At 46.7% G+C, this 105074-nt stretch overlaps 6 protein-coding genes across 9 annotated transcripts; 2 read left to right on the forward strand and 4 right to left on the reverse strand.

Annotated features, from left to right (window-relative positions):
* Positions 1-230: 230 nt before the first annotated feature.
* LOC117050678 (nidogen-like) lies at positions 231-15965 on the reverse strand. The gene is made up of 13 exons (XM_033156435.1): positions 15615-15965; positions 14653-14790; positions 12959-13145; positions 11617-11864; positions 10030-10204; positions 7936-8036; positions 6887-6973; positions 6105-6233; positions 4856-4978; positions 3371-3535; positions 1849-2016; positions 911-1071; positions 231-344 (listed from the first exon to the last, which is right to left on the reverse strand). The coding sequence occupies exons 1-13, from the start codon at positions 15679-15681 to the stop codon at positions 279-281; spliced, it is 1815 nt and encodes a 604-aa protein (XP_033012326.1). The 5' UTR covers positions 15682-15965; the 3' UTR covers positions 231-278.
* A 1955-nt stretch (positions 15966-17920) lies between these two features.
* On the reverse strand, positions 17921-30824 carry CCDC27 (coiled-coil domain containing 27). Its single transcript, XM_033156436.1, has 13 exons — positions 30615-30824; positions 29624-29848; positions 29323-29452; positions 27946-28077; positions 27359-27504; positions 25910-26095; positions 24579-24809; positions 23237-23432; positions 22479-22609; positions 20962-21039; positions 19749-19961; positions 18291-18395; positions 17921-18169 (listed from the first exon to the last, which is right to left on the reverse strand). The coding sequence occupies exons 2-13, from the start codon at positions 29798-29800 to the stop codon at positions 18041-18043; spliced, it is 1854 nt and encodes a 617-aa protein (XP_033012327.1). The 5' UTR covers positions 29801-29848; positions 30615-30824; the 3' UTR covers positions 17921-18040.
* Positions 30825-31558: 734 nt separating this feature from the next.
* MRPS16 (mitochondrial ribosomal protein S16) lies at positions 31559-35554 on the forward strand. 2 transcript variants are annotated; one of them, XM_033156439.1, is made up of 4 exons: positions 31559-31626; positions 32544-32568; positions 34120-34380; positions 35420-35554. In XM_033156439.1, exons 2-4 carry the CDS (start codon positions 32556-32558, stop codon positions 35542-35544), a joined length of 399 nt encoding a protein of 132 aa, XP_033012330.1. In that variant the 5' UTR covers positions 31559-31626; positions 32544-32555; the 3' UTR covers positions 35545-35554. The 2 variants fall into 2 exon arrangements, with proteins under 2 accessions (XP_033012330.1, XP_033012328.1); XM_033156437.1 differs by lacking the exon at positions 31559-31626 and adding an exon at positions 31656-31736.
* Positions 35555-38700: 3146 nt separating this feature from the next.
* On the reverse strand, positions 38701-62010 carry LOC117050681 (1-carboxy-3-chloro-3,4-dihydroxycyclo hexa-1,5-diene dehydrogenase-like). 3 transcript variants are annotated; one of them, XM_033156440.1, is made up of 14 exons: positions 57975-58137; positions 56895-57005; positions 56085-56169; positions 53100-53173; positions 51288-51347; positions 49637-49744; positions 48143-48199; positions 45735-45865; positions 43348-43402; positions 42521-42613; positions 41569-41703; positions 40039-40140; positions 39563-39727; positions 38704-39072 (listed from the first exon to the last, which is right to left on the reverse strand). In XM_033156440.1, exons 1-14 carry the CDS (start codon positions 58068-58070, stop codon positions 38956-38958), a joined length of 1389 nt encoding a protein of 462 aa, XP_033012331.1. In that variant the 5' UTR covers positions 58071-58137; the 3' UTR covers positions 38704-38955. The 3 variants fall into 3 exon arrangements, with proteins under 3 accessions (XP_033012333.1, XP_033012331.1, XP_033012332.1); XM_033156441.1 differs by lacking the exon at positions 57975-58137 and adding an exon at positions 61948-62010 and having other exon boundaries at positions 38705-39072; XM_033156442.1 differs by lacking the exon at positions 49637-49744 and having other exon boundaries at positions 38701-39072.
* A 3771-nt stretch (positions 62011-65781) lies between these two features.
* On the reverse strand, positions 65782-78345 carry SLC45A1 (solute carrier family 45 member 1). The gene is made up of 9 exons (XM_033156443.1): positions 78027-78345; positions 75267-75675; positions 74203-74295; positions 72489-72713; positions 70326-71065; positions 69499-69652; positions 68013-68189; positions 66309-66514; positions 65782-66065 (listed from the first exon to the last, which is right to left on the reverse strand). Exons 1-9 carry the CDS (start codon positions 78342-78344, stop codon positions 65799-65801), a joined length of 2589 nt encoding a protein of 862 aa, XP_033012334.1. The 5' UTR covers position 78345; the 3' UTR covers positions 65782-65798.
* A 3500-nt stretch (positions 78346-81845) lies between these two features.
* Positions 81846-90032, forward strand: LOC117052168 (claudin-16-like). The gene is made up of 5 exons (XM_033158944.1): positions 81846-81996; positions 84732-84867; positions 87346-87510; positions 89132-89196; positions 89838-90032. The coding sequence occupies exons 1-5, from the start codon at positions 81892-81894 to the stop codon at positions 90030-90032; spliced, it is 666 nt and encodes a 221-aa protein (XP_033014835.1). The 5' UTR covers positions 81846-81891.
* Positions 90033-105074: the final 15042 nt, after the last annotated feature.

Genomic DNA, 105074 nt, shown 5'->3' on the forward strand with positions numbered 1-105074 from the left:
TTCCAAAGTTTTCTTCCCAAACCATTCTTTGCTAAAGTCGTCCATTGGTGCTATTCCTTTTTTTTTTTTTTCCTCCCCGCCCCCATTAGCTTCTGGGCACCTGAGAATGGTTCTGTCTGCACTGGCCCCAATTCTCACTAAGCAGTGGGTGGATTGTCCTTTACAACACCATGAAGTCTGACCCACAAAGTGAGAAAAGCTGGTTGCTGGTATTCTTCCCTTGGCTTGGCGGGTTGCTGGTATTCTTCCCATCGCCGCATTGGCCAATGTTTGGGTACTCATTGAATCAGTTTCCCTGTTATTATAGATTCAGATGGTTTGGGCAGGTATTTGCAGAAAGCCTCCTGTATGCAATAAATAAATAAAAATGAGAGAGAGAGAGAGAGAGAGAGAGAGAGAGAGAGAGAGAGAGAGAGAGAGATGAGACAGAAGAGTGTGTCAATATCCAGACACAATATCCAGACTGACAACATATTGAAAGAATGTGGTGGGGCAGGCACAATCCGCAGGTTGGAGATGCTGGATTTCCTGTGCATTGCTAAAACCTCACCACTGCAATTTTCAGAACAGAAAGCACAGAACATGCTTGCCTTTTAAAAACAGCAACAACAACCCTGTGGGACAGAATGCTTTTGGAAAGTAGTTTGCTAGTGGCCAAATCTCTTAGCCCTTTCCCTTTGGGCTGCTATCTAAATTAAAACCCTTCCTCCAAAACTGCTATTTGTCCTGGGAGGGGACATGCTAAAATGATTAAATCCCCCTCCACTGGTGCAATGATCCTGATCTGGGTACTCCCCTCCCGGAATTTGGGCCAAGGATGATGGGAGTTGTAGTCACAGGTTCCCCATCCCTGTCTGATAACGTTCTCCTGTCCTTTGTAGCCACAATTTCAAAAACCTGCTTCTCTCACCGGAAATCCACAAGAGCCTTCCTCGTACCCATGCCCACTACAGTTATTCCCTCCATGCTGTGGGGCCGGGTTGTTGCACTGTCGAGATCGGCTCACGACTCCTAGTCCACAGGTGACAGGGCAGGGAGCCCAGGATGCCCAGGGAGACCACATTCCGTCAACTGAGGCAGAGAGAAAGTGAAGGGTTCAATTTGGGCTTCCCACTGGCTGGGTCAGCTCATGATATTCCACTGTCTCCAGACGGTCAGTATTTTGTATAAAATATTCACGTGCATACATTAGGTTTGTACAATTAAAGAGAGGCAGGTGAAAGCATCATGCTGAATAAACAAGACTTTTGCAGTTAGGAAAGTGATGGGGAAGTGCATTGAAAAGTGTGGAAGGAACAAGTGATTCGTGGGTTGGCCACTGTGGGAACAGCATGTTGGACTGGTGGGGCCTCATCCAGCAGGGCTCTCCTTATGTTCTTGTCTTCGGGAAAGGGAATGTGAGAATGTAAGATGAGCCCTGCTGAATCAGACCAAAGACCCGTCCAGCAGCCTGTTCTCGGATGCTTTCAGGCAGGCCCGGCCCTAGCATTAAGCAGAAAGAGGCAGCGGCAGCCTCAGGCGGCAGACACTGGGACGGAGGAGGGAGTGGCGGTGAGGTGCTAGAGGGACAGCATCTCCATGCCACGCAGCCTGCTCTGTGCCCTCTACATTTGTCTGCTGCCTTCAGATGTAGGAGAGGACCCTGTCCTGTTGCTGGTGTGTTGACGTAAGAGTCACCTGCCAGTCCAACCCATTGCCCTCGCCTTTGGGGCAGGAAGTGCTTCGCAGCTGGGGAACTCCCTCAAGGTTTCTAAGGATTCAGCATTCAAGTCCAAAGGGTGCCTTATGCTTCTGCCAGCAAGGTCCCCTTCATGCTCGCCCCATCCCTCTGCAAGATGGTGGCTGTACCTGGACACTGGCTGTCATTGCACATCACAAGCTCCTCCTTCTCCCCTTCACAAGGCAGGCCCCCTCCGGAAGGAGCAGGGTTGTCGCAGATTCGAATCCTTTTCTTGATCCCAGAACACGTCTCCGAACACACGGACCAGGGTGACCACTCTGACCAATGGCCATTGCCTAAAGGAAGGAAAGGAGAAAATTGTTCACCGATTCTCTACATCAATTTTGGACAAGCAAGTTCCTTCTTCTTCTGAGGACATGACTGGTGTTGCACAATAGCCAGCGGCTAAGTGCATGCGTTTTGAGTGCTAGGTTCTTCCCAGTTCTGCTCTTTGCTATTTTCTCTGGGTTTTCTCCACCCCGGCTTTATTTATTCACAGGATTTATTCCATACCTTTTAGCGAAAAGGGTAAAAGAGAGTGTGTGTCTAAGAGCAGCTTAGCAGCTCTAAGATTCGCAATCTAAAAATACTTTGACACACAAGGAAATAGGAATTGGGGGGGGGGGAGAGAATGGTTCCACTTCCTCTGGACTTGAGTTAAACAATAGGGAAGAGGGGAATAAAAAGTAGTCAAGTGACAAAGGACATAAGAGGTGCTGTGAGGTCAGAGAGAGATGTGTCATCCTCTGACAAAGGGAGAGAAGGGGAGGGAGAGGGGAGACATCTCAGAATAGGTACAGGGCAGAATTTTGGTTTTGTTTGCATTTAAATGAGAAACTGCCTAACTCACACTTTCTAAATCAATACGCAGAATAACGGCATATATGCAATATGAAGAACAACCGCCCTTCAGAATTTGCACTCCTCTGAATTTTGTGATGCAGTTCTCCAACAAAACAATATACACTCAAATGCATGCATCGCAATGCAAAAGGAAATGTGTGTATATATTTGCACTGAAACAATGACACATTTTCATGGGGATTTTAAAAAAGAGAGAGAGAGAAGAAAGAAAGAAATGCAAAGTGCTTGGGAAAGTGGAGAACTGAACTTCAAGACTGGAGAAACTAGAAACTGAGAGAAACCAGAACTAACAGATTCACCCAACCATAGCTGCAAGAACAAACCAGGAACCTTTGGGAGAAACCATGGGCCTCTCCAGGCTGGTGGTTTATTGCAAGCATACTCTGGAACCTGTTTCTGACACAAGAAGAGTGGTGCCACATTAGAGGTGGATTTATTCTGCTTTATTAATTGTTCTGGGATGCTTCCCCAAGGCTTCCACACGATTGCTGTCCAGAAGGGCTGCAGCAGAGCAATAGTGGAACAAATATAAACCAGAACATTTCCGGTATAAAAATTTGTGAGATTTTGCAGGAGGAGGTTATGTGATGTGCACTAACTGGAAATGAAGCAGTGTCACTGAAATCTGGACTGCGTATGGCCACCCTGTTAGCTGTGTGAACACAACTGGAGGTTGTCTGGCGGGCCCCCATGAAGATATAAAAGGGACGTGCTTTTGCAGCGGAGATGTGCCTTTTCCAAGGGAGGTTTGCCTACCCCCAGCTTAAGAAGTGAAGGCCAGCTTACATGGGCAGGGTTGCAGCTTAGGACAGAGCTTGAGATCAGCGGAAGGGCCCACACATCGCATGCCACTCTCCGGGTGAGTGCACTGCCGGATGCGCATCTGGTTCTGGAGGCCGCAGGTGGCGGAACAGACGGACCATGGAGACCATGGGGACCAGCTGCTTTTTGCTGTAATGGGAGGAGAGAGAGGTGAAAAGGCATCCACGCATACATGTGGGAGGATGTGGAGCCCAAATCTCAAATGCACGATTGGCAGGCAGTCACAAACAGGGCCAATGGCATTGTGGAGTTTCAGAACCAGTACAGGGGGGACTCTATGATGTCATAACCCCAAACCTGGCCACAGGAAAAAGACAATGGGTTAATCCCTACCTCTTCCGTCGGGTCACACACTCATTTCCCCCCCTGCCTGCGATGGGGGAGGACATTTCTTTGCTCTCCTCCAGATAGCAAGCTAAATTTTGAACTGCACTATGGATATCTGTAACGTTTAAGGATTATTGCCTGCCTTATTTTAATCCCTGTAACTGTTGAATCTTGGCAATACTTTTGATGTGAGTAAACCTTGTATTTTTCTTGTTTACTAAACAGTCTGAGAGTGATTTCTTTGTTCAGAGGGAAACCAAAATAAAAAATAAAAAATGGGAAAAGATAATCCAAGTCTGCCTAAAGCATCCTTGGGTATCATAATTGTTCTAGAAGGTTATGCAACCTTGTCCTAATAGTTTATAGAGGTAACATGTGCATGGATGGTGATTTTTAACTCTGCTGAAATACATATTTGCATTCTCAAACAAGTGACTAAGAGGAAGTATAATTACTAAGTAAACTATCCTCTCCTGCTCATTTATAACCATCCATCACACACTTCTACCATAGATAATCAACTTGCTTCCAGAACGATATCATACGACTAGGAAAAGGTAACAAAGATGGTCAAGGGACAGAACATTTCCCTGCCCAGGAAGGCTTTTTCTGTTTAGGGATAAAGCCCATAATTATAGGAGGACATGAAAGTCATTATAATATGAATGGTGTAGAGAAAGCGGGACAGCGGGAGGTTGTTTCATTCTCTCTCATATTAGTTTGGAGCCATTCTGATTGGTTATAGAGTGTAGGGATGGAGGGGGGGGGGAATTCAATTCAGTCTGCATTTAAAGCCAAAGTCAAATTCAGACTCCCCCCCCTAAAAATATGTGAACCCAATCAGAGCTATCCTTTGAAATTGGCACTAATAGGAAAATTTTGCAATACGGCTGCTTTAGTTCAACAAAACCGCCATGTTCAGGGGCAGTATATCTCTGAATAATGGTCATTACAGGGGCAAACGATAAAGGGTGGGCTGTTTCATTCGCGTTTTGCTTGCAGGCTTCCTGAAATCACCTGGCTTGTCCCTCTCTGGAAACAGGATGGTGGGTGAAATGCCTATTTATTCCATCTGATTCAGCAGGACTTTTCTCTCTCTTTTTTGCATTCTGTGCCATTTACCTTCGCAGTGAACACCGTCGCCGATAAATCCGCTTTGGCAAACGCAGAAGTAGGATCCCAGGGTGTTCAAGCACGTTGCATCCTGGTCGCAGGCATGGGAATCCCTGGTGCATTCGTCTATGTCTAAAAGGGGGGGGGGGGTGAGAGAGAAGCTGCACAATGGGAGGTCAAGTCCTGGACCCGTTTTTCTCCTTGTCTGCTGGGGTTGCCAGGGATTGAGCCTGGAACCTCTACCACTTCTGCACGCAAAGTCAGGTCTACTACACCTGAGCTACAGGCCACCCATTACGGACCAGAAATGGGGGACCTGTAAGTGGTGAGCTGGTAACACCCAAGATATTTGTTGGACCCCCCCCCCAACGCCCATGAGCTCCAGCCGGCACAGCCAAGGTTCAGGGATGCTTTGTTAGCCGGACTGGATTACTGCAATCCACACTGCATGGGACTGCCCTTGAAGACGATGCTTAAACTTCAATGGCTCCAAAATGCAGTGGCCAGGTTACTCCATTTGGGATTCACATAGCCCCCATTTTGAAAAAGCCACAATGCTTCTCCGTTCCAGGCCCAATTTCAGCCGCTCACTCTCGCGCTTAAAGCCCTAAGGCCCCAAATATCTCAAAGGCTGCCTTCTTTCCTACAAGTACCCTTGGGTGCTAAGATTGGCAGAAGGGGTCCTCTTGGTAATTCTCAGAAGTGCAGGCGGTGGCAGCCCAGGAGAGGGCCTGTGTTTATTGCTGGCTAAGCTCTGGGCGCAGGCACACCGATCCGCTGCACGGAGGAATTCTGCTATACTCTGTTGAAGCACGGGAGCCACAGGAGAACGCAACGGAAGGCTGCCGGGCTCCATGTCAATGTGCTACACATGGTTTTGGTGTTTTACCGATTAAAAACATCACAGGGCCTTCTCTACAGCAGCCCCCAGGTAGTCGAACTCCCTCTCCACAGGTAAAGCTGCACCTCTTTACCTTAGCCTTGGGCACTAAAGTTGTATATCCCTGGGAACCACCTTGTTATTATTGTGATTATTTTTAAAACAAACAAACAAAGCTGTTTTTAATGTTGTATTTTAAATTGAGCTAGGACCTTGGGGTGAATGACATTGGTGGTGATGGACTCTGCAGCAATACCCAGAGGGGTCACAGTTTCCCCAGCCCAGCCCAGCCCAGCCCAGCCCAGCCCAGCCCAGCCCAGCCCAGCCCAGCCCAGCCCAGCTATTCTTCATAACCAGAGATGCTGACGTTTCCTCTACCTATGCAGCTGAGCACGCCGTCTCCTTCCAAGCCTTTCGGACAGCGACAAAAATACGATCCGTATGTGTTGATGCAGGTTGCTTCAGCCAGGCAATGCATGGGCATCTCCTCCTTGCACTCGTCTATGTCTTTGCAGTAAAGAAGAAAACAAGACTATATAGGAGCATGCTCTACATACATGTGTGCACACAGAGAGATTTGCCCATCAGGCCCAGCATTGTCTACGCTAACTGGCAGTAGCTCTCCAGCCCTTCTCCCATCTGCATCCTTTTAAATGGAGCTGTATGATGGCCCTTCCCTTAAAAATAAAGCAAGGTCCCAGTCCTCATGGTTCTGAATACAGGGGTGATTTAAACAGGGATTTAAGAAGCTGCCTTCCAATCAATATTGTCTACACTGACTGGCAGCAGCACTGCAGGGTTTCCAGCAAGGTTCCGTCCCAGCCTTGCCTGGAGATGCCAGGGATGGAACCTGTGACCTTCTGCATGCAGGGCATGTGCGCTACCACTGAGCTGTGAGTATTCTAACACAGGTTTTGCCAACCTTTAGCAGCCTACAGACACAATAGGAATTTTAAGGTAGTGTTGTGGGGCCACACACACAAAATGGATGCTGTGGGGTGTGTGGCATCACACAAAATGGCTCTGTTTGTGTGCATGTCACAATAATTCATGCATCAACGCTATATGTGGAAAATAAATGGTTGTTTATAGCAGCATTCTGATCATTATGCACTATGCTAAAATAAAGACTACAAGAAGCAAAGCTCACAATTATTTACCAACACAGTGTATACCATTTCCCTCAAATCCTGGATTGCATTTGCAGTTTCCTTCATCCCGGCTTCCAATGCAGGTTTTGCTGATATCTGACAGGAAACACGCAAATAGCAGAAACTTGAACACAGACACAAAATACCACAACAGGGCTTCAAATTAAAAAGAGCCTTACTGACACAGTATTTAAGAATATAGAGGCTGTATATTCCAAAATGTTTCAATGATCACATTTCCACTGTGTCATTGCTTCATCTTGTTTTTCTTATGCTTCTGTTTTATATTTTATTAGCAGGGAGTGTTGCCCAGATATTTTTAGAAATAAAAAAGACAGGTGTTTTTCTTTTTAAAAAAAACGGCTACAATTTGTGAGTTTGGACTCATCACACAAAAAATTGGGTGAAGCCAGTCCAATGTCATATTTTGGCCCGCCATCTTGATTCAAAATGGTGCCTGGAATTCAAACAGTAACGAAGTCTGCTAGCCCACCTCAAGAACCCTCGTGCAAAGTCTGGTGACAATACCTCGAGAGCTGTCCAAACGTATAGAGAACAAACAAACAAATAGACAGGCAGGCAGGCAGGCAGGCAGGCAGGCAGACAAACCACTTTCCAAAATATCTAGCAGATGAAGTGAATGGATTGAGAAAGGACATTGGGCTGTATTTTAAACTGGCTGAAATTGTTGTTGCAGGTACTGTTTGGCCACACTATTGTAAGCTGCTCTGAACATACTTTGGCGCAGAATAGTTAATATCTATAATATTAGAATCATAGAATTGTAGAGTTGGAAGGGACCCTGAGGATCATCTAGTCCAACCCCCTGCAATGCAGGAATATGCAGCTGTCCCATTCGGGGATCAAACCTGCCACCTTGGCATTACCAGCACCACGCATTGGTTATCCATTTGTGTAGCCGAAGCTACTGCAGAGCAAAACCTGGAATAGTTGGGTATAAAGTGACCATTGAGAAAAGGATTGTTGAGTATCGCTTTAACAACCATTAACCACAACAGGATTTTTAAAAAAGTGGGAGGGAGGTTGAGATTCCATACCCCTATTTATTAAGAAGAGTCTCTGAACGTTTAACACCCTTCCAGGGACATCAGGGCTAAAATCGTAGACAAGTGCTCGGAAATAGCCAAAGTCAGCGTCCCTAAGAGATGAGGAAAGGGATAACAATGGTGAGATATGTTTCATGAAATCTTGAAACCCAAAGAGCAAAAAAACTAGAAACGCTCAGTTCTAGACACCCTCATGCACACACACACTTTCCTGTACACACATTCTCTCTCTGACATGTGCACACTCTAATTTAGTTAAAATTTTATAAAAATTATGTATGGCACGGAGACAGTAGGTGGAGAATTGCTTCCTCCCTCCTCTCGTAAGACTAGAACTCGTGGACATCCAGTGAAGTTGAATGCTGGAAGATTTGGGACAGATTTTTAAAAAGTGCTTCTCCATGCAGTGCATGAACTGTGAATCTTGATCCCACAGGTGAGACAGTGATGGCCACCAACTTTAAAGGATTAGAGAAATTCTTTTAATTTCTTTTAATTAGTCTTTTAATTTCGTGACTGCTGTCACCATGATCACTGCAGATGGTGACAGCAGTCACGAAATTAAAAGGTGCCTGTTTCTTGGGAGAAAAGCAATGACAAACCTAGACAGCATCTTAAAAAGCAAAGACATCACCTTGCCGACAAAGGTCCATATAGTTAAAGCTATGGTTTTCCCAGTAGTGATGTATGGGAGTGAGAGCTGGACCATAAAGAAGGCTGATTGCCGAAGAATTGATACTTTTGAATTATGGTGCTGGAGGAGACTCTGGAGAGTCCCATGGACTGCAAGAAGATCAAACCTATCCATTCTTAAGGAAATCAGCCCTGAGTGCTCATGGGAAGGACAGATCCTGAACTGAGGCTCCAATACTTTGGCCACCTCATGAGAAGAGAAGAGTCCCTGGAAAAGACCCTGATGTTGGGAAAGATTGAGGGCACAAGGAGAAGGGGACGATAGAGGACAAGATGGTTGGACAGTGTTCTCGAAGCTACCAACATGAGTCTGACCAAACTGTGGGGGGCAGTGGAAGACAGGAATGCCTGGCATGCTCTGGTCCATGGGGTCACGAAGAGTCGGACACGACTAAACAGCAACAACAAAAGAGAAATTCATGGAGGGTATCGGAGACTGCTAGCCATGATGGCTATTCACCACCTCCCCTGACAAAGGCAGGTTGTTTCTGAACACCAGTTGCAAGAAGGAATAGGAGGGGAGAGTGCTGCTGTGCAGCACGGGTCTTGCGTTTGGGCTTCCCATTGGGTAGTCTGGGTGTCCACAGGGATACTGGACTAGGTGAGCCATTGGACCTAATCCAGGAGGCTCTTATTATGTTCTCACGATACACAACACCCTTCCTTCCCAGAATGTAGGGGCGACTGCGTTAGTAGATCAGGTCCTTACAGGTGCAGAACAAAGACCGCCTCCATGATCAAAGGCTTGTGAATGCTTGTGAATCCCACTTGCTGGAAACCACAGGAGGGGAAGAGCGCTCTCACAGTCAGACCCTGCTTGTGAGTTTCCCACAGGCATCTGGTTGGCCGCTGTGAGAACAGGATGCTGGGCCAGATGGGCTGTTTGTCTGATCCAGCAGGCTATTCTTATGTTCTTGTGTCAGGAGCAGCTGGAACCTGTTCTCCCCAGTGAAGAACCTTTGAATTGCAAGGTCTCAGCCTTCTCAGTGAAGATATCGCTGGACTACAACTCCCATCCTCCCTGTTGGCTATCCTGGATGGTGCTGATAGGAACTGGAATTTGACAACATCTGAAGAGCCACACGTTTCCCCACCCCTGATGTATACAATTTATTATGAAGATTATCATAAATTTATATACTTCTTGATAACCAAAGAGGCCTCCTTAAAAGCCTAGGATGCAAAAATTAAAACATTCAGCATTACAATACACCATGAAGCGATCCCGCCCCCCCTTCACATTAAACTGTGTTGTTTTTTTCATAGTTCCCGCAAGATTCTCACGGCAGACACCGTTGAAATAAATAAGCCCTCCCCCTAAAGTGGGAAGTTGGAGGACACCTTTCTGTTTATAGGCTGAGCCTGAAAGCACCCGGATGATGGCAAGCGTACATTAATCCTCTGATCTCAATCTCATCCAGGCCATTGGCCAACACCACTGCATGGCTGTCCAGCAGCGTCATGGGGCGGGGCTCCTTGATCCACCGGACAAAGCTGGACGGAGGAAGCTGGAGGTATTTCGGCAACTGGATGGCAACGTTGTCCCCTTCCAAGAACTCTCCGACCTCTAAAAATAAAAGCAGAAGAAGGAAACAGAGAGACCTCTTGATACACTGGGTCGTGAGCTGCCATGTCAAGAGAGTTGACTCGTGGCTACGGGGCAGAGGAGGGAAACCTGCAAAGCTCTAGATCAGGGTTCCCCAAACTTGGGTCTCTGGCTGTTTTGGGGCTACAATTTCCATCATCCCTAGCTAGCAGGACCAGTGGTCAGGGGTGATGGGGATTGTAGTCCAAAAACAGCCAGACACCCAGATTTGGGGAACCCTGCTCTAGACGATGTTGGGCTACAGTTCCCATCACCATCCCTGGCTGTCGGCTATGCTAGCTGGGGCTGATGGGAGCTGGAGTCTTGCGACATCTGGAGGGGCACCACATTGGCTACTCCCGGCTTACGGAGCAGGTACACCTCCTCAGTGAATAGGCTAGTGCAACACTGTATTTAGTGCCTTTGTTGAAATTAACCCCCATACAACTACAACTCCCATCATTATCCCAGACCATTTGGTCATGCCGGGCGGCACTGATGGGAGTTGGAAGTCCGACAACATCCGGCTCCCCACCTCTGCTGCAGGAGCTGGTAGGGCAGAAGGCAGAGAGATGGATCCAGGAGGTGGCTCCACAGCCTATGACAGATGCTAATGGCAGACCAATGGCGAAGCCAAACAACTCCAGTTTTGTCCCTCTCATCCTCCCTGCTTCGTTTTGCAAGGACTAAGGAAGAGGAAACTGCCACACTCTAGACCAGCTTTAAATAGGAAGGCATGTTGTTGGTTGGTGAGAGAGTGCCCCACTTGCACCAAGAGCATCTCCTTCCACCCACTGTCCTGTTACATTCTGAGCTCCTACAGCTACTTGTCTCGTGTTTACACTGCTCTCAAACACCATTTTAAAAATAATAACATCCAACACAAAAAAGGGCTGAACTGCTCAGTCTGCTTTAATTTCCATAACGTGTGCAGCAGTTACATGAATTTGATGTTTTCATCGCTCACCCAACTGTCCAACTTTTGGCAAAATTCAGTCAAAATGACAATCGTTCCCTCTAACAGCGAATCTGGGTGCTAATTTGGAAGTGAAATGAAGCTGGTCAGAAACAAGGTTGTGGTTTCTGGACACTCAGTGTGTGTATGGGAAGGGGACCTCCTTTGGTATGTTGAAATATGAAAGTGTATGTGTGTGTGTATTCATTCTCATCTCATTGTATGGAGAGGAAATGACCAGGTTTGAAACTTATGTCTGCTGCTATTTTTAGGCAGAACTGACATGAGGAGTGGGGGGATGTTAATATTATACTATTCTTATATAGGATGAGCATGGACCTTCCTTCCTTCCTTCCTTCCTTCCTTCCTTCCTTGAGCATATCTGCTGTCTTGAGTCAAGTTGCAACAGATCTAGGGGAGAATTAAAAAGTTGCCTTACCTATAGGCATGCTATCCAGAGCAAAATAGTATCTCAGATTGGAAGGATTTAACAGCTGGAAGCCTGTCAGGTCATATGCCTCAACCACGGCCGCCTTGGTGGGTGGTGTGCTCAGTTTCACTTCTGCCCAGAAAAGATTTGGGTAAAAATCATCCTCTTTGATTGAAAGTAGCGTCAGCGCCTGCCCACGGTCATGCACAGCCATCCTCAGAGGCCTGTTCTTCCCAAGTGCTAATCTCCTTCGATAGCTGCAAAGCAACGTCTTAAGGGTAAGTGACGGCTGAGAAGGTACCATTTCTGCACATCTGGAATCCTAGCTGCTGTTGTTACATACATAAACAACTTTAGCATTTTGGCGGGGTGGGGTGGGGATTTCTGCCCCTATAATCCGTAACAGAAATGTTTCAGGCTTCTCGGACATATTCATTTTAAACATCTTTTTTTATCTCATCATGTATCATTTCCCAAAATACCCTCACTTTCTTGCAAGTCCACCACATATGGAATCTCTCTCTCTCTATATATATCCATCTACCTGTTTACACTTCCAGCAATTATTAGGAACCTTCTTATACATTTTAGATAATTTATTAGGTGTAAAGTACCATCTATGCATCATTTTCGTATTATACAGCTCTTCTCAACTCCTTATATGCTCCTTCCTCAGGCTTGAAATGCATCTGGGAACAGGATTTGGGGAAGGAAATTTACAGAGTTTAGCTGGAATAGGATCTGGTCTACAAAACCTTCCTCCTCTGTCTCAGCCACTGTTATGGGCAAACTGCATGAAAACAACCCACAAGTAGTTTTTACACTCCGGTCAGATTGGCACATATTCATGGAACAGGCAATAAGCTTTGGGGGCGGAATTACACCTTGGGTGGTCCTGCCCAACAGCCTTTGGGGCTGCAGTAATTTCTGAAATCGGTGTCATTGTCGGTGACATTGTACATGTGGTGCCTCCCTTGTGTTCAATGTCTCATTTTGAAGGGAGCGACTCATTGGTTGTTTTAAAGCCTCTTGTTATTGTTGGAAGCTTCTCTAATGGCTCACAACTAGAAAGACATCTCAAATGCCATAGTGGTGGACTTTGGGCTTTCAAATTTTAGCGGCAACTGGAGTGATGCCACAATCCAGCCCCTCCCTGCCTCTTGCCTTCTGTTCTAAGTCACTGCTGTGCTGCCCCTGAGTCACCCTCTCAGCTCGGTGCCCACTGCGGTCAAACCAGTCGTGTTCCCCGAAATCCACCTCTGGTGAACAGCTGCCTTGAAAAGGACTACAGATGGGGCTGCATCTTAAGAGGCGCACACCAGATGGTATTTTGCACTCCACGCAATCATACCTGTGGAATTGTGGGCTTTGGCCGGAGTAGAATTTGTACCACCTCACTTCGTGCCGGCGGCGTCTGCCGAAGATGGAGACCGTGATGTTGAAGGTGACTTTCCTCTCTCTTGCCTTGAGGAGACAGACCTGCTCTCCGAACCCATCACAAACAGATGCGTTGGAAATGGTGATGCGGAAACCAGGGTCTGCAAGCAGACAAAGAGTGAGGTCAGTTCAGGTAGGTAGGTATGTTTTTCAATCAGGCTATATTAAAGCCAAGGAGAACACTTTTGAGCTCTTGCTAAGTTAACGATTAACAGATCGTTGTTTCTCTGGTAGCTAACATGTGAGTGTTGTGACCTTAGATTATGTGAGAGGTATTGGGTTGCAAATCTCCATTTTGAATCGAGTTGCCTTTGAGTCTTTTCTCTCAAACTCAATGGAGTGAGGATGTAAACGAAGCTCTCCTGAAGGGAGAGTAAACAGCCTGGAGGCTGGAATGCAGGGTTTGGAGAGGAGAGGAGAGGAGAGGAGAGGAGAGGAGAGGAGAGGAGAGGAGAGAGAGAGACGTTTTCTTTTAGGTCTGTTTGGATTATTTCATATTTTGTAAAATGCTACGCTTGTGCTGGGCAGCACAATACATTGTATGGATATTTTGGAGATGTGATTTGATGTATCTTTTTTATTTTAAAAGAGTTCTGTCAGTAAAAATTTGAATAATATTGAGTCTGAACAATGATTTATTCCAGTTCTTATGCTTCCAGTTGCTTCAGACTGGGCAATATTAGTATCTGCAATGCTTGCTATTAATAATATAGGCAGCAAATTCTCAGTCTACAAAATTATCTTTCAGTCTCTGTCTTTATCTCTTTCTTCCACAGAAGAGCTTTGTGAAGGAAGTGTTTAATCATATCCCTATTTTACAGATCGGGTAAATGGAGGCTGGGAGGGGGAGGGGGAGTGATCAACCAAGACCACACAATGTTACAAAGGTGAGTTTATTATTCACTTATTTCATTTATGAATCACATCCCAGGAAATATCATGAAGCAATTCAACATTAATCTCCCTCCCTCCCTCTCACACCTGCCCCCCCACATTGAATCCAGGTCTTTCCATTTCCAAAATGTTTACACACTAGGGATACAAGAGAAATTTGTATTTAAATCTCATTTAATTCACATGTAATTCCCACAATATGTGGACCATAGCACAACCTTTCTTTGAAATTTGCATTTTTCTGAAACTTGCAGTGCAGTTCCGCAGCCAAGTGCAAAAATACATATGCTGGGGCAAAGTGTGCATAAAATGAATGCATTAGTATGACTTACAGAAATCCGTATGATGAAAAGTTGCTCTGTAAAAAAATGTGCGTATTAGGCAAAAGTGCACAGAAGCTTGTGTATATTAGGAGAAATCCGCACTAAAATGCTGATTAATTTTCATGAGGACTTAAAAAAGAATGCAATGAGATGTGGAAATGTGGAGAACCAAATTTAGGACTGGGAAAATGAGAAACTCGGAGAAACAAAAATTGACAAGATTCACCCATCCCCATCACACAGACACTGCACTAAAAGCATTTTTAGGGTTCCTTGGGCTACCTGTGTGCACGAGGGAATGTTTTTAACGTGGTATAGAAGACTGAATTCTAGCCACTGCGGGTCTCTGCCACCCCCCAAAAGAGGCAGATGCGCACAGGTATTAACTTACCTTGGCAACTGTTTATTCCATCCCCCTTGTAGCCTGGCAGACACCGGCAATAGTAATCAGATGTCAGCTTGTCAAGTTGGCAAATGGCCTTCGGGTGACAGAGAATCCTCCTGGTGACACATTCCAGTTTATATGGATCTGGAGAGAGGCCGGGAAGAGATGCAAATATGTTGATCACTGCCACCACCCTTAAAATGGAGATGCATGGCTTCAGTAGTCAGAAAGGGCACAAATAAATGTTAAATCACCACTTCCTGAGGTGGGACATACTGGGACTTCCCCAGTTCAGAGTAAAGTTCATTGAAAGCTGCGGACCCAGAAGGGAATGTGGCCCTCGGGGTGAAAGGCCTCAGTACCCGTGAGTTTGTGTGTGAGAGACAGAATGAATGGATGGGTGCAGAGGAGAGAGAGGGGGATGAATATCCAAAAGGGAATATAGCCCTCAGCCCTGAAAATGTTCATCTCCCTGTTCTAACGGGCACAAATTATTCCTAAATGAAGAGAGGCAACTAATACAAAAGCTGAGCATTCCTGCGCTAGCTGATTTGAAGTCTGATTTGAAACTGAACACCTGAAATACACACTTTTGGGACCCACCCTTGATCATGCATTGCGTTTAACAGATTTTAATATTTTACTTTGACATTCTTAGAATGTAAAATGCTGTTTTATTTATTGATTTGTTTTACCTTGTGGGCTTATAGCCGAATAAAGTATTATCTATCTATCTTACTTTGACATTGCAATAATGCAATCCTGTGACCTTATGGGCAGGTGAGAAATGTTAGTTGTGCTTCCGGCATTGCAGGGGATTGGGTTAAGTGATCCTTCCAACTCTGCAATTCTTTGATTCTATGAAATTTAAGAACTTTTTTTTAAAAAATAAATAAATGTTTACAAAGGTGGTCACAGTAGGGGTTCCGGGTTTCATTCGTCCCCCACCCTTCACCTAAGGGTCTTACCATGGATCTTGCTTAGGACCTGTGTGGTGATGAGGCAGAGGAGGGAAGCCAGGAGGCTCACTGGCATTTTCAGTTAAACCCCTCCTTTGTGGTTAGCTCGCATCTTGCTGGCTGCGGGCAGGATTAGGAAGACGGTGTTGGCGGCATGTCTGTGGGTCTGCAGGCAGGTATTGTTTTCTCTCTGGGATCTGCAGGCGGCAGGCACCAGGCCCAGCGTCCAGGAACAGAGAAGGTCCGTTTCAGTTCAAATTATCTCGAAGGTTCTGCTTCCGCGATTCCAGGGGGCTTCCGATTGTGGGCCAGAGTTCCTCGTTCCGTCCTGCAGAGTGGCAGTTTTCAAGCGATGTTCTAAGAGATCCTGCAGGACAGGCTCCCAGTTCGGGTCTGCCTTAATGGAGGCAGCTCTCATGACAGCAGGCGATAGTTAGCGATCCTACTGACGCAGATCAATCAGATCCTGTCTTGTGTTGCAATAAATCCATGCTTTATTTATTTTAAAATTTCATTTCACGGTTTAGTATTGTTGATATCTTGAATTCCATTTGGGGGGGGGGTGCACCATAATGTTTTCAGGCCTTGGTGCCTCTTCATTTGGCCCTGCTCTATCGTCTATTCATATAAATTAGCCTGTATATGCAAATCTGTGCCCTCCCTTTCCTGGCAAATCCCTTTCCTCCTTTTGGGTGATGTGCAAGTTATCCACACAGCAGGGCCACCCTGTTCACGCAGGGCAAAGGGGAGGCCCCAGGCAGGCTTGAGCTGATCGTGGACCCTAAAACAGATGCAAGGAGACTTCTGGCTTACTGGATCTATTCCAGGGATGGGCAATCTCAGACCCAAGACACAGCCCCCCACTTCTCCAGGCCTCTCTGTATGGGCCTTGGGACTCTCTCTAGGCCATACCCAGGTCACACCAAATTCGCATCTGCCCCCAAATCCCAGGATAAATTAAAACATCACTCATTACCTAGGTCCCAGCTGTGCGAAACATTTAAAGCAGTATTATATCATTTAAAACAACACAGATTCTCTCCACAAGAATCCAGGGAAATGTAGGTTTAAATTTTTTTTATTAACATTTATTTAAAAAATTATTATTTAATATAATCTATTTTCAAAACAACAAAGGAAATGTAGTTTGCTCAGAAGTGGGGACAGCCGTCTACATTAATGCTTGGATGCTGTGCACCATTTCGAATCAAGGTGGCAGATCGAAACATCACTTTGGCATGACTTTTCCTGTTTTCTGGGATATGTTTGGCCACCTCTCGAGATACCATTGCCAACCTTGGGACGAAGGTTTCTAAGATGAGGTGTGCATTGATGTTTGAACTCCAGGTGCCATTTTGAATCAAGACAGCAGACTGAAACACTTTGGGTGTGACTTCACCCATTTTTTGGCATGGGTTCATACCACCTCCTGAGATATTGTCACCAAACTTTGCATGAGGGTTCCCAAGGGGGGTGGCAGTGGTTTTTGTTGATGTTTGGATGCTAGGAACCAATGAAGAATCAGGAAGGCAGACTGAAATGTGTGTTTCTTGTCACGTAATAGAGCAAATGTGCATTTATTCATGCCTTACTGAACACAGATAATGAATGACCTGGCCTCCTATCGATATTTATCCTATCAATATCAAGGGTGGTACCCAACGTTAGTCCTACTCAGAGTAGACTCACTGAAATTAATTGATATGACTAACTTAGATCCATTCGTTTCAGTGGGTCTGCTCTGATTAGGATTTAACTGGATACAACCCTATAAATATATCTCATCTGAACGGTTATTCCTGAGCAATTTTTACACTTGCGTCAGACTGATGCACAGTTAAAACTTACAGAATTTATTGCCATGAATGCAGACTGCTATATATTTTGGAAAGTTGCTTGTCTGTTCATTTAGCCACCTCTTAAGATATTGTCACAAATTTGGCACAATGGTTCCTGAGATCAAGGAGCAAGTTTTCGTCCACGTCTGGATACAGCCAGACACCATTTGGAATCACAATGGCAGACTGAACCCTGCACTGATTTCAACCACTGATTTAAAAACTGCACTGATTTGTGTGTGAGTGTCTTAGAATTCCTGCGCAACACGAGGTACGAGGCCCCTAGCAATAAAATTAAAATAAGTATCATGTTTTTGGAAGTAGTTGCTCCTGTTGAGTCTTCAAGCTATACATGTATTGCGACGATATGACATGACTGCTTTGGTGGTAATGCAAATTATTAGCATCTTACACCACTAGTAGGAGCAGGTTTCTTGCAGAATAAGAGGAAGCGGCAAGTGGGTCAGAGAGAAAAACTAAACATTAAGTGCAATCATTTAATTGGAGTCAGGAAAAGGAATTATAAAAGATGACCAAGAATGGATGAAGCCCCATTTAGGAAAGAATGTGAAGAGAGAGACTTTAGCTTTCAAATCTCTATCTGCTGGAACTCTTTTTCTTAGAGGTAGGGACTGGAGGGGGCGGTTCGGAGGCACCCAGAGCTGGGACTTTCACCCCTTTCTGTTTCAGCAACTGGTAAAAGTCTAGACGGTCTGTTATTATTTTCTGGAAGACAGATCCACAGAGGAGCTTTCTGTTAGAAATGGAGGCAGCTATTCCATTCCCCCATCCCGCTTCTGCATCACAGCCACAGTGGACAATCTGACTTCCACATGGTTGCCTTTACCTGCAAGGACTCTAAAACTTCGTCGTCTGTGATTTCAGCCTGGGGAGACTTGGTGCCAGGGGTGCTGTAAGTTGCCTGGATGATTCTGCTCCGAAACCTTTCAAACTTTCAGTGATAAGAAGGGGGGGGGGAATGAAGTGGACAGTGCCTTAGTTCAAAAATTAGAGAATGTCATTCCTTAGAATCAAAGCTAATGCAGTGAGGCAGAGGTCGCTCCAAGGCAACCTGTTTACATTCGTCCTGATACATGTGCACAAAGATTCTGAGCAGGAAGAAGGTTGAACAACACTGCACCAAACAGTTCTTAACCCCTACTCTCCAGTGGATATCCCTGTCACTTTCCTTACAGCAAAAGGTCTGGTTTTCTTGGAAGTGGGTTTATTGCACAAATCCACCTGAGTTGCACAATCTGGATTTCCCAGCATGCAACTGAATCGCACCCCTGAAACAGGGACATTCCGGAAGCGGCCAGGATTCTCGGTCACTGATTTGCGAGAGCAATGTTTCATGCCATTTTCATTTTTTTTATTTGTTTCCATCTCTCAAAGAGCTCTAGAAACTTAAATTCAGATTTTTATCCATTTAAAATAGCATGGCTTACCCCAAGGAACTCTGCGAAGTGGAAGCAGGGCAAACGGGGTACAGCCCCACAATACGCAGCCGCCACCTTCCCCCCCCCCCCCGCCTGACTTCTTTCTTGCTTACAACCAGCCCTGTGGATGACCCTGGCTGTCAAATTCCTTCTCCTTAGCCCTAACATTGCCCTTGTGGAACTTAGCAGGAAGGAGGATGCAGCCAAAACTAGAACTGGCTCTGCTTGTCATTGGCAGTGGCTGAACCTGTCACTGGCTCTGATGCCACCTACTCTTGGGCCTCCCTGCCAGCCCCAATGGGCACCAACCACCAGACTCTGGGAGCTGCCATTTTTCAGGCCAACAGAATTCAGTTCTGTTGCCGAGGTACTAGTTAAAAGAGTTTGGGCCTGCGTGTAGACATAAACGTACTTTCATAACATTACATGCGCATATATGCATGTAAGCATGCAAGTATGCATTAAACACGGAAGGTCTTGGGTTCAATCCCTGGCAGGTTGCACTGGGCACAAAACTCCTGGAGAGCCTCTGCCAGTCAACGTAGACCAGGGTTTCCCAAGCTGTTTTTGGACTACAGCTCCCATCATCCCTTGCTAGCAAGACCAGTGGTCAGAGATGATGGGGACTGTAGTTCAAAAAAAGCTGGAGACCCAAGTTTGGGAAGCCCTGGTGTACACAATACTTGGCTACAGTAGATGGACCAACGGCCCTGCCTGTTTTAACTGATTTTAGCGGCGTATTTTTGCACTGCTGTGGTGAAGGGACGGTAAGAAATCCAAATGTTTATAATGGTAACCACAATGACATAATAGCAATAATTAATAGCAGTGGTTGAAGAAGCCGTGCGATCTGTGCAGAAGATTACCCTGGCACTGATACTTTCCAGAGTGACTCTGGTTTGCTGCTCTGCCCGCTGCAATATCTCCAGCTGACTCTGCAGATCATTCTGCCGGCTCAGCTGGTTCCCAACGTGGTGCTGATTCAGGTACAGCTCGGCCTGGAGACGGTTGACGTTGCTCTGCAAGTCGTCGATCATCTGGCTCTTGTCAGTTAGTTTGGATTCCAGATCAGTGAGGTCCTGCGTGGCAGGAGAGGAGAAGGAAAGAACTAAGAGTAAGGATGGAGGTTTTGATTCCGTTTGCTTTCTAATGGGAAACTACCTAATTTGCAGTTCCCGGACTAATAAAACAAATCGAAATGCAGCTATCCTTTGAAAATGCACACTGCGCCGAATTTTTCTCCGGCCAAACACTGCACGCAGCAGTAATTGAAATGTGAGGGAAGAGGGCAAAGGGAGACATTGAGTTCTGGTCACAAAACGGCTGCTTTGGGGGCAAGGCATATCACAAGACGGCTGCTGTTGGGGAACAGCTTGGGCCAATCATTATCTCTCATGCCTAACCTACCTCAAAGGGCTGTTGTGAGGATAAAGTGGAGAGAGGGAGACACGTATACAGCACCTTGGGCCCCTTGGAGGACAGGTGAGATAGAAATGTAGTAATAAATAAAGCAGAATACAAAACAGAATAATGGCTTGAATGTAAGAGAGGCTGAGACAGTAGAAACAGGAATGGAGCAGAAAAAGCTTGGTTTCTTTTTGCAGGTGTCTTAGGAGGTACTGGCAAACACACTGATGCCCACGGGAGACCCACAATTAGAACTTAGGAACCTGCTTTGTGGATTCAGTTTGCATTTAGAGGCAAAGTCACCTGATTTGCACTTTCTGAAACGAGAAGCACCACTGAAATTCACACTTCCCCAAATTTTCCAGTACAGTTCCCCAGCCAAGTAATGTGTAGGGAAAATGCATACGCTAAGTGCGTATACAAATGCATATATTAGGGGGAATTTAATTTTAAAATGCGTTAAATTAGGGAGAAATGCATGCGATAACATGCACATTAGGAGAAATTCAAACAGAAATGCTGAGGAATTTTATGAGGACTCCCCTGCCCCTGCGACACAAAAAATTGCAAACTGATGTGGAAATGTAGAGAATCGAAGTTTAAGACCAGAAAAACGGGAGAAACCAAAACTGAGATATTCGCCCTCCCTACTGGCAGGGAGCAGCAACTCACCTGCCTGAGTTTGTAATTCTCTCTCTCGATGGAGCCCATCATTTCTTCGTGCTTCCTCTCCTCTCTCAAGTTGCTAAACTAAAATAAAAAGGCAAGCATGATAAAGGGCTCCCCCAGTACAACGCCATTTAGTATGTTCGTGGCCCGGCGGAAATCCCAGCTGGAAGGTACAGCCCGTAAGAATATAGGAAGCTTCCTTAGACTGAGCCGGAGCATGGCTGCATCTAACTCAGTATTGCTTGGGTTACTTAAACTGCAGAACTTGCTCCCACAGGAGGTAGTGATGGTCACCAATCAATCCTTTAGGATTGGACAAATTCATGGAGTCTAGCCACAATGGCTGTGCTCTGCCTCTGTAAGTTGGGAGGCAGTAATGCTAGTGAACACCAATTGCTGGAAGCCACAGAAGGGAAGGGGGCTCTTGTGCTCTTGGCCACGGTGAGAACTGGATGGGCCACTGGTCTGATCCAAGAGCAGGGCTCTTGGTATGTCCTTATGTCTACTCCCGACCGCCAGCAGCTCTGCAGGATCTTGGGCTGGGGACGTTTCCAGCACTGCCTAGAGATGCTGGGGATTGAACCCAAGTGACCTTCTGCATGCAAAGCAGATGGTCTACCACTGAGCCATGGCAACTTCCTCCAAGTGCCACGTGGACCTCCAGCCAGCCACATCCCTGCATTCTCACCATAAGGCAATGAGGATCTGAGCAGCAAACCTGCTAGAAACATGTGGAGGGGGCAATCCATTCTCTTAGCCCTCTCAGGGACCTAGGAAGCTATCTTATGGTGAGTCAACTAGCTCAGTATTGGTTCCAATGAATGCCAGTGGCTGTCTAGGGAACCAGAGAGGGTTTTTTCCCAAATCCTTATCTGGAGATGGCGGGAATTAAATTGGATACCCTTTTTTTGCCAATTAATTTTTATCGGTTTTCCAAATTTTTCACGAACTCATAACAAATTAAGCAACTTTAATACAACTTTTTCCAAAAAAAAACCACACTTTCCAGATGTGTCTATAATTATCCCTTATTGCTGCTAATATTTCATAATTATCTCTTATATTTCATAATCATTTCCCTTTTTGTCCTTGTCCATCCATTTGTCAATTCCTGCTTGTACATTAGTTAACATTTCCAATGTTATCAAGTGAGGATTGCTCATCCGTTTATCAATCCACATTAACCCGTTAATTTTTATTTCTGAAACAAAACCTTCATTTCCCTCCATCTGTGTATATAAAAACCTAATCATTCCCACTCTATAGTTGCTCTCCATTCGATTCTTAATTTGTAACGAATACACATCAAATTAATTTGAATTCTCTACATCTTTAAAAGTGTCCTGAAGTGGAGACCTTCCTTACAGAAATAAGGTGCTCAACCACTGAGAAACGGCCCCCTCCTCACCATCTCATGCATTCAGCTGTTTCAGAGCACGCCTTTAAAAATTATAAGAATTCTCAGCCTTCCCCGCAATCCAAACCCAGCAGAACTGTGTGACCACCCTCCATCAACATACTTTATTAGACATGGCTTCCAGCTGAGCTCCCCGCTCCCTCAGCTCCTTCTGCAATAATTCTCGTTCTGCGTGAGCTTTCCGGAGCTGGGATGCCTCAAAGGACAGCTGCCTTTGCAAGGAAGATATAGCGCCTAGGGAATCAAGAGAAAAGCCCATGAATGTGATCGAGGCCATCCACTATGGATCACCAGAAAGTCTCTCCATTTCTCACCCACCCCTTCCCAAAACTTTCTCCACTAGCATGAACCCTCTGAATTAACAAGAGAGGCACCTGCAAACCAATGTTGCTGTTTCGTTTTCGCCTTCTTGCAGGCATGCTCTTGTCCAATGGACAACCAATCCCACTCCCAGAAAACTCCATTCCATTCCCCGTGCCCTGGTTTTCTTTTCTTTTTCCAATGGGCTACCATGCCCAATCCCAGGAAACGCCATTCCATTCCCCATGCCCTGGTTTTCTTTTCTTTTTCCAACTGACACTCAGCAATCCATGGTTGCTGGGCACGCTCAGCTCTCATTGGGCTCTTGAGGAGGTCACCCGCTTAGGATTCCAAAATGACTGTTTTGCATTTCAACTAACCTCAGGGTTCCACTGAGCATGCTCACAACTCCCTCTTGTTTCTCACTGGCCTCACCTTAGTTCCATTTCAATCAGCACCTACAATGTGAGGTTGCCTCCAGAAGGAGTGACTCTTGGTTCCCCAAGGAAAATATTAGCCGACCCGTTTCCATATATAACCATCTCAGCTTTCCAAAGGTACCTGTGGCCATGTCATAATCGTTTTTCACTTTCTCCAGCTCATCATACAGCTCGTCGTTCATCCCCTGGAACTCGAGAAGCTTGAGAAAAAGGAGCTCCTCGTCCGATTCTTCCATATGCACTTCTTCGTAAGACCCACTTTCCACACGTATCTCTTCCTCGCCCTCCGAGCGTACCTTTTCCTGTATTTCAGAGTACTGCACAGAGAGAGCGCAAAGAAAGATTGTGATGCCGAAGTAAGGGCATGGGAGAAAGCCAATTTTCTTCATGTTTTAACAAGAAACTACCCAATTCATACTTCTCAAAGCAACACGTGAGCTGGAACGCAGTTAGCCTTTGAAATTTGCACTTCTCCAAATTTTGTGCTGTGGCTCTCCAAGCAAGAAAGGCATGCAAAATATGCACACCCCAAGGAGAAGATTTGCATAGAAATGCATACCTTACTGAAAACAGCATTCAAAAATGCATTATATTGGGGAACCCCCCCCCCAAGAAAAAGGTATGTTAAGAGAAATCCACACTAAAACACTGATGAATTCTCATGAGAATTTAGGGGTTGTTGGGGGGTTTTTTTCCTTCAAAAGTGCAAATTGCTGTGGAAATGTGCAGAACCAAATTTACAACTGGAAAATGGGGTAACTGGCCTCTGCTAGGTTCCTCCACTCAAACGTTCCCCCTTCTTCCTCCATTTTCCCTGCCTGGATTAGACCTTTTACTCACCAGCGAGGCACAACTTTAGGGAGCAGGTCCTAGGACCCCACAGAGTGAGCAGGTGGGTCCCCGTTAAATGCAGCAGGACTGGCCACATTTGGAAGTAAGCAAAGCGATGAGGATGACTTAGGCACATAAAAGCTTTCTTAAACCAAGCCAGAAGCTTGCTCCACACACTGACTGGCAGCAGCTCAACAGGGTGACCTGGAGACACTGGGAATTGAACCTTCTAAAGGAGTAGGGTCCTTAAGACCAGAGTCTGAAACCACCTAACTTCACCACTGCCAACTTTGACCCTGATAAGGAGGGTGCCAGCCAGGTCAGTTTAGACACTGGAGTCTGAGGTATTGCTGTTGCCTGGGGGAAAGGCAGGGTGGCAAGGGAAAGGGACTCCCAAGGGCCAGGTAGGCAATCCTGGGGGCCACATGTCTAGCTTGGGGAGGGGGCAGGGTTCTGCCCCAGCCCCATACATGTTTTGTACTTCTGCAAATCTATGTGTGTTCCCCATGCCTGCAGAAACTTCCCTTCTTTTGTGTGGATGGTGCTAATTCAGCTCTACGGACACCAGAGCTTGGGAAACGAATTTGCTACGAGTGTAGAAAAATTTCTCCCCAACTGGCCTTTAGGCTCACCTCTTTCTCCAGCTGCTCCAGTTCATTCTGATCCTTCAGCAGCGTCTTGCTAAGGAACGCCATCTTAGAGTCCACCTTTTTATCTGACTGGGCCAGCTCCAATTTCAACCGCTCCAATTCCTGCCGGAATTCTTCTGGGATGCTCTTCTTCTGCATAAGGACCGGCAGAGAGACACCTCGCCTGCGCAGGTTTGGGTCGCTCACTTGCGGCGTAAGTTTTTCTTCCGGTACCTTTTAAGGAGAGGGATAAAAGATTCAGAAGGCACTGAAGCTGGAAACTGAGGGTGCAGCCCTCCAGTAACTTGGAGAAATGCTGCTAGAACTTGGAAGGTTATCTCTGAACTGTTGTAGGAAATACTGGGCACAGAGGATGCAAAGCATAGAAAGCATAGGGACTCTGCCTGCCATTGGCTCTGGCTGTGCCTGCCACTGGCTTTGGCGCCACCTACTGTTGCCCTCCAGGCCTTCCACCCTACCAATCCCTCCCTATAGGCACCAGCCACCACTGAGGGCGAATCCACTAAGCATATCCCCAAGCATTTGCCATTAGCACAGAGGCTGTGCATTCACTTTCCCTGCTCTCCCTTTAGTTAGATTGCAAAGTAAGAGCCCCTGGCACATATAGAGGCTTACAGAATTACACACAGACAGCCAATGTGGTGTCATGTGATTCAGAATCCTTCTTTTCATAGAACTACAGAGTTGCAAGGGACCTTGTGAGTCATCTAGCCAAACCCTCCGCAATGCTGGAATCAGAGAATCATAGAATTGTAGAGTTGGAGGGGGCCATGAGGATTATCTAGTCCAACACCATACAATGAGGAAGCTGCCAATGGTCCCCCGTGGCTCGTAGCCACTAGGAGCCTCTCTGTGTTCAGTGCCTTGGATCCAATTTTTGTGGCACTCCCTTCCAGTTGAGGTCAGGCAGCCCTGTTGAATGTCCAGTCCTTACTGAATTCCCCCCCCCCCCAAAGATTATCTTAGCAGGTTGTCCAAGCGAATGTTGATTTCATAGTTTTAACTCTCATTTAGTCTTACTGTATTATAGTGGTTAAGCGGCATGCAAACTGTTGAAATGAAAATTTAAAAAACAGTGGTTCATGTGTCGAACTAGGACCTGGGAGACCTGGGTTCGGATCCCCACTTGGGTGTGAAGCCTGCTGGTTAACCTTGGGCTAGCCTCAGCCTCTCAGCTTAACCTACCACACAGGGTTGTTGTGAGAGTAAAATGGGGAGCAAGGGAGAACCACGTATATGCCAATCTCAGCTCCTTGGGGGAAAGGCAGGACGGAAAGGCAGTAAATGAATAAACAAATAAGGAATGGGCCAACCTTCTGGGCGGGATCCTCCACTGGGGGGAGCTCAACCTCCTGCTGGGTCTGGGCTTGGTCCAGCTGCATCTGCATCACTTCCAGCTCTTCCCGGAGGACGGAGATGACGTCATCCTTCCGAACGCTCTCCGCTTCGCAGTTGGCAAGGCGGACGAGTTCCGCTTCCATCTTTTGCAAAGTTGTATCCTGGGGGGACGGGGGAGAGATATGAGAACAGCTAGGTTGAGACCTCAAAGACACTTCCTACAGTTGCATGACATGGGTGCCCCACCAGGCAAGGCTGGTTCTACAATAAACACTTTGTCCACTTACATGGCAAGGGCAGGGAACTTCAGGCCAAATGCAGCCACCCAGGCCACTCTGCCTGGCCCTTGCAGCACTCCTCGGCCATTCCCCCTTACTGGCCCTACTCTATGCCCTCCTTGAGAGTTTCTGCCTGGCTGGAAGGTGTCCCAGAGTTTGGATCATGCCTCTTACTTGCCTTGGCAGAGTATGGAGAAATGGGTGCTTCTGTATAGAAGCCCTGCTGGAATGTAGGCTGCTGTGCAAAGGGAAAGAGCTTCACCCACTGCCCTGCCTACTTTTCGCCTCTGGCCATGCCCCCTGCTGGCATGCAGGCCCCGCAGAAAGCTCGCCGCAAGGGAATGTGGCCCTCAAGTTGAAAACAGATGCCCTTGACTGTTGTATGGGGTAGGGAGGGAAGTCAGCCACGCTTAGATACAAGGAAGACTACTGATGTAGCCCAGTATTTTCTACTCTGACAGGCAGAAGATCTCCAGGAGCCAGAGATCTTTCCATGCCCCAAGTCATCATGCTGACTTGGGTCTATAAAGGCCCGTGTAGTTCAGGAACCCTATATCATTCAGAGCGCCTCTCCTGGTGTTGAACCTACTCCGATCCATTGACCTGCACGGGAGGCCCACTTCCGTGTTGCCTCCCTGGAAGGGCACGTAGTGGAAATTACAGAACTGTATATGCTTTGATAAATAGCCTACGCATGATATAAAAACCTGTAACTGCGGAAGGATAGATCTATTACTCCGGCTGCATTAATGTTTGTGCAGGAGAAAATCAGTCTGATGGAGAGCAGGCTCCAATATGGCAGGCATGCTTTCCCCGAGAACGGGACTTAGTTTCCATGCACCTGTAAAACTAAGGTGAGGGCATGGCTCTATATAAGCCTGCGTAATTCATAGGCTTGCAGGCTCCACTTTTGCATTCTCCCCAGAGGCTGCTGCTGTGACCAAGTAAAGTTGCCTTAAACATCACAACAGTGTGGCTACTGAAGAACTCCACTACAGACATGAGTCCCGTCCCCCCCCCCCCATGCTCAGCATCCAGGGTACCAGCAAGGGCTTGGCCAGCGCCAGTGCTTTTCTGTAAGCCTTGCACAGCCCAGTTCCCTCCTCCCTTTCCTCTGCCAAGCTGCTTTGACAGACACATCCTTACCTTTTCTTGCAGCAGACTGACGTACCATGGGACTCTGCTTCCTTTGAGGGTTTGGCTTTTTGAGTAGGCGCCGCCTGTGAAGCCCTCGGTGAAACTTTTCCACTTAGGCAACCCAGACATGCTCTGAGTAGATGAGGCCGGACAATCTGTGCGCGCAGTGGCAATGGAGTGGAGGAGAGAAAGGCACCGTCAAGCTAGTGCTATGGATCATCTCCGACGCTAGTCCTGAATCTGCTGGGATGCGATTGAAACCCACACGGGTCTAGCAATAGTCTGGAAGCACCCAGGGTGCCATGGGCAATGGTGGAGCCCTTTAACGATACATTTAATACATTGCCATTATAAAAAGAAGGCTGTCCTGGGATGCACCACATCAGAAGGCTAGAAATCGTCCAGCTCAATTGCCTGAAAAGAGGCGAGTTATAGCAGCTGAAACGAAAGCACTGCAGTTTTGTTTAAACATAACAAAAGCTGCCTGCCCCATGCCCCTTTGTGCACATAGTCCGGAGATGTAAACTCCAGTTTGCAGCAGGAAGGGGAGGAGAGGGATCTGTGTGGGAGCCAGCGAGTCAGACAAAGGCACTCACATCGGAGGTAGCTCTTTGACTCAAAGATATCTGGCCTCTGAAATATCATGTTCCACTCTTCCAAGGAGAGCTGGGAGGACAGACTTATGGTGCTGATGTTGCAAGGCAGGTGGCCTTTGGTTAGCTCATTCCCTGCAAGAAAGAAAAGAAGGAGGAGGAAGGTGATGGTTACATGGGTCTTTCACACACACGGTCCATGGAAATCGCCAACAATGAAGGCACCACTTTTTCAGTTTAGACAGCGTACAGCAAAGCGCAAAACAAAACCTTCAGCTCTCAGGCTGCTGGATGATCACAACTCCCCTCTTCCCTGACCACTGGACATGATGGTTGAGGCTACTGGGAACTGAAGTCCAGCAACATCCTGGAGGACCACTGGTTCTCATGCCTACCCGAAGAGACATTTTGGATGCGAGAAGTTTCTAGAAGAGGGGCAGGTTAGGGTTACAACAGCATTTAGCAAGCTCAGAAGTCAGTTATCTGGAATGCATGTCCGCATCCTGACAGTTTAAGTAAGATGTATTGAGTTCAGTTAGGATGCCTTCTTGATTGATAACGATGGACCGAAAGATGCTCATTAAAGTACTATGATGATTGCTTGCTCCTAGCTACTGCACACACCTCACCTGCTTGGGTGCAGCCCCCTGAGCAGGGTGGGGAACCTTTTTCATCCCAAGGGCCACATTTGCTTCTCAGCAACCTTCTGGGGGGCCACATGCTAGTGGCAGGTGGGGCCAGAGGCAAAACTGAGTGGAGCAATGAATTTAAATTTTACTTTCGCAGTAGGCTAGTTTCTATAGGCACCACCACACCTCTCTCTATCCTTCCTGTGTGTTGACGAGGGTAGAGTGTAGGACTAGGACAGAGTTTCCCAAACTTGGGCCTCTAACTGTTTTTGGTCTACAATTCCCATCGTCCCTGACCACTGGTCCTGCTAGCTAGGGAAAGGAAAGGAAAGGAGATGTTAGCAGAGTACAATGATGCATCTCAGCCAGGCAAAAGCACACATGCAGGTACACAGCAGGGGTGTAGGGTTCTGAACAGGATGTAGCCTGGAGAGAGTCCCAAGGGCCAAAAAGAGGGGCTTGAAGGGCGACCTTTGATGCTGGGCTGAGTTTCCCCATCTCTGCACTACAGAAAAACACTTCAGCCCATTGCTCCACCTAGCTCAGGGATGGGGGAACCTGTTGCCTTCTGTATGTTGTTGGACTCCCAACTCCCACCACTACTTACCATTTGCCATGCTGGCTGGGGGCTGATGGGAGTTGCAGCCCAGCAATGCCTGGATGGAAGACCATAGGTTGGGGGAAACTGTCCTCCAGCCCACTACACCACACTGGCCTCCCACAGAGACTGCCTCTTCCTCTTGAGCCTTACCAAGGTGAGATGTTGAAGTAGCTCTGTGGCTGTACCTGGGGCACCCAGGGCGCATGAGGAAGGATTTCCGCAGTTCCTCCACCTCGGGCGTGTAGGGAGACCTTGTAGGGCTCGCCAGCTGTTCCTTAGCCTGGTGAAGGAGAGGAATTGAGGGTGCAAAGGAGATGAGAAAGGAAGCACCGCGTCGGCAACCTCTGCTGTTAACGGCATCATGCACTGAGCAGGCAGGGCTGGACTGAATGACGTCCAGGGCCCTTTCAAATTTGTGCTAGGATTCTGCTCGTATCAAGGCTTTGCCTACCTGCTTCTCATAGTACTCCCTGACTGCTTGGCCTGCTTTGCTGGAGATGGTTTTGCCGCTAGATGGAGGAGTCCACACCGGATTGTTCTGCTGCTGCTGCTGCTGCCGCTGCTTCCGGTTGCTCATTTCCTGCAGCACAGTGAAGCTCTTCCTCATCAAGGTGTCGCGTTTCTCCATGACGGCAGCGGCTCAGTTGCTCCCGTTGCAACAAAGGGGTAAAGAGCCCTGCAAAGTTTAAAAGCCTGTTATGAGAAAAAAGAGACCTTCTTATTGTCAGATGTGGTATATAGGACTGAGCAAAGACTGTAAGCCTATGCAACACTGTGTCTGTGAATAGACACCCCCCCACACACACACTCACTGCTACCGAACATGAGTGGGACATTACTTCCGACTGAGAAGAGCCTGGCTGCTGGATCAGGCCAAAGGCTGATCCAACCCGGACCATGCATATGTCATCTGAGGCCCTTCTCTACGTCCCCCATCCTAGAAAAGTTCGGAGGGTGACAACAAGAGCCAGGCCTTTTCTGTGGTGGCTCCCCGATTGTGGAACACTCTCCCCAGAGCCATCATTACATGTCTTTAAGCACCAGACAAAAACATTCTTCTTTACCCAGGCCTTTAGCCATTAATTAACCTATAGCCTGTGGAAAGTGTGTGGGAGGGGACTGTGATGATGACTTATTAGGCTGTCTGTACGTATGCTTTTTATGTTTTTATCATGGATGTTCTGTAACGTGTTTTTAATGTTGGACATAGCCCTGGGATCTTTTGATAGCTGGCGATATAAAAATTGAATTCATAATAATAAAAGTCCAAACTCCTGTCTTCGGAGTGGCCAACCAGAAGCCCCTGGGAAGATACACTCTCTCCCAGCAACAGGTATTCAAGAGGTCTACTGCCTTTGACAGCAGAGCGCAGCCACCGTGGCTAGTAGCCACAGGTAACCTTATCCTCCACGAATAACATCACTTCCACTATTAAGACTTACCTTTGAGTAAATACAGTTAGGAATGTGGCATAAAGCGATTTATTTCAGGGCCGCAAGGTTTAATGGCTAGATGAACCAATCAAATGTTTTTGTTGATCCGTCTGGAAAGACAAATTATAAAATGGTGGGGCTGAGTGAACAAGGAGAGAGCCACATTTATTTCCTTTTTCCAGCTGTTTTCGATGTGCTGGTATGTTCTAACAACAGGAAAAGAAAGCAAAAAAAGAAGAAGAGAAGACAAGATTACAGACAGCCTGTCCTAACATGCGACAGAACACAATTTTAACTGTGGGTGGTTAAAATTTTAAGTTCAGCGTATATACCAAACTATCTCTAAACATACATATATATATATACATATACATATATAATTTAAAGCACCTATATCAAGGTTTGATGAGATGCAGAGTTATTTAAATTCATCAATTAATCCATTAAAAAGAAGCCAATTTAAGATGTGTGGGGTGCTTTAACCACCGCAGGGGTTTGGACTACAGTAAATGACCCTGGAAATACCTTCCAACTATGAATTCTATGTAGGCTACCAGCGCACGCATGCGCATCGGAAGCCGGCAAGCGCAACAAAGGCGTGGCCAAAAGGCAGAGGCGGGGCCTGTTCTCTTATTCTCTCTATGGCCAATGTGCTGAAGTTCCTCTCGGCCTTTCGCTCCGCTCTCCTCCTCCTCCTTCCCACTCACCTGCCAACGGGCCACGGGGCCGCGCTCTCCTCCGGCTCTCCGGCCGCGCGAGCCGGAGCCCGGCCAAGGAGCGCGCTGGCTTGTTCCCCGCCTGCGCGGCCTAATGCGGTTGCTTAGCAACGCGGTGGGGGAACTACAGCTCCCGTCGCCCTCTGGCGCATGCGCTTCGGCGGCGTTTTTTTTTTTTTTTAAATACACCGAGTTCTGGTTGGTCGCCGCTCTCACGCACGTCCCGCCGCTCGCGCCTCCCATCCGCGAACGCATGCGCGCTACCGACTCGAGCTCCTCACGTGGTTTCTGACCTCCAGGACATTGTAAGTAGCTTCTCTGCGGTTGTCGCTTGGAAGGGGAATTGTGGTCGTGTGAACGAACCGAGTTACCTTGCGCGGGTTTGGTGAATGGCAGCTAAGGGCTCAGGCAGCAGGTACAGCTGCCATTCCGCCCGCCACGCCCCTTTTCTGGGAACCATGAGGACTAGCGCCTTACTTTATTTTGAGGGGAAGGAGCATAGCTCAGTGGTTGAGCATCTGCTTTGCATGTGGAAGGCCGGGAGTGTCCTCTATGTGAGACCTTGTAGAGCCGCTGCGGACGGATGATAACTGTGCTAAATTCGGGGTCCCCGCCTGTCCTGTATAATACAGGATTGCCCCGTATTTCAGTGTAAAATGCTCTCTATCTCTCGCTCTGCCAAGTTAGGTATCGTCTCCAAATGCATGTGTTGGAAAGGGTGTGTGAAAGGTCATGTATTTAAGCTCTGGGTAGCCAAGCACAGACAGATTTACAAATTCATGGATGTGGGTGCGTGACAAATTTCAGAGGGGCCAATAGAATGCAATACATTGCTTTGAATTCACTTCAGCACCAGCTTGGGGGGGGGGGAATTCTCCTCCCCCCCCCCAATTGCTCTGCCCCATCCTGTCCTATATTTTGCCAGAACAAAGGTGGCAGTCGTAAATGGACTGGTGGTCTGACTGTATAAAAGGAGCTTTCTACGTTTCCGGGTTAGGAATAATTGAGGAATGGACCACAAGGATTCTGTGTTCTTATTCCCTGGACCTAGCTTCTATTCCACATACCCCTCTCTCATTTATTTTAGAATTGCAGAAATTTAGGTAACCTGGTTCCTCATTTCATAACTGTAAGCTGATGGCGCTTTTTTGTTTGTTTTAAAATGAGACTGTTACTAAGTGTTGGGATCTGATTTGTTACCTCTGTTTCCCCTTCTCCGCAGGAACCAGACATCATGGTTCAGCTGGGTAAGTGGGATTAATAATATTTTGTCCTTGTGTGGTGATGGAACAACACTGGAACCAGTAAGAAAGCCCTGCTGGATCAGGCCAAAGACCTATCAATTCTGGCATCCTGTTTTCACAGCAGCCAACCAGGTGCCCTTTATGGGAAGATCACAGGAAGACCCAAAAGCAACAGTCCTTACTTGTGATTCCTAAAGGCCTACCACCTGCAGCAGTGGAGTTGCGTGACTTCCTCCACCATTATTAACTTTTGGGAGGAGTTTGAAAACCTTCCCATTAACCCAGGCATTTGGTGGCTAACAGTACTACTATTCTGGGCAGCCTCTAAATCACTGGGGGAAAGAATACTTTTAACCTTGACTGGTATTAGGTGTTGTCAATTGCAATGGCTTTTAGAATGTGTTAACCATACTAGATTTGTTTTTTTAAACTCTGCCTCTGTTTACCACCCTAGGCTCCTTGGGGAGGGAGGGTCAGGTATAAATTCAGTAAATAGCAATAACAATAAATAATTATATGAAGAAGTGTGCATGCACACGAAAGCTCATACCAAGAACAAACTTAGTTGGTCTCTGAGGTGCTACTGGAAGGATTTTTTTATTTTATTTTGTTTTGAATAAATAATAAGATAGACATTGTGACCAGTAGCCTTCTCATCCAGGAATTTGCCAAATCCTCTTTTAAAGTCATCCAAATGGACTGTTGTATGGTTTTTAAGGCATTGGAAGACTCTAAAAGCAGACATGTTTGATAGGTGGATGCCACTACTCTTCAATCAACAGGGCATAGTTTTATTACGTGTGCAGCATTGATAGAACCCGTTTATAGACCTCTCCAGAATACATGGCGATTTGTGGAATGGTACCATTGCTTAAGGGACGCAGGTAGTGCTGTGGTCTAAACCACTGAGCCTCTTGGGCTTGCCAATCAGAAGGTTGGCAGTTCGAATCCCCACGACAGGGTGAGCTCCTGTCACACTGTCCCAGCTCCTGCCAACCTAGCAGTTCAAAAGCACACCAAAAAGTGCAAGTAGATAAATAGGTACTGCTCCGACGGGAAGGTAAACGGCGTTTCCATGCCCTGCTCTGGTTTCGGTGTTCCGTTGCGCCAGAAGCGGCTTAGTCATCCTGGCCACATGACCCAGAAAAACTGTCTGCGACAAACGCCGGCTCCCTCAGCCTGTAAAGCGAGATGAGCGCCGCAACCCCAGAGTCGTTTGCGACTGGACTTAACTGTCAGGGGTCCTTTACCTTTACCATTGTTTAAAGACTGAAACAACTTAAAAATTAACTGTAACTAAACAGATATTTGGTACTTCTAGGCGGGGGCGGGGGTTGTAAAAACAGATCAGCATTTATGAGTGATATTTACTGCAGATGAAGAAAAGCACTATGGAGTTGGTGGTCATCACTGCCTCCATTGGGAGCAAGTTCCACAGCTTAACTATGCTCTGTGTAAAGAAGTATTTCCTTCAGCTTGTTTAACCGCTGGAGGGAAATCTTCAATAAATGCAGGGTTTCTGTTGACGTTGCCTTTCCACGGTCTCCCTTCCAGGGCACTGCCTCCTGAAAAGGTACCACAACGTGCATACCGTCATCCGCTTTGCTATGGGTGGCTGCGCCAACAGGCCTTACTTTCGGATCGTGGCCGCACAGAACAAGCGAGCCCGGGACGGGAAGTACTTGGAGCAGATTGGGTGCTACGACCCGCTTCCCAACGACCACAACGAGAGGATCGTTGGTGTGAACTTCGAGCGGCTGAAATACTGGATTGCCAATGGCGCCCACCTCACCAAGCCCATTGAGAAACTTCTGGGTAATGCCACCTGGTTTCCTTCTTTTTGGGGGGAAAAATGTTGCTCTTATTTTGTTGCCGCTTTCTGTGTTCCCTTACTTAGATTGACATTTTGCTTGTTGAACAAAGCATCTATACAAAAATTAAATGTGGTTTATACTTTTAATGGTTTCCCCACCATGCCAAACTCCTGCATTATTATAACCTATCCTTGTGGTTTTTGTTGTTTGCTGAATAAAATTCTGATTATTGTACAGTTATCCATGGAACTTAGGCAGTTCCTGATGATGATTCATAAAATCATAGGGGTGTAAGGGGCCCCAGGGCTCCTCCAATTCAACTACCTGCAATGCTGGAATTTTTTCTTAATCCTCCCATTTATTTTTAAGCTGAAAATTGGTCTGGTGGAACAAGTGGAACAGAAAGCACAGTGTGCTTCCTGATGTCACGGGCAACCAGGCAATCAGTTCTTTCACAGCTTTGCGCTAGGGTTGGGGAAGCTGTATCTTTTTGGACTCCCAAATCCCAGTGTCCCTAACCATTGGCCATGTGGCTTGGATCAGATGAGAGTTGTGGTCTAGCAGCAGCACGCACCCCTGACATATGACTGCGAAATAGTCAGTACATATTCTGAAGGCGATGAACTCCAGATTTTGTGTGTCCTGACTCTCCCCACCGTGCTTTGCTTTAGACAGTTGACCTCGAGACATAATGCAGGGAAGGAGAGCTTTAGAACCAGGGACCAGATGTGGCTCTCCAGCCCTCTATATCTGGCCCTCAGAATTCTCCTTAAGCCACATCCCCTCACTGCCCCTGCTTCACACTCAGGTGTCTGGCTTGAACTCTGATAATGCCTCTTTGCTTTGCTTCCTGGATGGAGGATAGGGAAAGAAGCCTATCGTGCAAAGGTAATAACTACACAAATTGCTGCAGCCGCTTTTGCCTCTGGCCTCATGCACCATTCACACATGCCCCCTGGAAAGTTGACCAGAAGCACCGCACCCCTGCCGTGAAGAGTGTAGACAGTAACAACAAAGTGCCTTTTCTTTCCCCAACCCAGGGCTTTCTGGATTCTTCCCCCTGCATCCGATGACCATCACAAACGCCGAAAGAGTGAGGAAAGCACAAGCCCAGCAGGCTGAGAGGGCTGCTCAGGAAGAAGCAAGCTCAGTTCGGAATGAATAAAAGAGCAAAGTGTGGGGTTCTTGCTACCAGCTCAGAAGGCAGTGCCAGGACAAAGGACCGCCTGTTGTGGAGGAGAAGCAAGCAAACACAGGGCTCCGTCTCTGCTTGCAACATGATAGAGCTACAGCCTTCTTCAGATTTGGTGACGTGTGGCCCGCCAGATGCTCTTGGACCCTCCTCAACCCCTGCCAGAATGACCAGTGGGCAGGGATGATGGGAGCTTGGAGCCCAGTTCCACCTGGAGGGCTGCAGCTTCCCCACCCCATGGCCTAGCTCACAGCCTGACTCGACATAAGCATTGTAACACCCGCTAGGAGAGGTACTTCCAGCAACACGGGATGGGAGCCTTTGCAGGACTGCAACTCCCATTATCCCTGTCCACTGCCTTTGCTGGCAGTTGGGCATTTATCATCATCCAACCATCCGCAGGTTTCCTGATCCCGTCTTTAAAAATTCAGTTCTTTCTCCATCCCTTGGCCAGATTTAACGCTTCTCTGGTGTCTGCACAGTCACTGCCTTGTGAGATACTTTATTGGGGGAAAGGCTTTCCTCCTGGACCACTTTGGCAGAGGAATGTTAATGGACTGATGGGAGGGAAGGGAAGTTTTCCGTCTACACACCTGCCTGTTGATCTACCTCCTCCCACTAAAAAGGTGCAAAATTCAGCTTTCTGGTAAATAAAAAAAAATAAAGTTTCTAGGTCTTGGTATGTTGTATATATGAATGTCCGAGGATGCCTAAGAAGAGATGTGTCTGGCAAAAAAACAAAATCATTTGCAGGGGTTAGTGGATGAGATTTGAGGGCCCTGGCCACCTCTTGGCCGTGACGAGCGGACTAAACAGTACTAAAGAATCATAGAATTATAGACTTGGAAGGGACCCTGAGGATCATCTAGTCCAGCAGTGTAAGAATAACCTGGTGTCCCATATGGGGCTCAAACCAGCAACCTTGGCACTATCAGCACCATGATCTAAATAGTCTTGCTTTGTGGGTTTCCTCCTCAGTGGTAGAGCACATGCTTTTGTCTTTTGCATTTGGCAGAACCCAAAGGCAGATCAGTCTGCAAAACTGCTTTTATTATTTATTTCGTGAAATTTATACATAGCTTGAATGATTTTTTTTAAGACCTCAAAGCGGTTTGCAAAAAGATAGAACAAAATCAATAAAAATTTACAGCTTCACTTTAAAACATACAAAGGTTAAAATAGTAAAACAGTTTAAAGTCACCTCAACTTTCTAAGCATCTGGGTAGGCTGGTCTAAACAAGAATGTTTTTTTTTATCAGAAGTTGAATAAAGTGAAGGCTCAACCTCAAAAGGCAGGGAGTCCCAAAGTGTAGGTGCTGCCATAAAGAGCAACCGAATTCTTACAAATGCAGAGTCAGACCATTGGGCCCATTCTCTACACAAGTATTTCTCAAACTTGGGTCTCCAGCTGTTGTTGGGCTGCAAATCCCATCATCCCTAGCTAGCAGGACCAGTGGGCAGGGATGATGGGAGTTGTAGTCCAACTACATCTGGGGGACCCAAGGTTAAGAAACAGCTCTATACTGACTGGCAGCACCTCTGCAATGTTCTCTCCTAGCCCTACTGGGAGATGCCAGGAATTCATAGCATCACAGAATTGTATAATTATACCTTCTCCGTGCAAAGCAGACGTTCTGCTAGCAGCTGGCAAAGGAGGGGTAGAACACTCGGTTAGAATTTAAGAACTTTGCTGATGCAAATCGAAAGGGCCCATCTAGTCCAGTTCCGTCTCCCCCTTCCCTCCCCCAAGAGGCCAGCTAGTTGCTGACAAGGAGGGGATGAATGAAACAGTTATCACACAATATTGCTTCCAGGCAACTAGGTATTCAGACACATACTGCCTGCATTACTGGACCTCCGGGTATAGGGCAATATATAAATTAAATTAATAATAATAATAATAATAATAATAGTAGTAGTAGTAGTATATAGCCAACGTGACTACCAGCCACTGATTGCTTTATCCTTTGTAAATTTGTCTGAAGGGGAGGGTCATAAGTTCGGTGGAAGAGAATCTGCTTTACATACAGAATATTACCGTCAGTGATTTGTTCATCACCTTCTAAAGTGTCTCAAGGTGATGTACATGAATGGCCATTCAGAAACAGAAAATGCATTTAAAACAAAACTCAAACCATACTGAAGACTGATACCTGTGGCAAAGACCCATTCATCCTGCTGGGAAAACCAGCCAGAACAAAAATGCAGATGTTAGGCACCTGTTGTGTCTCAATGTAAGCGCTACTCCAGATAATGGGTGGCTGTTGTGATGGAATAACAGTTCCATTGGGGCATTTAATTCAGGTAGGTAGCCGTGTTGGTTTGACGTTTGTGTGCATGCACACTTCTTCAGATACACTGAAGTCACCAGACCTTTATATATAGTGAGAGGGTGGGGAGGGGTATTACTCAGAAGGGTGGTGGGAATGGGTGATTGGCTGTTGTAACCCTACCCCTCCCCACCCTCTCACTATATATATAAAGGTTTGGTGACTTCTGTTTCAGTGTATCTGAAGAAGTGTGCATGCACACAAAAGCTCATACCAAGAACAAACTTAGTTGGTCTCCAAGGTGCTACTGGAAGGAATTTTTTTATTTAGTTTCGACTACAGCAGACCAACACAGCTACCTACCTGTGACTAAGAACAAACTTGGTCTCTAAGGTTCTACTGGACAATTTTTTAATACATTTCAGTTGGGGCATTAAAACACCCTTAATTAAAGTATCTCATTCTCTGGCATCTTCAGGTAGGAAGGGGAAACGGGCAGCTGTCTGAAACTCTAGAGGGGAGCTCCTCAAATACAACACTGATCCATGGGTAAATTGTTTTATGAAGCGCCTTTCCTGTGAGGCGATTTGCAAACATACAGTAAAATCAACGAAAACAAGTTTTAAGAACAGTGCAAGCACCGGCTTAAAAACAACATGAAACACCTAAAGCAGACCTCTTCACGCAGCTGGGAAGAATAATAAACACTAAAACGTCCTCAGGTGTTTCCAAAAAGTGCAAAGAATTCGCACTGCCATACCTCAGCAGGGATGCTGTTCCTCAAAATATAGGAAGCCCTCCTCTCCCCAGTTACTGTTGGGGGCTTCTTAGGAACTTACAAGGAGAGAAACTCCTGCAGAATCAAGAGTGGGGAGGGTGTATCTTCCTTGAATGCAAAACTATAAAACTGAAATATGTTCCTGTAGTTCTTGTGCTATAAAGGAATGATAAGGATGCCCTTAAGATCTTTGGAATGCAAACTTAAGTGCTTCATTTTAAGTATGCAAGCAAGCTGCTCCCTACATCTTAAGTGATTCAGCTGCATATAGTAGCGTTAATCATAAACCAGCATAGCAGTTTACCATTAGATACAACATCGCCTCCCCTATCTTTTTCACAGTTCTAGAAGCACAACCCGGTTCTCTTTTCTGGATCTCTCGGCTTCAAATACAAGGAGATGAGAGTTTAAGGTGTCATCCGGACCGGTTCGAATCAGGGATGGGTTATTCTCCTGTTTTTTTCAGAGAAAAACAAAAGACGTTTCAGCGAGGCCTGGAGATGAATAATAAACGCCTAGCATTTGTAGAGTCCTTCAGAGTGTATGAATTCACATTTCTTCTTGGGAATCCTTAAGACAAGCCTATAAGGTAGGTCCTGTTACTAGGTGTACCCATTGTACAGAAGATGGAACTGAGGCTGATGGAAGCCTTACCCAAGGCCAATTCAGAATGTTCCATGTGTATAAATCTGAATTTGCAGGGGGGGGGGGGAATACGTTCTCAGCAATGTTCCAACACACATGAAGTCTTGAAAGCACTGCAGGATATGCCTTGTGGCTATCAGAAACCAGTGTACACACAGTACAGTCCTTATGACTCTGAAGATGGGTTTGAAAGCATAGTGGGCAATCTCAGAAGCAGGTGTGTGTGTGGGGTGTGTGATAATACAATTCCATACTTATTGGGGAATTAAAGCAGGGTGCATGTGCATAATTAACTCACCGCTACAGCTGAAATGAAACTCTCCATGAGGTAATAGTCAGCACCACTATGAGCACTTAAACACATTGGGACACAGGCTGCTTTATCTGGAGAAAAGCTGCTTGTCTTCCTTTCCAGGAAATCATAAATCTCCACAGGTCCTGAACCCTCGCAGGAAAGTTCTCCCTAAAAATAAAATAAAAAATGCAGGAAGGCAAAACTCTTTTATGAAGACCACCAGTGTTTAATATGACCAGAGGTGAAACTCAATGAAGGATTTTAATTTTATTCATTGTTGCATGTACACCCCCACCTTTTCTCAAGGTAATGGATGCACTCGCTCCCCCCCCCCACTCTCCATTCTGTCCTTACAACAACCCTGTGAGGTAGGTAAGGCCGAGAGACAGTGACCGGCCCAGGTACCTTGGAGATCAGATTGCAGAATTGGGAATTTCCTGGGTGCAATTTCATGCACAGAGCCCTGCAGTTAAGCTTACCTTTGTCCCATAGATGGTGGTTTTCCTCACGCCTAGTTTGTGTGTGAAGCCAACCATTGTCAAGGCAGCAGTGGCTCCACCTTCAAACTCCATATTGACAACCTGAGGAGGGGCATGAAATAACAAGTGAAGACCGGTGTACAGAACATGGCAGGGAGCTGGAAGCAGGTTTCAATTTCTGTTATTTAAAAGCATGCTTCTAGTCCTCATGACTGGTTTCAAAGCATGCCTTCTGTAAGCACCAACTTGGGCTGATGGAAGTTATATTCCAAACTATCTAAGAACTGTGGGCTGGCAAACATGGAATAGAAAGTAAGTGTGTGTGTGTGTGTGTGTGTGTGTGTGTGTGTGTGTGTGTGTGTGTTAGATTATACACATACACAAATATCTGAAACCTTGAAATCTTCAATCAGGGTTTCCCAAAGTTGGGTCTCCAGCTGTTTTTGGACTACAATCCCCATCATTCTTGACCACTGGTCCTGCTAGGTAAGGATGATGGCAGTTGTAGTCCAACAATGGCTGGAGAAACCCCGTCTTAAATTAGCAAACTAGAACCGTAACAAAACTTCCCACCCCCCCAAAACTGACAATGAAAAATGTCACCATTCAGAAGTTTCGCGATGAGCATTAATTAACATTTGGGTTTCAAATTCAAAAGCAAGGCCAACTTTCATTGGCTTAAGGTTGTTACTGTTTTGACCGATCTGAAGGGAAGTTTCTGATTGGTTAAATGAAAATGACGCAAGGAAATGTCCCCTGGCTATTTCGTGTCAGCTGTCAGGAGGCAATCAGAGGTGCATATCAGATACTGCCAAATAGCTGGCTGCCCTTGCAGACTCACTGGGAGCCAGCTGCTCTTAAACTATCAACTCCCTGAGAGTTTATGCCAGACTGGACTTTGTCCTTGAACTCTGATCATGCCTCTTGCTTTCCCAAACAGAAGACAGAGATGTATGTGTGTAGAAAACTGCACAAAGGTCAAATTTGTGTTGTTCTGCCTCCTTTTTGCCACTCCGAACATTACCCAGGAGAGAATGCAGCCCTCAGCTTGAAAAAAGGTTCCCCAGTCCTCCACTATATTAAAGTCAAGCAATTCATACTTGTAGAGAATATTCACTGCAAAGGGGCAGAGGATAATTTGAGGGTGGTGAGCATAAGCTATGAGATTAACTGCACCCAATGGACTAGAATGTGGTCGAAACCTCCCTTTAAATTCATATCATCAAAAAGGAAAAAAACTCACTCTGAAACTCACAGATGGTACCTATCACCACAGAAACTAGCGCTAATACGCCCAGGAACCTCACCAAAATGCTGGTGAACCTTACCAAAATCCACAGGCACATACCTCCACATGTGGTGGGAATAACTAAACAAGTATTAGAAGTCACCCCAGAACTTGCCCTACTAAACATCTTCCAAGATAATAATGCTGCCATTTCTGTGACTTTTTGTCAATTTGGTTAAGAAATAACCAGAGGAGGGTGGCTGGGGGGAAGAGGAAGGAAGGTTTAGTGCAAGGCTGCATACCTGGTGATTAACAACATCATTGTCACACTCGTAAACGCACCTTCCGTAGGGGCCGTGGCGTAAGGCATCGGTCAGCGATTCTATATCGTACTCACCGCTGTGGCAGACCACAGACACTGGCCACCCAAAGTATCCCTGGGATGAAGCAAAAGGAAGACTGTGTCAACAGCAGCTGCCCAGCAGGATACAGCCCATCCTCCACAAGTTCGGATCTTAGGAACGCAAGAAGAACTCCGCTGGATCCAAAGTCTGAAGACTGGATCTCCCCAGCCAGCACACTAACCACTACACCACACTGCTGCAGCCCAACTAGCCCCACAGCGTTTTGTGGCCATTTACCATATAGGCCCAATATTGTGGGATTCTCTCCCAAGGGAAGTTAGACTGGCTCCCTCTTTCATGCCCTTCCACCAGAAGGCTGAGACCTTCCTGTTAAGAGAGGCCTTTGGAAACTAAGGTGCGGACAATGCTGACCTCTGGGCTGCTGACCGCGGAGGAAACTGTATTTTAGCTGCCAGTTCCAAATATGTCCTGATGTACTTTAATTATTGCATTTAACTGGTTTCTTTTTATTACTTTGTCTTTCAGAATGGTGTTTTTAAATGTCGAAAGCTACCTTGAATCCCAAGTTGGGAGAATGGTGAGATATATAAATACATTAAATTATATAGATATATAGATATAGATATATAGATATAGAAACACACGTGTGTGTGTATAATTTTCTTGTTGCAAACTTAAATCTTTTTCATAACTCTTTTTCTAAACTGCCAGGCACTTGCAAATTGATCAATGCACAGCTCTACAGCCAGAAAAAAACAAGAAAATAAATAAATAAAAATCAAGTGGTTTGTTTTGTTTTGTTTTTCCTTACTGAGTAATTTGTTAACCTGTGGTGGAAGAATAAATAAATCAACCTATCTCCAAGGTTAGAACCTCTCTCAGTACCTACCATCTCGGCCTGTGCCAGATAAATCTTCTTTGCTGAATACGGGCAGGTTTGTTCAACCGAACAGTCTAAACAGCGATCTGTGGCACCTTCCGGCTAAGGGAAAGTTGGAGAGAAGTCATTGCTGAGAAACAATGGTGCACTATAACTAATCCAGAATGCGGCAGCTGGACTGGTGATTGGGAGCGGCCGTCGGGACCATATTAACACCGGTCCTGAGGGATCTACACTGGCTCCCAGTACGTTTCCAGACACAATCCAAAGTTTTGGTGTTGAACTTTAAATCCTCGGCCCCGTATACCAGAAGGGGTGCCTCCACCCCCATTGTTCAGCCCAGACACTGAGGTCCAGCTCCGAGGGCCTTCTGGTGGTTCCCTCATTGTGAGAAGTGAAGTTACGGGGAACCAGGCAGAGGGCCTTCTCGGTAGTGGCACCTGCCCTGTGGAACGCCCTCCCATCAGATGTCAAACAGATAAACAACTGTATGAATTTTAGATGACATCTGAAGGCAATCCTGTAAAGGGAAGTTTTTATTGTTTGATGTTTTATTGTGTTTTTTTGTTGGAAGCTGCCCAGTGTGGCTAAGGACAGCCCAGTCTGATGGACAGGGTATAAGAAATAAACTATTATTACTATTAAATTCACAAACTGCATCTCAGAACATCATTGTTTTCACAGTATGAATTAGAGGCTTGGTTTTATTTCAGGGGCAAAGCTGAAAGCTGTCAGGAGGCAGCTCAAATTCTGCACTCACCCAGTGCGGCAAAATGCACAAAAGACTCTTCCTTTAAAAACATTTTAAAAAGGAATCATTGGGAAGTTTGACCGACCTTGTGCTCTTTCGTGAAATGGGACAGGTTGCCAAAAGACGAGACTTTCAAACATCTGAAAGAAGAATCGGGGAGGGAAGGGGAAGAGGCATTTTGAGGTTTACTTTATTTATTTTTAAGAATATTTATAAAACACCGGCACTTTTTTTTAAAAGTATGAAGACATTGTACAATAAAAACAAAATAAAATCCAGACCAAAGGGCCAACGTGGAACAAGATCCATTCTCTTTAAAACACATGCAACTTGAAACAAATGCATTTTCAGCAGGCTGCAGGGGCCTGTCTGATTTCATATATATATATAAAAATATCAGTGACTTCCCTTCTTCTCTTTCCATGGTTCATTTTGCATATCTTACATCCCTGCATATTTTACAAAGACTATTCCAATCATTTCCCCATTATTACACCCATCAAATATTATTTACACTGTTGAATTGAGTGTCTCCACCCCCATCATTCTGCCCGAACACTGAGGTCCAGTGCCGAGGGCCTTCTGGCAGTTCCCTCGCTGCGAGAAGCCAAGTTACAGGGAACCAGGCAGAGGGCCTTCTCGGTAGTGGCACCTGCCCTGTGGAACACCATCCCACCAAATGTCAAAGAGAAAAACAACTACCAGACTTTTAGAAGACATCTGAAGGCAGCCCTGTTTAGGGAAGCTTTTAATGTTTAATAGATTATTGTATTTTGACATTCTGTTTGGAAGCCACCCAGAGTAGCTGGGGAAACCCAGCCAGATGGGCAGGGTATAAATAAATTTATTATTATTATTATTATTATTATTATTATTATTATTATTATTATTATTATTATCATGCTGCCAGTATTTTCAGCTGTGCACAGTTATTTTACATATACTCAATAAACATTTGACAATCTTCTTTAAACATACATACTTCTTGCTCTCTTATTCTGTCAACTTAAGTTGCCAGCCTTCTTTAATTGGGACCTCGCTCACTTTCCATTTGGGGGCTAACAAAACACTGGCTGTAGTTGTTGCAGACCTAAATAACCTTTTCTGACACCTGGGAATTTCAGTCTGAGTTACCCTCAACTGAAAGGACTCTGGGTTGTTGTTGGGTTTTTTGGGGGGGGGGGGAGTGCACTAACAGTAATTCCTTGGACTTAGCTCAGGAACAGACTGGAAGGCAGGTTGACTCAAGGAGCCTGGCAATTACATCAAAGAGTCATGGGGGGAGGGCAGGAGCAGACAAAAGGTGTTTCCAGGTTTTATCAGGAGGCCACACAATACAAACAGATTTGATGCACTTTGTTCCTTTCACCATAAACGTTCATATACACCTTTCGCCTATCCTCCATCAGGCCATCCACAAAACAGTGGTGCAATATTCCTTTACTTGGTACGGAATGTGTATAAGCTATATAAATCAAGACACTTGGGGAAATCTACTCACTATTAGGGTCCCTTCCAACTCTATTTTGTGGGCTGCCCCCTGCCTCCCTGGCAGGGGACCCCCCTGAACATATACATCAGTGGTGTCAGCCTGACCTACACCAAACATCCCATATCAATTAGCAACTGAATTGCAGGATTGTAGAGTTGGAAGGGAACCCACCATATAAGGGTCACCTAGCCCAAACTTCTGCAATGCAGGAATCACAGCTAAAGACTCCCTTGCAGATGCCCCCACCCAAAAACCCTGTTTAGAAACCTCCAGGGGAAGGAGAATCTGTCTGTTCCACTGTCAGGCAGCTCTTGCCGTAAAGTAACTTGGGGGACACTTCCGCTGGATATCTCTGGTGGGGACGGCAGGTGTTCCCCAGCAGTTTCTCAGGGGTGGGACTCACAATGAGCAGCAGGCCCAGTGCCAGATTTACATATAAGCTAAACAAGCTATAGCTTAGGGCCCCACTCTCTTGGGCCCCCCCCCAAAAAAAATTAAAGGAAAAAAAAAACCCGGATGTACATTTCCAAAATATAAGATAAAAAACAAAATAAAACCTACATACAGCAACAGTGTTTTGTTTTGTGTTGTGTAGGTTCCTATGATGAAAGTAATGGGCCCCGCCTGCTAGCCTGCTCCCTAAAATATCACTGGTTTGCTCATTTCTATATATAGGGTGCCTACATTCTGCATGGACTGGTTGCATGGTGACATGTGCAAATGGCTTTTGATACCTATTAGGTCCATAAATTACCATATATAGCATATATTCAACACAAAAAAACCAGTGACAATTTGTTGCTGACAAAGGACAGCTGGACATATAAACAGCCCCATTACCTTCAGTAGTTTAGGGCCTCATCAAACCTAAATCTGGCCCTGGCCGCTGCCATTCACAGCTTTTCTCTTCCTCCCCTCCCCCAAACCGCCTCTGCAAACAACAGCAGCCTCTTAAGAGGGAAGAGTTATTCCTTGCATACCTTCTGCTGCCCATCCAGTAATTGATGAGGTCGACATCGTGGCACGATTTAGCGAGCAGCGAAAAGGTGCTCTCGGCTTCGTTCCGCCAGTTTCCTCGTACAAAGGAGTGGGCAAAATGCCAGAATCCAACCTGGGTAGGGGGGACGGGGTCAGGGAGAGAAAAACAGTCCGTGGTCAGCCTCGAGACAGGGAGCAAGTGCTGCTGGAACGGAAAGCATGAAGCGCTAAGACTCAGGTGGGGGGACTTGGGCCACCCCCGCCCCCCAAGCTGCTGGACCCTAACCCCCATTAGCTCCATCAACCAGGGCACGGGTAGGCTACCTAAGGCCCATGGGGGCCACAAGCAGCCCATGGGGGTCGTTTAACCGGCCCACGAGCCACTCCCGAACCGAGCCGCCCGCTCGGCGAGTCCCTGCACACTGCGCTAAACCGGCGCAGCGCGGAAGGGGGACTCGCTTCTGCGGCACTGGAAATCATGTCTGCGCAGGCGCCGGACATCGCAGATGTGCGCGCCTCCGGCCCACGGAGGGATCTCCACTGGAGTGAACCGGCCCAGGCGAGGTAAACCTTGCCGACCCCTGAGCCAGGGATGACAAGATAGATATTAAAACCTTTTTTAGTTTAAACAGACTTTCCCCCAAAGATGGCCCAACTCTGTACCAGGAATAATGTGAACTTTTTGAAAATGTAATAATATTATGTATTAGACTCATTAGAGGCCCCTGAGAGACATACAACTTACTTAAAAGCATAAGCAAATTATAACATTAACATGTTCATGCAATGTAAATCATAAACAAGTATAGGCACACGTAAACATACACAGCCTTTCTGATGTTTTTTTTGTGTTTCAGGACATTATTTTTTCTTTCTTTTTAAAAAACGTATACTGTTTGTTTTTGTATTTTGTATGTTTATTTTTCTTTGTATTTTTTTAAAAAATAATAAATTCTTATAAAAAAATAAAAATGTATACTGTCCAACAGACTTTGCATACAAATCTGCATACAAATCTGTGTAAATAAATAAATGCGAGAAATTATTATGAGAGCCCCCCCCAACCCGCTCAGAAACTTAGCTAAACCCTTTTACAAGTAGGCTGGAACAGCTTGATAACATATCATTTGCCTGTATTGCACCATCCACACACATGGTCCTTTACCAAGAATTTGGGTACAGGTACACTGCCCTGGACGCGGATGGCGCTGTGGGTTAAACCACAGAGCCTAGGGCTTGCTGATCAGAAGGTTGGCGGTTCGAATCCCTGTGACGGGGTGAGCTCCCGTTGCTCAGTCCCAGCTCCTGCCCACCTAGCAGTTCGAAAGCACATCAAAGTACAAGTAGATAAATAGGTACCACTCCAGCAGGAAGGTAAACGGCGTTTCCGAGTGCTGCTCTGGTTCACCAGAAGCGGCTTAGCCATGCTGGCCACATCACCCGGAAGCTGTACGCCGGCTCCCTTGGCCAGTAATGCAAGATGAGCGCCACAACCCCAGAGTCGGACACGACTGGACCTAATGGTCAGGGGTCCCAGAACCTGTATGCCAGCGCCCTCGGCCAATAAAGCGAGATAAGCGCCACAACCCCAGAGTCGTCTGCGAATGGACCTAACAGTCAGGGGTCCCTTTACCTTTACCTTTTTACACTGCCCAAAAGGATGACTGGTAGGGTGGAAGGCAGGGAGCTCAACAGTAGGTGGCGCTAGAGCCAGTGGCAGGTGGAGTCCATGGATTCCAGTTTCATCCCTATCCTCCTCTCTGCTGAGTCTTACAAGGGGCAACACTGAGACCAAGGAGGAGGAGGCTGACAAGCTGTGCCACTCCCCAGAACTGATATAATTACAAAGGCAGGCAGGTGGGTGAATAAGGGCAGCATGGGGCTAGTGGGGCAAGGGGAGAAGAGAAAGAGGCAGGAGAAAACGGGGGGGGGGCGGGGGCATGCTATTACATCATGAGTGCAAGGAAGCATGTTTCATAGGATTCAGTGTAACTTAGGCATGCAATACTGAAAACGAAGCCTTATGAGAAGTGCTTGAAGGAGCTGGGTATGTTTGGCGTGGAAAATAGGGAGACTGAGAGGAGATATGATAGCCATCTGAAGGGCTGTCACATGGGAGATGGAGCAAGCTTGTTTCCTCCCGCCCTGGAGGGTAGGACTCGAACCAATGGCTTCATGTTACAAGAAGGGAGATTCCAACTAAACATCAGGAAGAACTTTCTGACAGGAAGCACTGTTTGATAGTGGAACAGTCCGCCTTGAGAGGTTGTGGACTCTCCTTCCTCGGAGGATTTTAAGCAGAGGCTGGGTGGCCCTCTGTCATGGATGCTTTAGCTGAGATGCCTGCATTGCAGGGGGTTGGGCTAGATGACCCATGAGGTCCCTTCTGACTCTATGATTCTATACTTACAGGTTCCAGGTGCTGAATGTGGCAAATGTCTCCAATCAGTCCAGCGTCTAGGAGTTCCTAAACAAAAATAAACAGATAGGGCAGAGAGTTGTCAGAGAAAAAGGAAACGGGAGCGGAAACTGAGGATGTCCACTCGTTCACCCCCCTGCCTGGAACAGAAACCAATCCAGCGAACGCAGTTGGTTTCCTCTGTTTATTTGAGGTTTGTGTTGGGTAGAGGATCAGGAGACAACTGCACCCAATGAGGAGGCTGGACAAGAACCCACAGAGGAATCTCCCAGACCTCCAGGCCCTGGACCCTCTCAACCACCTTCCCCTGTGAATGAGGTGAATGTAATTAAGGTCAAGCTTCTGAACCACTGTTCTGTGCCTTTTGACTCTCATTAACTGTCACCTTTAAAAAAGGAAATTTTGTGCACGCCAGTAGAGGTCTGAGAAGAGAACATGAAGGACTCTTAGAAAATAGATAGTGTGAATGAAAGCATTTTGTCAAGGGCATCCAGGAAGATTCCTTCTGTGGGAGCCGGCTGGGTGGATTGCCGCAGCATTGAAGAGACGGGAGAACTTTCTACCAGGAGCCATCCTGGAGGATAAAGGGAGAGGCAAGACACCTTTGGCTCCTGCACTGTTTCCTTGCACCTAAAAGGAATGCACCCTCTCGTGAGTGAGAGAGAGGCTTGGTATTGAAGCCTTGGTTGCCTGTTTGCTCATCTAAATGCTAAATCTGAATTTAAAACTCACGGTCCTCAGTCTCTGTGAGAAGTGGTTCCTTCAGCACCGGGGTTGGAGGGGGGAACCCGCTGTGCTGCAGAAACAACCAGCACTCCTTCCTTCAGGCCAGAGGGTTTGGCCCTTTATAGCTCTGAGGTTCTCTGCAAGGAGGTGGAGCCGCCTGATTTGCACGCAGAAGGTCTCAAGTTCAACTCCTGGCATCTCCAGCTAAAAGGAACAAGTATCAGGCAAAGAGAGATGCCTCTCCCCGAATCCCCCATGCCTCCTTCTCTAGCTTCTCAGTAGCCATGTCTCTCACATCCAGTCCAGTTGGCACTCACCGGTCAAGTTTGGAATTAGAGGGGCTGATATTTTTAAGAGTACAACGTCCTCCCCTCACTGTCTGCCTGGCTAAAAGGTAAAGGTAAAGGGACCCCTGACCATTAGGTCCAGTCACGGATGACTCTGGGGTTGCGGCGATCATCTCACTCTATAGGCTGAGGGAGCCGGCGTACAGCTTCCGGGTCATGTGGCCAGCATGACTAACCCGCTTCTGGCAAACCAGAGCAGCGCACAGAAACACCGTTTACCTTCCTGCCGGAGTGGTACCTATTTATCTACTTGCACTTTGGCGTGCTATCGAACTGCTAGGTGGGCAGGAGCTGGGACCGAGCAATGGGAGCTCACCCCGTCGTGGGGATTCGAACCGCTGACCTTCCAATCGGCAAGCCCTAGGCTCAGTGGTTCAGAACACAGCGCCACCCACATCCCTGGCTAGCATACCTTTATTTTCAAGGCCACCGGGTGGTAGCGCAGGACGTGGCAGACTGCGAGGATGACGTTGTTGGTTTTACAGGCCAGAACTATTTCTTTACAGTCCTCTAGTGTTACCTGATTGACCAAAGGGGGGGGGGGGAAATAAACAATCAGTTTCAGCCAAGGCAACACTGGTCACCTCATCTGGAGATAAGCCAACCTACTGCCCCCCCCCCAGGTATGCCTGGACTACAACACTCAACATCCCTTGCAATGCCAGCTGGGGCTCTTGGGATCTGCAGTTCAAGAACATCCCAAGGGAACAGCTTTCCTGGCTTTGTTTCCATTGATAAAAGCCAGATCAGCCACTTATGCAGAGACACAGCAGGGAGACTCATTTTCGGATGGTGCTTCCAGCATGGAGGATCGTTTAGCCCAGGGATGGGGAACCCAATACACTCCAGGTATTACTGGACTACAACTCCCATCATCCCTGATTATGGACCATGTCTGATGGGAGTTGTAGTTCAACATCTGGAGGCCTCCACCTTGGCTACCCCCTGCTCTCGCCTATTTTAAGAGTGTAGGGCATTTCCTACCCTCTAGGGCTGGGGTTATGCCTTCCAGAGACCCTGTTGGGCTCCAAGTCCCATCTGCCCCAGCCAAGCACAGTCAATGGGTAAGGGATGATGGGAGTTGTAGTCCAAAAACACCCCCAGGATGTGGACATATGGAAACAGTCAATGGAAGAAGATCAACAACCAACTAGAGTCACACTTGAAGGCGTTTGGGTCTTCTCAGCAGCGGTTAGAATTTCACAAGTGAGCAGGACGGCTTCCGAAGACAGCGAGGTCGGCTGGCTGACCACGCGAGACCATTAAGCCCAGAGACTTAAAAAAGAAATGCTCGACTGCTCACAAGGAATTCAGTAAGAGATTCTGGCCTGGGGAAAGAAATTATAGCTGACATGCACACTTTTCGGCTCAGCTGAGTGCACATTTTTCGATGTCAGCCAAATGCTACAAAGGCAGAGGGAGTGCGTCAAAGAGTCAACAGGCAGCAGAAGAACAAACCAAGGAAAAGTTCTAGATGGCCCAGAAAACAGACCCAGGAAGGAAAGACCCTCGCTTGGCATGCTCTGAGACAGCTTCTCCTTTCCACAGGAAAGCATGTCCTTATGGTCCAGCATGCAGCCATTATACACCCGTCTTAACCCTGGACTTGCCACTGTGGCCTCAACAAACATCCTCCACCGAAAGGTTCTGCCAGCACACAGCGTTCGAAATTCCCCAAGGCGAAATTTTGCACCTGGCATCCAGCCACTTGCAACCAAATGAAGATGCACCTGGAGGGGCGTGCCTGGGGATCCTTGGATCTCGATTGTTTTCACAAACTAGCAACACGTATAACAAATTCTCTCCGTTACATTTTACTTGCACACTCGGAATGAATTTCAGGAACCAAGAAGTCGTATTGAAAAAGACAACTTTCAAGTAGTCTGGCCTCCAAAAGGCAACTAGGCTATAACCCTGTTTTAAGGAGGCATTTAGCGCTACATATACATATACATATACATATACATATACATATACATATACATATACCTATACACATACACATACACATACACATACACATACATATATACACACACATTTCTAACACAGGCAACGCTTACCGCCATCGGCTTCTCCAGCAAGATGTGGTATCCTTTGTGGGCAAAAGCCACTGCTGGCGCCTGGTGGGGAAGAGACCGCCACAAATTACCATCAAGCAGCTGACATCTCAATGCATCCTTAGTGTCTCAGGAAAGGATTTTTCTAAATACATAGTTCTCTCTCTTTTTTACAGCAACTTAAAGGCAGACATAGAATCATAGAATCATGGAGTTGGAAGAGACCACAAGGGCCATCCAGTCCAACCCCCTGCCAAGCAGGAAACACCATCAAAGCATTCCTGACAGATGGACCATCCTATTCAGTGGTCCCTCTCCTCTGGAGCCGCAATGACTCCATTTATTTATTTATTTTTTAGTGATTTTATTGAAAAAAGACGTAGTATACAAACATACAAATAAGCACATACAGATATACATACATTTCCCACTCCTTGGATATAAAATAATTGGCTGTAACTTTAAATAACATTTTACATTCCTTCTTGCCCTCTACCACCCTTAACCTCCACCCCCCCTCCACCCCACCCCCACCTCACCCGGTGCTAGACTTCCAATCTTCTCAGCTGCAATATCCTTTATCTTCTATCATTTCTCATGTATATTATTAGTTATATTCTTACTTTCAATTCTATTTCTTTAAATTCCTTTTTCTCTCCTTCTCTCATATTTTTCACGGAACTAGTTTCATTCCGATAGGAGTTCAGGTTTTTCAATATACTTTCGTAGATATCCCCATAAAAGCATTCCATTCCTTTTTTCCATTTTGGCTGTGTTCGGATGATGGTCTTCTGGCTTTCAGCAGAAGGCGGAATTGCACAGCAACAATTGGCCAGTTCCTGCATCATTCACAATCAGTGGGAGCTAGCCGATCAAGTTGCATGGGGCAACCTCAGCCTGCCCCCACCTTCCTTCCTTCCTACTTACAGCTTAGCCCAGGTGTGGCACAGACCGCCAGCGTCCTACTACACAGTCTCGGTGTTGCCCCTGGTAGAACTCAGCAGGGAGGAGGATGGCGACAAAACTAGAATTCCTTGGCTCTGCTGGCCACTGGCTCTGGCGCCACCTGCTGGTGGGCTCCCTGCCTTCCACCCTACCTGGCTTCATGGCCAAAAGCCACCGCTAAGCACAATCTCATATCCCCCATCCCTTTCCGGAAGCAAGGTTTTGGGAAGTGGCAACTGGCTGGCCTTTGGGTTACTCTCCAACAGCCTCCTCCTCCTTCAGAACAGTTTTTAATGCGTAAAACAAACTTTGGAAAAACCATATCCATGCATGGATAAGCATGCGCCCGTCACATGCAGTGCTGTTTCCATGCCTCTGCGGTTTGCTTTCTGCCAAAATGGATGCTATTCATGCCGCTGCCAGGAAACAGCAGATAGGTAATTTGCAGAGTTAATTCATTGTGCACAATAAATTGCACAATAAACATAAAGGAAATGGGGGAGGTGGAATGTAACCAATTTCACATCCTTTGCAGACCAAAAGCAACAGCGGTGAATACCGATTGTATTTCTGGACTTGGAAGGAACAAATTGACACTGGCAATTTCCTCTCTCCTTTCCACTGACATTCTCCAACATCCTTGGTGGGCATTCCCATGGCTGTATGGGGGACACTGTTAGATTCAGAGGCTGTCTGTGCTCAAGCTAGACACCTTCCTGTTTCAAAGTATATCCCGAAGCTTCTTCTACTTTTATTTCTCACTCAGGGCTAAGCTGAGCACTGCCACCAAAACAGTTTGCACACAGGCAGAGTCGAGATGACTCAGACTTGACTCAAAAGAAGCCTCGAGTGGGAGAGGGTTGGCAGTACCTTGTGAAGGCTGTCGGGCGTTGCTATGATCACAGCATCCGCAAACCTCTCTTTCTCGGCCGCTGCTGTCCAGTCTTAAAAGAGTAAGTTTGAACAGTGAAAGGATGAACAGCAAGAGCAGAAAATTACACATATTATAGGAATAGGAATAATTTATTATTATTGGCCAAGTACATTTTCCAACATACTTGGAATTTGTTTCGGCTACATTGCAATGTAAACATGCAGACACTGTTCCTCTCACAATACAAAGAAGCAAAGAAACCCCACCCATATTTTACCTCCCCTTCAGCTATACAACCAGGAATTTAACAATTTAATGGCACAAGTGAAAAAACTATTCTTGTGCCTGGCCGATTTTGTATATGAAGTCCTGTAGCGACGTCCAGATGGAAGTAAATCAAGCAGATGATGACCGGGATGTAAAGGATCTGCTACAATTCTCTCTGCTCTCTTCCTAACTCGGGTAGCATAAATTGTCTCTATTGAAGGCAAGCTAACACCAATTACCCTTTCTGCAATTCTTACAGCTCGTTGGAGCCTTTTCTTGTCTCTCTTGGAGGCTGTACCGTACCAAGCTGTTATAGAATTACAGAGAACAGTTTCAATGATGCCTCTGTAGAATTGGATCAACACTTCCTGGGACAATTTAAATTTCCTTAGTTGGCGCAGGAAATACAGCCTCTGGTGGACCTTATTAATAATACTATTGATGTTGCTTGACCAGTTTAAGTTATAAGAAATTATAGAGCCCAGGAACTTAAAGGACTCTACTACTACAACCATGTTACCAAGAATGGAAAGTGGTGGCAGAACGGAAGAGTGCCTTCTGAAATCAATTACCATTTCTACTGTCTTTTGGGTTGTTGTTGTTGTTGTTCAGTCGTTCAGTCGTGTCCGACTCTTCGTGACCCCATGGACCAGAGCACGCCAGGCACGCCTATCCTTCACTGCCTCTCGCAGTTTGGCCAAACTCATGTTAGTAGCTTCGAGAACACTGTCCAACCATCTCATCCTCTGTCGTCCCCTTCTCCTTGTGCCCTCCATCTTTCCCAACATCAGGGTCTTTTCCAGGGAGTCTTCTCTTCTCATGAGGTGGCCAAAGTACTGGAGCCTCAACTTCAGGATCTGTCCTTCTAGTGAGCACTCAGGGCCGATTTCCTTGAGAATGGATAGGTTTGATCTTCTTGCAGTCCATGGGACTCTCAAGAGTCTCCTCCAGCACCATAATTCAAAAGCATCAATTCTTCGGCGATCAGCCTTCTTTATGGTCCAGCTCTCACTTCCGTACATTACTACAGGGAAAACCATAGCTTTAACTATACGGACCTTTGTCGGCAAGGTGATGTCTTTGCTTTTTAAGATGCTGTCTAGGTTTGTCATTGCTTTTCTCCCAAGAAGCAGGCGTCTTCTAATTTCGTGACTGCTGTCACCATCTGCAGTGATCGTCTTTTGGGTATTTAGTACCAAATTATTTTGGTATTATATTATGCTGCTGGGTTCTCTCCTGGTATGTCCCATGTAGGACCTTAAGGTCCTCAAATAATAATCTTTTGGAGGTCCCGAGCAACAAAGATGCTAGGTTGGCCTCAACTAGGGCCAGGGCTTTCTTGGTATTGGCCCCGACTTGGTGGAACAGTCTATCACAAGAGACCAGGGCCCTGTGGGATTTGGCATCTTTCCGCAGGGCCTGCAAGACGGAGCTGTTCCACCTGGCCTTTGGGTTGGTTTCTGTTTGATACTTATGCTTCATTCTTTTATTGGTGGGCTATTTGAAAATGAGACTGCAGTTTTAATTTTGAATTTGTATTTTAATCTGTATTTTAAATTGATTGTTTTTGTGTTTTTGCTGTGATTTTAATTAGCGTTAGCCGCCCTGAGCCCGGTTTTTGGCTGGGAAGGGCAGGGTATAAATAAAAATCTATTATTATTATTATTATTATTATTATTATTATTATTATATTTCCCTCCACCCCCTGTTATTTGGCATGTGTATTTGGCATAACCTTTAAATGATTATTAGGAAGAAAATTCTGAAAAATATTTATCTATCTTGGAATCGCCGCACCCACAAACGGGCATTTATCACAAATGTACTGGTACATTCTCACATCTGGGAGGGGGGAACCCCATAATGGGGTGTATCCAACTAAGTTCTACACAGAGAAGACTCAATGAAATGAACCAACCTACCTTAGTTCAATGAGTCTACTCTGAGTAGCACTAGCATTGGATACAACCCAGTGTGTGAAACGAAGCAAAGTAAGATCTCAGCCGACGTTTCCAGAGGCAGGAGGAGAGAGGAAAAACCAAGCCCCAAAACAGCCAAAGAGATGTACTAATTTTTGCTCAGTCTCGCCTTCCTCACAGAGTTGTTGTGAGGATAAAACTAGGAGGGTGGGTCAGGGGAGAAATAGCAGTGTGCATGTTGCAGTAAGCTCTCTGGAGATGGGGAGCATATTTATTGGAGAAACCTCTAGCTTCTGCGCAATGTCACAGGGATGTAAGAAGGCACCGTTTTTCCATTCCTCCCTGAATGAAGCGCCGTTTCTGTTCCTCTGCGGTTCACCTCTGGCCAAAAACTACATTATTCGTCTCACGGTCCACTGTGCCGAAATTGCGTTTACATAATTTCCACAAAGAATCACCCAAATTACATTGTCAGTAGGTGATCCGCACCCCGCACCCCATTTCAATGCAAAGAAAACACAAGGCATATTGAAACCAGCAGCAACAGCAAATACCAACTATATTTGCTGGGTTGGTTTCCTTTTCCAGACATGGGACGAATAAGCAAACATTGGCAATTGCCTCTCTCATTTTCACCAGAATTCTGACACCCAGAGGCTACATCCTGATAGTGGTCCATTTTCTCCATTCCCCGCCCCCCTCCACACCTACATGAATTATGCTGAAGACTACAGATGGGATCCTCTTTGTTTTGGAGCAAAGGCAGGACAGCGATATAGAGTAATAATTGCATACCATCAAACACATTGTCCTCGTCAATGCCATGAGCTTCCTGGAGCCTCTTCCTTGCAAACGGATGTGGGTCTGCCACACCAATCACCTAACGGAGGGAGAAAGCTGTCAGCATCTCGCAAGCAGATAGCTGGACTATGGCAGCCCAAGGCAGGCTATTTCAATACAGCCGTACCTTGGTTTTCAAACAGCTTAGTTCTCGAATGTTTTGGCTCCTGAACGCCACAAACCCGAAAGCGAGTGTTCCCGTTTCCAAACAATTTTTGGAAGCCAAACGTCCGACGCGGCTTCAGATTGGCTTCAGGAGCTTCCTGCAGCCAATCAGAAGCCACGCTTTGGTTTCTAAACGTTTTGGAAGCCGAACGGATTCAATTCGACTTCCGAGGTACAACTGTACCATGGAAAGCATAACTGTCGATTTAGTTCAACATCCATGCTCACAGCAGCCAACCAGATGCCCACGGGAAGCCTGAGTGAAAGCAATACTCTCCGCACCTGTGAATAGGGCTGGTTGATATAGCAATATATTGTCCAAAACCAGTGTAAAGTCCATATCGTGATAGCGGTTTCATAATTTTTGACCTGGCAAAATCATGAATTGCATGGCTTGCAAATCATGATGTTTGTGTGTGTGTGTGTGTGTTTATGCTATACAAAAATCACAGTGCAGAAAAGTGGGGCATTTTCTGGAGTGGGGGGAATGAGTGTCAAGTGTTTTGTTTGAAGCCCACTGCACCTTCAAATCTGGAGCTATTTTAACATCAGTAGAAGGGTGTGTTCGCAAGCCCCAGAAGATCCCTGGGCAGCTCTTACCTTCATGCGCGCAGGAAACTGCTGAGCAAAAAAGGAATAATTCCTTCCCCGACTTCCAGCTCCAATCACCAGAACAGTGACTTGTCGAGACATCTCGGTGTTGCTTTCCATCTGTGTCAAGGAAACGAAAACTTAGGACAAGCTTACGGCCGGGAAGTTCCTGCAAAGTTATGGGTTTATCTGGATTTGACTGCATCCCAGAATTTATTGCTGACACCTTCAATGCACTTCCAGGGAATCGTGATCAATATTATTCACGGCTTTCTTTTTATCTCCCTGCAATAACCATGTCTCTGCTCTGCAACATTCTCCTTCTTAAATCGTGAGCCACAAGATGTCAAACATGCAAGGCCATTGTTTGTTTCTGCACCTCTGAAACATTTGTACTGTTATATGTAACAAAACGAACTATTTTTTAAAAAAAAGTAAATGAAAATAACTTTTGCATAGAGAATTCAGGAAATGAAACTATCCGCAAACCACAATTTACTTACCGGTACGTGCCTGCTTTGTTTGCATTTCCTGGCTTCTTTTGCTAATCTTGGCAGAGATTCAGGGAAATGTCAAGAGGTTGTGTAGCCTCGAGCCTTAATCATCAGCTTCTAAAATGTCCTATGACGTCCCTACAATTTCAAGCCTACTTCTCAGTCATAAGGTCTAGAAACTTGATATATATTTAAAAAGAGGAGGAGGAGGAGGGTATCACAAAGTAGGATTCTATACTCAATATCAAATTCCAAATTACCCTAAACTAATCAATCAAAACATTATTTGTTTATTTATTTTAGATTTAAAAGGGGCATGTACAGAAGAGGCAAATCATGATGGAAGAGTATAAATGAGTAGTCAGCGCTTGCAGGGAGAAGCTCAGAACGAGCTCAGGCTTGCAAGAGAGATTAAAAATAATAATAACACATGGTTTCCTGCAGCTATGTTTGAAAGCAAGAGGAAGAACAAGCAAGTAATAGGTCCTCTGCATGGAGAAAATGAAGAAATGTTATAGGGTGTCAGAGAGAAGGTGGGTTCAACACCTATCCAGGGCCTGCTGAGCTGCGTTCAAGGATTACCAAAGGAACTTACATATGGAATCTCAGAGCTTCCTCCTCTAACATTTGAGAATTCTTGGGGAACAGGTGAAGTCCCTGTGGGCTGGAAGCAGGAAGATTTTGCTCCCATCCTCAAAAAGGCAACTACCAACTGGTCAGCTTGATGCAGATACCAGGAAAGGTCCTAGAACATAATTAAACAGTCGGTCTGTGAGCACTTAGAAAAGGATGCTGTGATTACTAAGACCAACCATGGGTTTCTGAAAAACAAGTCATGCCAGACTTATCTTATTTCTTTTCTCTTTTTTTGAGTTACAAGTTTGCTGGATTGGCGGAATGCTGTGGTTGTAGTGTATCATGATTTCAATAGAGCTTCCTGGTAAAATGTAGGCTAGCTAGACAATGTTAGGTGGATTTGAAACTGGCTGGCTGACCAAACCCAAACAGTGCTCACCAATGGTTCCTCGTCATCCCAGGGGAAAAGTGAGAAGTGGGGTGCCGCAGGGTTCTGTCCTGGGCCTGGTGTTGTTCAACATCTTTATAAATGACTTGGTTGAAGGAACTGAGGCGGGTGCTCATCAAACTTGCAGATGACACCAAATTAGGAAAAGTAGCTAATACAGTACCACATAAGACAGAGTCAAGATTCAAGGATTTAACATAACCTTAGCAGATTGGAGAACTAGGCCAAAACTAACAAAATGAATTCCAATAGACACAAATATAATGGGGGAAATCTGGGTTGACAGCAGCACAGCACATATAAGAAAGTTCTAGGAGTCTTAATAGACCACAAGCTTAACACGAGTCAGGAGTGTGATGCAGCAGCAGCAGCAGCAATAATAATAATAATAATAATCTAACACTATAATAATAATAATAATAATAATAATAATAATAATAATAATAATAATAATAATCTAACACAATAGCAAGGAGAGACAAGAGGGCCTTTCTAAACGAGCAATGCAAAGAAATAGAGGAAAATAACAGAATGGGAAAAACCAGAGATTTATTCAAGAAAATTGGAGATATGAAAGGAACATTTCGTACAAAGATTACCACAATTAAGGACAAAAGTGGAAAGGACCTAACAGAAGCAGAAGACATCAAGAAGAGGTGGCAAGAATACACAGAGGAATTATACCAGAAAGATATGGAGGTCTCATACACCCCAGGTAATGTGGTTGCTGACCTTGAGCCAGACATCCTGGAGAGTGAAGTCAAATGGGCCTTAGAAAGCCTTGCTAACAACAAGGCCAGTGGAAGTGATGATATTCCAGCTGAACTATTTAAAATTTTAAAAGAGGATGCTGTTAAGGTGCTGCACTCAATATGCCAGCAAGTTTGGAAAACTCAGCAGTGGCCAGAGGATTGGAGAAGATCAATCTACATCCCAATCCCAAAGAAGGGCAGTGCCAAAGAATGTTCCAACTACCGCACAATTGCACTCATTTCACACGCTAGCAAGGTTATGCTTAAAATTCTACAAGGCAGGCTTAAGCAGTATGTGGACCGAGAACTCCCAGAAGTGCAAGCTGGATTTCGAAGGGGCAGAGGAACCAGAGACCAAATTGCAAACATGCGCTGGATTATGGAGAAAGCCAGAGAGTTCCAGAAAAACATCTACTTCTGCTTCATTGATTATGCAAAAGCATTTGACTGTGTCGACCACAGCAAACTATGGCAAGTTCTTAAAGAAATGGGAGTGCCGGATCACCTCATTTGCCTCCTGAGAAATCTCTATGTGGGACAAGAAGCTACAGTTAGAACTGGATATGGAACAACTGATTGGTTCAAAATTGGGAAAGGAGTACGACAAGGCTGTATATTGTCTCCCTGCTTATTTAACTTATATGCAGAATTCATCATGCGAAAGGCTGGACTGGATGAATCTCCAACCGGAATTAAGATTGCCGGAAAAAATATCAACAACCTCAGATATGCTGATGATACTACCTTGATGGCAGAAAGTGAGGAAGAATTAAAGAACCTTTTAATGAGGGTGAAAGAAGAGAGCGCAAAATATGGTCTGAAGCTCAACATCAAGAAAACTAAGATCATGGCCACTGGTCCCATCACCTCCTGGCAAATAGAAGGGGAAGAAATGGAGGCAGTGAGAGATTTTATTTTCTTGGGTTCCATGATCACTGCAGATGGTGACAGCAGTCACGAAATTAGAAGACGCCTGCTTCTTGAGAGAAAAGCAATGACAAACCTAGACAGCATCTTAAAAAGCAAAGACATCACCTTGCCGACAAAGGTCCGTATAGTTAAAGCTATGGTTTTCCCAGTAGTAATGTACGGAAGTGAGAGCTGGACCATAAAGAAGGCTGATCGCCGTAGAATTGATGCTTTTGAATTATGGTGCTGGAGGAGACTCTTGAGAGTCCCATGGACTGCAAGAAGATCAAACCTATCCATTCTCAAAGAAATCAGCCCTGAGTACTCACTAGAAGGACAGATCCTGAAGTTGAGGCTCCAGTACTTTGGCCACCTCATGAGAAGAGAAGACTCCCTAGAAAAGACCCTGATGTTGGGAAAGATGGAGGGCACAAGGAGAAGGGGACGACAGAGGATGAGATGGTTGGACAGTGTTCTTGAAGCTACTAGCATGAGTTTGGCCAAACTGCGAGAGGCAGTGAAGGATAGGCGTGCCTGGCGTGCTCTGGTCCATGGGGTCACGAAGAGTCGGACACGACTGAACGACTGAACAACAACAACAACACTATTCTAGTCGGGATCAACAGAAGTATAGTGTCCAGATCAATAACAGTTCTACTCTAGTTACAGGTGGGTAGCCGTGTTGGTCTGCCATAGTCGAAACAAAATAGGAAATTCTTTCCAGTAGCACCTTAGAGACCTTAGAGACCAACTGAGTTTGTTCTTGGTATGAGCTTTCGTGTGCATGCACACTTCTTCAGATTCAGGTGTATCTGAAGAAGTGTGCATGCACACGAAAGCTCATACCAAGAACAAACTCAGTTGGTCTCTAAGGTGCTACTGGAAAGAATTTCCTATTTAGTTCTACTCTATTCTGCCTTAGTCAGATCCTGTATCTAGTTCTGGGCAACACAGTTTAAGAAGGATATCGACAAGCTGGAAAGTGTGCAGAGGAGAACCACCAAGATGACCATGGGTCTGGAAACCAAGCCTTATGAGGAACGGTTGAGGGAGTTGGGTATGTTTAGAATGCAGAAGAGAAGACAGAGGTGATATGAGAGCCATCTTCTATGCTTCTATGAATACAATGTGTCCAATTTGTTTTTAAATCTGTTAGTTTGGGGTGGCGTCAAACATTAGCCCTGCTCAGAGCAAACCCATTGAAATTAATAACCCAAGTTATGAATAACCCATTAACTTCGACGAGTCTACTTTGAGTTGAATGTCAGCTACAACACTTTACCTGTATTTTAATAACTTTTGCCTCCTTATTTTCTAATTTTATTTGTTGATACTTATTCAAAGATATGCATAAATACATACCCATTACAAAGTATCTTTTTACGATATGCCGAAATAAAACTGCTCTTTTTTAAGATTAAGTAGCTAAATCAGAAGGAAGAAAATACAAGAAAAGGAGAAATCTAAAGGACAAAGGAAGAGAGATGGAAAATAAAGAAAAGGCTATATTTTTTATGAACGTTTTATATTATTTTATGTAACCCGCTTACAGATGGTATTACCATTACTATTAGCAGGCAAAATATAAATCCTGGTAAATGAACATTTTAAATATTTAAGCCCCACCACCTTTCCACCTTGAGCTAACGTGGGGTGTAAAAGCATTTAATACAGCTTAAAAATGCAAGCCCGCCACATCCCACATAGCGCTGGCTAAAACAACAAGAGGAGGGAAATATCTTAAACCTGAAACTAACGGCGGGGAAGCCTTGCGGCGATGCTTTGAGACATCGCCCTGTTTTGTTTGTTTTAAAGTGATCTCCTCCCGCTAACAGCATCCCTTCGTGTTATCAGTTTTATAGTTTGCATTGGGAGAGACTCACCGGACAAAAGCACAGACTGCTCCGATCTGATCGCTGACCGCGATTAACACCGACCTCAGAACACTCAGCTGGGCAGGGAGCCACGCCCACTTCCAGATTCCCCATTCACGCGAGGCTCCCCGAACTCAAGCCAGTCAATGGGCGCGGATGACATCACAGGGGAGGAATTTTATTGGCAGACAAGAAAAGTTGGGGCGGGGAAATGAGGATGCCAGCTGTTGATTGGTTCTGCGTTTAGACCGGTTAGCATTGGACTCCAACCCCAATTAGTTAACGGTGAGGAATTATGGGGATTGTAGGCAAGAACATCTGGAGCTTACCGGGCTATCCCTGAGCTAAGGAGATGTTCACACAGTGCCTACTTAGAGGTAAGCAACATTGAGACCAGCAGAGCTTACTCACATGTAACTATGTGCAACATACACTGTGTAGCATTGCAGCCTCAAATATCCTAATAATAATAATAATAATAATAATAATAATAATAATAATATAGAATTGTAGAGCTGGAAGAGACCACGAAGGTTATCTAGTTCAGCTCCCTGCAATGCAGGAATCGAACTGACAACCAACCCAGAGATTAAGAGTCCATATTCTACCGACTGAGCTATGTATCAATCTCCTTTCAACGGACATGTACATGCTGCTTATATCTAAAAAAAAAAAAAAATCCTTCCAGTAGCACCTTAGAGACCAGCTAAGTTTGTTCTTGGTATGAGCTTTCGTGTGCATGCACACTTCTTCAGATACACTGGAACAGAAGTCACCAGACCCTTATATATAGTGAGAGGGTGGGGAGGGGTATTTCTCAGAAGGGTGGTGGGAATGGGTGATTGGCTGATAGGTGTGGAAAACCTTGTTGACGACTGTTAAGGACTGCAGTTGGTCTTGCAGGAAAAAGCAAGGGGTGAGATGGCTAAAAATTTATCATGTATAATTTTTTATTTTGTTTCGACTACAGCAGACCAGCACAGCTACCTACCTGTAACTACTGCTTATATCTATTTATTCTTAATTATGCAAGTGCATTTTGATAATTTATTTTTAAAGTGTGTGGTTATTTAATTGTATCTGCCTGCCACCTTCCAATGGAGCCCTTCCTGCTATCAAAGAGTTATTGCTGTCAGAAAATTCTTCCTAATGTTTAGTTAGAATCTTCTTTCTTGTAACATAAATCCCATCTGCTTTATGGAGATAATAATACACAACCCTACCTTCCAGGGCTGCTGAAAAGACTGCATGCATGTGATATGTTTAGAATAATGTGCAAGGCATTTATTGTTACCCTTATTACAAGTGAAGGGACGCGGGTGGCACTGTGGTCTAAACCACTGAGCCTAGGGCTTTCTGATCGGGAGGTCGACGGTTCAAATCCCCACGGCGGGGTGACCTCCCATTGCTTGGTCCCAGCTTCTGCCAACCTAGCATATCAAAGTGCAAGTAGATAAATAGGTACCATTCTGGCAGGAAAGTAAACGGTGTTTCCATGCACTGCTCTGGTTTCGCCGGAAGCGGCTTAGTCATGCTGGCCACATGACCCAGAAAAACTGTCTGCAGACAAACGTCGGCTCCCTCGGCCAGTAAAGCGGGATGAGCGCCAAAACCCCAGAGTCGTTCGCGACTGGACTTAACTGTCAGGGTCCTTTACCTTTACCTTTATTACAAGTGAGAACCCACAACAAAATGTTGCAGTGTGGAGTGTGCCAACCAGTCAGCCAGCCAGACATTCCTTCTCCAGGATATTCCATGACAACCACAACTTTCCCGCTTTTTCTCCCCAATAAGCACTCATCATCCCAGGCCCTACTGCGCACCCTAGTCCTCGTTTTGCTGTTCCCTGCCCCGTGCCACAGTAGTGCTTTCCCCCTAAAGATTTTTTGTTGGAGCTTCAGGATTCCCTTGAGTATGCTGACAACCTCCTTGCTTCTGAGTGGACCATTTCATTCACCAACAGAGTTCACTAGAGGAAGCTGTTATGTGTTTATTGCTTTATTAATATTAATAGTAATATTGATGTTGATGTGGCATTTATTGGATTCAACGCTGAGCCCCACCCCACCCCACCCCATGGCTAATGCTTTTTAAAGTTATTTAGCTTACCTGTGGATTTCTGTAAACCACTTTGAGCACTGATGTGATGCTCCAACAGATCACTTCCAGAGGCATATGGCTCTTGGGAAGGAAGGTTCCTTACCCCTGGCCTGCTTGTTTGAAATGGCAGGTTACATTTTTCAAACAAACAAACAAACCAGCCTACTAACCCAGAAAACTGCAGGAGTAAAGTGGCAAAATCTGAAGCAGTATACGGTATACTTGCATTCAGTGCTGGATTTACGTATAAGCTAAACAAGCTATAGTTTAGGGCCCCACTCTCTTGGGGGCCCCCAAAAAAAATTAAAGGGAAAAAAACCTGGATGTACATTTTCAAAATATAAGATTAAAAAAAGCTTGCATACAGCAACAGTGTTTTGTGTTGTGTAGGCTCCTATGATGTAAGTAATGAGCCCCGCCTGCTAGCCTGCTCCCTAAAATATCAATGGTTTGCTCATTTCTATATATAGGGTGCCTACATTCTGCATGGACTGATTGCATGGCAACATGTGCAAATGGCTTTAGATACCTATTAGGTCCATAAATTACCATATAGCATATATTGAGCACAAAAAAACAGTGACAATTTGTTGTGGACAAAGGACAGCTGGACATATAAGCGGCCCCATTACCTTCAGTAGCTTAGAATCATAGAGTTGGAAGAGACCACAAGGGCCATCCAGTCCAACCCTCTGCCAAGCAGGAAACACCATCAATTCATTCCTGACACATGGCTGTCAAGCCTCCGCTTAAAGACCTCCAAAGAAGGAGACTCCACCACACTCCTTGGCAGCAAATTCCACTGCCAAACAGCTCTTACTGTCAGGAAGTTCTTTCTAATGTTTAGGTGGAATCTTCTTTCTTGTAGTTTGAATCCATTGCTCCGTGTCTGCTTCTCTGGAGCAGCAGAAAACAACATCCTTTTACATATTTGAACATGGCTATCATATCGCCCCTTAACCTTCTCTTCTCCAGGCTAAACATACCCAGCTCCCTAAGCCGTTCCTCATAAGGCATCGTTTCCAGGCCTTTGACCATTTTGGTTGCCCTCCTCTGGACACGTTCCAGCTTGTCAGTATACTTCTTGAACTGTGGTGCCCAGAGCTTAGGGCCTCATCAAACCTAAATCCGGCCCTGCCTGCATTCAATTTCTCCCTGTTTGCATGTGAGAACAGAAGCATGCATGTGCGGAAATGGTGGAGTAGTGGCAGCTTTGTCCAGCGACATTTGTCGTTGCCAGGGGTTGGACTGGATAACCCTCAGAGTCCCTTCCGACTCTACAATTGAATACAGAATAAGAAAGATGCCTGGAGGGAGCTGCTCCCTTTTCGTTAATAATTTATTCACCCCACACTTTCCAGTGGATTATCCTGCCACACTTTCCAACCTACAAAAAAAAGCTCCCTTTATTTCAGTGGATTTGTCAAGTACTTGAATCCGCTCTAATAGCCCAAACCTCAAGTTGTGGTCCATGCTTGATTCCCTCTCACAGAGCATTGACAACCTGGGAGCATCCTTGGGCTTCGACCCTAGACCTATTTACTTGGGAATGAGCCCCACTGAACTCTGCGGGACTTGCTTCTAAATAGACAACATGAGCAGGGTTGCATTGCTGAGGTTGCCACTCCTCTCCTTCACTTAGAGACATCAAAAGGAGTCATGTGTGGTTTGTGTGTGTGGTTTGTTTATTAAGGGCACAGCTCCGTGGTCCCACCCCCCCTTCCACTGTCTCTCGCAGGATCCCCCTCCCCGCGCCAGCTTCACGCGCTCAGAATCAGCGGCTGTTGCTCCTCGGCCATTTCCTCGCCCGGCGAGATCTCGTAAACGACGCAGAGGGACGAGTACAGGCAGCCGACAAAGGAGACCACGCTGGAAAAGTACATCACCCCGTTGGCACTGCCCACGGCAGCCGTCAAAGGCCCCATCACTATGGAGACGAGGATCTGCGCCAGGAAATACTGGCAGCTCAGGAGGGAGATGTCCACCCCCATGCCTCTTTTGGTGCCGTCTTCATTCGATCCTGCGAACTGTTCAGGGGACAGGGGGAAAAAGCCTCTGGTTGGAAAACAATTTCTCTGCAGAGGCGGCTGGCACCTCTTGGGAGTGGTGGGAGGGAAGGCAGGAAGGCCAACCATTTTGGAGGGCCACAGGTTCCCCGTCCTTCCTCTAAGTCCCTCGACCCGCAGTGCCAAGTATATTTTTGATACCCGTGTGATTTGGAACCCCCCTCCCCAAGCGATACGTCGGGGGCTGCCAAACCCAAGGCTCACCTTTTTACTCTGGTAGTAGTCGCACAGCAGCGAGTACGGAAGCGTGCAGAGTGTCGAAAACAAAATGCCATAGGTTACGCACAGCGATAAAATGACATAGACGTTCCGCGACAGCGTCGCCAGTCCTGTGCCAAGCCCGAAGGCGAGGTAGGCTATAAAATACAGCGTGCGGATGCTGAAATATTCCTCCAGTTTTTCCAGGGAGGCTGTGGGATGAAAAGGAAGGACGTTAACTATTCTCTCGAGCAGATCTGGTGCGTTTTGCTGTGCCTGAGAGGCAACTCCAATTACTGTATCACCTCCCAGCTAGATGGCAATGCGGGGGGGGGGAGGGGAGATGGGAGACCCTCTAGAAGTTGTGAGGCTCCAACTTCCATCACCCCCTCACCCTCAGTAATGATGGGAGTTGTTGGCCAGCAATATCTAATGTCGCCTCTCCTTTAAACGTTCATGTGTTTGGGCCCTTACTCTCCAGTGCTCTCAATACAGAGGTTGGATGGCCACCTGTTATATATGATTGATATTCCTCCATTTCAGGGGGTTGACCTAGGTGACCCTCTGGGTCCCTTCCAACTCTACAATCCTATGTAGAGTCAGTGTGGTGTACTGGTAGACTCTTAATCTGGGGAACCGGGTTCGCGTCTCCACTCCTCCACATGCAGCTGCTGGGTGACCTTGGGCTAGTCACACTTCTCTGAAGTCTCTCAGCCCCACTCACCTCACAGAGTGCTTGTTGTGGGGGAGGAAGGGAAAGGAGAATGTGAGCCGCTTTGAGACTCCTTCGGGTAGTGAAAAGCGGGATATCAAATCCAAACTCTTCTTACTCTTCTTCTTCTATGATTCAAAACTGCTGCTATTTACATGCGTGTTGGACTGCAGCCTGCCATAGCAGTGAGTGAGGAAACTAGATGTTGCTTTCAAACATGGGGTGATGGGAGCTGGAGCCCAGCAACATCGGGGGGGGGCACAGGTCCCCCAGCCCTGCCATCGTGTGTAAGAAATCATTGTTTTGGTGTAGCAGCATCTGCACTTTGGAACTCCCTGCCTATTGACAGAAGTGGAGAGTGGCGAAACTGGGCTTGCAGCAGCAGCAGGGCGGAGAGAGAGGGGGTTGGCAGGGTGGCATGGGCAGGCTGCAAAAGTTTGGCAAGAAGAAAGGGGTGCTGCTTGCCGAATACTCTCCCCAGGAAGGCACGCCTGGTGCCATCTTTCATTCTAGGCTCAGGGGAGTGACTTTGGCGAGGAGTAAGGGGAGGGGGGCTGTGGGCAGGGGGTTCAGGGGTGGGTGGGTAGGTGCCTGGAAGGGCAAACTTGAGTACAGTGGTACCTCGGGTTACAAACTTAATTCGTTCTGGTGGTCTGTTCTTCACCTGAAACCATTCTTAACCTGAGGTGAGCTTTTGCTAATGGGGCCTCCTGCTGCCACCGCACCGCCAGCCTGCGATTTCCATTCTCATCCTGGGGCAACGTTCGCAACCCGGAGCAACTACTTCCAGGTTAGCGGAGTTTGTAACCCGAAGCATTTGTAACCCAAAGTGTTTGTAACCCGAGGTACCACTGTAGGGGCATCAGCCCCATGTGTTTATACATTCACATACACGAATGTGCACAAATGTCATGCAAAGCCATGGCGATGTCCAAAACCAGACTGCATGTACCCTGCAAAAAAAATGCTCCATGGCGAAGGCCGGAGAGGTTTCGTACCTGAATAGAAGGCGGCGCTGAACGCATAGATACACATGCCCCAGCAGCCCATGGTGACTCCGGCGTTGTACTTCTGATACTCTGCAGAATCGTGAGGGGCTTTGGGGTCCCCTTGGAAGACCACCTCCCCCATGAAGTCGGTATAGAACAAGAGCATTCCTTCGAAGGAGAGCCAGCCTGGAGGAGGAATCGGAAGACAGTGAGGGAGGCAGCATGGTTTGGAAGGCGAGAAAACCAAGCGGCGGTTATGCAAGGCAGCGTTGCTTCCAAGGACGTGGCAACCCCGGGGCTATACAGAGAAGCAGTGATTTGTATAAAATAAAATAAAATTAGAAATTGATTGAGTAACCCTTGCAGAAAGCCAGCCCCTGCTTGCATGGGGCTCTTGACATCTGCCCTGAAGTTTTTTCTGATGGCACCACTACTGTTTAACTTGCAGTCTCACCCATTTCACAATGCCGGCACTGTTGTTGACATTTGCTAATTGATATTATAGCCTCTGCCATCAATTAGGTACCAGGTTGCATCCCTAAGGTTCTCCCCACTAGTTCGAAATTGCGAGGCCAAAAAGGCTGTAGATTCTTTTAACCCTCAGCCCTTTTGTGTGTTTCTCTCTCTTGGTAGCAGTGGAATTTGCTACCAAGGAGTGTGGTGGAGTCTCCTTCTTTGGAGGTCTTTAAGCAGAGGCTTGACAGCCATCTGTCAGGAATGCTTTGATGGTGTTTCCTGCTTGGCAGGGGGTTGGACTGGATGGCCCTTGTGGTCTCTTCCAACTCTATGATTCTATGATTCTATGATTCTATTCCACGCTGACCGGGAAGTGGCTTTTCCAGAACAATCAAGGCAGCATGCTTAAACTAAAACAGCCAGTGCCACGCGTCCAACAAATAACTGTGAAAGTGGCAAATAATAATTTGAATGGGATGCAAATAAAAATCAACAAAAGGATGAAGGAGAAACTTAGCTCAGTACACATATGAAGATGAATATGCCAGTTTTTCACTTTCTTAAATAATATGGGAGCCAAAACACAACTATCCCTCAAAATTCGTACTTATCCACATTGTGCATTGCTGTTCTCACAACAATGTATACAGACATGCACATAATATGGGAAAGTGTGCATTTAAAGATGTGCCCATTTTTTTTAAAAAAAAATCATTATTTAAATGCAAATAGCTGCGAAATTTTGAGAACCTAATTTAAGATTGGGGAAAAAAATAAGGAACTGGGAGAATCAAAATGGATAGAGCCTCCCATCCCTGTGTTGACAGTTACAAATGTATTTTCTCCACCACGGGTAATCAGTTTAAAACACACTCAGAGGCAGACACATTTTATCCAGTAGCTCTGTTTGGCAGCAGTCAGCCAAAATCGGGGCCTCATCTTGGGCAAACGTTGAAGGCCACTGCTTTGGAGGCATTGTGAAGTCTTGGGACCACAAATGTGCAAATATAGCCAAAGCAGGAGCAATTCACGGGTTTACCTAGGAAGTGGTTGATGCAGAGGTTCCGCAAGGGTTTGGGCATCCGGCAGATGGTTGAGCAAAGGAGCTTCATTGAAAGTGGCTGCTCAGACAGCTCGCTCGATCCGTTCAATTCGCTCTCGTACTTGACCCCGTTCAGCAAAATGTTTGCTACCTGCACCGCAAAGAGGATTCCCTGATCGGCATTCAAAAACGTACAAATAACATGGAACAGGAGCTGAGCAAGAAGAGCAAAAAGTCTCCGGAGTAAGATTTTTTTCCCCCCAGACTTGATTTACAGTGATGTTTCCCCAGTAAAATGCACTCGTGCCCCCAGCGTGTCTGCGTGGAAAGTGCTGTTGAGGTTTTCAGTGATACTGTGCCCTTAATTAGAAACTTCCTCCACCCACCTTTGGCTTTCAATGGCTTTCTGTGCTGTTTAGCCCAGCATTAACTGATGAATTGCCCCTTTATTACCCCATAACTAAGTAAGTTCCTGTTCCCCCCAAGGGCAAAACATTTCATTGCAGGTTCCCTCTCAAGAACAAGAATAATGGGAGGAAATCAGCCACCAAAGCTCCATCCTATGGACATAGCTGTCAACTTTTTTCCTTTTTTTTAAAAGGGAAATTCCCTTATTCCAAATAGGATTCCTCGCAAGAAAAGGGAAAAGTTGACAGCTATGCCTATGGAGCAGGATTTAACCTATTAAGGATAAGAGAGGAGGTTGATTAAACAGCTGAACCAAACTGGAAACCATTATAGACAGAATCAGCAAGAAGGAAACTTCTAATTCAAGTTGCAGGGGCCTTTTGCTGAACTACTAAATAATCAATTTCACCACTCACCTGTTGGCTGAAGGTTACGTTCCTTCTCCTGCTGCTCTCGGGGAGATTCCCTGTGATAATATCCGGGATGGCTAAAGTCTGCGGTCTTTTCAGGATTCCCGACGACCGTGTTTTTATCGCGTCCAGGGAACCCACCCTCAGGCCGTCTCCCTCTGGCCCAAGAACCCCGGCATTCTCTCCTGCTTCCAAGGCGGCACTTTCGTGGCAGTGGAATCCTTCAGGGGCCCTAGGGAGGCTGGTGCTTATGCCCTGCCGGGGCAAGCTAGCCGAGATGCTCAAGTAGCCATCGTGCCCTGCCGTGAAGCAGTCGATGAGCACGCTGTCAATATTCGAGGTCCCGAAAGATGAGGCGAACTCGCTCAGCCCCGTCAAGGAGTTGTCCCGGCTGATGAGGCTGCCGTACTTGGGCGTGAGCGGGCTGAGTGGGGAAATGGGGCTCGTGAAACTAGCGTACAAACGGACGGGGTTCTGGGCCGCGAGGTTTTCATTCCCGCAGTCCTCGAAGAGAAGGGGCGGCGAAGGAGGAAGAGGGAAGTTGGGGCTCTTCATCACCTTCTTCAGCTTGCTGAAAGACTGCAAGGGCCTCTCGGGAATGCTGACCAAAGTCAAGGCAGTCGCTAGCGTCAGCGTGATTGAGGTAAAAATGTAAATGACCCGGAGCTGGCCCCCTACCGCCCTGCCGAAGCCAGTCCGGTCCCAGTTGATTCCTCCCACAACGTAACCAAATCCACCTCCGAGACCTGCCAAGGGGGGGAGGGGAACAGAGTTAAAATCGCCTCTCGCAGGCACTTACGAAGCTGCCTTATGACAGTTCAGGCCATTGGTCCATTTAGCTCAGTATTGCCTACACAGTATTGCCAGTGTGGTGCAGTGGTTAAGAGCTGTGGACTCGTAGTCTGGTGAACCAGGTTCGATTCCCCGCTCCTCCACACGCAGCTGCTGGGTGACCTTGGGCTAGTCACACTTCTCTGAAGTCTCTCAGCCCCACTCACCTCACAGAGCGTTTGTTGTGGGGGAGGAAGGGAAAGGAGAATGTTAGCCGCTTTGAGACTCCTTCGGGTAGTGATAAAGCGGGATATCAAATCCAAACTCTTCTACACTGTCAGGCAGCAGCTCTCCAGGCTTTCAAACAGGGGGTTGGACTGGATGACCCGTTGGGTCACTTCCAATGCTATGATTCCATGATTCTAGAGTTCTCTAACAGCCCTATCTGGAGATGCATGCGGAGAGGCAGCGTGGTTTAGTGGTTAGTGTGTCAGACTAGGACTCGGAGACTAGGCCATGCACTCTCTTAGCCTAACCCACTTCACGTGGTTGTGGTCAGGATAATATGGGTGGGGGAGAACCATGGACACCACCTTTAGATCCTTGGAGGAGAGGTGGGGTATAAACGTAACACATAAATGCCCAGAGACTTAAGAGGCTGAGCTATGATGAATCATAAAATTGCCCAGCTCAGGTCTTACCTCTGCCATGAATATGCATAGATGTCCTTAGACCCACATTTTATTCCTCTTAGCTTTATCTGCCCATCTGATAATGCAAAATAATGCAGACCTGGCTTTCAATGTTGCTGTAAGCAGTGCTTTTTTTTTCCTGGGGTACGCATACCGCTAAACATTTTGTGAATCTAAGTTTGACCTCATTGTGGGGCATTATTTCAATATGAGTAGGAAAATGAGAGTACCCCTAAACATTTGTTTAGGGGAGAAAGCACTGGCTATAAGGATTATTTGAATGACTAGAATTTAGCTAAGCTCAAGGCAACATACATGGTTCTGCACACACCCAACCACCCTGTGAGGTAGACTCGGCTCAGAGATAACAGCAGACCCAAGGGTACCAAGTGAAGTGTGGATTTGAACCCAGATCTCCCATACGCTATACTGGCTCACACTTTACAGCAAAATAATATGTGTTATGTCTCAGAGAACTCTAAAATCACCAATTACATTTAAGAACTTGTTCCCCAGATTGCTTTTTTCTCCTCCCTCCCGTTCCTTTTTTCCTTGCTTGCTGTGACATTTCGGTTTGTGAACCCGAGGAGCGGAACCATCTCAGCAGCCACTCTGGGCATCTTTTCAGCTAGAGGGGCCAGGTCTAAAGGCTGAAAATATGCAAACTTGCCCAGCACTGCTATTGCCGATATGCCAAAAACCTCACCAGCCAGCAGCGCGTGCATGTTGAGTCCTCGGTCCTGATCCGACGGGCTGCACACGTCCATCATGTAGGCATGGCTGGGGTTGTCCGCAGAGTCGGCACAGAAGTCCATCAGAATGACTCCGCAGATGGTGAAGGCAATTCCCCACTTGTGGTTACTCACAGTGTCGGTCAAGGCCGTGCCCATATCCCTGCCGTTCAGCATCAGCGAAAGGCCCATCAATGCCCCTGAGGAGGAGGAACGAAATCAAGGCAGTCAGAAAACAACAAAGAAGGCTCGGGTTCAAGTTGGTACTTTTTCATGAGCCACAGATTGGTTGCGTTCCCTTCTGGGCAACTTTCCAGGGGTCACATGCCAGTGGGGGATGGAACAACAGTTGTAAATGTTGCCTTGGGTCTGGAAACCAAGCCTTATGAAGAATGGTTAGGGGAGTTGGGTGTGTTTAGCCTGGAGAAGAGGAGAGGGGGGGGTGACATGAGAGCCGTTGCCATGGACTGGTTGGTAGCAGAGGAATGGTACCCCCAAGGGAAGAAGGCTCAGAGTCCAGGGATTGGTGGTGGGACAAGGGTAGGTGGTCAGAGGGAGACAAGGGAGAAGACTGAGAAGAGGAGGTGTTGTAAGCTGAAGAGGTAACAGGGCTTCATGAGCGGGGAGAGTCTGTGGCAGAGAGAAGGCCAGAATCAGAAGCTGAAGCATGTGAGTGAGAGGAGGGAAGCCAAGAGGCAGAGAGGAATCAGGTTGGTGAAGAAGCACAGGTGTCTCTCCCTCCTGCTGTGACAAGCTCCCCTGCCTGCTGGTCTCCCAAGAACCAAAAGAGGCATGAAAAGGGAGGAGGAGAGGTTGGCTGCACACCGGCGCAGTCTCTGATTGCTTGGGGAAAGCCCCGAGAAGACAGGGAATTTCAGTCTTCCTTCCTTTTCATGGAGGAAGACCGCTAGGCATGAGCTGCTGTACTCATTAGGCCTAAGACTCAAGTCTGTGCAGATAGTTTTTTTGCTAAGAAATAGTGAAGTCCAACTTTAAACTGTGACAGCCGTCTTCAAATATCTGAAAAGGCTGTCACGTGGGAGATGGAGCAAGCTTGTTTTCTGCTGCTCCAGAGGGTAAGACTTGAACCAATGGATTCAAATGAGATTCCGATTAAACATTAGGAAGAACTTTCTGATATTAGATGTTCGACCATGGAATGGACTCCCTTGGAAGGAGGTAGTCTCTCCTTCACAGGAGGTTTTTAAGCAGAGGCCGGCTGGCCATCTGCTGTCGGGGTTCTTTAGCTGTGATTCCTGCATTGCAAAAGCTTGGACTAGTTGACCCTGGGGGGGGGGGTCCCTTCCAAGGGTATAAATCTGTTATTCTGCCTTTGTACAGCAGATTAGTTTCTGCTCATGCTCACACACCCCTCTGTCTTCCATGCAGGCAAGCAAGAGTCAGCAGAGTTCAAGGAGACATACCAGCCGGGGTGGTGGGGGAATGGTCGCGAAGCACTTCATGCACTGCAACATTCTGTTGCAGTTCCCGCTTGTTTTGACATAGAATGGAAATGTATCTACAACTATGTGTAAGTAAATTCCAATATGCAATGACTGGGAATTACATCATGCCAGAATGAGGGGGACGGGGGGCATGGAGGGAAATAAAAGGACAACACGGATGCACTGTAAGTCGGAGGTCTGGAAGGCATTAGAAGAGCAGAGGTCAAAGAAAGCATCTATTTACCAATTGCCAGGACCAGGATGAAGGGTCTCCTCCGTCCAAAAGGTGAGGTGCACCTGTCGCTCCAGGCGCCCAGCAGCGGCTGCAGCAAGAAACCTGGAAGAGAGAAGAAGGGAGATGGGCCATTCCTCCATATGTGGTGGAAATGTAAAAAAATAAAAAAGCTAAAGGCTTTTGGGAAATGATATATAATGAAGAGAAGAAAATATTTAAATGGGTTATTCCCAAAAGACCAGAAGCTTTCCTTGCAGGTATAATAGGGACAGAAGTTCCAAAGAAGATGACTAAACTATTTATGTACGCGAAAACAACAGCTAGAATATTATATGCACAGAAATGGAAAGAAGAGAAGGTTCCGACGAAGGAGGAATGGCTTCTAAAAGCAATGGACTATGCAGAAATGGCAGGGCTGAGAGCAAAATTTAAAGATTAAAAACGATGAACTTTTCATAGAAGAATGGAGGCCTCTTGGGAAGAATTTTTTTAAAAAAATAAACCACCATAGTCAAATGAAATCATCAACAGGATTTGAGATAAAAGCAGCGGAAGAAAAATGCTAAGATAACAGTAAATGGAGAAACTTTTAGTAATAGATAAAGATATAATATAGTAGAAAATGTTTCAGTGGAAACACTGTGGAGGTGGGAATTTATGAAACAATGTAATTATTGGATATGGAGATAATTGTGAAAATGTTTGAAAATGTTAATTAAAAAAATTATATTGCCAAAAAAAGAAAGAAAAGTTGGATAGAAGAACGTCACCCAGCACTTTCTGACCAGGGAGAGTGAGACAGAGGTCTCAGATAATGGCCAATCTGTGCTAGGCTGTACCACTTCAGCCTGTGACTGGGGACAAGCAGGAGGGGATTGCAACCAAGCCCTGCTCAGAGCAGACCCATCAGAATGAATGGCACTGAGCTAGCTGCCCCGGTTGAATTCAATGGGTCTACAACACTGAGTAGGACTAGCATTGGACGCAACCCAGCCATGGTTCGCTTTGTCAAGTCCCACCAGTTCCCAGAGCAGTTAAGCTCGCTTCCTGAGGATCGGGGCCCCATAACTCACCTAGTATCGGGCTGATGAACCAGACCATCCCGTACAGCTGATCCGGCAAGCCCATCTGGAGCAACACAGGCGTCACGTAGGCGGTCTCCATGGCGTAGCTGAACTCGATCCCAAAGAGAATGCACCCGTTGAACAACAGTTCCCAGAAGGACCTCTGCGGGTGGATCTCGCCAAAGTGGACCCGGTCAATGGGGCAAGGGGTGTTGGGCGGCGGGGGAGGCGAAGGCCGGATGTGTTTCCTCCTCTTCGGGTGCCGCTTGAAGTTGTTGGCCCGGTGGCTGATGTGGCGGGTGACAGATCCAGCATACCCTGCCAGCTGGGACCTCCACAGTTCCTGAGACGATAATGTGGGGAAGAGGGCGTCGCTGGAAGGGCTCGCCGTGGTGGGAGGAATCATCGTGGATTTGGCCTGCGAAGAAAAGCCGGCGCTTTATCTTTACTTATTATTCGCAACGTTTATCAGCTGCCCTAAATCATTCAGGCTTGTAATACGGAGTGGTAGTTTCAGCTGCACAGATCTGCCTTCCTGCAGAGCAGGGGGTTGGACTAGATGACAATTGGGGATCCATCCCAACTCTACAGGTGGAGTTTCGGGGTTTTTTGGTTTGGTTTTGTTTTGGGCGGGGGTATTCTGCAACGTGGCATCGGTCGCATCCAAACCATACTTTTAAAGCACGTTGGGTCACATTCAACAAAACAGCTGCGCTAGCTTTGAGCCAGCACAATGAGTTCCTCTAGTGCAAAGTTACCCAAACATGGGTCTCCATCTGATTTTGGACTACAGTTCCCATCATCCTGTGGGAATGTTGAGGATAGTAGGAGAGGATATATTGATTAGTATTATCCTTCCTCACAGAGCACATTCCCTTGTACATAGCAGGAAGTTAGTTGATAGATCCGTTAGAACCTTTTGAGTTACGCAATCCAGTCTGGCTTGTCCAGATTGGATTGTTCCTGGTAAATTCCCTTTGTTCCCTCTTAAAAACAATAATGGCACAACAGTCTTCTTTTAGAAAGTAATGATAAGGTTTACTTACATTCAGTTCACAGTATGATCCTGAAGGCAGGCTCTAGCTTTTAGTTGCAGTTACAGAGAAAGGTGTGGGTTCGTCCTCTTGTGAGGAATGAGCCCGTGTGCTGCTGGCTGAGAGCCGGCACACAGCAAAAGAGCATATCAAGAGAGTCAAGAGAGAAGGGCAAAAAGGGTAAGATGGCTGCCTGACCAGCCCATTTATGGGGTCTGCCAGGGTCACACACTGCTTTTGTGATGTTACATCCCACACATCCCTGACCACAGGTGCTGCTAGCTAGGGATGATGGGAGTTGTAGTCCAAAAAGAGCTGGAGACCCAAGTTGGAGAAACCCTGCTCCGCTGCAATGGAGCTTTCTCCCGCTCTCCTTTGCCTGTATGTCCCCCCACATCCCTGCCCTAATTCAGTTATGTGGGGTCGGGAGGCTCCCCCAAAGCAGGACGCAGGGGGAGTACAGGGGGAAATGCTTGCACTGACAGAGTGCTGTTGAATCCTGCCCATTGCTTCCGCCAAGGAATTCTGGGAACTGTCAGGAGCAGTAAACTGCAACTCCCAGGATCCTTTGGGGGAAGCCAAGCACTCAAGTGTATGGTGCAGATATGACCTACAAAGCAATGATCGTGCATTGGTGGTGACTTTTTCACCGGTTTGCCCACACATCATTAAACTTTTTTCATCATTCTGCAATGCTTCCCCTCCATAGTTTTATGACATAACTTCATCAAATGATTCCGGGGCTGTGTGCAAAAAGTGTGAATGGAATTAATTCACAGAGATACAACCGCATGCCATCAGGTAAGCATGATAAAATACACAACACCTTTTTATCAAGCCCTTCCTCCATATACTTCAAGGCAGCTTCCTTTTTATGCCCACAACATATGCCCTGTGAGGTAGGTCAGTCTGAGAGATAAATTACTGGCCCCAAGTCACCCAGTGGCTGAGTGGTAATTTGAACCTGGGTCTTCCCAGTCCTAGTCTCATAAACTCATCATTGTATTATGCTGAGTCTCTCCTCTTTACAAAACGTTACCTTGAATAATTTTTTAACGGTAACATATTAAATAATAACAATAACAATAATTGCACTCTTAGCATTCATCAATTTGTTATCCCAACGCCTTTTCACTCATTGATTAGAACACTGCAAAACAGGGGCAGATTTACTGGCCAACCAGCTAGAATACAGCCCGCATATTTCTCTTTTTTTATTTTGCCTTATACCTCTGCAACCAAAGAGACTAGAAACTTAACAAAAATAAAACTGAAAATTCATCTTCACTGATATATCTGGGACCAAAAGGACTAGAAACTTAACGGGGGGAAATAAACCTGAAAATCCATTTTCCTTCTATCTCTGGATCCAAAAGAGTAGAAACTTAAAAAAAGAAGAAGCTTAAGATTCACGAAAAGAGCCCTGAGTATAAATATGTAGTCTAGACACCCTCATAGGTTAAGGCTCGAGTCTAGTGGATTATTCTAACCTGGGGGATAAAACCCTCAGTCATGGTCGTTCTCTGTGAAGGCAAAAGTCCACAGCACACCTAAAAATTCCACCACATTTCCCTCTCTTAACCACCATCATTCAAACACCCCCCTCCCTCCATCCCTCTTGGAGCTGAAACAGACAGGTAAGGCGGAGCCCACCCCATCTCCTTTAGCAAGGAGGGCCTGGTCTCAAAGATCTTAGGAAGCAGGCTGGCAATGATTCAGTAGGGAATGGATTTACCTGTATTAGGATAGATGGTGGAGCATCCTTCCAATAAGAATAATAATTAAAAATAATATTTACAATAATGCCTGCAATTTTCCCCGCGATCCTTGGATTTACGGCGGCAGGCTCGCTCTCCGTCTTCTCTCTCTCTCTCTCTCTCCTCCCGCCCCCCTGCACTAGGATCCTGCGTTTCTGGCTGGGGAGGAGGCTGGGTGATGTCACTGTATCTCCTGCCCTGCCTTTCCCCCAGCCCTGCAGAAACGCATCCGCCTTCTCTCCACCTCGTCCAGCCCGTGCCTTAAAGAGGCAGGAGCCAGGGATGCGATTCAGCATCCTGCTGCACGGGTACCCTAGGCGGAGGGCAGGAAATGGATTGGTTGAAAGACGGGAGGGGAGGCGCGCGCGCACACACACACACACACACGGAAAAGTCTCTGCTGTGGGAGGATCCACATTCAGGTATGCTTTGGGGAGTACGGAAGGTGTTTGCTGAGAACTGGGTACCGGGGCAATCGCTGGATTGTATCCCTACATAACCCCTTTTCTTAAAAAAGAAAAAAAAGGAAAGTTTGGATTCGTGTCTGTTGACTCCAGAATCTGTGCCGGATTTACATATAAGCTAAACAAGCTATAGCTTAGGGCCCCACTCTCTTGGGCCCACAAAAAAAATTAAAGGGGAAAAAACCCACCTGGATGTACATTTCCAAAATATAACATAAAAAACAAATAAATTTGTGTTGTGTAGGCTCCTATGATATAAGTAATGGGCCCCGCCTGCTAGCCTGCTCCCTAAAATATCACTATTAATATATTTCTTAATTGTATTTCACTATTAATATACTTCTTCTTAATTGTATTTCAGTTCAACAATTACTTTGATAAAATACACATTTTGTTATGTGCAGATGGCTTTAGATACCTATTAGGTTCATAAATTACCATACAGCATATATTCAACACAAAAAAACAGCGACAATTTGTTGTTGACAATGGCCCCATTGCCTTTAGTAGCTTAGGGCCTCATGAAATCTAAATCCAGCCCTGTCCAGAATGATGATAAGGAAGAGCTGTAGCCCAGTGGCAGAGCATCATCCGAAGGTCCCAGGTTCAACCACCTGGTGCCTCCAGGTAAACCTAGGAGAGGCCCTTGCTTGAAATCCTGGGCAGTTGCTGCCAAGTCCGTGTTGGCAATATTGAGCTAGATGAATAAATGGTCTGACTCTGTAATGCAGCTTTCTGTGTTCCTATTATACAGCCCCCCATGCATATGGGGGCTGCCTCATCCTGAAAAGTTTTACCAGGTGATACGGATACCAGGTATCCTCAGCAGTGACCAGAAGAGGAATAACTGCTGGTCGGAGCTCAGAGAGAAGAAATGACATAGTGCACCTGTAACAGCAAAACTGGTTGCCGTCATCTGCCCCAGCTGCAATAAAACATGTCTCTCCCTTATTGGTTTCTACAGCCATAGCAGTCTCTGTAACTCGATTTTACTTCAGCCCCGGAAGACACACTCTTCCATCATCTCCCGAGACTGACGGATGCCAACAACACAGAGCAAAAGCTGAATTCACAAGTCAATAAATAAATAAATAAGCAAGCAAGCAATCGCGTGTTGCATGAATTTCAGGAAAGTAGCCATGTTAGTCTTTTGCACTGCAGGGGGTTGGACTAGATGGCTCTTGGGGTCCCTTCCAACTCTTCAGTGCTATGAAGAGTCAGTACATTATGGCTATGTGTTATTATGTGTTATCTTTACTTAGGACTACACTTCATGCATATGATGAAATGGAACCCATTATTATTATTATTATTATTATTATTATTATTATTATTATTACTTCTTCTGCTACTACTATTACTATTACTGCTGTAGTTGTTAAATTTACCACCTGCCCTCTACCAACAGGTCCCTGGGTGGGGTTACAACAATCTAAAATCAAGAACTAAAAACATCTACAAGAGATTACAGTCACAGGAATAGGGTGGGCCCTGAAAACACACATCTCAGAGGTCCAAGGCGAGGATAAAAAGTCACCTTGTGAACATTCGCCAAAAACTGTGTAGTTCAGGTGCCAGGTTCACCTCTGTGACGATGGAGTTCCACAACATAGAGGAAGTTACAGAGAATGTCCTTTTCCATACTGACACCGCCTTGAAATTCTGATGGCCTTAACACTCAGGAGTGTTTATGGCCTGGGTGCTGGCTAGAGATGACGGGATTTGCAGCCTGAAGCACACACACATACAAATACTGTAGTAATCCAGGAGAAAGTAAAAGCGTATCTATCTATCTTTCTTTCTTCCAGAAGTTGAAGTCAACGAAACTTAAAACCAGCAAAAAAGAAGGAAGAAGCCAAAATGGTCACATTTCTAACAGCCACCACCACTACCACATTGGCAGTCAATATTCTTTTGCATGAGAAAAGCAGCTCGTATAGAAAACAAGCGAGGTCCCGACCAGAGAGGAATGGCAACTTAAACTGATGGAATATGCGCAGCTTGGGAACCTAACATAGAAAATATAAAATAAGAGAACACGAAGAACTTACGAGTAAAGAAGATTGGAAAATGTTTGTTGAATATATGAGGGGGGACTGTGTGCACTTGAAAATGTTGGCAGCATTAAGATAAACTCAACAGTGTAAGCAAGTTTTGATGGATGTATTAATGGAATACTGAATGGTTTAGGTTATGTAAAATATGCAGGGATTTACGATGTGCAAATTGAACCATGGAAAGAGAAGAAGGGAAGTAATTGACATTTTAAGGTTGTTTAAATGAATATTTTTCAATTGTAAAATAGAAAACTTAATAAAAATTATACACACAAAAAAAAAAGAAAAGAAAAGCAGCTTGTAACAGAATTTCACCAGGAAGCCAGTGGACACAACCAACAACATTGCAAAGGGTTGCACTTGATGACCCTTGAGGTTCCTTCCGACTCTACAATTCTATGATTCTATGACTGGGAAATAGCACTTTATTCTCCTTCTCAGCTTTTAAACAGTTGCCCCCCACTGTGCAAAGCCACCCATGATGGGGTGCATGGGGTGTTAGGGGATGGGTAGTACCTCTGGTAGGGGGCACACTGTGCTCCTTCCGGGGTAGTTTGCCCACCTTTGCATCCCATCCTGCACTCAGCTCTCACCTGTGGCTCCAAGAAGGTGTCAGCATGTGACAACGGCCACGCTCCAGAAATGGCTTCCTCTGGCCCTCTAAACCAGGTGAGGGTAGCCGATGGGTCTCAAACCCTCGGTGAGTTAGGGACTTCCCCTTGCATGCAAAAACAGGCTCTGGTGGATTGAGCGGACAAGACCAATAGCGTGTCCAATAGTCAAGAAGTTGGTTTCTGCGTGCGCTGCAGAGGGAAGTGAGGAGCAGGTGGGGCCTGTCCACCTGGGAAGGTACCCCATCTAAGAGAAGGAAAACTCTGATCCTAAACCTCTGTTGCTTTGTGGGAAATCTACAGGAGAAGAAAAGGCTGAAGGGAAAACCCTACCCCAATCCAGAGTGGAGTCCCTAAGACGGTTGGATGGCGCCTTTCGTACGCCTCCTTCCGGCATCTCCTACAGCCCAGCTGGTACCAAATTGTATTGCTCTGCTTCCCTTTGGACCACATGGGGCTTGTGCCACCAGGGAAGTCACTTCCACTTCACTTTATTTGCAGCTAACACAGCAGTTTGACTTCGCCAACAAAAATGCATGTTCTTTCCATTTCCACAAGGGGGAACATGCTGGCTTTTACCAGCTTCCCTCCCAAAGTCCTTTCCACTTAGATCTGCTGTGCTGGTCACCTTCTGGTCTACTGGTTCCAAGAAGAAAAGTGTGGTGTGTGTGTGTGTGATGTTGCAAAGGGAAATTTCTAGTTGAGCGTGGAATGGAGATCCCGGGCATGGCAGTGGCAACAGACATCCTGGCGATGGGACTGGGAGGGCTGGGCCTTTTGCTTTTCGTTCTGGGCGCCGGAGCAGATTGCTGGAGGGTAAGAAACAAATTAAGAGGACTTTAAAGCTGGGAAGGGGGCGAGGGGGTGGAATCAAAAGCTGTGTTGTGCCAAATACCTACCCTTTGGTTTCCTCGGTTGTTTTCATTTTTCCCCCTCCCCGCCTCATCTGTGGGTAGGGATGCACAAACCTGTCTGATTTCATTTTCCAAAGGCAAACTTCCGAAACTAGATGCTAAGTGCAACGTAGCCAACCTTTGCGCTTCTTCGGATTTTGCAGGGCTGTTCTCCTCCACGCAGTGTGTAGAATAGCGTACACTGGATCGCAACCTGTAGAAGTCCCAAGCACTGACAAGATTCTGGTGCCTCCGTGCCCCCCCCATGTGCAATGAAAAATAAAAACAATACTGAACCATAGAATAAAATTGTACTATTCGTAATGACACAGAACTCGCATGCATGCTGAAATGCACATGCATGTATGTCATTTGCGATTTCCTTGCATTAATTTGATCTGCGTTAAAAGGACAGTCCCTGGCTTAGGTGGAGATAAGTAATAAAAAGAGAACAGGAATAATGGGGAAGTGTCTGCAGTGGAGGGTAAGGAAGCCTAACAAAGTTCTGATTCCCCCCATGATGATTACAGTATTTTTCCGTGTATAAGACTAGGTTTTCCCCCCTAATAAATTATGTCAAAAATTAGGGGACATCTTAAAAACAGATAGTGCTGAGGCCATTTTCTTAAATCTGAGCCCCCCAAAATAGGTAGCGTCTTACACATGGGGGCGTCTTATAGACGGAAAAATACGGTACTTAGAAGCTTTTTATTTTTTGGAAATCTCAAATGTTAAATTACTTCCCAAAAGAACTATCTTTGTGTGTGTACCCCTGCTTTGCTGGTACCTGAAACATGTGAGCTAGTGTGGTGTAGTGGTTAAGAGCTGTAGACTCGTAATCTGGTGAACCGGGTTCGCGTCTCCGCTCCTCCACATGCAGCTGCTGGGTGACCTTGGGCTAGTCACACTTCTTTGAAGTCTCTCAGCCCCACTCACCTCACAGAGTGTTTGTTGTGGGGGAGGAAGGGAAAGGAGAATGTTAGCCGCTTTGAGACTCCTTAGGATAGTGATAAAGCAGGATATCAAATACAAACTCTTCTTCCTCTTCTTCTTCTTCTTCTTCTTCTTCTTCTTCTTCTTCTTCTTCTTCTTCTTCTTCTTCATGAGTCCATTGGGCAATCTAGCACGGTGTGCTACAAGACGAAGACACGAAGTCCTTCTGGGAATTTCTTCACCTTGGATCAGCTTCAGAGCCATTCCCTCATCCCTGCCTACAAAATTTTCTTGGTTCCCCCTTTCTGAAGAAATTGAAAACTTGCTTGATAGAAGAACCGGAGGGGTGCTCGGCTTGTGCTGTTGTCAAACCCAAGGCCTGGTTGCCATAGGAACGTTAAGCTCTGGGGAAAATATATACCACAGCGGCGAGGGCCGGTGTACTCCTGGAAAGGTCAAACCTGCTTCTGGTGACTTGTGACAAAGAGGGGCCAGTACCTCTGGCTTTGCCCTCGCTGGGTAAACACTGGCCGCGGGAGCCATCGCTGCTGCTTCCTTTTCCCGTTGCTGAACCCTCTCCGGGTGTTGGGGGCACAGGAGCCTGCTCTGTCAAACGTATTTACTAATATTTATAAAAGGGAGCTGCCTGTGTGTGTGAAAGATAGAGACAGACAGACAGAAGAGAGAGTGTGGGCTGTGAGGATGAGAGTGCCTGTGACACACTACAGTCAGAACATGATAACATAAGAGCCTACTGGATCTGGCCAATGGCCCATCTGGCCCAGCCTCCTGTTCTCACAGTGGTCAGCCAGATTCCTCAAATGGGAAACCTGCAAGCAGGACCCACCCACAAGAGCCCTCTCCCCCTCCTGTGGTTTCCAGCCACTGGTATTCAGAAGCATGGTTGCCTCTGACCATGGTGGCAGAACACAGCCACCACGGATAGCAGCCATTGATCTTCTCCTCCTCCAGGAGCTTCTCCAATCCTCTTTGAAAGCTATCCAAGTATGGTAGCCACCACTGCCTCCTGCAGGAGCAAGCTCCAGAGGTTACGCACTGTGTGAAGAAGTTATTCTCAACTGTCCTGGTCTGTGGACCAGCTGAATGGGGTTCAATAACAGCCCGTGGTCTGCAAGCCACTGCTTAAGAACCTCTAATTAAAAAATTAGTTCTCAAAGTCTCTCTCCACCCAACCCCCAATCATTCCCCCCTGCTCACCTTTCTTCTTTCTTACAACAAGTCCAGAGTGTAGTCCTGGGTGTTTTCATCTTCCTCCTTAGTCTCAGCGTTGAACTCAAGGGGAGAGATGAGGACAAAACTAGAATGAGTTGGCTCTGCCTGCCATGCCCTCTGGCGCCACCTACTGTTGGCCTCCCTGCCTTGTGTCCTACCAGACCTCATGGGTACCAGACCAGCCTCCACTGACTACAATTCCCACCACCCCAGTTCATTAGCCATGCTTGGGGCTGAAGGGTGCTTCAGGGAGTCCAACCACATCTGAAGAGCCTCAGGTTCTTTCCATCCTTGAATAGGGGACAGATTCCCTCCTGCCACAATCCTGAGGCTCCAACCAATTGGAGGGGCGGGCAGCCTGGGTGCAACTGAGTTAGTCCACCAACACCTTTCTACTCAACTCCATCTCACTTCACGCCACCTGTCTGTACAAAAACCCCAGCGGTGCCTCGTTCCTGCACAAAACATTCCTTTCTCTCTCCCCTTCTCTAGCAAGATGCTAAGGACCCCCTGTCTTCGGTGGGGCTGAGTGCCCGGTGCCGGGGGTTGTGGAGCGAGTGTGTGTTTGATAACGTCGCCGACCTCTGGACCTGTGACATCCCGATCTCCTATCTCAGCGAGCATCCAGGTGAGGAAAATAAACCAGGTCCACCTAGCTGGAGCAGGTCGCAAAGGTGGACAGGACACACGGGAAGCTGCCTTGTACCATTAGTCCATCTAGCTTAATATTACCAGCACTGGGTGGCAGAAGTTCTCCAAAGTGTCAGACAGCAGTTTTCCCCCAGCCTCATCTGGAGTTTTTCAGGGATTGAACCTGTGATCAGAGGCTCCCAGTCAAAGATGCAGTAATAATAATAATAATAATAATAATAATAATAATAATAATAATAATATATTTATTTATTTATTTATTTATTTTTCCCCAGCCCATCTGGGCAGCTTCCAACAGAATGTTAAAATACAGTACAATAATATATTAAACATTAAAAGCTTCCCTAAACAGGGCTGCTTTAAGATGTCTTATAAAAGTCTGGTAGTTGTTTTTCTCTTTGACATCTGGTGGGAGGGTGTTCCACAGGGCAGGTGCCACTACCGAGAAGGCCCTCTGCCTGGTTCCCTGTAGCTTTGCTTCTCGCAGGGTGGGAACCGCCAGAAGGCCCTCGGCGCTGGATCTCAGTGTCCGGGCTGAATGATGGGGGTGGAGACGCTCCTTCAGGTATACTGGACCGAGACCGTTGAGGACTTTAAAGGTCAGCACCAACACTTTGAATTGTGCTCGGAAACGTACTGGGAGCCAATGTAGGTCTTTCAAGACCGGTGTTATGTGGTCTCGGCGGCTGCTCAGTTATTGCCAGTGGGTTTATTCCATAAGTCACAACAATGGCCAAACGTTGGTCAGGTTACTAGGTGTGCAGGTCAACAGTCTCCGGGCGGAAATTGCTAAATGTCTGGGGAAATCTGGCCATATGAGAGTGAAGATTATAGCTCAAAAACTTCCCCTTTTTTGAGGGGGGGTGGAGAATTGCCCCTCAACAACTTTGTCAAAAACAGGTCAACAACTTTTGTGTCTGGATATTCGCTTTTTGAAATACGGCAACCCTACCCTAGGGGCATGGCTAGGCCTAAGCAAAGACATTTGACATGGCCCCAGGGGAGGCCACAGACTTCTGCATGGTTGTTGGCCTGAGCCTTGGGGCTGCAGAAGTAAGTGGACACTCCCACTGCCTCACTCTCTGATCCAGCCTCAGGTGGCTCCCTGGAGGTGGGGAACGTTTCAATGATGGGAGATATGGCACCAGAGTCACTTTAGACGGCTACTCCTCAACTCCCAAACGCCTGAACGTACTGAGGCGGGACTTCCCATCCAACAACCCGCTTGGCCCCTCCCCCAGTATTCAGATCTTCACCTCTGTCGGGTGGGATCCAGATCCACAGCCTCAACCCCTTCCTCCTAGCCTTCTGACCAGCCCTGGCAAGACATCTCCTCGGGGTTCAAGGCAGGGACCTTCTGCATGCGAAGTAGGTGTTCTGCCGCTGAACGGCGGCCCTTCGCCGAACCCATCCTTCTCCAAACTCAAGGCCCCGAGGTCTGCAGAACTAACTGCCTACTACATCCCGTGAGCCATAATATGCAAAGTTAAAATCTACACCAAGTTTATAGAGATTGAGGGTTCTAAGAGTCTTGGGGGGCACTTCAAGATGACTGGTTTTTTGGGGGGGTATTCCTCCTGATTTGTTTGCAGGGTGATTAGACACTGGAGCATCGCATTCTGATTTGTTCATGATGAGGTCAGAGCAAGTATTATCCCAGGCTGCCCAGTGCATCTCCCCATCACTTTTCTTGTCCCAAAGAAAGTCTGATCTTTGGGGGAAAGTGGGTTGGTTGCACAAGACCTCCCAGGGAACTATGAGTGCACAGCTTTGATTTGCCAGTATGTGACTGAATCCCAGTCAAAAATAGCAGCAGTTTTTACTAACCACGAGGGTTGCATTTGACTCACCACAAGCAGACCCATTTAAATTAAGGAACCCAAGTTAGCATGTCTTTTAACTCCAGTAGGTCCATTCTGGGTAGGACTAGCATTGGATGCATTGTTTTGCAGCCAAAGTTCCTATTTCATTTTCTAAGTTTATTTTGGTTAGCTAATTGATTTATATCCCGTTTTGCATTTCAACAAACCTCTGCATGGTTTGTAAACCTCTCCCCCACCCTACCCACCAGAAACAAGGAAATGATGTAAGAAACACAATACAAGTCCCGCATTCAAAATGAAGTGATACAACTCTGTGGCTCAGCTGATAGAGCGTTAGACTCTTAATCTCAGGGTTGTGGGTTCAAACCCCATGTTGGGCAAAAGATTCCTGCATTGCAGGGGGTGGACTAGATGGTCCTAGTGGTCCCTTCCAACTCAACAATTCTATTATTCTAACCCAGAGGAGGTTTTTTTGGGAGAAGGGGGGAGAGATTTTTTGTTGTTGTTGCTGCTGCTGCCATTGTTAAATAACTGAGCACCAGAAACCCCACAGCAAATCCTGATCTCCTTTCAAGGTTCTTTCCATGTTCTAAAGTCTTGTTCTCTCTCAATTCTTCACCCCATCCCACCAGCTGTTCTCGTGGTCACTCGGGTCTTGGTGATCCTCTCTGCCTTTCTGACTCTTTCTGCCATACCTCCCTTCATTGCTGGCATGAAATGTACCAAGCTAATGCGCGACAGAGTCCTTCAGAAACAGAAGTTCTCCCTGGCTGCTGGGATCCTGTTCCTCTTAGGAGGTAAGCACAGCCTTGGGGCAGAATGGTACTCGATCTAAACCTTGCCTCCCACAGACTTGTTTGTAGGGTGCTTCCTTTTTACATTAGTCCCGCATTAAATCCTTTAACAGCAACCAAAACAAAACAAAACAAAACAAAACAAAACAAAACAAACAGAGGAACCCTTTTATTCCGCATTCATGATGCTTTGTGCTCACAATGTTAATGGGGTGGTTAAACCTGATCCCACATTTATGACTCTCTGCACCTGCAACTTCTTACAGCCTGAACAGCTGTCACGACGAAGCAGTGCAGATTGCTCAAAATAAGTAAAGGTAAGTTGAAAGAGTACTTTGGCCACCTCACGAGAAGAGAAGACTCCCTGGAAAAGACCCTGATGTTGGGAAAGATGGAGGGGACAAGGAGAAGGGGGCGGCAGAGGATGAGATGGTTGGACAGTGTTCTCAAAGCGACTGGCATGAGTTTGGCCAAACTGCGGGAGGCAGTGGAGGATAGGGGTGCCTGGCGTGCTCTGGTCCATGGGGTCACGAAGAGTCGGACACGACTGAGCGACTGAACAACAAAAGTTGAAAGAGCGTAATATGTGGAAGTATAGGGTCGTCTCCAACTAAGTCCTACTCAGAGCAGACCCATTCAACTACCGGTTAGTTGGTCATGCCCATTATTCAGAGTAGGACTAGCATTGAATATGGCCCAGATTCATAGGATGATGTTCTAGAATATGATGAAGAGATCTCACCCTTCCAGAATTCAGTGTGACACCAAGGATGGGCATATCTGCCAATTTTGTTTTTTCACAGGCTCTCATTCCCACCCCCCACCCCATTCTTATGATCAGTTCTACATGTCCACATCTCATGAAGATTCATCACCATTGTAGTGCTCCTAATATTCACATTTTTTTTACATTTCCAATTTTGCCTAATCCACACCTTTTTTTTGGCAGAGCAATTTCCCCCCGATTTAATGGATGTTTCTCCTCCTTCCCAATAACATATACACTTTTGTAAACATTACTTGGCTCGAGAAATACATTGCAAGATCCAGAGAAGCATGAATTTCTAAGGATGGCTGTACTCTTGAATTGTTTTAGAAAGCCAATGTGGTTAAGAGTGTAATGGTTAGAAATGTTGGACTAAGAACCTGGGAGACCTGGGTTCAAATCCCTCAGCTCACTGGGTAACCTTGGGCCAGTCGCTGTCCTTTAGCCTAAACTACCTCACAGGGTTGTTCTGAGGATATAATCAGCAGCAGGAGAGCAATGTATGCCACCTTAAGCTCCATTGAGGAAAGGTGAGATAGAAATGTAAAAATTAAATTGGGTAGGTTCGCCTTTCAGTGCAGATGAAATAAAAATCCACCCCCATCCCTGTATGAGATGGAGGTCAATCTAGTGTCGATCCTACTCAGAATAGACCCACTGAAATTCGTGGGCCCAAGTTGGCATTGTCCATTTATTGAAGTGGTAATAAAAGTTAGCTAGGTGTATACACACCAGCTGAAGGTGTGTGCACGGCTATTAATAAAAAAAAGCTTAAAATCCTATTTATCCCTAGAGGAGATCTATCAAGGAAGCCACAGCAGCTGGAAACTCTAATGTGGAATGGTCTCCCTTTCACAGGGCTCTCTGGAGCGGTTGCTTCTCTGTGGTACGGCATCGACACCGTTCAGAAGTATAAGCTTGAGGTAAGTAAGGTAGCCTAAAAGAACATATGAACAGAAGAATCATAGAACTGTAGAGTTGGAAGGGACCACACGAAGGTCATCTAGTCCAACCCCCTGCCTTTTGGTAATCTTCTGCCCTACATGGAGCTCAAACCCACCGCCCTGAGATTAAGAGTCTCAGGCTCTACCGACTGAGCTATATGGCAGAAGCTGCCTTATGCCAGAGTCTGCTAGCCCAGTATTGTCAACACTGACTGGCACCAGCTCTCCAGAAAGGGAGTATTTCCCAGCCCAGCTTGGCGATGGCTGGGTTTGAACCTGGGACCTTCCTGCATGCAAAGTAGGCACTCTACCACACAGCTGTGGCCATTCCCCAATGGGAATGGAGTTTAGTATAGAACGCCTTGGAAGCTACATGGATTCTTTAGGGCAATCCCCATCCACATCCTGCTTTGACTGGCTGCAGTTCCCTAGGGTCTCAGCCCTTTCCCAGAAATACCTGAGATGTCAGGATTTGAACCTGGGGCTTTCTGCCCGCAAAGCCCTACAAGTGAGAATTTTTTAAAATGGTAATCAACACATGCTTTTAACATGCGCTGCTCCCGCCCGCTTCGATGCCTGCAGAGTGTCCGGGATCGCTCACCATCTCAGTTCTCTTTCAGGTCAGCCTGGGCATCCCTGGCGTGACTTACGAGCTTGGCTATTCCTATTGGATGGCTGCCGCGGGCGCCGCTTCTGCCACTTCCGGCGGTGCCTTGCTGATCGCTGCCGACTGTCTCGATGCCCAAGCGCCGAAGAGAGAGCAGAACCTTCTCTGCAGCCCACTGACCTCCAAGGGGCCACAAACCTACCTATGAAGGTGACGTCCGGCCCTCTCTTCGCTGACAAACCAACCCTTGGCTCTCTAGCAAATGTCGTTTGTAAAGGCTGCTGGGGATTATAGCTCTGCAAGGGGGAAAACTATGGTTCCCGGGCTTCTCTGGTGGAAGCCATATGCTTTAAATGCCAAGTGCTTTAAAAACTATATGGTTTAAATGTATGAAGCGGGTGCGACCATAAAGCAAGATTCCTATTAAACCAGAAGCAGCTGGCTGGTTGGATTGCATTGCGTCTTTTCCGTACCACCAGGCTGGTATTCACACTTGCTTGCTGATTGGTAGCAGTGGCAACCGGGGAGCTGCCAGAAGGACTACATGGCCTTGGTCTCAAGCTCAAGGGGGTGGGTTCAGATTTAGCCAGTGTGGTGTAGTGGTTAAGAGCGGTAGACTCGTAATCTGGTGAACCGGGTTTGCGTCTCCACTCCTCCACATGTAGCTGCTGGGTGACCTTGGGCTAGTCACACTTCTCTGAAGTCTCTCAGCCCCGCTCACCTCACAGAGTGTTTGTTGTGGGGGAGGAAGGGAAAGGAGAGTGTGAGCCGCTTTGAGACTCCTTCGGGTAGTGATAAAGCGGGATATCAAATCCAAACTCTTCTCCCAAACTCTTCTATTTCTGCTGCATTTGAGAAGTTTTGCAAAAGTGCCAAAAGGTGACACGTTATCCTCCCTTGGAGCTGCAAATATATATATATATATATATATAGAGAGAGAGAGAGAGAGAGAGAGAGAGAGAGAGAGAGAGAGTGGTTTGGTAAAAGACGTCCAGTATTTAAAGATGGGTGAAGCTGTCCATTTTGGTTGTCTCCGTTTCTCATATTTCCAGCCTTACGTTCAGCCCACTTTGTTCCCACATCAGTTTTCAATTCTTTTTGAAAGTCCTTGCGAAAATTTGCCAGCGTTGTGGTGCAATTTTCTCCTAATATGCTCAGGTTCGTATGCAATTTCCCCTAAGAAACACACTTTGGCAAAGCAATCTCCCCCTATAGAATATATTTTTGAGCATCATTTTCCCCACTGACAGGTGTTATTTTTTGGCTCCCTTTCCCCTAGTAGAGGCATTTACTTGGTCGGAGAACCCCACTGCAAAATTCAGAGAAGTGTGAATTTTTAATAATGGTTGCACTTCTATTTAGGGAAGTACAAATTTCCATACGTTTGCCTTTAAATGTGAGATGAATTGAATCCCCCACCCCCACCCAGCCCTTGCTGCAATATGACAACCCCATATATGATCTAGGGGTTGATCTATGTAGCATCAGGATCTATATGATCTATGTAGCATCAGGATTCGCTCCAAAGAGCTTGGGCAACACGGCAACCACATAGTGATTCCTTCCGGTTTCCCACCATGTCCCTAGCTGTTAATTTCCACATTTGAGCTTCAACATGTCAAAGAAATATAGTGGGGCATAGTGCAATTTTAGTACTCGTTTCCATATTATTTGCAAATGATTTTTTTCTTCTTCCTGGAAGCAAGTAGCACATGAATGAGTGCTCAGCTTACACCATATTCCGCTGCATTTCTGGAAGGGGCTTTTATGTTATGTGGAAGGACAAATATAATCTGGAAATTCACAGATAGGGAAAGTTCAGGAAAATGGAATAAACTGCCGTGTGAATGCAGCCCAGGTGTGGAGAAGCTGTGTTGAGATCAATAGCATTTCCATGCTCTAGGGCACGAGTGTGTTTGCCTGTAGGGCTTCCTTTGCAAACAGCTGCGCTCAATGTACAAGCATCAGAAAGTGGATCTGAGGCAGAGTCACAATATCAGGGGTGGGGCAAGCTGTGGCTCCCTATTCTTGCTTTACCAGCAGTCATCTAAGCCACACAGGGGTGGGACTGTTGTTTTTTAGGGGGGGAGAAGGCATGCGCTGTGCAGGCAAGGTCCCAAAGCGGTCTTATGCCTTCCCTCCGAAGCCAGCATGGAGAGAAAAGGCTCCAGAGGCAGTTCGCTCGCTGGGACCTCTTGCTTCCATGTCACACGCGGGAAGCCACAGCATACATTTTGCAAGTGACTACGGGCGAATGGTGTGTCGGACGCTGAGGTCTCCTGCGGGGGGCAGCACCTGCATTTGAAAGAAGAATTGAAGTCACAATATTTAGAAATTGACGTGGCCCTCTCTAGTGCTCTTGCAGAGTCGTGCATACACAGTGGCGTATCATGGGTTGCCTCTGCCCGGGGGAAGGAAAGTATTGCACCCCCTAAGAAAATTATTGTGCCCCTAAGCGGCATTTCCATGCAGCACTGATGTCGCTACCGGGTGGAGCTTCAGCACAGCAGCGGGACATGTGCGTGCACCTCCTTGGGCTGGGGCGCCACCCCCATGCCAAGTCTCGCTGTCTACCCACCTCCTCTGCTGGTGGGCGGTGCTGCACAGCCAAAGCATGCAAAGGCCCATCCTCTCCCAGCTCCTGCTTGGCATGCTGTTCAGAGGGGCAGGCAGGCAGGACAGGGAGCACCTCTGGTTGGGGCAAAAGCTGCAGAGGCACACTCCTAAAAAGATTTGCGCTTGGAGCAATTGCCCCGGTAGCCCCACCACCATGCTACACCACTGTGCATACATTATCTTGTAACAACCCTGCTAGGTTCACCCATGAGGGAGGGGGAGCACCGAGAGCAGGGTTTCCTGACATCACCTCCAAATTATCACTATTGGGTGGGAGGAATTCAGCTAGGGTCCATCATCCCTAGACAGCATGGCTAGTAGCTAGTAGGGTGGTTGGAACCTGTAGCCCATGAATATCTGGAGAATGTAAGAACATAAAGATTGCCCTGCGGAATCAGGCCAAAGGCCTATCTAGACCAGCATCCTGTGGTCAACCAGATGCCCATTAGGGGAAGCCCCAAGCAGGATCTGAGCACGACAGCAACCCTCCCCGCTTGTGGTTCCCGGCAACTGGTATTCCAAAGCATAATGTCTCCAGCAGTGGAGGCAGAACATAGTGATAATGGCTAATAGCCATCAATAGCCTCCCTGAATTTGTCTAGTCCTCCTGTAAAGGTATCCAAGTTGGTGGCTCTCACTACCTCTTATTATAGTGAGTTCCATAATTTAACCATGCGTTGTGTGAAGAAGTACTTTTCTCTGTCCTGAGTCCTCCTACACTTGGTTTTCTTGGATGGCCCCAGGTCCTAGCATTATGGGGAGGCACAAGTTTCCTACCCCTCCCTTAGGACAATTGGGGGGATATCCACAGCCAGTGATAACTACTAGCCTATGGTTTTTCCTCTTACACCACCTTTGCTGCTGTCTCTGAACTCTTAACTCTTCCTACTGACCTCCTGCAGTGGCAGAAAGGCAGCAGGTCAACACAATGGCTGCCACGAAGCATCCCGAGGACCCCACCATTCCCAGCCAGCAAGACCATCCAAAGTCATAATGGACTCCCAAGAACACACTGTGCAAGACCAGAGTGGTCCTCTCCATATAGATGTCGACGGCATACCAGACAGAGCCCACCAGTCCGAGGACACCTAGCGGGCCAAGAAAACACAATTACCTCAAGAAAGGCAGAGGTGTTAGTCCATATGCTGGGCTGCTACCCAAATCCCTCCATATATGTTTATATATGTGGCAAAATTGCTCCATATCTACTGGCCAGGGGTCGCCAACCATTTTGGGCCAGTGGGCGTATTTGGGCCAGTCACAAAATGGCTGCCTTGAGGTGTGCAGCATAACACAAAATGGCTGCAGGCGTGGGGGCACAACACAGGATGGCTGTCTTATCTAAAGGAGCAGAAAAGGAGACCTGGATGGAAAACAGTGTGGTCCTGTCCCGGAATCAGGGGCAACACATCCCGTTGTGTAATTATGAGGGATGAGAGCGGTTGTACAGGAAACTCCACTTTCCACCTCAAGGCTTGCCTTGGTAGCTGTCCTGGTTGATAACGATAAAGCCAGACCCCAATGGAAAAGGCACTTACTTCCGACTCCTAGGACTAATCCTGACGAATAGCGCATCTTCAGCTTAATGTGGGGCTCGTCCTTGAGAAACTTGATGCAGTCGAGGCCCAGCGCCAGCAAGACTAGTGCGAATCCCGAGAGGATGTCAGCTGTGATCAGCAATGCTCGAGTCACCACAATCTTCACTGAGAAGGGAGAGCAGAATCCAAGGTAGTTGAAGGTCAGCCAGAGAAACATCCCACTGGCCTGGCATCCCCTGGCTGACTCTGTTGGGAGGAACCTTAAGGGTCTGCTTAATACTGAGCCAGGTCATTTGTCCATCTAGACCATCAGTGTCTACACCAGTGGGCAGTAGTTCTCCAGGATTCCTCACAGCAGTCTCTCCCATTTCTCTACCTGGATTAAAATGGGATTTTCCTGCATGCATCTATCAGGAGCTATAACCACTGAGCTAGGTCCTCCCCTAAAATTAAAGCAAGGTTCCAGATAAAGAGTTGATTTAAACAGAAACATAGGAAGCTAACATACTGAGTCATTGGTGCATCCAGCTCATGATTGTCTACACTGACTGGAAGCAGCTGTACAGGAGTTCAGGCAGGTGTCTCTCCTAGGCTTACCTGGAGATGCCAGGGATTGAACTTGCAACCTTCTGCATGCAAAGCAGATGTTCTACCACTAAGCTATGGCTCTTCCCCCCTGGTTCTTCCCTGCTCAACCTGGCACCTGACCTGTCTTCTGGTGACCTCTCTGCCTCTTCCTCTAGCTCCCGCTTCCTTATTTACCTAATCTGGTGCATCTGACCTCCAGCCCATCCAAGATTGTGCCTTCTGCCTCTGCCCCATTTTTGCAGACCAGTCCCTCCAAGGGTCACTATTTTCCAGGGACAGTTCCGGTTTACAGAAGCCGTCCCGGTTTCTGATTTGATCCCGGGATGTCCCACTTTCCCTTAATTCACCCAAAGATGCTTCAGCCCATCAGCTGTTGGAGACTTACAGGGGTGCTCTGCTAAAATGGAGTCGTACTGGTCGCAGGTCCTGATGCCGTCTTGCATGTTGGTGACACACTCCCTCCACAGTCCTCGGCATTTGTGGCTGACCTGCGAAGAACATCATCGGAAGTTTTGGGTGCAAAAAGGGGGTTTGCTTGGGGCTGAGACAGATAGGGAAAGGGACCTCCACAATTCCTTTAAGCTTACTGTTTTATCTCATTGTTTTTAGACCGAAACATCTTAGGTTGCATCCTATTTACAACTTCCTCCTCCTCCTCCTCCTCCTCTGACTTCTCTTTTGGACCCCAAGATGAGAGGACACCTTGGATCTATCCTCTGAGAACAAAGGAGCAAGCATGGCTGCCTTTGTATTGCCCAGATTAGTTGGATAGGATAGAACGAAGAAAATCTTCCCTATCCAAGTTATGTACTACCTATAATAAACTACTTTTCTTACTCCACAAGCATCTCTGCATGTTGGATTGCAACAGGTAAAGTCGACTCTGCAACTGGATTCTCAAGCCATATACTACTCACTTTGCATAGCAAAGAGCTCCAATAGGTAATTGGGCTCAGTTCCTATTATGATTAGGGATGCGGATGGCGCTGTGGTCTAAACCACTGAGCCTCTTGGGTTTGCTGATCAGAAGGTTGGCGGTTCAAATCCGTGTGATGGTGTGAGCTCCTGTTGCTCTGTCCCAGCTTCTGCCAACCTAGCAGTTCGAAAGCACACCTGTGCAAGTAGATAAATAGGTACCACTGCGGTGGGAAAGTAAACGATGTTTCCGTGCGCTCTGGCTTCCATTACGGTGTCCTGTTGCGCCAGAAGCGGTTTAGTCATGCTGGCCATGTGACCCGGAAAGCTGTCTGTGGACCAACGCCGGCTCTCTTGGCCTGAAAGTGAGATGATTGCCACAACCCCATAGTCGCCTTTGACTCGACTTAACCATCCAGGGGTCCTTTACCTTTTCCTTACTATTTAATATTCCTTCCTTCCTTCCTTCCTTCCTTCCTTCCTTCCTTCCTTCCTTCCTTCCTTCCTTCCTTCCTCCCTCCTCCTCCTCCTCCTCCTCCTCCTTCTTCTTCTTCTTCTTCTTCTTCTTCTTCTTCTTCTTCTTCTTCTTCTTCTACTACTACTATAATTAGTTGGTTGCCTAACACAGGGCTGGCTTACAATCAAATTTCTCTAGGTGGCTCTAGCAGCCAAAATGTGCCCATTTCTCTAGCAGCCAAAATGTGCCCATTTCTCTAGCAGCCAAAATGTGCCCATTTCTCTAGCAGCCAAAATGTGCCCATTTCTCTAGCAGCCAAAATGTGCCCATTTGGACTGGTAGGGCAGATGGCAGCAAGCCCGACAGTAGGTGGTGCCAGAGCTAATGACAGACAGCGCCAAGTGATTCCGGTTTTGGCTCCATTCTCCTCCCTGGTGAGTTCTGCAAGGGGCAACACTGAGACTAAGGAGCAGGGAGCCGACAGGCACCACCACCCTCTGAACTTGTTGTAAGCAGGAAGAGAGGTTGGAGTGCTGACTGAGGGCAGATTGAGGCCAGTTGAGCCCATTTTGCTCTAATGGAACTGCTGCCTCCACTGGATGTAAAGGTTGGACACAGGTGGGCCTGGCTAGGGAACAGTGCTGGATTTACATATAAGCTAAACAAGCTATAGCTTAGGGCCCCACTCTCTTGGGGGGCCCCCAAAAAATGAAAGGAAAAAAACTGGATGTACATTTCCAAAATATAAGTTAAAAAAAACCCCCTACATACAGCAACAGTGTTTTGTGTTGTATAGGCTCCTATGATGTAAGTCATGGGCCCTGCCTGCTAGCCAGCTCCCTAAAATATCACTGGTTTGCTCATTTCTATATATAGAGTGCCCACATTCTGCATGGACTGGTTATATTGTTATGTGCAAACGGATTTAGATTCCTTTTAGGTCCATAAATTACCATATAGCATATATTCAACACAAAAAACCAGTGACAATTTGTTGCTGACAAAGGACAGCTGGACATATAAAGGGGCCCATTACCTTCAGTAGCTTAGGGCCTCATCAAACCTAAATCCGGACCTGCCAGGGAAAGCACTCCACAAGCAGAGAAGGGTGACCGCAACCTTTCTTATTATGGAGGGGCCCTGAGGGAAGGGGGATGCAATTATAGATCTGGAGAATAGGGAATGGTTGCGCATATAGGCACCAAGCTGGCTACCCCAGCGTAGTAGAACATGCTGGATCTCAGCATGTCCCTGTTCCTCGCCCTCACCTCCAAGCTGTCGTCAGCATTGACCATCCAGCAGTCGGTCCACGTGGCCGCGACCAGGAAGAGGGTTGAAATGAGAGCGACGCAGAAGGACGTCAGTTGCAAAGCCACCGCCATTAGGAGAACTACGAAGGGCTAGGAGGAGACACACATAAGGCTCTGGGTACTTCTATGCCTGCCCCAAATTGCCACGGCTTCCCCCCCCCCCAAATTGCAGCAGCCTCTGAGCGTTGCCCCCAACAAGGGATTCCAGCTTGTTCCCTGTTTGCTTTGGGTGGGGAGACGGGTGTCGTTCGGGGGGGGGGGGAACTTACAGAATGAAGACACACAAACATTGCAGGAGGTTGGACTAGATGCCCCTTTGAGCCCCTTCCAAAGCTATAGTTCTATAATTCTATGAAATGCACCTGTGCTCAGAGTCCACATATATATATACACTCTGCTCCCAAGTTACTACCGGAATCATTTTGTTTGTTTGTTTCATGATGATTTCTTTGACCAATGGCTTGAGGAAAATCGAGTTAGGCAAGCATGAAAAGACTTCCACCCTTACAAAAATAATAATAAAAAATAAAAATAAAGGATGAGGGGGTTGCACAATAATGCCAATTCTAAGCACCTGAATTGTCCTCTGTGCTGCCAGCTTTGCCACATAAAAAAGGTTCCCCAAGGAATAAGGTAAGCTAGATATTTTTTTTAAAGGCATACTAAGACATAGGATGGTTTTCATTGCTGCCTCCTGTATAATGTTACGAGCCTCTATCCATAGTTCTTCAGGCACTCTATCCACCAAATCTAAATCCTTAAACCTGTTCCTCACTTCCACTGTGTATTCATAAGGGATTTGATTTAGATTGTATCTTACTGGCCCAGTGGTTTTTCCTACTTTCTTCAGTTTAAGCTGGAATTTTGCTATAAGAAGCTGATGGTCTGAGCCATCAGCTCAGACTCCCTAGAAAAGACCCTGATGTTGGGAAAGATGGAGGGCACAAGGAGAAGGGGATGACAGAGGATGAGATGGTTGGACAGTGTTCTCGAAGCGACTAGCATGAGTTTGGCCAAACTGTGAGAGGCAGTGAAAGATAGGCATGCCTGGCGTGCTCTGGTCCATGGGGTCACGAAGAGTCGGACACGACTGAACGACTGAACAACAACAAAAGACATAGGAAGAAGCACCAAGAACAAACTCAAGGGCCCTGGCTTCTTTGGTCCACAGGAATTTGGGTGGATTTTCTTTTTAAAAGCTCAGTGCTCTTTACACTGACTGGCAGCATACCTGGACATGCCAGGAATTGAACCTGGGACTTTCTGCATGCAAGTCAGATGCTCTGCCTCTGAGCTATGAATGGTTTTAGTTTTCGCCTGCACGGTCATGTTCGGGGGGAAAGGAAGGAAAGTGACCGACTCAACTCAGGGCATCACGGGAAAGAGGCATGATGGAAGGGAGCTGGTCATGTTTTTGATGAAAAGGGTGACAAAGGATGTCCCGAGATTCTCGGTGTTTTGCAGGAGGGATCCTAGCGCATGCCATAATTGTAGGCTTGTGCAATTAAAACGGATTAAAGCGCTCTGTCACCCTATTGGAACAAATCCACTTTTGAAAAATAAATAAAAGGGAAGCGGACTTCTATGGGGGGAGGCAGCGAAAAGTCCTGCAAGCACATCAGAACAAATTGCTCATTGACTGCTCATTGTTGTATAACAGCCCCGCAAATGAATCACAACAAACATTCAGTCAAGACTGAACTGAAGCCCCATCTGCACTGCAGTAGCATATCACTTTCAACAGTGATGGCTTTCTCCCAAGGAATCCTGAGAACTGTACTTCGTTAAGGGCGCAGAGAGTTGTTAGGAGACCCCTATTCCTCCCACAGAGCTAAAACTCCCAGAGTGGTTTAACAATCGATCCCTCTTCCTAGGGAACTCTGGGATCCGTTAGCTCTGCGAAGGGAATAGAAATTCTCCATGTTTTGATTCACTGATTGTTTCAGAGGAAGTGACTTTGTTAGGTTTTCCTAACAAAATGCGAACTTAATCTGATTTCTCGGCCATTTCTAGAAAAAAAAAACCCTCCCATCTTTCCAGAAAGAAAAAAAGACTGCAAGAATCCCTACAACAGGTTAGTATTATTTTCCTCCTGCCCCCGTTCTATTGGAGGTGGAAACGTGAGACTGTAGGGAAGGGCCTTAACTCAGTGACAGAGACTCTCCCACAGACCACAACGCCCTCCCAAGGAAGATCACAACATTAGGAGTTTACCTTTAAGTCGGGTGCACAAGAGCCTCTGCTTCTGTCATCCTTGCCAAGGAGATCCCGCAGAACGTCTGAAGAGAAGTCAGAAATCCAGGTTAAGTCTTTTCCAGGAGTTTTAAAACGCCAATAAGCTGACATGAGTTTGGACCACCGAACCCAGGAACTGTCACAGGGGGCAGAATCATACCCCACCTGCCAGCCCTGCCACTGGCCTGTTTAGCAGCAATCGAAACTGTCTCTGGATCAGACTCCTTCCAAAAAATAAAAATAAAATCCAAGCCATGTCAGCTGTGCTTTGGGCTTTAACAGCGTGATGGGCTTCCTTGCAATTAAAATGGCTATGGGTCAGAAAGCATAAACAGGTATTGGCATCTTTGGGAGCTTGGCAGGCGATACCGACACGCAGCGGGGTGCCCTCCCTCCAGAACTAAATCCATCACTTCTTCACTGAGGATCAAGACTACATCAATTATTTCCGGAATTAAGAGGTTCCAGTCAACCTCTCCCAAAGAAAGGCTGGGAGCCTTTCCTGTGGGATCCCTAGGTTCCTGGTAGAGGGTTTGTTCAGAGGTCAAGAATGCAATGGCTGATTTTGCTAAATCAGACCGAGATCCATCTTAGTCTGGTATTCTGTGGCCAACAGTGGCCAGCAGGATCGGGGGCGGACGGTGCCCATTGGACAGAAGGGAGGGAGCCCAACAGTAGGTGGCGCTAGAGCCAATGACAGGCAAAGCCAAGCAATGCTAGCTTTCTCCCCATCCTATTCCCTGCTGAGTTCTACAAGGGGTGACCCTGAGACTAAAGAGGAAGAGCACCCGAGAGAGAGAGAGAGAGAGAGAGAGAGAGAGAGAGAGAGAGAGAGAGAGAGAGAAGATGTCAGGATATCTCAGTTGGTATAGCAGGAAACTCTTAGTCTCAGGGCTGTGGCTTCGAGATTCCTGCATTGCAGGGGGTTGGACAATTGCTGCAAATGGCCCCTTCCAAATCTACAATTCTATGACCTGTGATTAAGACCACAACTTTGGTGCAGAAAAGGCCAAAAACCTCACCCTCTCTTCCTGTTTCCCAAGCCTGCAGCTGGAATTGTCACTTGTGCTTGTTCCCAGTGCCTGCAGAGTGTGGGTGTCTCCTCTTGATGCTGAGCATTGAGATAACAGGTTGGAGCTGCCATTGTTGCCATGAACAGTTAAATCATTCTCACAGCGGCTTCATTTGCCTTGAGCATCAGACAAGAGGCTGCTTGCTGGGTCCTTCCAAACAGAAGTGTCTGTTAAAGCGGAAGAAAGAGCTTCTGTGTTTTCGTATGAAGCATTCTGGAGCTCTGCCAGACAGCTCAAAGTCTTGAGGCCAGTTCAGGAGGGCCACGTAGATTGCTTTGTTGCCTGGGGTTCCGAAAAGGTTCATAGAAGATCATTTATTAGACTTTTCAACCAGGTCCACCGTCCCCGTACTGTTATCTGGACCAAGGATGGATAAGTCCAAAACCTCCTGCAAGATGAGCTTTGATGCTCAGTGCACATCAGCTATTAGGGGACATAAATCTTGAGCTGGGAAGTCTGGCCTGACTCAAATCTGATTTTTCTTTTCATTGCCATGAACTCGCTAGGCAAAGGTTGGCAGGTCACCATTTTCTCAGCCCTGACTTATTTTGTTTGTGACACGGGAAGTAAGAACACTTGTAAGTTTTTAAGACGTTACATCCTTTGCCCCATAGGTTTAAAACACATGCCTTCGCACAAAGATTCCTGGAAATGGTTCCTTATTATATGTGCTGACTGCTTTGTTTGGGAGAAATGACAGGTGTCTTCTGGGGAATACATGTCCTTTACAGAACATGTATGGTGTGTGTGCAGCAGAGTTCACTTTGGGTATCCTTTGGAGGAGAGCATGCTGTCATTTTTAATATATGTAATACTGGCTGCTTCTTGGGAGGAAAGCAATGACAAACCTAGACAGCATCTTAAAAAGCAGAGACATCACCTTGCCGACAAAGGTCCGTATAGTTAAAGCTATGGTTTTCCCAGTAGTAATGTATGGAAGTGAGAGCTGGACCATAAAGAAGACTGATCGCCGAAGAATTGATGCTTGTGAATTATGGTGCTGGAGGAGACTCTTGAGAGTCCCGTGGACTGCAAAAAGATCAAACTTATCCATCCTTCAAGAAATCAGCCCTGAGTGCTCACTGGAAGGGCAGATCCTGAAGTTGAGGCTCCAGTACTTTGGCCACCTCATGAGAAGAGAAGACTCCCTGGAAAAGACCCTGATGTTGGGAAAGATGGAGGGCACAAGGAGAAGGGGACGACAGAGGATGAGATGGTTGGACAGTGTTCTCGAAGCGACTAACATGAGTTTGGCCAAACTGCGGGAGGCAGTGAAGGATAGGCGTGCCTGGCGTGCTCTGGTCCATGGGGTCACGAAGAGTCGGACACGACTGAACGACTGAACAACAACAACAACAACCCAAAAGACAGTAGAAATGGTAATTGATTTCAGAAGGCACTCTTCCGTTCTGCCACCACTTTCCATTCTTGGTATCATGGTTGTAGTAGTAGAGTCCTTTAAGTTCCTGGGCTCTATAATTTCTTATAACTTAAACTGGTCAAGCAACATCAATAGTATTATTAATAAGGTCCACCAGAGGCTGTATTTCCTGCGCCAACTAAGGAAATTTAAATTGTCCCAGGAAGTGTTGATCCAAGAGTCGGACACGACTGAACGACTGAACAACAACAACAATACTGGCTTATTTACAAATATATACATGCCACAAGTGGAAGTGCGATTTTCAGAGTCCTGGGCCAGGGGTCAGTGTGTGCCATGTATCTATTGTTTTGGATGCCATTTTCAGAGGGGAAATGGCGAAGAATGCAGATCATTCTAGCCTTCCATTTGAAAGGCTGTCTGGCCCAAGTCTGGTTTAAAGACAGAGAAGCATAAGAAAGGAGATAAGCTAGTTCAGTGGTTTTCAACCAGTGTGCTGTGGCACCCTGGGGTACCTTGAATAATGGCCAGGGGTGCCGCAGACAACACTGGCATCTGTCCCTCCTTCCCTCCCTTCTCTGATGCCCTCTCTTGTCTTCCTTCCAAAGGCTTGCACAGCTGTTTCTTGCAGCAGCCCTGGCTACAAGGCTCCCCAGGTGAATGGTGCCTCTAGAGCTGATCAGGGGGTGTTTCCCAGGTCCCTGTGGGCAGTGGGAGGAGGCACCTCTCTTTGGGGCTGTGGGGGGGGGAGCTCAGAGGCCAGGGGTGGCAGCAGCAGCTGCCTGGAGGACTCTCAAGGAGAGGGGAAAGGAGGCTGAGGGAACACTCCACAAGGGAGGATGTTCAAAAAAGGGCGAGAGGCTGCCAGCTCTGCAGGCAAGGGGTGACGTAACTGGGCTCCTGAGCCCCAAAGGAGTGCCTCAGAAAGAATGTAGTTGGTCAAGGGAGCCGTGGACTCAAAAAGGTTGAAAACCTCTGAGCTAGGTAGACTGCAGTCTTTAGCTGTATCCAACAGCAACCCACACCACTACCGGATCGACACCCCTGCTTAGATGGCTTAAAGAAGAACTGAGCCCAAACCAGTTTCAGGCTGGCTTGACACCCGAGCACACGCTGTTTTCGGCAGCTCGTGATATCTTTGGGCCCAGCCGATTTTTGCAGAGGCTTCTGAAGCTGCCTAGAACTTCTGAAAGCAGCCCCAATTAGCCCACATTAGGCACAAAAGCCGCAGGGGAGAAGATTACCTCTCCTTTGCCCCCACCCCTTTTCATGGCATCCTGCCTGTGCAGACGGATTAGGTTAATTAGCGTTTCCTGCATTCACCAGTCCAAAAAATGGGAGGAAGGGGGAGAGGAATGAACAATTTGGCTCAGAGTGGCTAGTTACAGGCAGCAGCAAAGCTGAGGCTCCCCAGTAGCAACTGGACGGCTAGCAAATGGTAGTGGGGTGTCTTGTGTGTGTGTTCGGTTCCATCAGAAGCCAGGCAAAGCAGGATGCTGGCACACCAGACACAACATCATGGGGTCAAGAGGGCCAAGCTGGCTGGTGGTGGGAAAACCAGGAGTTAATTTTGCCACCACGGATCTGCAGTTACGGCCTTCGGTTTGCTGACTTTATTGGTCTTCCCAATATGGGTTTCCCCTCTCAAGCTATAGGGAAGGGCTGAAGCACGGTGGGCAAAGCATCCACTTTGCATGCAGAAGCTCCTAAATCCAGTCCCTGGCATTTCCAGACGGGGCTAGAAAAGGGCCACTGTCCAGAACCCTGTTTTGGCACTGCCAGCTAAACTAGATGTACCGGTGATCTGATTCAGTGTAAAGCCACTCCTATGTTTATATGTTTATATGGCTGCGTACGCACCATGCATTGAAAGCACATTTCTCTCCCCCCCACCCCCGTTCCAAAGAATCCTGGGAATTGTGGTTTGCTAAGGGTGCTGGGAATTGTAGTTTTTTGAGGTGCCGGCTGCAATTCCCAGGTTCTTGGGCTGTGTCCATGCTAAAGTACATTCAAAGCACCTTCCTCCCCTGAATGAATTTTGGCCACTGTAGTTCAGCCCTCACAAAGTTACAATTCCCAGCAAGCCTTTACAAACTGCAGTTCCTAGAATTCTTTGAGAGAAAGAATGAGCTGCTTAAAAGGCACAAAGTGGACACCGCTTTAGTGGTGGCTGGGATGTATGGTGCATTCACAGACTATTATGTTTTAAAGAAAGCAGTCTTCAACCTTTCCCAACCTAGGACCCACCTTTCACCCAAACACGCATTTGGCCGGCGTCCCATACCTTAATTTGTTACCTTATATTTGCATGGTATGGTAGTAGTGCGGCTGTCATGGTCCACCTTAGTGTGGGAGATTGCAGACCCAAATCCAGCAATGCACATTCTTGACAGTCAGCAAGTTTAAGGGTGACCACAGAGCTGTATTGCTGATAGGCAGAGACTCAGACCATGGAAAATGTGATTGGTAGAGGGGGCTCTGTGTGATGTCATTTCCCCTCCTCTCTGGGGAGGGAAGGAACATATGTAATGTCCTGTTTCTTTCCCCTTCTTTCTCTCTCTTCAAACAGCCATATGAGCACAGACCCATGCCCTGTGCTTGATCCATCCCCAGGCTGGAGACTGTTTGTTTACTGTAAATATAAGTATTTTACCTGCAAAGCTTTTACAGCTGCTGTAAATGAAAACCAGCACAAGACTATGGAGTAAGTATACCATATTTTAAACTTACTTTCCAGTCTGTTCTCTGATTTCTTTGTTAAGCAGAGTAAGAAGGGAAAAGCTAGCCTAATTCCTATGCTTCAGTTTTGCTGCTATGGGTGGGACTTTTAAAACTCTGTTCAGTCCACACCTGCTTTGAATGCAGAAGGTCCTGTGCTCAATCCCCAGCATCTCCAGGTAGGTCTGGGAAGGTCCCCTGCGTGAAGCCCTCAATGCAGAGGATATTGAGCCAGCCTGGCTGAGTATATAAGTTTCCTTACTACCCCCCCTCCCCGCAAAATGTGATGGGTAGTGAACTTGCTGGACCATTCAGTTCAGCACTTATAAGGCACCCCAGAATCCGAGGAGGGATACAACGAACTTTAGAAAGCTGGCAATAAAAATATTTTAATAAGACAAATGTTTAGTACAAACCAT

Source organism: Lacerta agilis, chromosome 8 (assembly GCF_009819535.1).
Source record: "Lacerta agilis isolate rLacAgi1 chromosome 8, rLacAgi1.pri, whole genome shotgun sequence".
Lineage (NCBI taxonomy): Eukaryota > Metazoa > Chordata > Lepidosauria > Squamata > Lacertidae > Lacerta > Lacerta agilis.

Bases quoted from the DNA above. Each gene is read 5' to 3' on its own strand.
- LOC117050678 (XM_033156435.1), bottom strand. From the start codon at position 15,681: ATGCCAGTGAGCCTCCTGGCTTCCCTCCTCTGCCTCATCACCACACAG. The intron at 13,146-14,652 runs GTAAGTTAATAC...GTCTGCTTGCAG, and splicing joins TGGAATAAACAGTTGCCAAG to ACCCTGGTTTCCGCATCACC. The intron at 2,017-3,370 runs GTAAGCTGGCCT...TCCTTCCTTTAG, and splicing joins TAAGCTGCAACCCTGCCCAT to GCAATGGCCATTGGTCAGAG.
- CCDC27 (XM_033156436.1), bottom strand. From the start codon at position 29,800: ATGGAGAAACGCGACACCTTGATGAGGAAGAGCTTCACTGTGCTGCAG. The intron at 29,453-29,623 runs GTAGGCAAAGCC...CTCCTTCACCAG, and splicing joins GGGAGTACTATGAGAAGCAG to GCTAAGGAACAGCTGGCGAG. The intron at 26,096-27,358 runs GTAAGGATGTGT...CCGTCCCCCCAG, and splicing joins TCAGTCTGCTGCAAGAAAAG to GATACAACTTTGCAAAAGAT.
- MRPS16 (XM_033156439.1), top strand. The intron at 34,381-35,419 runs GTAATGCCACCT...TCCCCAACCCAG, and splicing joins GCCCATTGAGAAACTTCTGG to GGCTTTCTGGATTCTTCCCC.
- LOC117050681 (XM_033156440.1), bottom strand. From the start codon at position 58,070: ATGGGAGCAAAATCTTCCTGCTTCCAGCCCACAGGGACTTCACCTGTT. The intron at 39,728-40,038 runs GTAAGCTTAACT...TTTTATTTTTAG, and splicing joins CCACCATCTATGGGACAAAG to GGAGAACTTTCCTGCGAGGG. The intron at 39,073-39,562 runs GTGAGTTAATTA...TGAAAAAAACAG, and splicing joins GTTTCATTTCAGCTGTAGCG to GAGAATAACCCATCCCTGAT.
- SLC45A1 (XM_033156443.1), bottom strand. From the start codon at position 78,344: ATGCTGAATCGCATCCCTGGCTCCTGCCTCTTTAAGGCACGGGCTGGA. The intron at 72,714-74,202 runs GTAAATAGATGC...CCTCCTCCTCAG, and splicing joins CATCCTGGTCCTGGCAATTG to GGGCATTGATGGGCCTTTCG. The intron at 69,653-70,325 runs GTGAGTGGTGAA...TTTGCGGTGCAG, and splicing joins ACGTAACCTTCAGCCAACAG to GTAGCAAACATTTTGCTGAA.
- LOC117052168 (XM_033158944.1), top strand. From the start codon at position 81,892: ATGGAGATCCCGGGCATGGCAGTGGCAACAGACATCCTGGCGATGGGA. The intron at 81,997-84,731 runs GTAAGAAACAAA...CCCCTTCTCTAG, and splicing joins CCGGAGCAGATTGCTGGAGG to CAAGATGCTAAGGACCCCCT. The intron at 89,197-89,837 runs GTAAGTAAGGTA...GTTCTCTTTCAG, and splicing joins TTCAGAAGTATAAGCTTGAG to GTCAGCCTGGGCATCCCTGG.